General features: G+C 39.5%; 2 protein-coding genes across 8 annotated transcripts in view; both read right to left on the bottom strand.

Moving 5' to 3' along the window:
• The window catches only part of LOC128863814 (uncharacterized), a 47,399-nt gene extending 4,826 nt beyond the window's left edge, over nt 1-42,573 (bottom strand). The window contains exons 1-18 of one of the 4 annotated variants that reach the window (XM_054103177.1): nt 41,053-42,573; nt 29,548-30,711; nt 21,458-21,504; nt 21,213-21,350; nt 20,853-21,028; nt 20,499-20,771; nt 16,085-16,210; nt 15,856-15,927; nt 14,934-15,699; nt 14,751-14,872; nt 13,123-14,554; nt 12,648-13,047; nt 10,584-11,929; nt 10,322-10,520; nt 10,098-10,259; nt 9,710-9,733; nt 3,132-3,275; nt 2,594-3,006 (exon numbers count right to left, since the gene is read on the bottom strand). In XM_054103177.1, coding sequence (XP_053959152.1) covers nt 2,594-3,006; nt 3,132-3,275; nt 9,710-9,733; nt 10,098-10,259; nt 10,322-10,520; nt 10,584-11,929; nt 12,648-13,047; nt 13,123-14,554; nt 14,751-14,872; nt 14,934-15,699; nt 15,856-15,927; nt 16,085-16,210; nt 20,499-20,771; nt 20,853-21,028; nt 21,213-21,350; nt 21,458-21,504; nt 29,548-29,572 — 5,865 coding nt within the window. In that variant the 5' untranslated portion in view covers nt 29,573-30,711; nt 41,053-42,573. Of the gene's footprint in view, nt 1-2,593; nt 3,007-3,131; nt 3,276-3,326; nt 3,846-9,709; nt 9,734-10,097; nt 10,260-10,321; nt 10,521-10,583; nt 11,930-12,647; nt 13,048-13,122; nt 14,555-14,750; nt 14,873-14,933; nt 15,700-15,855; nt 15,928-16,084; nt 16,211-20,498; nt 20,772-20,852; nt 21,029-21,212; nt 21,351-21,457; nt 21,505-29,547; nt 30,712-41,052 lie in introns of those variants that run through there. The other 3 variants (XM_054103173.1, XM_054103176.1, XM_054103175.1) reach the window with 3 other exon arrangements.
• Nucleotides 42,574-73,540: 30,967 nt separating this feature from the next.
• LOC128863195 (uncharacterized) lies at nt 73,541-140,393 on the bottom strand. Of its 4 annotated transcripts, none has more exons than XM_054102214.1 (13): nt 139,911-140,393; nt 139,034-139,361; nt 84,318-86,268; nt 84,111-84,247; nt 80,756-80,897; nt 80,149-80,322; nt 79,845-80,004; nt 79,599-79,740; nt 79,376-79,534; nt 76,531-76,692; nt 76,281-76,452; nt 75,551-76,217; nt 73,541-74,693 (listed from the first exon to the last, which is right to left on the bottom strand). In XM_054102214.1, the coding sequence occupies exons 3-13, from the start codon at nt 84,928-84,930 to the stop codon at nt 74,300-74,302; spliced, it is 2,922 nt and encodes a 973-aa protein (XP_053958189.1). In that variant the 5' UTR covers nt 84,931-86,268; nt 139,034-139,361; nt 139,911-140,393; the 3' UTR covers nt 73,541-74,299. The 4 variants fall into 4 exon arrangements, with proteins under 4 accessions (XP_053958189.1, XP_053958188.1, XP_053958190.1 ...); XM_054102213.1 differs by having other exon boundaries at nt 139,946-140,393; XM_054102215.1 differs by lacking the exon at nt 139,034-139,361 and having other exon boundaries at nt 139,946-140,393.
• Nucleotides 140,394-144,179: the final 3,786 nt, after the last annotated feature.

The following is a 144,179-nucleotide window of genomic DNA, read 5'->3' as shown; positions in this document are numbered from 1 at the left end:
TCATTCGTAATTTTAAAAGAGAATTGGCAATAAATAATCTTCGAAGTTGGAAAAATGTAAAAACGATAACATATGAGAGTTATGAAATACGTATAAACTTCTAAGACTTAAACCTTCCTTCAGCAACCATCTAAAAATCTTAGGCCGGTCAAAACAGAGTGAAGTTACAAATTTTATAATCTACCAAGTACCGATAGCCCTTTTTTTTAAACATTAGATTTTCCTTAGTAATTTTCATATACAGTGTGTCAAGGAAGTGTGTTGACATCTACTAATCTAGGGAAATGCAGACATAGTGCTTAAGAAAATATGTATTTTCTCATGGTTTTCTTTAAATATAAATAATTCATAAGCCAATAGTGGCGCGGTTATTAAAAAAAAATATACTTAGTCCTGTCATAAGATCTGTTACAAGTTAAGCGCGTTATAGATATGAAATTACAATCCTTTTTTTAATGAAGTTAGTTTAAGATTCAGATTAAATAAATCATGTAAATATTATTATTTTTTTTAATTTCCATTCGAAATGGTCACCATTCAGCCATGGTCAGCAGCCTTCGAACGATTAGGCCATTCAGCACGCACGATTTCCATGGGAATTGTTGTTGCTGCTCGAACCAAAGATTGTTTGAGACTCTCCAAATTTCTCTGTGGACTTCGACAGGCTATGTACTTTAATTCTGACCACAAACTGTAGTCCAATGGATTCAGATCTGAACTTCCAGACGGCCAATCTTCTGCAGCTATGAACTCAGGAATATTGTTTTTTAGTCACTGCCAGGTGAGTTTTGCTTTATGGGCTGGAGCGAAATCTTGCTGGAAGATCCAACGCTTGAAGAGAGTACTGCTCAACTGTTTCACCACGCCTTCTAAGACATCCTCCTGGTACACTTTTGCCTCTGTCTTACCACCTTTTTTGCAGAAATGAAGATATGTAACGCCTTTACAAGACACTCCCCACCAAACCATTGCGGAAGGTGGATGGTGGCCGCGCTGAATCTTTGGAATACAAATGTTTTGCGTTTTTAGACGTATTAGCATAGATTTTGTCGTTTTCCTTATTAAAATCTTCTTCAACAGTTAAAATTTTTTCATCTGTGAAGAGAATATTTTCATGCCCGTTGACCGCATGCCAACTAAGAAGGTGCTTACATCTGTGGGGTCAAAAGATGACCAATTGAGCGACTGAAGTCTTTCATATGGAGATCATCTCTAATTGGTCTTGACATGAATCTGATCGTTATTTTCCTGGACTTGATTTTCTGCTTTCTAAGAGGATTTCTGCGAATTCTGTATCGAACGGCTTTTGTGACTGCACTGGTTCAAACCATGCGAGGACGACCACTTCTTTTTCTGTCTGTCACTTCAGACGTTTGGGAAAAACGATTGATCATGCGGCACAGAAGTATTCTCGAAGTTTTATGTTTTTTCAGCAATTCGTAAATCTCACTTGCGCTTTTACCACACTTTTGTAATGCAATCACTGCAATGCGATTTTTCTTAGCTCTCCACTCCATTATCAACAAGCGAAATTTGCCACGGAACTGAGTATAATTTCTGAGTAGACAATGCATACGAACAAAAGCGGAAATTGTGAAGCTTATTTCTGTGAATTTGTTCTCGCCGTATGCACTGTAAAATTTGTCACAGAATTTATGGCAAGACTAAGTAAGTTAATAAAATAATTTTTAAAGGTTCTCCAAATGCAAAAAGAAGCGATAGGTTGCGTTAAAGAAGTGCAAATAACGTAAATATATACTTCAATATATCAAAACATTTTCCTGACAAACGGTATATGTTTAGGCGAAAATAGGCGGTACCATGCCCATTTTCCAACATAAGTGTTTTTCGATTTTTGTTTTTAACTATATTATCTTTTTCTTCTTCATATGATCTTTCATAGAAAATTTTAAATATTTTGCTTCACTTATCACTAAAATCTCTTGTAAAATCTTGTAAAATAAAGTCGCAAAATATGCATGTAAGCTAATAACTTTGCGCAGAATGCTCCGATCTGCACAAGGTTTTTTGTATTATGAAGCTAATCTCTTCTGGAAGGTTTTTGTTTGTCATAAAATGCATGAACTTACAAAAGAGGCGCGGCTATTAGCCAAAAAGTGTAAAAAAATGATCAAATTAATTTTCTAACTGCCACAAATCAGAAACTACTCAACCGATTTGAGCTTTGGTTCATTTCTATAAAACTCTAGAGTATTTCCTATCATTCTGCATCAATAAAATTTCTGAATCATTTCCCGTTACCACTAAAATTTTGTAAAGAAAAGAGACAAATTAAAGATAGAAAATATATGTATGCCCGCTAATTTCTGAAACTGTTGTTTTGTTGTTGTGCTGCGCACTACTCTTTCATATATGTACATATATACTCCGTCTTGACAGTCAGACGGACGAGCGGACAAACATATACATATAGCTAAATCGATTCCGCTGAACATTCTGAATATTTTGTACCTGTACCTATTTTAATTTCGTAGCCAATCATTACGTGCCCATAGTTATAATATCCTACTGAAGTAATGCACTCGGCTATAAATTTGTGTTATGCATCGGAAAATCTCGCTATACCACTTACATCCTCTGTTTTGTAGTAGTAAAGGCAATTGTCTGGCCGCAGCGAGAACCAGCGTCGCACCCATTTCTTCGTATTTGGTGCGCCTTTCGCCTGACCGCTCTGCCGCCACAAATAGCCGCTAAAGATCGGTTGGCTGGGTGGCTCCTGCTGCTCGTGCATGAGTACGCCAATGGTGCGCGCCACCTCCAACTCGAGTATTTCGCAGCCATCGTGCGCAATCTTCACCACCTCGGTGTGATGTTTATCCAACACTTCGACGCCGTTCACAGAGATAATTATGTCGCCCACTTCGAGACCAGAACTTTCGGCGGGTGTTTCTGGTTCAATAGCGGCAACGACTACCGGCTTCGAGCCATGTATGCGAAAGCCGAATTCGCCGGATTCACTCTTTACCACAATAGTTTTGTCAACGCCTGCGGAATAGAGAAAATATGAATTGTTAATTTTTTTTTTCTTTTTTTTTTTGCACTGAGAGAATTATGAGATGTGTAAAAGAATGTATGTTTGTAGTGGTTTACACCCGCTCTATAGTATATACCCCTTTCGCCGGCTGTAATCTTGGAGATTACATGCGATTCGCGTGCCCAGACTAAGAGCATCAATTTCAACACATCTTCCAGCTTTCGGCGCAACGAATCTATTGCTGAATTCGAAGTGATTAGTTCTGTAAAAATAAGTAGCACTTCACGTAAGAGGCGGTAATCAAAAATTTTTAAGTCACTTTGTGGCCTACCAATCATTGTTGAGGATACACCTTTTTAATTTAATATTATTATTTTTTTTCAATATAATTATTTTTCTATATGTTTTCCAGTTGCTTCAATGCCTTTATTAAACTTCAATCACTTGTTGCACTTGATTTTTGCTATTGCGTGAAATCAAATTCATCTACTTTCAAATGCTACTTTTACTTTTGCTCGCCTTTGTCAATGAACTACTGACCGCTCGGCTGTTCAATGCGTATACGCGCTGCTCCTAGTAAACGCCTAACGCTTCTTGCTCACGCGCCAATTAATCTAATCGACTATTTTTAAAACGACCAAATTTACGCCTGAAGCCCTAAAACACAATCCCAACATTAGAAAAAAAGAAAAACAATAACATTTGTATCAACATTTGTATGCAAAAACAATCACTTCATTAGCGCAAAATACAAAAAAAACGTTTATGCACATACGAGCAACACGTTGTTGGCAAAGGCAGCTGCTGCCCGCTACTATGCACGTACATATATTTTAGTAGCCCATTCGAGTATTATTTCATTTTGGATTTCAAAATCGCCGTCACGCAATTTTTATAGCCTTTTTCGCTTTGCTGAGTTCAAATTTACTTTTGCCTGTTGTTGTTTGCTCTTGGCTGGCGCTCACGTTCGCTCAGTGTTTCGTATGAACGCGCCGTTCCAAAATTAGATATTCTATTGTTGATATGCAACATACAAAGGCACATCGTAGATAGCAACAATGTTGCCAAACATTAAAGTGTTTTACTGTTTGTGATTTCAAAATCGCCAAACAAAATAAATATTTCGATATTTATGTAATGGGTGATCAAATAGGAGGTAATTTTTTCAATAGGTTTTCTGACAGATTACGCGTGACTACTGTCAAACTAAATGCATAATTATATCATGGAAAGACCTGCGCCTCAACAACGTTTACAAATCGTAGAATTATATTATGAAAATCGATGCTATGAGAAAAGTATTCATCGCGCGCCCAGACCAACTTATGCTGTTCAGAAACCCCCGAAGTTAATCGGCGTAGAACTGACTCTTAAAGACCACGCCAAGTACCTTGGAGTAATTTTGGATAGCAAGCTATCATGGAAAAACAATACGAGGTGTGTTCAAAAAGTATCGCGAATTTTGTGTTTTTACACAAATTATTTATTTATTCATTAATGGCTATTTTGTCCCCTTCAAAGTAATCCCCACTTATGCACTTGTGCCAACGTTTTTTCCCATCTTCGAAGCACTTCACTTTTTTGACGTGATAACGTCTTATAATTCGATTTAGCCGGCTGCACGCACGAAAAAATGTGTCGTTACCTTGCTCATTTGTCGTTACCTTGCTCATTTGCCGTTACCTTGCTCATTGTCGTTACCTTGAATGAACTGTAAGCGAAAGTGCGGAACGAACGACAAAGCAAACGAACGGCAACGTTCGACATCTTGCTCTCTCCTACTTAAGTGAGCGTATATATGTATGTATATGCGCATATGTACATATATAAATTCACGTATTTGTATTTGCATATGCCTTCTTATTGATTATTATTAATTTGATTTACTTGAAGAATTTAAAATAAAACCGAGTTTGTTAATAATACCTGTTGTTTTAATGTTATTACTATTAATTTTTTTATTATATATGAAGGAAAAAATGTATGGTAATATTTACCATATACCTTAAAAGATATGTTGTATACTAATATATGTATATAAACATGCATATACATATACAATTTCGCGCAATTTTCAAAAAGAACAAATCTATATGTAAAGATGCATACAAGTCATATGGACATATCAAATATACGAATCTATTCCGTACGCAAGCAAATGGAAGCTAATGTGCTTGAACTGCAAGCGAGAGCGCGGAACGAACGACAAAGAACACAATCGGCCCCCGCGTTCGGCAACGTTCGACATCTGGCTCTGTCCTACTTGAGTGAGCATATATATGTATGTATATGTATGTATATGCGCATTTGTATATAAATTCACATACTTGTATTTGCATATGCCTTCTTCCTGTGTGCATGGTAATGAACCAATTCTCTGTTGAGAATAAACGATAATAGGAAAAATAGGAAATGAAAGGGAGTGTTTCAAGTGTAATGTGTCTTGAGAAAGTCAAATCGATGATGATGCCTCTAAGTGTTGTTGACTTATTAACGTCTGATGCACAATCGAAATTGAAGATATCTTTCATGAATTTGATAAATGTTTCGTAATTTTTCACGTTTGTGCAAATGTAACTTGACCTATTCCATTGCAATTCCATTTACCTCCTCCTCTATATCCATACAAAATATCTATCAAACAAATAAAATTAAAATTTTGTTTTGAAAATTGCAACCATTCCATCAATATTTTCTTACGACGTTGTCACGTTAAACTATCGTCAGTAAACCGACTTTACAGACAACCTCTTTTTTCTTCAGCATCGGCATCGAACCGCCTTTATCTCATCAATCGCAGCGTTCCGTCGTCCTTTCATGGGCCTCTTTAGTTGCGGGAACAAGAAAAAGTCACAGGGGGGCCAGATCTGGGGAACACAGTGGCTGTGGCATCATTAGTGTGTTGTTTTTGGCTATAAGTCGCGCACAAGCAACGGGAAAAATACCGTTCAGGCGAAGCAATGGCTTGAAAAATGTTATGAGGACTTCGCTCCGTCAGAAACAGAAAAGACACTGATAGAGACACAGAAAGACCGATGATGCACAACGCAGTGAACATCCAGATGAGGCGGTAACATAAAAAAACATAAAAAAATCAAACCAAAAAACAAGCAAAAAATCGTTTGAATTTGAAGTTGCCTGAGCCAGCGGACATCGTAAATATATCAAAAAAAGGTTTTGGCTTTATATTGCATGAACATTTGATTGTTACAAAGCTGAGTTCAAAATGGGTGCCTGAGGTTTTTCAACTGGATTTGCTCAGTGTTTTGTTTCATCAAGACAACGCACCGTTTCACATGTCAATTAAAACAATAGCAAAACTACGGGAATTGAACTTCAAATTGCTTCCACATCTACCGTATTCCCCAGATTTTACTACCAGCGACTACCGGCTGTTCGCAGACCTAAAACAAATGCTCGCCGGTAAGAAATTTTGCCTGAATGAATAGTTTATCGCTGAAACTGAGGCCTATTTTCAGGCAAATGATGAATCGTTCTACAAAAGTGGTATTGAAATGTTAGCGCGGTGCTGGAATGATTGCGTTGTTCTTGATGGAAATTACGTTGATCAATAAATCTAATTTTGAACCAAAAAAAAAACCTGTTTTCTTTGTTGGGCCCGGGACTTTTCAGTCCATGTTTTATACTTTTTTCCAAAATATTATCTAAATGGTGGTTAAATTTCAAGGACCGATGTTGAATGTGAACCACACCTAAACGTCAAGTTTTTTTCTGTATTTCATTTGACATTTTTCATTTCAGACTAACTCAATTTGAAAAGTGGAAAGATACATAATCAAGCAACGCGTTAAAGTTATTCGGGCTTATTATGAAAAGGGGCGTTAAAATCAAAATGCATATCACGCACTTCGTGATTTTTTCGGTCAATTTAGTCATCCAAATGTGCGTACAATCGGAAAAATTGTGCAAAAGTTTGAGCAAACCGGGTCTGTAAGAGATGTGAAATCACCAGTGCATGCTCGTACAGCTCGTACTGCAGAAAATATTGCTGCTGTTCGCGATAGTGTGGTTGAAGAGCCGTCCACCTCAACTAGTCGTCGTATCAAGAATTGCACCTCTCACGTTCGTCGTGGATGAACATTATGCATAAAGGCTTACATTTACACGCTTACAAGGTGCAATCGACTCGAGAACTAAATCCTCTTGATCATTTCAAGCGTCGTCAATGGTCAGAATGGTGGCAGGATATGGCAACAGTGAATGACCAATTTTCGAAGAAAATCATCTTCAGTGATGAGGCACATTTTCACCTCAGTGGCTTCGTCAATAAGCAGAATTGCCGCATTTCGGCGAATGATAATCCAAGAGTGATTGCCGAAAAACCAATGAACCCACAAAGAGTGACTCTTTGGTGCGGTTTATGGGCCGGCGGCATCATTGGGCCGTATTTTTCCCAAAATGAGGTCGGTCAGGCAGTTACTGTGAATAGTGTTCGCTATCGTGAGATGATAACGAACTTTTTATGGCCCAAATTGGAACATATGTATGTGGACGATATGTGGTTTCAACAGGACGGTGCCACTTGTCACACAGCTAACGAAACACTGGCTCTTTTGCGCGAAAAATTTGATGGCCGAATAATCTCACGTCGCGGCGATGCCAATTGGCCGCCAAGATCAAGTGATTTGACACCGTTGAACTTCTTTCTTTGGACTTATTTGAAAACAAAGGTGTACGTAAATAAGCCAGCAACAATTCAAGAGCTAAAGGATGAGATAATTCGGCACATTAACGGCATAGACCTCAATTATGCCTCAGCGTTGTCGAAAATTTGGACCATCGGATGGGGGTGTGCTGCCGAGGCCACGGCAGCCATGGCCAATATTTTGTTCTACACGTAATTGAGCCATACCAACATTATCATAATAAAGAGAAATGACAATAATTCCCTAAACAAATTGCATTTTATTCAAAATCAACACTAGCCCTTGAAACTTAACCACCCTTTAGATGATCAATAAACCAATTGGAACCAATTTTCCAAGCATTTTGGCCAGTAGCATTTTCAACGCATTTCTCATACTCGTATTGTGTGGGCAAAATCTATTTGATGCTCATACTAATGCCTAAAGATGCCTCATCGCACCGTAAGTGGCGCACTGTAAGAGATGCTTCTAAATCATTTTACGCACAGTATCGGTATTTTCTGGCACAACGATTGATTTTGGACAGCAACCTCAAGAGAGTTATTTCTGCCAGTTTTTTACGGTAATAAAGTATGGTTATAATTTTAATGCATCGATGGATTCTTGTCTTGTTAATCCACTTAAAAAATTTGAAAAAAAAGGTCCACAAAAATGTTCACGATTTAACTTCATTTTTAACCAAGATGACTTTTTAAAGCCACTGTAAACAGCACTAATAGGTCTTAATAAATAATTGGCGAGTACACTTCTGTTAGGTGTTTGGCCGAGCTCCTCCTCCTATTTGTGGTATGTGTCTTGATGTTGTTCCACAAATGGAGGGAGCTACAGTTTCAACCCGACTCCGAACGGCAGATATTTTTATGAGGAGCTTTTTCATGGCAGAAATACACTCGGAGGTTTGCCATTGCCTGCCGAGGGGCGACCGCTATTAGAAAAATATTTTTATTAATTTAGTTTCACCGAGATTCGAACCAACGACCTCTCTGTGAATTCCGAATGGTAATCACGCACCAACCCATTCGGCTATGGCGGCCGCCCTAATAGGTCTTACACATGAAAATATTCTGAGTGCGTTTAAGTTAAAATATGTCAAATCTTCGAACGGAAAGATTAGATAGCGTCTAACAACATTAGAAGTACCCAAGGCCAAAAACATTAATACCAGCCCTCATAAGGCCGAGCAGAGTTTTCTTATGAGACTCCCTATATTAAACTATATGTATATACGAGTATGACCTGGAAAACTCATTTATCGTACATCACAAATAAAGCTTTGAGAGAAATTCATATACACATGCCAAGGGCTTTACCATAAAACATTGGTTCTGCGGCTAAAGATGATGACATGGTCTTATAAGACAATAATAGTGCCAATGATCATCTACTCCTTTTTGGTATGGTGACCAAAAGTAGGCCAAATTAAGACTCAGATGGTACTTTACAAGGTATATAGAGCAGCCTGTCTGAGCGTAACGGGAGCATTGCGAACTTGCCCCACTACGGCTTTAGAAATGGTCACTGAACTCAGTCCACTCCACTTTGTAGCCAAACGGTAGGCAGCTAGTGCAGTCATAAGGCTTCCTTATCTATTTCATCTTAAAGAAGGTAATTTTACAGGGCATGTAAGAATTCTCCGTTCAATCCTGAACTCTGCGTGCCTAACGATGTGTGACAAGGTGGAAAGCAATTTAAAAGTCTCCAAGAATTTCACGCACATGTGTGCTTTACTAATAGTCCCAAAATGGAATACGACATTGCCGGGACTGGAATTGTCAGACCACACTTCAAGAAGACAATTTCAACGGGAAAAACGGCATTCTTTTTTTTCAGGCGAAGGTCCACGCCTTAGTGCTATGTACCAGGGAATATCTTCGTAAAGGTATGCATGGTGTCAATATCAACATTCTCTCTGACGATCAAGTAGCTCTAAAATCGCTAGATAGCTTCTCATTTCAATCAAGGTTGGTCTGGGAATGTTTTAAAATTCTCGAAACTCTGGCATTAAGAAACTTTGTTACTCTTATGTGGGTGCTGGGACATGAGGAACACGAAGAGAATGAAATTCCGGACACTTTAGCGAAAATGGTGCAAACACTCCCTTCATTGGTCCTGAACCTTTCAGCGTGGTAAACAACAGTTTCAAAAGTGCCTTTTTACGTAAGAAGGAACAGCGAGACTTAATCGAGTACTGAAGAGCCCAAACGGGCATGCAGCAATCAAAAAGACTCATTGATCCACAACCTATAAAGGTAGGGGCAAACATCAACAGAAAAGACATACAACTCTACGCTGAAGTACTAACAGGAGATTGTGAACACGCATGACAGGCGTACTTAGCATACTTTTCATAAGCCAAAGGTATTCAAGTAATTTCAAGTTGGTCGAATTTTGAGCGCTTTTAATTACAATCCTACCTAGAGGTACTTTCTATCCACCCCTCTTACATATCTCTTTCAACTTACGAAAACTGTTATTGCGCTGTCGATGGTACATTTCCAAAGTGCAACGACGCTGCACCAGGCGATGAAGTATGACTTGGTACTTTGAATGAAAACTGCGCTCAGACTCCGTTGATGGGCGGCGGTCACGATGACGATCTGTTGAGAGGTAACAAAGAATGCATTAAATATTCGATAAAATGTCGCAAGTATTTTTCTACCAAAACTCTGATGATTCAACTGTGTCCAGACATCTGCATCGGTGAGACGCGAATAACGCGCAGGATCGTAGTGGCCGCGATAGATGATCTGCTGACTCTGTTCAACAGCGGCATCGGGCAGAACACATGGACTGGAACCAGCTGGACGTAAGCTTTGTGGACTGCGAGTGTGTACACTTTCGCGACTACGTTCTTCGCTCTAAAAATTTTGAATTGGATTTGAAAAATACTCACATTTCCGACAACTCTTCTTTGCACCCACCTTTGCGCGTATATTCTCCTGTCGCGTTTTGTAGTGACGTCCACGCTCGCCGCCATGATAACGCTCTTCGGAACGAAAACGTTTATCCATTTTCTTGTAGAGCCGCTGTGTAGTTTTAGTAGTCACAGGTGAGTCTGCAAAGTCTGATGGAGGCTTCACAATATCCTGTTCATGCTCGTTCTCAATATATGGCAGCGATTCGACTGAGTCACCAGCCAATGCACTTATATGCGTAGTCTGGCCCTCACCACCTTTGCCGCAATGCAAGCAGTGACTATGCGGTTCTTGTGTTGGTCCATCAGCCTCACTATAGAATACCGAATCTGAGCCTGGTGAGACAGAGCGCAACGATTCTATGGATTTTGCTTTCAACTGACAAACATCCGAGGAAGTTTTGGTTTTCGTTGTTGTTTGTGGCGATGTGATGACTTTACTCGTCTTACATTCGGCAACTGGCAACTCTTCACGTTCCTCCTTCTTAAGGCTAACGCTGTAGTCTAGCAGCTTTTCGGTGCTACCCGCTGTCGGTGGTATGCCGTATAGATTGACTAGGTTCTTCTGTCTTTTCGGCGTGCTATCATCGCGCGAACTACGTCTCAGCTGCCGACGTATTTTCGGGCGGAAACGTTTAATGCGGTTCGGACTTGCTGTGTCGATTACGTGCGTTGTGCCGCTGGTGGTTTGCTTTTCGGGCAGCTTATCCTTTGCGCCGGCTATAGATGGAACCTGAGCTCCCGCTGTCGCTGCCGGTAACTTCTTAATTGGGCTGGTGAGCGCGCGCAAATTCTCCTTTTCGATGTCTAATTTCATTGTAGTTTTACGACGTTTGCGCTCCTCGTCGAGTCGATGACGACGTGACTTTATTAGATGCTCATCATCGTGTGGACTCTCGTAGTAACCAGAAGATGAGTAGCGCACTTCACTGCGTTCATCATCCGATATGGACTCGGGTTTGATGCGTGGCTTCTCGCGGCCACTTACAGGCTCGGTGGCTGCAGGCTGTATAACACTCGCTGGTAGTGCCGGTTTGGATACTGTCTTCTCAGGAATGTCTACACGCTTTTCAGCATCCTTTGCTGATGGCGATGGTGTTTTCAACCCAGCCACATTATAGCTGCTCGAGGATGTGCTACTAATCGAGTGCGAGGGTGAACGCTTAGTCATTTCGGCCGTGGATACAGGCGACTTCAGTTGCATTTCGCGCTCGATCTTATGTGACTTAGTGGGTTTTTCGTCGTGTTGCAGTATGTCTTCGGTTAGTATATCACCACGTGTTGAATAGAGCGAGGAGGCGCTCTCGAAGGATGAGCCTTGGGTGCGGTCGATTTGTGAACTTTGTGTGGAAACTGTTGGGGTAGATGGAGATTGAAATAAAAATAGTAAACCGTTTAAAACTGTGCACAGCTGCGGGTAGACTACACTCTAAGTGAGCGTTGCATTAAGTCAAGCTAAGAAGCATTACATACATTTATTTTTTACAGAAGCGTTCATCAAGCAACAACAACAAATACCATACGAAAGTCATTTAAGGCATACAAGTTATGAGCTAAGGACGGACATTGCAACACAAATAATATGACACAAACGGAAGAATGAGTGAAGAGAGGAAAGGAGAACACAGCTAAAAAGCCTAACTGCTTGCGTGTGTGCGTGACAATGTATGAGTGTCCGTGAGACAAATACTATGTGTGAGTGTATGTGGCTAAGTGCATACAAATCAGTCAGAGGATTATGTGTGGATTGGTTATTTATGTAATCTTTTGATGACGGATTGACAGCCACTGAAAGATGGATGGATAATGAATAAGTAGCTAGTTTTGCGGATGAAGGATGTTTGGTTGATTGGTTGACGACTTAGGTGGCTGAGGTGGTTGAGGTGAGTGGCTATTTTCACGATGATTGGTTGGATGCTTAGATGGTTGATTACTCTTTGTTTTTGTTTTATCTTAAGCAGCAAGGCACACTAATCTATTGATTGACTGATCTATTGACACTTGTCGCTTCTCAAACCTGGTACTTGTGTCGTTGATGATGAGCTTGTTGTTGTTGGTGGTGTCTTAATACCTGGTGTGCGCTTCGATGTGTCGGTACAAGTGGCATATTCATCCGTATTCGTGCTGCACTCGGAGACATCAGTGTGGTTATTGAACTTGTTGGCTGTGGTCGCGTCTATTGAGGCACGCGTCAGTTGCACGTCAGAGGTGCGTCGTCCATCGCATGACAATGTAGGTAACTCCTGTATGATGCGCTTGCTGGTGCCCGGCGATTTCTTAGGTGACGTTTCCTTAGCCACCGGCAGACTTGGTGTGACCGCAATAGAGGGTGGGGTGATATTCAGTGGCACGGTTAGTGTGGTCGACTTGAGTTCACGGCTTGCTTGTGGCTGCTGCGTGATGGGAGTGCCACTTTTAACTGGTTTGGACACGTTTGACAGCGGGCTCACTGCAATTCCATAAGTGGGACTCTGCAAAAGCGAAAAGTTGAGTAAAGTAAAAAAGTAATTAAAACTGATATTGAAGCACAAAAGCAACAAGCTCACCAAATCGACTTGCGTGTCCTCCAAATCTAATGCATCTGTGTCCACCGAGCTGCGTTGCTGGTGTTGTAGCAATAGATTTTTTCGCCTCGACGTTGGCGTCAATAACATATTCGAGGTATACGAGCCTTCAGAGCCCTCCTTTTGTTCGGCAGTTAGCACCGTGACCTGTGACTCATTCCAAATACCATCCGAATGATCGCGTGTCACATCGTTCGCCAACGAGTCTGATGATGGGTATGTGGATGCATTCGCAAATAGCAATTCCTCGCGGCAAGGACTGGGTGGTGCCGACACGTCAATACACTTTTCCGGTGCAACGCTTTGCTCATCTAAACTTACGGAACGTTTGCGCATGCTGGCTCGTCGCTCGGCTGCCACACGCGGCACGTTCATGGGCTTATAGACACTTGGCACATTCTCGTAGAGCGGATCATGCTGATCGCTTACCTCCAAATGTGTTTTATCTTCTTCTGTTTCGGGTTGGCGTTCCTGCTCAGCTCCATCTTCGTAATCATCTTCACTAACTGATGAGCGCGGTTCGGCTTCCTGCAGTGCACGACAGTTTTCGCATTCTTCCACTACTCTTTGCTGTGTTATTTCCTCCGTTGTCGGCGGAGGTGGCAGCGGCTTGTATAGAGGTCTGTATTGAGCTTGCGCGACTTGTGCAGCTGTTTTCAGCGAAACATGCGGCTTAAAATCTATAAATATCTCCTTCTCATCGAATACATCTCCACCAGCCACCACCGTCTTTGGTTTGGTTTTCGAGCGAAATGAAGAGCGTGGTCCAAAGCCATCAATCAATTTCTCTGTTTTCACATAGATGGGCATTGATTGACGGCGTATGTCATCGCGTCTGAAGGGTGTAGGTGTAATATCGACATCCGGTGGCGGCAGCGTGGCTACCATCGACTTGCGTCGATTCACTTCCACAACTTCGGGCACGCCGCTTGCGCCGCTCGGCTCTGCTGTGAGCGTAGACGTGGATGTCAGTGGCTCATCGGCTTCTCTACAGTATTCGCTGGGTGGTGGTAGCAGGTGAGGTTTAGAGAAATCTAGCAACCCACCACCAACACCACCATTAATGTCACCCATTAACTCCGTGCACTCGGTAATGTGCTTGCAAATCTCGTGCGCATGTTGTGGCTCACGGCGGGGCAGACTGTTCGAGCTAAAACTGCTTTCACGATGGAATGTACAAGCGCGCCGTGGCAAACTATTGCTCTCATAATCGAAGGCAATTGCGTCCTTGGGAAAGAAGGGTGTACTCTCCTCGGAGGGTAGTTGTGATGAGCGACGGCTGTAGTAGGAAATTGTGTCGAGTGGAGGTGGCGGTTCATAGTAGTTTATATTGTTCGGATCGTCGAGATCAAGTGGCGACTTCGGCGGCTCCTCTGATTGGGTGCGATACACGGCGCTATGGTCGACAAAACTTCTGAAAAGAGGAATAGAGAAATTTTAAAGATAATTGTGCAGAAGTTTAAGGGTTGCAGAAATGAAAACAAAGAGAAAAAGTTTATCAGTGCTATAGAAGCTTTTCAAAGTTCTACGAGAATGAAAAACTTGGCAAATTGTTTTATTTTTTTTTTCATTTTGTTTCGCATCAGTAAAGACTTGTTTCTTCAACCTACCTGATTTGTCCGATATCTGCGCCCGGTACAACTTTTCCGTTCGGCATTTCTGACAGACTCTTTGTGAGCTTCTTTCCATTCAGCAGACCATTCGTTTGTGCGCCTTGTGATACCACCTTAACCTGAAACAAAGGAATGGATTTAAACTCTCAAACCGCGCCCACCTCTTACCCTCTCACTTACTTTATGCATCGTTCTTGGACTTAGCGCCAAGACCTGCGTAAATCCATCTTTCCGGAGCTCCGTTTGCGTGGCCTGTGTTTTCATAGCATTGCGAAACTTCTTCTCCACAACCAGCACTTCGGGACTAGGTGGTGCAAGTACCTGCGTGGCGCATGTCAACACCCCTAAGCCAGCGGGCATGACGCCACCATGCGTCGCTCCAGCACCACCGACACCAAGTGGTATGTCATCCATGTGCGATAGTGGCCTGCCGGATAACAAAGAAATCGGTTGTTCAGTTTGCACCTGAGCTCCCAAGTCTGAGCCGGCAAAAGCTGCCGGCACAAATTGATGTATATGAATAGGCGGTCCATGATGATGTTGATGTGAATGGCCATGCCCATGCGGTGGATGGATGTGTGGCGCATGCTGATGTATGACAGCCTGTTGATGTGGATGCATGGCGATCGTGGGCGGTAAAGTCGTAATATAATTAGACGGCGGATGAGATTGCTGCTGCTGCTGCTGTTGCTGTTGTTGCATTTGCTGTTGTTGCAGTTGCTGTTGTTGCATTTGCTGTTGTGGATGCAGTGCAGTTGGTTGGCCTATACGAGTTGGCAGTTGTATAGACTCGTACAAAGAGCCAGTGGCAATGATCGGTTTCTTGCCGCCAATTAGACGCTCTTGGCTGCGTGCGGTCTTCATGCGACCAGAGGAACGTAAGCCCAAATTGACATCGTCGAAGGAGGTGAGTGTATGCGAACGGGCGAAGCTGACATGCTTTGTTCTAAAAGTGAAAGAGAGCAAAAGAGAGGGTGTACGTGCGTGGGAGGGGGAAGATAGGAGAAGAGCAAGAGAGAGAGTGAGAGGGAGTCGATAAAAGCGATGAACAGCTCATTTAGTTACAATTTAGCTGATGTTAGAAGCTTTTGCTCAAGTTTACCTCGGTGTTGTGCCGCCCATTTGTAGTTGTTGGCCGGCTGGCAGTCCGACATGGGTGGGATAGTGGTACGAACTGCAATAAAGTGGATAGCATTACACACATACGCCTACACACGCACATTTCTATGAAAGAGTTTCGACTCAATAAAGTACTATTTAACCCGTTCGGCGGTTATTTCTCATGCTGCGGTTTTATTTAAATTTCTATTTTTGTTTATTTTTCTACATACCAAACATTTTCGAGTGGTTTAGTGAAGTTTTGAAAATGATTCTGTGCGCAAAGTGCAAAACAATTCGTCATATAAATATTCCGATATTGGTAGTCAGTCGGTGTTAGCCAGCAAGTCAGGCTTGCGCTGAAGAATTTTTGCAAGTGTAATCGATATTATTATTTTTTTTGTGTGTTTGCAAAAAACGATAATAACAAATAGAGGAATAGAGACAAGTACATTTTTAGCTTTTAATTTGCTTTCAATTACTTTTAATGGTAATGGTAGAAAAGTCGAGCTTAAAGCACGAGCTTGAGCGCAAAAGTGATTGGTGATTTCTAAGTATGGGTTTGTCTGCGATATGCTGACTGTACTCTTCGGTGCGCTTGTGTCGCAACGTCAACAAAGAGTTCAATAGGAGGTGCTGAGCGCTTTGATGAGAACTTTCTGACTGACTGCTGTGGTATTCAGTGAATATTGAGAGATGCATGCGGCGTTCAAGCAGGTCGTGAATACGGGAGAATATTAGCGAGAGTAAGTAAGGATAGAGAGTAAAAAAGTGCGCGATAGTTAAAAAAAAGACTGAGGCAAATAGAGAAACTTCAAAATGCGCATTAGTATGGAAATATGATGAATTCTGTGATGCCTTATGTATGAGCTGTGTCAAGGTGTAGTTGAGGTTAAAAAAAACATAAATTTATAAGCAGTAGAAGGACAAATTTCGAAGCGTAAGATGATAGAAAATATAATTAGAGAGTTAGATGCAAAATAAAGTAAATAAAGTGAGTTAAAAAACAGAGCGCTTTATCACCTATGGTGTCCATACTGCCACCAAGTTATATATACTATTGTAGTATATATATAACTGGCGCGTACACCCTTTTTTTGGGTGTTTGGCCTAGCTCCTCCTCCTATTTGTGGTGTGCGTGTTGATGTTGTTCCACAAATGGAGGGACCTACAGTTTCAAGCCGACTCCGAACGGCAGATATTTTTTATGAGGAGCTTTTTCATGGCAGAAGTACACTCGGAGGTTTGCAATTGCCTGCCGAGGGGCAACCGCTATTAGAAAAATCTTTTTCTTAATTTTGGTGTTTCACCGAGATTCGAACCGACGTTCTCTCTGTGAATTCCGAATGATAATCACGCACCAACCCATTCGGCTACGGCGGCCACCAAGTTGGCTCATAAATATTCAATGCACAGATACCTGCCGCTTGCATGGCATTCGGGTCGCACACTGAGGTTCAGAATTGATAAAGGCATTGAGGAGTACAATGTAACAGCAGGGGTCCCCCGAGGTGCAGTTTTAGGCCCTCTACTAAAGAGCCGTATGTATAACGGTGTTCTAAGACTGGATATGCCTCCTAGAACGAAAGCCATTGGATTCGCGATGTCTATAGTTGCAAAATACATCCAAGATATTGAGAGGATCGCCAGCGAATCAGTAAGTACAATGGGATCAAGACTTGGTTAACGTACATGAACCCGGATTTAGCAGAACGCAAAATTCTTGCGGTTTTAATAAGTTGCAGGAAGTCAATCGAATTTATGAAAGTAAATGTTGGAGCTGTAACTATCACTTCCAAAACCGCTATTAAATTTGATATTCGTTTCAACTTGAAATGATCCTGGAATACACTGCGAAGAAGGTGTCGCCTATGCAGTCTTGTCTGGCACGAATAATTTAAACAATGGGGACCCTAGTCATGGCAAAAGAATCCTATACAGTAGGGTTGTCAACTCGGTTCTCTCGTACGCGGCGCCGATCTGGGCTGATGCATTGACTATAAATAGCTATGCAAAAAAAAAAAAAACGAATACCCGTCTATCGGCTAAACGCTTTGTGAAGGCTTTCGTACAATTTCGAAAGACGCATCCTTTGTCATTGCAGGACTATTCTCAATAGATATTCTGGCAAAAGAAATGAAGTCAGTATATATTAAGGATATCCGCACAAAACGGTAGAGCAAGGCGTAAAGAAATTGCAGCAGAGGAAAGGAGTTTTTCGCTCGCCCTCTGGCAAGATCGGTGGGACAGGTCACCCAAGGGTAGATGGAAGCAAGAGCTAATACCTTTACTTACGACGTGGCTAGAAAGGAACCATGGCAAACTGTCACCAAAAACTAAATACCCCCATAGATTTCCCCATGACATTTCATCAAACTGCCCAATCTGCACAGAGAAGAAGACGTTGACCACGTCTTATTCCACTGTGCACGCTATGCTCCCGAAACCTCCAAGCTAAAAAATTATTGTGCATTTGATGCTGAAATCTGCTAATAACTGGAACAGAATCTGCTTGCATGCAACACACATTCATAATGATCTAAGACGTCCGGAGTTTCGTAGGCCTCAACAATAACTTGAAGCTTTTGAGCAAACCAGCCCCGTGAGGTAATACCTTTTTGGCAGTTCCGCGAGGATAGTGGTAGATAGTGGAGGGTTCTTTAGTACGTAGGTGTAGCTGTGAGGCTACAAATCTACTCATGAGAGTTTCCTTGCCGAGTGGGTTATCTTAGAAAAAATAGGCATTTAAGAGGTCATCCATTCGAATAAACTGTCGCGATCTACTTGCAGAAAGACATATGACAATCACTGAACCCCAAGGTCAGCTGTCTGGTAAGGTCTGGACACCAAGCCTCCATATACTCACTTGCCTCCTTAAAAGCTCATCAATACCTCTTTCCCAACAGCCATGTCTACTCTTTGAGATACTCCCTTCTCTCAACTTTTTACAGGCCATAAGAAATGAGCGTGAAAAAGTTGTGCAACGGAGGCCGATTGTTAATTTGCAGATTACCATTGAATACTCTACAAACGCTTCATCATATCCCTCATGTCTTTGGAATGCAAAGGCGCCCGTTAATTGAGCAGAGGTGGAGCGGGAAAAAGATTGGAGTCTTTAGTGACAGTCAGGCTGCGCTACAAGCCCTGGAGAACGCAAAGCAAACCGCAAAGATTGTTCAGGAATGTAAGAAGAAATGTACGAAGAAGCTTAATTCTGTTGCAGAACGGAATAAGCTTCTACTTATATGAGTTGCAGGACATCGCGGTGTTCAAGGAAATGAAATTGCCGATGAATTGGCCAACTGCAGATCAGCGGTTACCTCACATGGACCAGAACCTATAAACGGAATCAGTGCTACAGGAATCAGAAATTGAATTAGTGTTTTGTAAACAATTTACATAAAGAGCGATGGCCCAATCTAGAAAGCTGCAGAACTGCAAAATGTTCTTTGACAAGGACAAACAGAAACCTGTCGAACTTTCTTCAAAAACTTGGTAGAAAAGACGTTTGGTTTATATTCGGCATTAATAGAGGATAAAGCCCATGGGGTCAGCATATGTCCACCACTGGAATCATTGAGTATCCGATTTACCTGTCTTGCTTAGAGGAGACGGTTGGCATTGAGCATTTTCTCTGTGAGTGTCCTGCCTTTGCCAGAGCAAGGCTACGAATTTTGTGTTCCGATGTCATGAGAATGATGAGTAAAATTCGTTCTCTCAAAGTGGAGAATAATTTCAGACTTACCAAAGAATCTGGAAACTCCCCACAAGACTAGTTATCTCGGACTCTATTTTATCCTAAATCTTTCTTTTTGTCACTTCTCTCTTTTCCTCCATGACTATCAATGCTTTTACTTTCCAGAACTTTGAATGCAATAGGCTTTTTAACCTGTAAATTTTAGGAGTTACCATCTCGGTGATTTTTGGCTCGCCTTTTTCGAATATCAATTCATTTCGAGCTCGCCCAAACAGTTCACCCAAAGATAGTCATAGTAGAATTCCCGACAGTCGCGTTGAGAGAATTTGATAAGCATGCCGCTCGCTTCTATTAAACTCACTACAAGCGGTCTTCATTAAACAAACTCCGTGGTATTAGCCACAAAACCGGACGCACTGGGTCAGAGTGAATGAGAAGATAATAGTCCACATTTCAATGGGACTCCATAAGTTTCTATAAGGTATCTTAATCGACTTATATTGTAGGAACGCAGAAGAGCCACAAACTGTTAGATACTCAGTATTTACTTGAGCTGAGTGTTACGTTGGACAAAGTAGACGAATTTGTTTGTGCATGGCTGCCATTGTGGGCATGGATCATTAAATGATTGACGATTCTGGTAAAATCGAGTAGCTACTCAGGTATTTGGTAGGAATGCAGACTCCTCAACCCATCGTAAGAACGTTCGAGTGTGGTAACTGGCTTCACACCGCCTGTTCGGTGGTTCTGGAGATATTTTTTTTATGTTAAGAAAATTTAAAAATAAAATTTATAAAAATGAAAACTTTAAAATAGTAGAGGCAGCAATAGAGATAAGAGGAACCAAAATTTTTGCGTAACAAATCAAAACCTATACCCAATGTTCATGACCATCCCACAATGTTTTTGGTAGCTGAGCAAATGCCTTCAACAAAGCTAATATTAGGTACCTTGGGTCGTTCGTAAAGTTGATATTCTCATTTCCAATTCCTGTTTGAACGCCCACCCAAGAGTAGCGTTGACTTGGGCCCGCCCCCATGTTGACGCCTGGTGTTACACCGACACCGACACCGACACCGACACCGACGCCACCACCACCACCACCACCAGTGTCTTGCATTTTCGCAGTGCTCAATATTGAAGCTGGTTGTCGTCTAAAATAGGAACTATCCATATCGGAGTCAGGTGATTTATCGTCGTGATTGGGAAATGGTCGTTGATAGCTGCAAAATAGATGAGATCAACAATTAATATTTTTCAAAAATAAATAAACCAAAAAAGTCAACCCATAAAATTTCACTTGCCGCGGATACTTGTAGAATGGTGCGTAAGCAGCTAAATTCTCGTCGGAGGGCACTCGACGCCCCACACAGCCACCCAGAAAGGATTGCGGCACACCGCTACGCCTCGAGAGACAGCCAAAGAAACGATCGCGACGCGGCCTCTCGATGCTATGCAGCTGACGATCAGTTAGGCAGTACTGTACTTAAGGGCAAAAAACGAAACAAAAATGACCAAATATAAGAGGCATAGCGGAAGATTGCACAGCAAAAAAGGTGCAGATGAAAATAAGCCACAAAAACGAAAACCAAAAATATAATAAAAGAACAGCAAAAAAAATAAAAATAAAAAATAAAAATTCGCTCTAGCAGCAGAGCATTCACCTGTTCGCGTATATCGCCTTTCGAATAAACGGATGGACGCGGATACAGTTCTGTGGAGGAGGTGTGTCGTAAACGGCGTCGACTCATATTCTCATCTTCGGAGTCGTAACTGCGATCGTAATGGCTAGAAGCCGCTGACTGCAATGAAGCGAAAAGTGCAATAATTAATGGGTTTCATAAGCGACTTGCAGCGGCAGCCGCAGCCATGGTTTGAGTGCAGTTCGGTGCAATTTCGTGGTGCTTACCTTAGACGCCACCTCGATGGTGCCTAGTGAAACTGCGTGATGTAAACCTGCAAAAGGAAGGAAGACAGTAGTGAGCACTTGATGAGCTAATATGCAAGTGTGTGTGTGTCTGTGTGTGGTATATAGTGCGAACTTAACTCTATGTAGACACAAATATATGTAAGTAAGTTCACATGTATGTAGTGGTAAGCGAAGACGGCAAAAATAATTAGCAACACGAAATTAGTTGCAAATAAAGAGTGGAACCATGGCTCAACAGCGGCAATGCAGCCAATGAGTGCAACGAACTTGTTGACCGGCGTGCAGAGTGCAGTGCGCAGTCGCACACCAACCGACACTGGGAAAATGAGTTAGGCGTTTAAATTTCAATTATTACTGATTAAATGGTTTTTAATGGAAATAATACTAAGACTGATTGGCGGCCAAGCCGCAGATGGGAAGTGAAGTGCACTAAGTTTTAACAGATACTTTATGGTTTCTTTTGTTGCAAACGATAAGTGGAATTGAGGAATACTATGAGTCTAAGTATATATATTTTCCCGTATATATAGCTGAAACATAGGGGCTTAATAAGCAATTTAAAATTAGATTTATTTCAAGCTAGGAACTTCACTTGCCTCCAAGAGCGGTCTGCTTGTAGCACTTTTGCTTAGCCTAGTCCGCTTCTACGTGTTTGACAGTTGCTTGATTTTTCATAGCCAAGATATTGTTGTTGCAGACAGTACTCCTACGAAGGAGCACTCATAAACGAGGCTTAAACTGACAGCACACTTTGAGATAAGACCCTCGGGGTCCCTAAGGCCCATCGTGATACCTGCATTTGATTTCCATCCCCTAACTAAGTTGCTTAAACCACTTAGATCTTTTTAAGGAGTTAACTAATCCCTTGAGTGAGACATTTTGCAGTTTGACTGATTTGATGAAAAGGTCTTCAAAGAAATAATCGCACTTTCTTCGAAGTGCAGGACATTCACAGTAGGGGTGTTGTGCCGACTCAATTTCTTCGGAGATTGGAGAGCGCCCATCTGCGGTTACAGCGACCCAAACGATTACATGCGGCGGGTGCTGCCTCCTGGTGGCCAATCGATGACTCAAATTCTCGTATGAACAGTCGGTCAAATAAACCCTATCGTTTTGGGAGCTTACGAATTGCTCAATTTGAACCATTTTCTCGTCAGGAAACACATTGTTCGGAAATTGAGCGCTTTTTGGCCAAGCGAAGGAACTCCTTCTCTCTCTCAAGGCCGGCGGGCCAATTAGATGTCCTAAATTCAGTAGTTTTCGCGAAGCGTTGTAGGATGAGAAAAAAAAAATTAGCCAAATGAAGTTTTGGGGATAGTTTAATATATATTTGAACTAAAAAAAAAAACAGGACAATCTTCAACAATATATTGTAAGCCGAGTTATCAATAGATTCCCAGAGCGCCTTGCCACTGAAGTATCCAACTTCTGTGCAAGATACAACTTGCAATTTTCATCTGAAAACAAAAAAAAAAAAAGAATTTTAATTTTGATGTAATTATCTTCGATATGAACTAAGAAAATTGGGAGAAACACGTAAAATTCGAATTTTTGGGGAAGGTAGAAAAAAAAAGTGGTTTTTCAAGGAAAAAAAACTCTTCAACTGGGTAAAAAAGTCGCTTAAAAAAAGTTTTTGGATGTTTTTTTTAGTTCGCATAGAAGAGAAAACAATACTGAAGATAACGCATTTTGAATGAAATGGATAGCTCGTTTAGTTTTTTTGCAATCGTGTACATAAATTAGGTAAAATCGTGAAAATGAAAAGCCGAGAAAACGCGCTTCAAACCACAACAGTAAGCGCACGGTTGCAAATACTTGGAATTTAACTCTGAAAATTTGTGTCTCATGTTCTTGAATATCTAAGCTATTGATTTCAGGAAGAAACAAAAAATCGATTTTTTTGACCTTTTAATTGGCCCGCCGGTCTCAAGTCTCACTTGTTGCTGCTTTGGGGATCTCACACCGCTTGCGTCTTTTGGAACTTGGAAGACTTGACTTTGAGATCATTTTTCAGTATGCGGTGGATGCTACGGTCAGATATTTTCAGTTCTTTCGCCATTTGATTGGCACTTCTTCGGGGATTTCGCTCAAGTCGCTTTTTCACTTTTTGAACCACTCCACGTGACGTTGCAATCTTTTGATCACCACCTCCATGACGTTTCGTGTTGCTACCAATACCTTTGTACTGAGTAATGGTGCGGTAAACAAAAACTTTAAGGTGCTCGAGCTCACGAACAATAGCTGGTTGTGATTTTCCAGCCAAATACAGGGCCCGCCATCTATCGTTACGGATTTGAACTAGGTATTATTTGAAGAATGGTAACACTTAGCTGTCATCTGATTTGACAGAAAATTAGTTTTATTCTTCCGCTGAACGAAAATGGTTGTGTATACGCTCAAAAAACGCGGGGAAATATTGCGACATTACTTTGAAAATCATGGTAATGTTGCAGAATGTGTACGAAAATTACGTACGGCAATGGGAAGAAGAAAAGCACCGAATGCAGCGTATGTGCGTGACTTTGCGAAAAAAGTAAGAGAAACTGGGTTGATTATTGACAAACCAACGCGTGACCGACCAAAAACCGTGCGTACACCCGAAAATATTGCTGCTGTGGCCGAGAGAGTTCGTGAATCACCAGGAACATCAGTTCACCGTCGTTCTCAACAATTGGACATTTCGGAGACCTTGGTGTGACGCCGTACAAAGCCGAGACAGTCTTGTCGAGGCCCTATGCTCCTGAGAGGAGTGAACAAAGAAGAAAAAATTCTCAAAAGTTTTCTAATAATCCTAATTAAAAAGTTGGACACCCCGATGAAAATTTGATGAATTTTTATAAATTTATTAGAAAGTTAGTAAATTTGATTCAAATGGCTTTTGTTAAAGTATGAACCAGGTTTTTTTTTGGAAATTAAATTACAAAATATTAAAATGTCAAAATTTACAATCACGCGATGCGTCATTTTTATTCGACGGGTGTATTTCACCTATAGTGATTTCGATTTCATGCTTCATCTCTTGACGATTGGCGTAACTTTTATCCTTAAAGGCAACATACAACCCTTCTTAAAGTATTGGGTTGGCAACTAAGTAATTGCGGATTTCACTCATAGATGGTTTCAGTTGAATTTTTAGGTTTGCAGGCATACTACAAATCTAACACACATGTTGTTATTTGACAGTTGGCAATTCAGCTGTCAATCAGTAAAAAAAGTTTCTGGATCGGTTGCGTAGTTTTCGTTTGGCGTTCGTTGAGAAATGGAAAATCAAAAGGAACATTTTCGTCATATTTTGCTTTTTTATTTCCGTAAAGGGAAAACCGCATCACAAGCCCATAAAAGGCTATGTGGTGTTTATGGTGACGAAGCCTCAAAAGAACGGCAGTGTCAAAATTGGTTTGCCAAATATCGTTCTGGTGATTTTTCACTCAAAGATGAAAAACACTCTGGTCGTCCAGTTGAAGTTGATGACGCCCTAATCAAAGCAATAATCGAATCGCACCGTCACAGTACAACACGTGAGATTGCAGAGAAGCTTCATGAGATTGCAGAGAAGCTTCGTGTATCTCATACACGCGTTAAAAATCACTTTAAACAACCTGGCTGTGTTGAAAAACTCGATACATGGATTCCTCACGAACTGAAAGAAACGCATTTAATGCAACGCATTAACAGCTGCGATTTGCTAAAGAAACGTTATGAAAATGATCCATTTTTAAAACGACTAATAACTGGCGATGAAAATGGGTTGTTTCCAACAATATCGAGCGGAAGAGATAGTTGAGCAGGCCAGGTGAACCAACTCAAACAACGTCAAAAGCTGATATTCACCAAAATAAGATTTTGTTATCAGTTTGGCGGGATTACAAAGGAATTGTCTACTTTGAACTCTTACCATCCAATGGGCATTACATTACAGAATAAAGTTATTTAGTTCCATGAACAAATTGTATTTTATTTTCTAAAAGAAATCCGAAATTACTTAGTTGCCAACCCTATATTTTAATTCAAATAGCAGATTCTAGGTGGTCAATTGACATCACCGTTTCGGCTGATTATTTGATATTCAATTCGAATATTTCCGGGTATGAAAATTTTTTCCTTGTTTTCCATTTCATTCATCAATTGTTCATACCAAAAATTCCTAAATATGGTCTTCGAACCATTCATGGTGCAACGAAATCGGTAGAAAACCAAAGATAACTGGGCTGAGCGGAATCCCACCACCTATCTTAACCTTTGGCCTGCAGTCCTCTGTAAAAATGAACGCAGTCCGTAAATCCAAGCCCATGAAGTACTTCCATTTGATTCGCTCTGTGATGTATGTAGACAATTTTTTGTCCTAAGGAAGTTTAACAGTCGCAAGTTTCTCGAAATGCTATCTAGAATTTCAAAGACAAACCAGTTTTCAGTTTTATTGCATGGCTGCGAGCTCAAAGTTCGCATTAGAAACCTACTGGAAGAAGTTTTATCAAAGGTTCTAAAGTATTTATAGAGGCGAAAATTCACTCTTTTCAGTGCATTACTTCCATTTCGTTCCGGGATTTGGTGCAGTTAAGTGCAGGTCATTCCCGTAGGTGGTGACACCATAGGAAATAACGGGTCGTACTATCGTTGTGTAATAGTTGCAAGCGATTGTGTCGTCCTCCTTATTGCACTATTACAAAATTGCGTATGTATATATTTTTTATGAGAACTGTGAAAGATTTTCTTAACAAAATTGTGTTTGAAGGTCTTTTAACTTGAAGTTTTACTTTTTGCCACTTGCTGTTCACCTTGCAACCTTGCAATTACGTACTTATGCACTTAAGTACATACACATGCACATAATCGCAAAAACTTAAACGAATACAATTGCTGATTTGGCAACACCTACGCGAAAAATAACTCACTCCATGCACCCACATACACACCAACGCAGCAACACTCACGTGGCGCCATTACAAACGCAAGAGCGCCCAGGTTAGTAGGTAAGTAGTAGAGGATAATGAAAGTTAAGTAAGTGAAGCACGTACAAATGTACATACCCATGCAACTATAAGTACATAAGTGTAATACATACATACATACATGCACATATGTATAAGTATGTATACATAGAACGGCTACAGAAAATCCAAGGACTCGCCATGTTTCTTGTTGTACCAAAGTATGTATTGCTGGACGGACGCAAACAGCGAAATTACATTCGCGGCAACAACAAAAATAACAGCAACTACACCAGCAAACAACCCACAGCCAAGCCACCCTACATAAAAATTTGGCCAAAATAGCATCCACAGCAAATGAGAAATTCATAAGTATTGTAAATGATGCTTTTGGCAGCCGTCAAGGAGGGTAGGGAAGAAAAGGAAGGGGATGAAGTACAAAAAAAAAAACAGCAGATTGCTTGGGAGCAAGCCATCTTTGGTGGCTACTACAAGACTTCACACGCAAAAATCACATTTACTTATTTTTTAATGTGCCCTGTAATTATCTGTTAGGGTGATCGGGCTTCTTTTTTTTCAAATCAGTATTTTCCGGAAGTTTTGTTTTGTGCTTTACAGTTTTGATTATCATTTATTCTGAGTTTTGCAATTCAGAAAGTCGCGTTATCGTTTCATTACTTGAAATTGCCATGACATGTTTTATGTTTGCCTATAAATCGCTTTACTTCTTCTTCCGCGATAACCGCTTATGCGATTTTGGCCGAGTTTAACAAAGCGCGCCAGTTGGACACACCAAGAGAAGTCAAATTCTGATCCACCTGATCTTTCCAACGTAGAGGAGACCTTCCTCTTCCTCATCGAATACTTTCAGAGTCGCTTTTCTACCTAAGTATAATTGAAGATCCGTTGTTAATATTCAGTAAACAAGTGAACAAGTACATTTGTAGGCCGAGTTGACCTAAGCTAATGTAAAACTAGTCTTCATACTACTGAATGATAACACAAGTCTTGCTTAACGGTTAAGAAGGTTTTGCTCCCAAGAGACCAAGTATTAAATTCGACTTTTACTGCCAACACCTCAGCAAATTGAATGAGGCAATCGATCAGAGGAAGCGTAACGTGGCGAATAGGAAGGGTGTTGTGTTCCATCAAGGCAACGAAATTCTACTCATATCTCTTACGAGACTCTAGAAACTCTACTCCGCGAGAGTTAGTTTTAACAAATGTTCTAAAGCGTTTATAGAGGCCGAAGTGCAGAGTTCTTTGCAATCTAACCATTTTGCTCCACGATGTGGTGCAGTTTGGCACAGGCCATTCCCGTATATAGGGACGTCTGCCAGCAAGCGATTATCGCCTTCTCAAACATTTGGTATTCTTTCTTGGTGGTGGTAGCTTCAGCGAAATTGAGCTGGTCAAAGTTGTGTTAGCAATAGAATTGGGAACTCACTCAGAGTTGATGACAGTCAAGCTGTCAGTAAATCGCCACGGTGCAATAATGTTTCCTCCAAAGCAGCAATTGAGCATAGAGCTACTCTAAATGAGCTGGCCAAGCAGAGCACCACGAATATCGTCAGGATCCGTGGACACAGAGACATTCCTGAATATTGTACAGCCGGTGAGCTGACTAGAAAGGGACTGATCCTAAATAGGTCAACTCAGTCCAGTAAGTAGCATACCTTTATTTTCTATCAAGTTCTGTATCAGATTGGTGTACATCACGCAGGGCAACAATAGATAAACCAAAGAACCCACTTTTGAGTTTCTTAGTTTAACCCATCTAACTAGACAGGTATGGCGGCAAATGGCGAGAATGAATGCAAACACAACTAGATCCCTCAGAAATTTGGATCAAGCTTCCATTAGTACAGCAGTTGGTATCATCTAATGGTAATCGTATGAGGTTTCCTTCTAATGAAGTCTATCGGAGCTGAGGGAACGAGGAACGTCACCTTATATTGGTAATCGTACGGGGTTTCCTTCTAATGAAGTCTATCGTAGCTGAGGGAACGAGGAACGTCACCTTATAATGGTAATCGTATGGGGTTTCCTTCTAATGAAGTCCGTCGTAGCTACAGGAACGAGGAACGTCACTTTTTAATGGTAATCGTATTGGGTTGCCCTGTAATGAAGTCTATCGTAGCTGAGGGAACGACGAGCATTTGGAAAGCGTTGATCACATTCTCCGTTACTGTCCCGCTCTTGCTAGTCATTGCAGTCTGAACTCCTACTTCTTTGGATGTCGGGTAGACTTCCAAATCTTTTATATTTTAGCGTTTATCAGAGAAATAACATGATTTTAAGGCAATGGAAATTAAAGATGTAACTTGAGCGCAAGCTCTTGATATCACAATGGAGCCGAAGGCCTAGGTGCGTCCCTCTACACCCTCACGGAGAGTGGCAACCATCATAAGCAAACTTAACCTAGGAACGAGAGGCACTGCAATCGCCTGAATTATGAAATGAGCAAAAATTGGTCGAACAAAACTGCTTCTATTTCATTTAAATAGGTTAATCAAAGGTACGTTAATAATAATAATAATAATATTTTAATAATTATTAATAATAAATCGCGAAACGAAACGAAAAAATGCTCAGCACTTTTTACTTCCTTTAATAAAAGATTCTAAGTTTCCTTTCTTTGGGAGCCTGCGGGAGAAATATTCTCCCGAAGATCTTTAGTTACCTCCGCTTGATGAGAAGTATCGTGTACGGTAGAACAGCGAGTTCTATGAGCTACATAGGGACATGAGCATGGTTAAGCGTATAAAAATACTGCGACTACGCTGACTTGGCCATGTAACCCGCATGAACGAAGACACTCCAGCAAGGCGAATCTACGACACGATGCCCCAAAGAGAAAGATGAGGAAGGGAAAGACCACATCGCCGTTGGAAACACCAAGTGTTGTAGGACCTGTTGGCTCTCCAGATTTCTAACTAGCAACATCGAGCGCAGCATAGAAACAGCTGACGCGCTATTTTGGATTCGGCCAAAAACCGACACATTTCTGTAGCAAAACATAATTGAGTAGGTAATTTTTAATTTAATTTCTAGGAATCTCTTCTTCAAACTAATTTTTGGTTTAAATGCTCGCTCTGTAGGAAAAAATGAAATATTCGCTCACCCTAGTATTTGACTTACCATTTGGTCGCATCGCCACAGCCATTCTTCACGACTTCTGAGCTGTCCACTGCTTTCACTAGCTGCTGCTGCGCCTTCCTTCAGCTGCTGCGCGTGTTAGTGGATAGTGAGATTGTGCCTAGATTGTGCTATAATTGCAGTTGATATTCATCCGTTGTTGTCGCGGGAGGGGGGAAGTGAGAGTGGAGAAGCGAAACTGTTCGTACGTAAGCGTGTGTGACAATTTCGCAATTTATTTAATGTTGTGCTCGCGCTGCCCCACCACCGTGGCCAATGCTGGCTGAAGTCACTCGCAAGCGAAGCACTACGGATGACGCGCCTGCTTTACTGGTCTGACCCAGTCGTCGCCTTTGGTCCTTGATGGTTATTTGTACGGCTGCTGCTGTTTATTGGTGTGTTTTTTCACTCGTTTCTGTTACGTTTTTTTTTGTTTTGTTATTTGCAGACGTTAAAAATGCGTCGCATAGTAGTTGGCAACTTTAATATTTGATGGTCATAAATCTTTTTAGCTTCTGCGTTTAGCACCCGATTTGGTTCTTTTTTTACTGTTTTGGTTACTTCCCCATCATTTTTTCACTTTTGCTTTCTTTCAATGCTTGCAAGCTGGAGTGCTCGTGCGTGATTGGGTGGTGTGCGTAGAGTCGCCATTTGGGTGCGTGTGTGGATGTGCATGGGTTATTGTTGTTGTAAGAACTACATACGAGTATGCAGCTGATTTAATCGAATTCGGTGTTGATGTTGTTGGAGTGATGTTGGGTTGCTTTGTTGTTTATTGTTGGCGATTAGCGTTCGTTGGTGTTGTTGTTGTTGTGATTTGCCTTTTTTATTATTGGTTTTGTTGTTAGGCCTTTATTAGCATTCTTCTTTTATTTTTTTATTATTTTTTTATTATTATTTTATCATTTTATTATAAATTTTATCTATTTTTTTCTTCAATTTTTAGCAGCTTTTTGTATTTGTGACAGTGTCAACGTGAGCTTTTTATGCATTTATTGTTTGATTTTGTTGTTGTCACTGCGTGCTTGTATTTGTTTGTGTTAAAAACTGCACAACACTGTTTAACAGCCTGATGAATAGACTTTTATAGTCAGCGTAAATAAATAATTTCTGCTGTTGTTGTTGTTATTCGCACACAGATTCATGTCAGCAGTGCATTTGCTGTTGCTATTTTACACATACACATGTCATATACATACACGCATAAATACACACGCATATTTACACTCTGCCTAATAGAAGCGTGACCGCCAAAACTCAGAAGTGATAATATTTTTATGCACAAAATGATTATAAAAATAGGTTTGTAGAAAGCGACATTTTTTTATTGGCAGGCTATTCATATGTAACTGAATCGAATTGGACACGTTGGCACCTGTGTCGAATCCAAATCTTCTTCAAAGCGACGTCATGTACGCAACGTCATGGCAGTTCTTGAGGAGAATGGAGTACTTCATTAATCCATAATCCACAATTTCAATGAATTTCAAGGAAGTTGGAGAATACAAGCAGAATACTCCCAATTAAAATTTCTAAAGTTTTGAAGCTCTTGAATATTTCTTTGTAAAGGAATACACCTCCATAGTTCAGAAGTTTTTAACGACAGGTTTGGAGTGGCCTATCATCTGCGAGCCCTAATAAATACTTAGCTCTTATCCTCCAGCACTTGTACACCGGTCATCTAGTTTAAGGGGTTACATACGCCCAGAATTAAAAAAAAAATCGATTTCTTTTTACAGATTATTATTCTTTATAGTTTAAGGCGTATTTCTGCGGAAGTCGATTGTTCAAATTCCCCATAGATACAAAGTTATGGCAGAAAATGTAACAACCCGACGAGAGTTTGATGCGCACAGGTAGCTGTCCTTCGTTAGAGGCAGCTGGCCGTTACTTTCGGAGCCTTTCAGCCTGCCGGTTCTTTTATTATTCTAAAGTAAGTATAGGGGCATCTATTAAACATTATGAGAGTATGTGTAGAGTCGATATGCTATGGTTTATGAAACTAAAGGTTAGTTCTTGCTTTAAATGCGCGTGACCTCGGACGAAATGCACTTGAAAGTTTAAACTCGTTTTTCTCGAAACTTCTTTTTCCGGCACGGTCTGCATGATAACTCATACAGTTTTTAATATTTTTTGATGCGGTTTTTAAAAATAATTCAAAGTCTTTTCTCTATAGCCTGTCGAGCCGAATTTTTGGAATTTTTATTAAAAATATTTATAAACATAACTAAAGTGTGAAATTTATGATGTAAAATAACAGGTGGCGCTAAAGTAATCCTCCTATCAGAAAATGCTATAAATTTTGCAATTGGCTCCTAATGTCAGTTCTGTTTTGACATTTGTGTAGTAAACACATGCGAAATACACGTTAATAAACAATGTTACGCTACACTGCTCCAGAACGCGGAATATTGCTGACTATTTATTTGACCAATAATCGGTCGGTGACTTTGGCACAATGTGAATTTCGTCGCAGATTTCCTCGGCGTCCAACGCCTACTGGTGAAACACTGCGACGTTTAGCCGCTCGCCTCGAAGAGACTGGCACAACACGAGATGCTGCCAGGCGTGGCAGACCCCGGAGTAGCCGTTCTGCAGAGAATATTGCTGCTGTAGCCGAGGATGTCATGGAAGCGCCGTCGACATCGACCAGACGACGCGCCACGCAAGTGGGTATCAGTCGACGGTCTTAACAGCGAATTTTGGTACAAGATTTGAAGATGTTTCCGTACAAAGTCCAGACGGTGCATCATCTGTTAGCTGCTGACCGCCAATCGCGTCTAACATACGCTCAAGCCATCTTTAATCACCACCAAGAGGAAGATGATTTTTCATCAAAAATAATCATGAGTAATGAGGCCCATTTCCAATTAGCGGGTACGTAAATAAGCAAAATTTACGCTTCTGGGGCACTGAAAATCCGCGTTAAACCCACGAAAAGCCATTACACCCGCTCAAAGTCACTGTATGGTGTGCTGTTTTCGCTGGAGGAGTCACCGGACCTTTTTTCTTCGAAGACCTCGTGGGCCAAACGGTTACTGTGAATGGTGAGCGCTACAGAGCAATGATCAACGAGTTCTTGTTGCCGCAACTTGATGAATAGGGATTGGAAAACATGTGGTTCCAACAGGACGGTGCAACGGCACACACTGCACGTGCCACAACCGATATGCTGAAGGATGCATTTCCCGGGCGCCTAATCTCCCGTTTTGGCGATTTGCACTGGCCATCAAGATCGCCTGATTTGACCGCTCCAGACTTCCTTTTGTGGGGCTTTTTGAAGTCGCGGGTTTATGTCAACAAGCCACAGACTCTTGCAGCTCTTAAAGACAATATTCGTCAAGAATGTGAGGACCTATCGCCGGAAGTTTTGGCCAAAGTGATGGAAAATGCCATAAAAAGGGCTCAAATGGCAATCAACTGTGGCGGCGGCCATTTACATGACATCATATTCTCGACTTGATGTGAAAAAAATTAAAAGACTAAATAAAAATAATCCACAAGAAGAATCAAAGTTTTTCTTTTTTTTTTTTAAATTACAGCCCAAAAACATCGCAAGGTTACTTTTGCACCACCTTGTACATACTTTGCTTTAAATGCCGTAAATTGCAAAGTTTTTCGAAATTCAAAAATCCCGCTCGACAGACCATAACCACAACTTTATTTTACAAGAATTTTTTTACTTTTTACAGATCCATCAACATTTCAAGGGAAAAAGATGCAGACCGTGGAGCAACTTTTTTTCATTTTACTTTGGGTCGCGAGATTTTTTATATACTAATTTTTGTACAGAAACATTAAAATAATTTTTTTTATAAAGTTTAAGTACTTATAAACAATGTATAAAAGTTTTTTATATTTATTTCTATTATTATCTTTTGTAGAAACAGTTTTTGTATGTAACCTCTTAGGGTAGAATCCAAAGAAACGCCAAACACTTTCAGGAAAAGGCTTAGATGAAATGAAATTAAAAATGAATGTTTGTTTGTATGTCCTCGATGAACTCAAAAACTACTGGACCGATAATTATAAAAATTAGTATATTTATGTATTTTTCCACGGAGAAGGTTTGTGGAATATGCCCAATGCTGTCACTCGCCACCAGGTGGCGCTGCAGAGTAGCAACCGATTTTTTCGAAATAAACAAAATCAATAAAATGGTTTAGAATGATTTGAATATTTGTGTACTGATTTTTCCTCAAAGTTATTTTTCTTAAATTTATTTGAGTTGTTGGCGTAGCAACACGCGCCGGGTACAGCTAGTATTCAATAAAATCTATAGTCACCACCATTAGCTATAATAACTTCACATGTTCGAGTCATCATCATCTTTTGACTCTACAGCTCTTTGTGGGCTTTGACCTGCTGCACGTGGGACCTCCATACGTCTTGAACGCTTGCGACTTTTTTCCAGTTCGTTATCCTAATTTTCTTGATGTCGTCCTCTAGTTCGTCGGCCTATCCTTTTCTCAGCCTTCCTCTTGCTCTAGTGTTGAACGCTCTGGCTACTACGATTTTCTTCTGCGCCCTCGTACCGTCCATTCTTGTAATGTGGCCCAGCCATCTTAACCGCTGCGCTTTGATGAAACGTATAACAGTTTCGCCCTTTATCAGTTGATCTAGCTCGTCGTTCCATTTTATCCGCCACTCGCCGTGATCTTTGATTGCTCCGAAAATTCTTCTGAGTACTTTTCGTTCGAAGGCTTGCAGTTCTGATTTACCTGCTTCAATTAGCGTCCACGATTCAGCTGCATAGCATAATACTGGTCTAATGGTGGTTTTATACAGAGTCAATTTGATTGTCTGTTTAGTAGTTTTCATTTGAAGAGTTTCGTTAACGACGCATACGATCTGTTCGCTGCTAGAAATCTCTCATCGATGTTGAGGCTCATTGAATTGTCTCTACTCAGTTTGAAGCCTAAATAGGTAAAGGATTCAACGATTTCAAAGGAAAAATCGCCAATTTTCAGTTTGCCTGATGTTGGTTTATTTTGTCTGGACATTATCATATATTTCGTCTTATTTTCGTTGATTTTAAGACGAATTTTACTTTCTTTACTTACTTTGTTCGAGTCAAAAAAAGTCAAAATCCGAGTTTATCTTGATAACTGTTTGACTGTTTTTATTACTTGTTTTCCTTTGAGCTTTTGCTTAACCATCGCCCAAACATTTCCAACAGGAGTTGGCATCGGGCCACTGTGAAAACGAATCTAAAATTTCAATCCTATTGTTCCCACTCTACACACCTTCAGCTTCGATGCTTGGGGTGGCTGACTTCTGGTAAAATCCAAGCTTGGCTAGTTCTCCAAATATGTATCTTCGAAACTGACAGTAATAATGATTTTTGGTACATTTTTTTCATTAAATCCGCATTCAAATTAGCGGTAAACACAGATAAACGGCCAAATACTTTTCCGGAGAAGCAGCTCCAAATATGAACCTTAACTGAATGCCTAAGACTTCGTTGAAGTTGTCCATTATCAGCAGTAGACCAGGACCAACGTGTGCAACTATTCGCCCGAAAGGAAGATTCAATCGTGAATATTACGGTGGCCCGATTCCGCTCTGAGTCTGCCGTAGCCCATGCAAATCTTTTTTTAATGTGCTCCTTAATTTAAAATCTTCTGCACGTAAATGTCCTCAATTCATGTCTTTGGATATGTCTGTATGCCTATATATGTCTGCAAACATGTGATTGGAAGAATATGGAGTCTTCAACATGAGTGTAGGTTGTATAAGGTGGCTATATGACTAATTTTATCATGCGGATCGATAGTTTGCTGGAGAGCTCTTGGAAGAAATAGCAACATCAAATTACTTGGCAGAATCCAAAATAGGCCTATGCAATAACGGTCGGTGCATTCAGATTTTTTCCTAGGGCGGCTCTTAATGTCCTGACACATGCTATCCATGGAAGGAAAAAACTTATGGTCATGCCAGTCTATTATTGCGACAAACTCAGTTCACCTCGGGGACGTCTAATTATATCGTAGACAATCAATAGCAATTTTGCCAATTTCATTCCATCTCAGCAGGAATGGAGTAACGGGTTATCAACAAACAACAGTCTACACGGATAGTTCAAAAATTGATTGTGGTTTTGAAGCTGTGACTAGAATTGAAAAATCTGTGCGTTTTCTTCATTCTAGCAATATCTTCCAGGAGAAAGTGTTGGCCATAGGGAAAGTTTGTAGGCTACTAATCATAGACTACTCTTTTAAGGCCAATATCGCTATTCTTTGACATAGCCAAACTGCAATCCAAGCATTGGAATCGGCTACAACCACCTCTAAACTGGGGGAAAAAAGCATAAATAACCGTACCACCTTGAGGAAAATCCATCAATCGGGTGCCGGGACATCGGAACATTGAAGGAAACGAAAAAGTGGAGGAACTGGCAAGAGGGCATCTGCCATGAATAACGTATTTGCAGAATAACCCAAACCACTGGGTGCAATTAAGAAGGTAATCTCTTCAATGAACCACAAATTGCGGTTTGTATATGGAGAGATCAGACGACATGCAAAGTTAGTAGAATGTTGTGGTCCACCTATAACCTGAAATAAACGCTAATGTTGATGTATATGAAACGAAGCATGTAGACTCACGGCACTTAAGACATTCCTTACAAAATATACTGCCACAGTTGTAATCGACCGAAGAAAAAGGACGCTATATATTCCACTTCCTCTGTGAATGCAATAATTTTTTTATGAGGAGCTTTTCTCATGGCAGAAATACACTCGGAGGTTTGACATTGCCTGCCAAGGGGCGACCGCTGTAAGAAAAAACTTTTTCTTTATTTGGTGTTTCGGTAAACCATTGCATCCATTTATTACGAACGTCTCAATTTCTTCAAATATTTTTGCGGATCCCTGTAGACGCTTTCCATTTCAATTTGTATTTTTTTGTTCGACCGAAAAAATTTTTTTTCAAGATTTTTCGGCTCAAAATCGATTTTTTTTTAAATATATAAGAAATTTTGTTTTTTAAATGCTCATAACTTAGTCAAAAATGAACCGATTTTAATAATTTTGGGTTCAAAACGATGGCCATTTCTTACACGAGCGATTTCATGTAGAAACAATTGCAAAAAAGTAGTTGAAGATTTTTTATTTTTCAAAAAACCTGTAAGATTTTTGGACAAAAAGGTTCATAGTAGCTCTGATCAAATCGTTTTTCACACGTGGCCCTTATTTTACAAAAACAACTGACGCTCTCTATTTTTCTCACAAGACTAACGAATTGCGCAGGGAGTATTGTGAAAACGAGACACAGCAGTTGCAATAGTTACAATTTTCTGTTATAACAAAATTATAAGTTTGAATTTTGCCGGTCACACTTCTATTAGACAGACTGTTAATCGTTACTAACGACACTGCTGCCATTTAGCTTCTTTTTTCTTCACTTGTTTTTGTTGCCGCAAACTAACTTGCACAGCACTGTTCTAGTTCTTACACTTTGTTTTTGTTGCTTTTTTTCGTCGTTGTTTTCATTGCGCGTCTTCCTATAGTTCTTTAGCATCCTCTGTTGTTTCCGATCGTTTCAGCAATTTATGTTACTGCCTTTGTTTTTTTTTATATTTTTTATAATTATTATTACCAATTTTTGCCCTTGAAATATTCTCCTATTGTTGTTATAAATGTTTGCCGGTTTTTATAATCTCTTGCGCCATTTATTATTCCTTTTATTGTTATTTCCAGCTACTTGGCGCCTGTTGTTCTTTTTTGTTGCTTTAGTGGTGTATTTACATTATTATTTATGTCTTTAATTATTTTGGTTTTTGATTAAGTTTTCGTAGTCAATCTATTTTACATTTTTTTTTTATTTCTGTAATTCTTTCTTTGTGCTCTTTTCTCGCGCCTTTTTTATTTATTAACTTTCGTTTTTACTATTGTATATTTTGAGTGCTTAAGATTTTTTTCAAGTCCTTCTTTTGTTGTTCTTAAATTAATGATTAGACACACAGCATTGGCCAAAACCTATGCGCCTGCTTAGTAGATTTGTAATGTTTAATTGTTTTTTTTTTTTGTAAAAATGGCAAACAAATATTTGACGAACTCAGAATTTTAAATCTTTAAATTAAATTTTTAAAGTAAGGAAACCTTCTAAAGATGAGAACTTAAGTGGAAAATAAAAAACATCTCAGATAGTTTTTCCCTGTTCTTCACTGTTTCCTTCTAATAGCGATAGCCTCTCAGCAGGCAATGGCAAGCCTCCGACTGTATTTCAGCCATAAAAAAGCTCCTCATAAAAAGCCATCTGCTGTTCGAAAGCGGCTTAAAACTGCAGGCCCCTAAATTTGTGGAATCACATCAGGAGGCACACCACAAAATATATAATATACAGGGTTTGATTGAAAAGTAATGAACATTATTTTTTTTAAGCAGTTTTATTAAACCTTTTAGCTTATACAACTAATATTCTTCAAAATAGGACCCTTGAGCGTCAATACACCGCTGGTAGCTGTCCTTCCACTGCAAGAAACATTTTTTAAACTCATCCGCCGGAATCGCGTTCAATTCGGCTGGGATTGAATTTGGGATCGCCTCGATGGAGTCGAAACGCCTCCCCTTCAGCTTTTCCGATTTCCCGCACATTGTAATAAGTTAAATTAACTCTTCACTGATCTCACGTAGACTAGCACGATGGTCAATGTTCAAAAATGCTCGAACCCGGTTCACATCTTCGTCTGTTTGCGTCGTCGAAGGCCTTCCAGATCGCTGTTCGTCTTCGACGTCCTCCGGGCCTTCCTTGAACGACTTGTGCCACCGTTTTACCTGGGCACGGGACAGAGATTGGTCCCCGTAAGCCTCCTTGGGTAGCCCAATGGTTTCTCGGTACTCGTTTTGTTTAGCTTTACGCAAAATTTGATCGAGTAACGTTGCTTCAACGATCGCTGCATTTTCGCCACTGCAAAATCCTAACACACTTTTAAAACAGCTTTCACGCGCGGAGCGATATTGACTACACCGCTGTTGCCAGCGAACTGGGACCGGTTTCTAGTGGAAGGGGAAGGTCCAACGATCATTTTCCCCCAGCAATCGATTCGGTTGATCGCTTGGCTGACGCTCCGCGCGGGAAGGCTCATTACTTTTCAATTAATCCCTGTATACATATATCTCCCTAGTTCTGCACTCTTCCCTCTTGATTTTGATGCTAACGATCTCCCGCAAGTCCACAGTAATATCACAGGGTCCGGCACTCGAAGTGTAACGAACTTCAGACCGCTCGCGCAGCTGATAACCGGCTGATGACCGACGAACGGTCGAGACGCGAATTCGAGTGATCGATTGGCCACCAGGAGGCAGCACCCGTCACAGGTAATAGTTTGGATCGCTGTAACCGCAGATGGACGCCCTGGAATCGTTTTCATTGAGCCTGGCGTCAAGGAAAATGCGAAATATTATCGGGAAAGTATTCTGGGGGCTGCTGTGAGGCCGCGGGCAGACGAACATTTCGGTGGCAGACCATGGACGTTCCAACAGGACTCGGCACCGTCTCACAAAGCTCGAGTTAACCAAGAATGGCTAAAAAACAACGTTCCGAACTTCATAACGTCCACACAATGGCTCTCGAATTCACCAGACGCGAATCCGATGCATTATCCTCTTGGGTCATTTTGGGGAGCAAGGTCCGAATTAAAAGATTCACCAGTCTCGAGGCGCTGAAAAACGCGATTGTCCGCGAGTGGGCCAAAATACCTTCAAGTCACATTCGGTCAGCTTGCGATTCGTTTCTGGACCGTCCTAAGACCAGAGATGCCCTCGATATGTGCTCGTGCATCGGGTACTGGGTTAGACAGACCGACGACAGATATACATAGACGCTTAGGCCAATCACTCGCTACAGTATCAAACAGAAGACAGGACAATAGTTTATGAGGCAAGACAATATTTCATTTTCTCCACCATCGCTTATGAGTGCAGTAGAAGGAGTGGTTACTATCCTACCCTATCTGGGCACAGGCGCCTGTTGTGTCAATAGACATAAGCACGATTCCACATTGAAGAGGTGCTAACGCGGTTCCAAAGTGGAAATCAGCCACATGCCACGGGTGTGACGCCAATTGGATAATGTTTGATCATTTTGATTGTCAAAACAAAAAACAAAAAAACAACAAAGCATCAAAAAATCAAAACGACAGACCTTTCCCACTCTAGAGGTGTGCTTTGTCCCAGGAAGAACACATTTCGACATTAAAACAAAGCAGCAGCACTCGATTTGCGCAAACCGGAGGAAGAATGCATTTCGAAACACCAAGGCTCAAGAAAATACATTGAAAAATCGCATGCTCACAATGATGGAGTTGTGTTCTTTGCTCTTTAGACCCCCATCTGTTGGAATTGTTGTGAATTTGTTGTGCACCCGCGCGATTTCGTCATTAAATGGATGGTCATGTTATCGAGCGGCTACTGTACTTGTACTTACTGAATTTTTTACTTCATTAGATTGCTTAATGTGACATGTAGGACTCAGCTTCAGTATATTTTATGTGCCTAGATCAGAAAGTACCGGGAATGTTTAATTAAAACAAAACAGCGTTAAATTTCAAGCAAATTAATTTTATCTCCTTCAAAATATGACCCGTCTGAAGCAACACTCATGTGCCAACGGTTAACCCAGTCCTCCATGCATCCCTGGTAGGCTGACGAAGGGATGGCCTTCAGCTCCTTCGTCTAATTCCCTTTGATCTCCTCTACGGTGCTTGCACGATGGTATTTACTTAGTGCTTGGTCAAATGTTCTATCACAATTTGGGATCGGTGCGATGGCGCGTTATCATCATGCAAAATCTTAGAATTGTTTGCCCACATTTTCGGCCGTTTGTAAGGTAGAGCATCTCTCAAACGCTTCAAAACGGATAAACAATATTCTTTATTGACTATCTGCCCCGATGGAAGCTACTCATAGTGCACTACGCATTGGCAATCGAAGAAAACAGTCAACATCACCTTCCCGGTACTTTTTGATCATAGGGTACTTCAGCACACAAAAAGCAAAAAATCGCGATGCACAGTTACAAATCGCTAGAGCTGCTCAGTTTAAGCTTATCAAGGTTGCATGCCGCATTTGGCGATGGGTTCTTTATGAAACACCATTAATTTTTTTATACCACATTGTTGCGCCATCGACCTTCAATTTTATAAATTTTTTTTTCTTCGTTGCTTTCTCTTATTCTTATTGGCGTTTCTTAAGAAACTACCATTATCGCGCACATATTTTTAAAGGGCTTCAAAAATTTACATTTTTATATTTAATTCCATTCCGTGAATAAAACACTGCTTTTACTGTTGTTAATTTTTTCAAAATTTGTGTTGTTGCCCTGCACAGATCCTGAAATATTTTAAAAATCTCTCCTAACGACTCTTTTAACTTTTTTTTGCTTATATTTTTTTCCACGTTCAGCTGCTTTGCTTCTTGGCTGTTTTCCAAACTTTTGTTGTTGCCTTGAAATATTTTTAAACGCCGCTTAACAATTTTTTTAAACGTTTTTTTGTTTGCTTACATTTTTTTTCAGCTTCAGTTGCTCTGCTTCTTCGCTGTTTTTCAAACGTTTATTGCTGCCCTGCACAGATCCTTGAAATATTTTTAAACGCCTCTTAACGACTTTTTTTCTACTTTTTTTCAATTATTTTTTTTTTGCTTACATTTTTTTCCAGCTTCAGCTGCTCCGCTTCTTGGCTGGTTTCAAGTTTTGTTTTGTTGGCTTGAAATATTTTTAAACGTCTCTTTAATAACTTTTGTTAAAGCCTGTTTTGCTTACATTTTTATCTAGTTGCAACTGCTCCAAGAAGCAGTTCAGTAATTTCAAGTTTTTCACGTTCATTCCAGTCTTACGTTTCCAATTTCCTTTTTACATAATTTTTCATTTTTTACTTTTTTATTTTATTAATTTTTTCATTAATTTTTTTATTAATTTTTTAATCTCTTAATTTTTTTATGTAAAGCCAGAGTTTTTCGTTCAACTTATAAACTAAATGTGTTTATTCTATTTTCCAAATTAAATTAATTTGTTTCTTTTTAATTAAATAACTCTCTACAGTTTTTTCTGCTTCCTCTGCTTCACCGTTCATTTTCCTTTCTACTCTTTCTCAATTCTTTGTGTTTCCACGCTCGTTTTCCCGTTTACATAGCCGTCATTGAGTTTGTTCCTTTTGTTGTTGTTGTTGAAGAGTTTGCTTCTTTGCAAATTTGGAATTGTTATGCTTCTTCTTCTTATTTGTATTTTTTTTGGTTTTGCACTGCTGCTGCTGCTGCGTTGTGTTGATTTGTAAATCTAAATCTGTGTGATTGCAGCGTCACGGCATTTAAATCAATTCTTATTTTTGAACACACGAACTTACTCGCGCGCACACACACACAAATACGCACAGATGGAAACGGCAAAGCAGCTATGCGCGTATGTGCGCCTGTGTATGCTCAGGCGTAAGTACATATGTATGTGTGTGTCTGTGTCCGCAAATACCCAGATACAACACTTGCTAAACTGGACTTATGCAAGGCCATCAATCGATATTCTTAGCCGAAAAATTCAAATAAATTCTCTGCAAAATATTGAGTTAACGCAACACTACCACAACAACGATGAAATCTATTGACGAAACCAAAAATGTATTGAAACCGAAAATTTTTTACATGACGGATATTTGCATTTGGATTTTTTCCACTGACGACACACTAAACACTTTGACACTATTCTGCACTTTCACCATTTACACAGCTTAACAGCAAAGAGCACCTAAAAATATGCTACATATACGTATACGTATGTGACGGCTTGAAGTTAGCTATTCGTTTGATGAGTTTTCGTTAGCGTTTTCTGCATACTTTCGATTTATATATCCTTAATACTTTATGGAATTATTTTACTTTGAATAAAATGTTTAAGTTTATATTTATGTATTTATTGTATGTGTGTGTATGCTGTGTGAAAAAATATTTTGTACAAAAGTCAATACGCCCTTATGAGGGGGCAAGGAAACGCAGGAACGCGCTTAGTTAATAGTAGTCAGAACTGCACTGGATGACGGTGATGCTGGAACTGAAAGAAAAGAAAGTTGCTTTCATTCATGGCAGAGGCGAGCTGCAAGCTTACACAATTACAAACGCACGCACAAGTGCGCACAGCGTCCTTCTGGCAGGCAGAGATCCAGCAGAAGCAAAGCAAAGCAAAAACATTTTAAACCAGACAGAGTTCATCGGCCAACGCACAAAGAGCGTGGAAGAGTTCGTGGCAAAGAATAGTTAAACAGTAGTGAAGCGGAATGAATGAATGGTGTATGTGTATGGACCATATGTATGTATGTGTGCGATGGTGTGTGCGTGTACGTTGTGTATCAGCAAAACAGCTGGCATGTAACAGCAATCAAAAATGTGTTCATCCGAAATTTGCAAGAAACTGTCAGAAAATTTAGCGCGCCATCAAAAATTCTCAGCAGCTCAGTCGCCAAACACAAACGAAAATGCTAAAACGGTTGAAACGCCTGGAAGTATGTTTCGAAAAATTTATGGAAAGTGCGTGAGCGCGCATGCTTTTCGCGAAGAGCGACGAATTCATGTTCTTTGAGAGAACTTCCATCATCAACTACATTTTCCAGGCGGCAACGAGTTGAAAGGCAACACAGTAAGGAAGAGCATAACTTTAATAAAAATAAAAATAAATATAAAAACAAAAATACGAAGGCAAGAGCACACATGCGAAAGAGCCACATTTAAGTGAAGCATACTTTACTACAATTTTTGTTATCGCACTCCGCTTCATTTGCTGGCGCTGCCTCTGCATCCTTTTACTTCGGCTTAGCTAAGTATTTGACATTTGCAGGCTCTTTTTTAACATGCAAGTGCAGGCGTGTAAAATGTTCATATGACAACTGTTTTGACACTACAGGCGAACGTGCACACGACTCGTGTATACGCAAACTAGCAAGCATGTGTACATATTTATGTATTTACGCTTGTATGTAAGATACCCAGCAAGCGTATTTTCGGTAGATTTGCATATGAGTTTGGCTGAGTGACTTCGTCCCACTTAGTACACTAAAGGAAATAGGGGACACTGAACAAATAATTTGTTCTTGTAATAAAATAGTAAGAGGTTAAATCCTTTTACCTTTCGGCATAAGGGAAGAAAACAAAAGTAAGAATAAAGCATGTTAAAGGATTTTTTCAGAATTTTGTTGTAAAAATTTAATAATTCTCAAAGGCATAAAGGGAAACAGGTATATGGGACAAAACTAATATTAGTAGTCGAAAAAGTCTTTTCGTATTTCTAATCAAACTTCAACTCATTTTTTTTATATTTATAGTATAATGAACTTTATTAAACCAAATATTATATGTACCATTTTGGTCGACCACCTTTTGCCATTTTTCTTCTAGCGACATTATTCCATCAGTGTAAAACTTTTGTGGTTTCTCGGCGAAAAACTGCAACAAGTAATTTTCACAGGCCTCTCTTGAAGCCAACTTCACTCCATTAAGGGAGTTTTGCATTGACCGAAACAAATGGTAGTCCGATGGTGCAAGGTCAGGACTATATGGTGGATGCATCAAAACTTCCCAGCCAAGCTATCCCAGTTTTTGCAGAGTCCTCAAAGATGTATGTGGCCTAGCGTTGTCCTGATGGAAGACGACGCCCTTTCTGCTGATCAGTTCTGGCCGTTTTTTTTCGATTGCTTGCTTCAATCTCATCAGTTGTTGACAGTAAAGTGTAGAATCACTCGTTCGAGCAGGCTGGAGCAGCTCATAGTGGATGATTCCTTTCCAATCCCACCAAACACACAGCAAAACCTTTCGAGGCGTCAATCCTGGCTTTGCGACCATTTATTGAGCTTCACCATCCTTGCACCATGATCTTTTTCGCACATTATTGTCGTATTTGATCCACTTTTCGTCTCCTGTTACCATTCGTTTCAGAAATGGTTCGATTTCATTTCGTTTCAGCAAAGAATAGCAGATGTTAATTAGGTCCATTAAATTTTTCACAGACAATTCATGTGGTACCCAAACATCGAGCTTCTTTTTGTAACCAGCCTTTTTTAAATGGTTTAAAACCGTTTGATGTGAATGTTTAGTGCCTTGCCGATGTCATGGCAGCTTATGTGACGGTCCTGGTCAATCTTTTCCATAATTTCATCGACTTTTTCAACGATAGGTGCATCTTTCACATCGAAATTTCCAGAACGGAAGCGAGCGAACCATTGTTGTGCTACACGAACTGGTACAGCATCGTCTCCGTAAACTTCACAAATTTCATTTTATACAAAAATTTCAAAATATAGCGAATTTCTTTATTATTTTCACTCATTTTTGAACAGCTATAACTTTTTTTCAACTTCTCCGAATTTAATTTTTTTTTGGTTAAATGAAGCTTAAAATGTCACCATAGGATATGACACAATGTGATTGGTAGCACTGGAGATAGATGACTCCAACGACATCTATTGACAAAATACGAAAAGATTTTTTTAACTACCCAATATTAAACCTAAGAAAAAAAAATAAATCTTAAGAAAATAATATAGAATAATATTTATTAAGCTCGTATGTCCTCCGTTCTTTATGGTTCATTCCTATTAAATAGATTTTTTAAGATGCATAGAGTTATCTACTACAAGATCATGCAGGCTCTGCTGCGATGAAGAGAAGTCTGTGGAACACTTAATAACCAACTGTGAGGCATTAGGCCACAGGAGACACAGAATCCTGGGCTCGTACCTACTACAGGGTGAACGATATGAAGGGTGAAACTATTCAAAACACCATAACTTTTTTGTGTGAAATTATTTTTTATTGATTTCAAAGACAAAATTGTTCAAAAATGATTACAATTTTAACATATATTCACCTTAGCTCGATATGACCACCTTTTGTCTTGACTATAGCCTTCAAACGGTCAAAAAATGAGTTGCATGCTGCACGAATGTGATCTTGAAGTATTTTGGCCCATTCTCGTATAATCGCTTTTTTCAGCACATCCATACTGGCATATTTTTTAGTCCTCACCTTGCTCTCCAAAATGCACCAGATGGAATAGTCCATCGGATTTGCGTCTGGTGAATTCGAAAGCCATTGTGTGGACGAAATGTAGTGTGGAACATGATTTTTTAACCATTCTTGGTTCACACGAACTTTATGAGACGGTGCCGAGTAATGTTGGAACGTCCATGGTGTACGACCGAAATGTTTGTGTGCCCACGGTTCTAAAGCAGCTTCTAAAACATTTTCCCGATAATAAGTCGCATTCACTTTGACACCAGGCTCGATAAAAACAATTGGAGAGCGTCCATCAGCGGTCACTGTGGCCCAAACCATTACTTGCGATGGGAAATTGCTTCGAGTGGCCATACGTAGGCTCAAATCCTCGGATGAGCGTTCGGTCAAGTAAGCACGATCGTTTTGAGTGTTTATGAACTGCTCAATTGGGAATTTTTTTTCATCAGAAAACACAATGTTAGGAAGTTCGCCACGTTCGTGCAAGCGCAACAACTCCTTTGCTCTTTCGCACCGAACTGTTTTTGCTGGGGTTAAAGATCGTGGGAGGTTGAATTAGTTTTAAAGGTGACACACAGATGGCGCTATTTATCACTTTATCGCGTTGGCAATACTGAATATATATTCATGACAAAGCCTCATCCCTAGGCTTTGTTTATCAGTATCTGTCATTTCGCTGAAGTATAAACAACGCAGTGTTTTCGTGCTCCGAGTATGTCAACTTTCGTGCCGTCGAAACGCAATTTGCGGGAAGCTTTGCTTTTCTGCTTCAATTTGAAAAAAAAATACAGCCCAAGCCCGTGAATTGCTGCAGGAGGCCTACCCAGACCATACTCCGTCGATTTCAACATGTGAGTACTGGTTTCGACGATTCAAAAGTGGTGATTTTCACACCGAAGACAAGGAGCGTCTTGGCCAGCCCAAAAAGTTCGAGGACGCGGAATTGGGGGAATTGGTAAACGAGGACTCGTGCCAAACCCAAGAAGAGCATGCTGAATCATTGGGCGTTGATAAATCAACCGTTTGCAAGCGTCTAAAAGCGATGGGAATGATCCAAAAGCAAGGACATTGGGTCCCGTACGAGTTGAAGCTGCGCGACGTCGAACGGCGACTTTTTACGTGCGAATTGCTGATCGAGCGACAAAATCGGAAGGGTTTTTTGCATCGGGTGGTGACTGGCGACGAAAAATGGATCCACTACGATAACCCAAAACGCAAAAAATCATGGGGTTTGCCGGGCAAGCAGAATATTCACGGCAAGAAAATCATGCTCTGCATTTGGTGGGATCAGGTCGGCGTCGTATATTTTGAGCTGCTCCAACCGGGTGAAACAATCACGGGGGATCGTTACCGACTGCAATTGATGCGTTTAAGCCGGGCATTGAAAGAAAAACGTCCGGAAACGGTTAAAAGGCACGACAACGTTATTTTGCAACATGACAACGCTCGGCCGCATGTTGCTCAACCTGTCAAAAAATAATATACCTTGGAACGCTTGGCTGGGAAGTGTTACCCCACCCGCCGTATAGTCCAGACATAGCTCCCTCCGATTATCATTTGTTCCGGCATATGAGTCTCGATTTGGCGGACCAGCGGTTCTCCTCGTACGAGGCTACCAAAATATGGGTTGAGTCATGGATAGCCAAGCAGCGGCCAGAATTTTGGAGAAACGGCATCCGGAAATTGCCCGAAAGATGGGCGAAAGTTGTAGCTAGCGATGGCCAATACTTCGAATAAAATATTTTGTACCGTTTTTTCACAATAAAGCCCCAAATCTTCGAAAAAAACCTTTAAAACTAATTCAACCTCCCATATGAAAAGAAAAAATTGTCTCCAAAAACTCTTAACAAAAAAAATCAAACCATTTTGAACAAATTACGTTTCCAAAAACGAAACAAAGAAAATATCTTCAAAAGTTCAAAAAAATATTTTTTTTAATTTTTTTAACAAAATATATTTTAAGTTTTTTAATAATTTTATTGTAGTATCAAAAAGAACCAAAGGTATTTCACGTTAACAATTCTATAGCATAATTTTTAGCACTGAATAAATCTCAAAATTGTTAAATTGAAAATCATTTTTATTCATTAGATCAATTCTTCATTTACAAAAACAAAAAAAATATATATTTTTTTTTTCAATGACAATAATACAAAAAATGCTTCCCCTGACGTAACACATGCCACTGGCGTAACTGATTGGGCTGCTCAGGTACGTCTGAAAAAAAACAAAAATCGGTCGATTATTCATCAGGAGATATGTAGCTGTGGTGGGTAGCAGATTTACAAAAAAAAAAAAAATTGTTCTAGATATATTATCTTTTTATTGCAAAAACAACAAAAAAATTTTCACGTTCTCGCTTTTAAAAAAATACAAAAATTTGATTATAAAATTATAATTCTGCTACCCGCGAGAGCCACAAGTCTACTTAATAATATATTAAAAATTCAAATCCATCGGTTCAGTACTATTTGAGAAATAACCAACGCCAACTCGGAAAAAATAATTTCGATAAAAACACGGTTAACGCGCTTATACTTGGGCGTCGTACTCCAAACCGGTCTCGTTTTAAAGGACTGTAATGCCTACACTACAACGAATTTCAATATAAAAATTTGCAAGTATATTTTTGAAAGTATAAACTATCGTAACACGAAAAAAAATCGATGTTTTCGAAATTCTAGACCAGAAAGGTGCCTTAAATAAATTTCTTTTTTTTTCAAAAATTAAACAAAGTTCTCTGAAAATCAAAAAAATTTTTTGTAACAAATTAAGTTTTGTCCAATAAAATAAATTAGTTAATTTTTTAATAATAAGAATGTTTTTAATTTTTTTTTGCGTTTTTTCAAAATTGTTGTTCAAAAATATATTTAAAAAAAGTTATTTAACACAGAAGCATTTTTTTTTTTTAATTTTGAACAAAAATTTTTTTAGAAATTAGACAAATTTTTTAAAAATAAAAAAAGCTTGCAAATCGTATATCTTTATTTTTTAGGAATTTTGAAAAAAATTGTTTTTTGTTAAAAATTTTTGGGGGAAAAAAGATTTTCCGACAAATTTACTTCTATGTCCAATGCACTTGGATCACTTGACATGGAATCGCTAAGCTAGAATACTCGTAATGCCCTTATTCCATACTTATTTTATTTTGTTGTTGTTTTTCTTGTTGTGCGTGCATTTATAACTAAAAATTACTCTATATTTTATTCCACACACTTTATAATATTTTGCAAGACAGGTAGGCATTGAAATCCTTAGTTGTTCCACTGGCTCTGGTTACTTAGCTTGGATATACCCATGTAAAACTGAATGAAATCATTGGTTTCTGAAATTTCTTTTATCCTCCTTTCGCTGCTACGTATAACAATATGAGACCTCTTATCTAGAGGAAGCACAAACACGCAGTAGTTTATTGGATCCAATTGCAGTTTATTTTATTTTATTTATTAAGTATTGATGATGTGTTCAGCTCTAGCTTCTCTCCAGCTTTTTGATTCTAGCAATCTTAGGATTGTCGGTAGACATAACAGCCTGATTCTAACATGGGTCCCAACTTCTTTGACCCGGAGCCCATTATGCCACTCCCTTCAGCAGCCATCAAAGCCACGGTTAGTAAATGGGTTACTACAACCCACAAGCGAGCTTGGTAGGCTGAGAGAGGCTGCAGATGGACTGAACTGATGTTAGCTGTTATGTCCGACCGACTGTCGCAAATCCTTCTGTCATTAAGCAGAAGGGACTGCAGACAGCTGGTTGGACTGATGACGGGCTACTTTCTATGGGCTAAGCACATGGAAAAGGTAGACATCTCAGACAGTGCACTCTACCCACCTTGTAAAGAGGAGGATGAGACGGTGGACCACTTCCTGTGCGTTTACCCCGCCTTCGCTCGAATCAAGCTTGAGGTCTTTGGCACTGATGTCTTAAGAAGCGACCACATCAATAGTTCCTTGGTACCACAACATCTACTCAGATTTCTTCGGACGTCGGCCAGATTTAAAGAAAATTAAAAGGGAATTCGAGTGCAGTACAATGGACTTAATTGCGTCGAGTGCTGTACATGCTATATTAGTTGTCCCGACAAAACAAAAAAACATTGTTAGGGCAGCCCTTGCAACACAGTACTTCTTTATTGTATCTAGATATTCTGAATTGCATTCAATACATTAGTGGATTTTAAGTGAAGACATTCCCTGATGCAGGCAAGTTTTTTGTTTGCTTTTTTAGCAGAGGAGTAGCTGATTATAGCCATTATAGCCATTATAGCCAGCACACCACTGCATTCACCGTGAAGCTCAGACAGCGCCTTGTTTCAGCGTCTATCGTTCCCGCCGTTGCAAATGTGTAGAGGTCTACAAATCTTCCTTAAGGGGTTAGGGATAGTCAAAAATTTTAATTTTTTTTACATTTTCTTAAAGTATAATATCTAAAAAATATTGTGTGAAAATTTGAAGTACATCCGACAAATACTTTTCGAGTTATTCAACAATTAACAAAGGGCGCTCGAGCGCTCCTCGGGCGATAGCAAAACTTGCGTTTTTCTCAAAACTAAGTTTTTTGAACTGGTGATCACTGTAACTTAAAAACCGCTTGGTAGACTTCAATAAAAGTTATACTGCTTTTGAAAACATAAAAGCCTCGCGCCTGCTCGAAGTTTTTTTCCCCAAAAATTGCGTTATTTTTAAATAATTAATTGTCGGTTTTTTTTCGAAAATCTGTAAAATATGTATTTCTGTTTTTCCCGACGCCGCCATATTGTTAGTTTTGAAAAAAAAAAGCTTCGATTATCTACTAAACTAATTTATTTTGTCCGATTGATTTTAGATGAATCTCCTAGGACTTGTGATGATCAACGCAAGGGACTTTTTTACAATTATTAATTTTTTTGTTGAAATTTTGCTGAAGTAAGTCGAAATATGATATATTAGTGCTATGTTTTTATTTTTGTAAAATAAACCAATTGACTAGCAAACAAAAATTTTTGAAAATCATCTTTTTTCGGGCCCCTGATTACCCCTAACCCCTTAATCTCTGTCTTTCTCAAGAACCTCATAATCACATGATCATCTAGGCTTCAGCGCCACACATAATAACGCTCGTGATGAGATACCTAATAAATTTACCAAATCAGTATCTGAAATAAGTTGTAAAAAACACGTGGCAATATTTCTCAACCTGACATGACGCATAAATGTTTGCTGGACTGCATTGCATATACAAATTCATGCCGTCAGCTATGCCGCCGCGAAAATAGCAGAGTCATACACATCTGCACTCACTCATTCATTCATACTAAGCCATATTTTTGCTAACAAATGCGTTCACATCCCAATACATTTACACCAGCACGTTTACGTGCAATTTTATATGCCTGAATGTAAATAAATTTATTTGGATTTGTTTGTGATTTCTTTCCGCTCTTCGGCGGCGTGTTTTCTGCGGATTAAAGGGTATTTTACATTTTTCAATGAAAATATTCACGCACATGCAGAAAATACTACTCAATCCACATAGACATATTCCCGCCATAACAACAACAAACATGTTGTTCATACATATGTTTGCAAGTATTTATCTTCTTAAGTCTTGGGGTATTTGGGCTCTTAACAAATTGCTTTGGAAAAAATTTATGTTTTCTGATTGATGGATTTGCGTAAAAAGGTATAACAGAGGATAATAAAGTATCAATTTTTCGCATATTTAAATAGTTGTGTATACATACACGTACATATGTAAACACAATTGGATTAAAAATTAACATAAGTTTTTGCAGTAATAAAAAAGCTGCAGTGGCGAATAGTTCATCGCTTATATTTCTTATTTTTCGATTAAATCGCATAGACACTTTCGCCAAGTTCATCCTATGTTGCCTCAGGAAAGTTACGGGCAAGTAAGTTAAGTTGGGGCTAAATTGGGTTAAGTTAGGGCTTATACTAATCTCCATTCTCCATTTCTCCAGCCTTGCTAATATGGATGAAGGTGCGCTTAACGCGGTTATCCTCTAGTGGGACATACTTTGGCTTTTGGCCCGTTTTGATGTCTCATAGGGAAAAAGTAGGAGCCAATATCAGCTAAAACCAATTGTTGACTGATTTCCTCCACAAAACCATTAGCAGTTCGATTTTTTCAAAACGAACAGGTTTTAATATAGAAGAAAAAAATTAACAACCGCGCTGTGAGTTCTGCCTATTCCAAAGCAAAGCGAATAGGTCTGGTAGTGAACGAGGACAAAACGCAGTACCTCCTGTCATCAAACAAACAGTCGGCGCACTCGCATATCGGCACCTACGTCACTGTTGACCGCTATGATTTCGAGGTTGTAAAAGATTTCGTATATTTAGAAACCACCGACAACAAATGTCAACCTTGAAATCCAACGTAGAATCTCTCTTGCCAACAAATGCTCTTGCCAACTTTGCTAAATAAAAAATTTTTAACTACTTTTTTGCAATTGTTTCTACATGAAGTCGTTCGTGTAAGTAATGTCGATCATTTTGAACCCAGAATTATTAAAATCGGTTCATTTTTGACTAAGTTATGGGCATTTAAAAAACAAATGTTTCTTATATAATTAAGAAAAATCGATTTTTAGCCGAAAAACAAAATTGCCGATAACTCTTGAAAAAAATGTTTTTCGGGCGAACAAAAAAAATACGTGTCTCATTATATTGACCAGAGAGCAACATATTTGAGTTGCATCGAAATCGAAGAACATGACCCGAATAGCCCAGTTGAATTGAAATCGAAAGCATCTACTTTGGAATAAGTAGGTAATTGAGTAGTAAAATCCTCTCTCGACGAACAAAACTAACACAGCGGCTTCGTTGGTTGGGTCAGAGCAGAGGAAGAGGGAGGCCTCCTCTGCGTTGGAAAGATCAGTTGGAGAAGGACTTGTCTCCACTTGGTGTGTACAATTGGCGCCGGTTAGCACGAGAAAGAAACGACTGGCGCGCTTTGTTAAACTCGGTCAAAATCGTGTAAGCGGTTATCGCGCCAATTAAAAAGAAGAAGAACGGCAGATGATTTTTTATGAAGAGCTTTTTTATGGCAGAAATACAGTCTGAGGTTTCCCCTTGCCTATCGAGGGGCGACCGCTATTACGAAAAACTTTTTCAATCATTTTGTTGTTTCATGCACGGAGATTGGAACCGGCGTACTACCAAATGGTATTTACGCACCAATCCATTCGGTTACGGCGTCTCCCCGTTAAAATTTGAATTTTAAAATTTTTTTTCTTATACCTTTTTTCTAAAATTAAATCTGAAATGATTAATAAACTCCTTGGAATCTATTAGGTGTTTCGAAAGGACTGAGGGAAAATTTACTATCTAAGATTTTCTACCCGGTTCATGAGATATGCGTGATTACGTGGAACCATTTTCTGCTTTTTTTGGGGACTTAATACTGGTAAATTGAAAAGTAAAAACTACTTATCTATTAAATGAATATCTGAATAACGGTAAATTGCAAATAAAAACTGCCTATTTATAAAAACACCTAAGCTCAATTTTAAGAGCTAGCGAGCGATTCTACATAGAATGACACCCGGTTCGCATTTTTGCTGTAAGCCAGTGTAATTATGAGTCGTAGATACATTAATAAATTACCCAATTTTTTAGCTAAAATCAGTTTTTCGACTTCAGATTGCTACGAGAAATTGAAAAATGGACAAAAAAATCTTTCAAGGGATACCCAGTATTATGAGAAATACCGCCTTTAATGGATGCATTTTGAATTTTTTCGTTTCATTGAATTCTGTTGCGAGCAGAGAGTGAAAATAATTCTCAATCAATAATATGGGGTGATCAATTTAGAGGTATCGGATTTTAAATTGAAATAATTAAAATAAAAATGAGAATTCGAATTGATTTGAATTGATTGGTTAATCTTTATTATTTTTGTGTAGAACCATTCATGACATTAATTTTTAAAGATAATCCCTTTCATTCTTTGTTGAAGTTTCATTAATTGTATGTTTGTCAAAGTGGATAGCTGATTGGCATATCCCACCCGATCCCAGTACTGGGGCTGCCAGTGAGCCGCTAGGTCGGCATCGGAAGCGGGCTTCCTTGAATACGTTTCTATAGCGGGCCGCTTGATCTAAGTGCAGACGCTCGCTGCCGGCCGCACCATCTAGGTGAATAAACGCCGGCGCTGCTGGATGGAAAAAGGATTGGGGTGGTGTTTATTTGAAGGCGGAACTCCACTCGCCTTGCCGATGCTTCTCGGCGAAATGGGCATTCGTTGACTGTCCGGGACTGCTTGTTGGTTATTCGAAGCTATCCTCCGTAACACTATTCGCAACCTGTGGCCCGTCCGGTAGCCATCCGCTCGGCCTCTTTGGAGCTCCCTTCCTGAGCTCCGCATACCGGATCGGGTACACTCTCAGAAAGGGCAGGGAAAGCATTTGCGGAACAGCATTGAAATGGAACCCACAAGGACACAGACGACCCGGTCGTCCACGAAATACTTGGAGGCGTTCTAACCTTCGTGAACTAGAAACAGTTAACCAAGCGTGGAATGTCTTTAAGGGTACAGCGGTTAACAGAATAAGATTTAAATGTTTTGTTGATGCCCTATGTCCCCAAGTGAAATAATAAACGAATAAAAAATTCCTTTCAAATGTGTGCCACAATTGTGTCGTAATTCGGCCATCCGTAAACTCAATTTTGAATGACTCGCCGGAACACTTCGATCGATAGGTCGTAAATAACTTTAGTAATGTTGGCTTCCAATGCCTCAATCGACATTTCGACTTTACATATTCGCCACTAATAAAAGTCCAAAGGTGTGCTATCACACGATCTTTCTGATCCGAAACCACGACGTAGTAAATCCATTGTTTCATGGGCTGGTAAGTAGGGCCGTCTTCCCTCATGTTGAAACCAAATGTTGTGGTGGCCACGGGCTTCAATTTCCGGAATTAAAAAGTCGGCTATCATGGCGCGACAGCGATTTCCATTCACTGTTACATTAGCGCCAGCCTCGTCTTTGAAGAAATATGGGCCGACCATTCCTCCAGCCCATAGGCCGCACCAAACAGTTGTTCTTAATGGATGTAATGGCTGTTCTTGAATGGATTTGGGTTGCTTTTCAGCCCAAATATGGTAATTTTGCTTATTGACACCCTGCACATTAGTGGGACCAGCTTGCGTTCAATTTTGCATGAAATTTTCCATTTGGCCGTCAAGAAGATTTGTTCTCCTTGGATACCGCATAATTTGACAATCACCCAAAAAAGACTCGCGTGGATTGATAAAGGAATAGAAATGTTAAAGAAATTCGGCCGTGGTGGTCAAAGCATTTCTATGACACCATGAGAGGTGATGAATTTTGGATCCATGCATTGGAGCCGCAAACAAAACAGCAATCGGCAGTATTCTTGAGTATTCCAAGATGAGCCTAATCCAACAAAAGTTGTTCGCGGAAGAAGCACCTCAAAGCAAATGGTTGCCTGCTATTTCAAAAAATATGGTCATGTCACAACTGTGCCCCTAGAGCAGCTTAAAACAGTCGATTTTGGGTTGTGCACATTAACATTTATTGGCCAGCCGTTTTTCGGAGAACTGAAGAAAATTCAACCGCCGAAGACGAATTATCCGTCCCCAAAACAATTTTAGCTACCACAAGAGACTCTTTGAGCACTCAAAACATTGAGTTAATGGGCCATCCGCCATCACAGCCCTCATTTGGCAACTAATGATGTCTTTGTGTTCACGAGCATCAAAAATGAATCGAGAGACCAACATTTTTCAACGCTTGAAGATGCCCTTTAAACAACTCGCTTGGGAGCTATCCACTTCTGAGTGGCAAAAGTGCTTTGCAAATTGGTGCAAGCGAAAGCAGAAGTATATTGATTTCCAACACAAAAATATTTTGAAAAACAATAAAGCCATTTTCCTTACCATTTTACTGTGTTTTTACTACTGGCAGCAGAATATAAAAGATAAGTATTAATCAAATTTTATACAAAAATGAGCAGAGTTCCAGAAACTTTTCGTACCACTTCTAAGATTTTTAATTAGAATTTCTAGAAGAATTATTGGTATGCTTTTTGATAGCTTATAAAATTTTAGTGTTGGTTGGTAGAGGTGCTGCCTAACTGATACATCTCCGACTCAATCAGCACAAAAGGTGCTATTTTGGTACACCACTAGTAGAACCTTTGCTGAACCATGTTATTTTGACTATAAATCTGCCTATGTCATTCAATTTCTTATGTGAAATTTCTACCAAGTTGTTCATTGCGAATCCACCCAGCATCCTATACCGCAGAGCACTCAGACTTGGGCACTCACACAGATAGTGGAAGACTGTCTTCTTAGATCTTCTTGAGTGCAGCTTCTATATCTATCGTTATGCAGCAACCCCATCATCCTGGCATGGTCTCAGTTGAGCCAAAGTTCGGTTTTGTTGACGTAATTTTGAAGATGCCTGTTCTTGGCTTTCTTAAGTGGACAGATACCTGTAAAATTTCGCAAACAAAATTTTTTTTTCATAAAATGTTAATATAATCCTTTAAGAATATGCCAAACATTTTTTGGACGTAAATTTAAGTATTTCTTATATTATGAATCGTCAACCGTGACGACTCTATTCTTTGCGTTCGAGCGCTGGGAGAGGTGTAGTTACCTTGTATTCAAACTTTAGACGCGTTTTTCTCAAAACTATATTTTTCAAATTGACGTAGACCATAACTCGGAAAGTTTTTGACCGATCTCTTTAAAATGTTGCACACATCTTTTTTATGATATTACTTTCTATGTGTTTCAAGTTTTCGTAAAGTTTTAGAAAAAATAATTTTTTCGAAGCAAAACTAGTAGGGAAATTCGCCCCAAAATTAATTTTTTTTTTTGAAGCATTTTATTCCGCGAATTTTTTTCCATTTTTGTTTAATTCATATGGAAATTATGACGTTAATAAACAAAAAATTGTTGGTTTTTTGTATTCAGGTCACTGACGCCGATGCTACAATGCCCGCCGATTGAGAAGCCCCGCTGCTACCTTCCTGGAAGAATTGAGTGTACATCCGCCATTTTAAATGATTAAAATAAAAAAAAAATTTATATTATTTTAATGTATAAATAAACTGTATGCCAATTTTGAAAAAAATGTATTGACTTCTTCATTTTAAATAATTTTAATGAAAATCAGGGAAAATATGGCCGTTTATAGGTATCTGCCCCCTTAATAGCTCATCACTTCTGGACTTGTTGCAATCTGACCACGTTTCCTTCGCTATTTTGCAGGTCTCGGTGTTGCTCCACTGCTATTGCCAGAAAATCTCCCTTTTGTAGACGCTTCGGTTGCAGCTCACTACTACCACTTCGGATAATTTAGAGAAAGCACCCTGTCTTGCCAGCTCATACCTTTCTCATTTCCTTCTATGTTCCTATGCCAGGTATCCAGATGAGGTGATGTCTGTCGTGCGTGCTAAGGCATTTATACGTCTGACGATTTTTGAATTGGTTCTTGGTGGCTTTATAGCTAAGATGGCCGCTTTACTACATATAACAGGTGGCGCTAAAGTAATCCTCCTATCAGAAAATGCTATAAAGTTTGCGATTGGCCCCTAATGTCAGTTCTGTTTTGACATTTGTGTAGTAAACACATGCGAAATACACGTTAATAAACAATGTTACGCTACATTGCTCCAGAACGCGGAATATAGCTGACTATTTATTTGACCAATAATCGGTCGGTGACTTTGGCACAACGTGAATTTCGTCGCAGATTCCCTCGCCGTTCAACGCCTACTGGTAAAACACTGCGACGTTTAGCCGCTCGCCTCGAAGAGACTGGCACAACACGAGATGCTGCCAGGCGTGGCAGACCCCGGAGTAGCCGTTCTGCAGAGAATATTGCTGCTGTAGCCGAGGATGTCATGGAAGCGCCGTCGATATCGACCAGACGACGTGCAACGCAAATGGGTATCAGTCGACTGTCTTTACAGTGAATTTTGGTACAAGATTTGAAGATGTTTCCATACAAAGTCCAGACGGTGCATCAGCTGTTACCTGCTGACCGCCAATCGCGTCTAACATACGCTCAAGCCATCCTTAATCACCACCAAGAGGAAGATGATTTTTCATCAAAAATGATCATGAGTGATGAGGCCCATTTCCATCTTAGCGGGTACGTAAATAAGCAAAATTTACGCTTCTGGGGCACTGAAAATCCGCGTGTAACCCACGAAGAGCCATTACACCCGCTCAAAGTCACTGTATGGTGTGCTGTTTTCGCTGGAGGAGTCATCGGACCTTTTTTCTTCGAAGACGTCGCGGGCCAAACGGTTACTGTGAATGGTGAGCGCTACAGAGCAATGATCAACTAGTTCTTTTTGCCGCTACCTAATGAATTGGGATTGGAAAACATGTGGTTCCAACAGGACGGTGCAACGGCACACACTGCACGTGCCACAACCGATATGCTGAAGGATGCATTTCCCGGACGCCTAATCTCCCGTTTTGGCGATTTGCACTGGCCAGCAAGATCGCCTGATTTGACCGCTCCAGACTTCTTTTTGTGGGGCTTTTTGAAGTCGCGGGTTTATGTCAACAAGCCTCAGACTCTTGCAGCTCTTAAAGACAATATCCGTCAAGAATGTGAGGACCTATAGCCGGAAGTTTTGGCCAAAGTGATGGAAAATGCCTTAAAAAGGGCTCAAATGGCAATCAACTGTGGTGGCGGCCATTTACATGAATACAATATTCTCGACTTGATGTAAAAAAAATTAAAAGACCAAATAAAAATAACAATAAATCCAGAAGAAGAATCAAAGTTTTTCATATTTTTTTTTTTATATTAATTACAGCCAAAAAACATCGCAAGGTTACTTTTGCGCCACCTTGTATATGAAAAAATACGTGCAGCTGATAATTGTTGTCGATGATTTCTGATTATCCCTTAAGCATCGCTTATCCCGAGAACCTGAAAAATACAAAAAAAATATTTGTCTAATAAAGTGCAAATTTTAAATTGCTAAGAAATCCCGGTGATTTTTTATATTTATTGTTACACAAAAAAATGTCGTACATTTATTACATAGAGACATCCATAAAAAATGCAGGACGAATTTGACCATTAAGTTATGAATTCAGCAACTAAAGCCCATCCTAGTAGAGTACAGCTGCCATTGCATATCTTTGGGCGCAAAATGCATTAAATCAGCCGCTTTAGACTTACCCTTATCGCTAATGCGATAAGCTTTTGCCCGACCTCCACTCCTTTAGCTCAATATTTTTTATAAAACATAGTTTTAAATTCTTCCCTAAACCCTTTGATATAAAACACACTGGCGATTTTACTAGATTTTTGAAAAAGATGTATTTGAATTCATTAATATTATTATTTTTATATGAACTGCATGCATTGAATATGTCAACAAAGGCTAAATTTACAAACTGGTTTTTTGTTTTGTGTTGACATTTAAAAAGTTACAAATTCGTTTAATTACTTGTACAATTTTGTAAGGGATTGTGGTGGTAGTGACAGTGGTGGTGGGGAGGTGGTGATGTGAGTGTAGCTGAGCTGTTAGTCAATTAAGTACCTAAAATGGATTTTCAATATTCACCTATGCATTTACACATTGCCTTGTATGTGCACAAACGTGTATGTGTTTGGGTAATTACAAAAGGATTCTAAATTTTTTATTAACTACTTATTTGAGAATTTCGATAGAGTTCAGTGAACTTTGTGGAGTTGCTACTATTTACAATGACAAATACAAAATACAAAATTTCGACTTGTTTGAGATGTGTTGAATGGCGAACAACTTTTAGGGCAACAGCAAGTGTGTGTGTATGTGTTGTTGTTGTGCTGTAGCAGTACTACTTAACCTCGGCAAAGTCAGTTATTCATTCAACTAACGCCAACATCGAAGTTTAATCTCTGACGGTATTAGAATAAGGAAAGCGTGGGCAGATGAGGTATTCCTGGCGGGGATGAGAGGGCATGGCGGGGTGTAGATTTACCACACAATGGATATACATTATTCGTATTTTTCTTATGTGGCTGAGCAAGCGTTTGTTGGTTTGGAGTAATAACAAAAAACTTCAGCTGTTGTTTCTTTGATTTTCGTAGTTACGCCAATTTTTCATTTCATGCCAAGTCCGCTTCAGGTCGATTTTTTCATTTTATTGCAGGAGTCCTTCATTATCTCTTCGAGTGCGCCAATGATACTCTTCTTTACATTGAAGCGTCTTTTCTCAACGAGTGGCTTGGTCTCGAGGAAATAATTACAAAATTCCACAATTTGTGAAGCCAATATTAAAAAGTGTACGGCTAGAAAAAGGAGATAGCGCCAAATATTTAGGTGTAATCTTCGACAAGAAACTAAATTTGGAACAAGGATGTAGAGGGAGAGCTTTTGTAGTCTATTTGCATGCAAAAAGGTCATAGGATGCAGGTGGGGACTTTCCCGAAGAACACTCACTCACTGTATAGGACCGTTATTAAGCCTATCCTTCTTTACGAGATTATAGTCTGCTGGACGATTTGCGACAAGACTACGATTAGAAACAGACTTCAGAAGGTTCCACGAATGACGCTTATTATTATCAGCGGCGCTCTTAGAACCACATCCTCTGATGCTCTGAAAACTCTTTTCTTCTTACCTCCGCAAGACTTGGTTGATACACCAAACGCAGGTAAGACTGCTGCTTGGCTTGCCGTAACTAACAAATGGTGTGATTTAGGTATTAGACACTCGATTGTGAGTTTTGCATATTTAAAAACTTGGGAGTGACAGAACTTTAACGGCTCCTGCACACTATTGTTTAAATGAACCATATTTTAATGAGTTATCTTTACTAATGCGTCAAAGCTTGACGATAAATTTGGCTTATTGTCTACAGTAAGAACGCAAAAGTAGGCGTTTCAGCTCGTCTTCTTAATCCTCTTCTCTTTAACCGCTAAAGCGATTTTGGCCGAGTTTAACAAGGTTCCTCGTGCTAACCGGCGCCAATTGCACACACCAAGTAAAGATTAGTACTTATCCGCCTGATCTTTCCAACGCAGAGGAGGCCTTCCTCTCCCTCTGCTACCACCAGCTAGTACCGCATCGAATACTATCAGAGCCGGAGCGTTTGTATCCATTCGGACGACATGACGCAATCAACGGAACCGCTGGATCTTTACTCGCTGCGCTATGTCTATGTTCTCGTAAAGCTCATACAACGCATTGTTCCATCGTCTACGATATTCGGCGCTGGATGCCGTGTGCTGCAGAAGGGTGAGCTATCGGAGCCATTAGAAGTGGGGAGAGGAGTTCGTCAGGGATGTATTCTCTCGCCCATGTTATTCCACTTAGTAATAGGAGACGTCCTCGAAGCAGCCTTGAGTCCTCTGGATAGCTGCGAACGATGACTAGCCCAATACAACAATCAACTATGCTGATGACATATGTAGTTATGTCTCCCGGCACATCGGCTAACCGATCCTAAGGTTATGGGTTCGGTGCTTCATAAAGATGGCATGTCTGCCGGCCTTAAAATCAATTATGATAAGACGAAGGTGATGAGTCTGACAAACAAGTTGAATGGGTGTGTGGAGATAGCAGGTAACCCTATCGAAACAGTGGAGGAATTTCCATACCTCGGCAGCAAAGTTGCCCCGAGCGGTAAGATGTAGACATACCCTTCCGAATCGAAGAAGCCGGAGACGCATTCGGGATGTTTTACTCTGTATGGCGAAACAAGAATCTGTACTCCAGTTTGAAGGTTGGGCTCTTGAAATCGAATGTGCTGTTGGTACTGCTGTACAGTAGTTCCACCTAGAATATCAAGACCGATATGACCAGTTGCTTACAAGTTTTTGTAAACCGCTGTCTAAGGATTATATTCCGAATTCTCTGGCCAAAAATAGTGCCAAACAAGGAATTGCTCGAAAAAGCAAACATGGAGCCACTAGGCATTTGGATTACAAGACAGAAATGGAAGTGGATTGGTCACACTTTACACAAAGAAGACATAGTGAAAAAGGCAATGGAATGGAATCCACTCACAGCGAGTACCTGGTAGGATATGGGAAGACTGGAAAAGAACTGTAGACCGCGAGACAACTTAACTCGGGTTAACCTGAAAACAGGTGAAGGCATTATCCAGTAATCGGACGAGGTGGCGCGTAGGTGTGTTTGGTGTTCTATGTCCCACTTGAGATTCAGGGAAACAATGATGATGGTGATGATAGTTATTTCGAATGCTGTGCATGCCTGCTCAATTTTGTTCAATATTAACTACGTTTCATCGCTCTTCTATATAAAATTATGGGCATGGTTAGAGAGTATGGTTTTGTAGGCCAAGACAGAATTCAGTTACATACCGAGTTCAAAATTGTACAAGTAATTGTTGTCAGTAGTAAAACTTCGCTTGATGCGCAGTTTTTGAGGCTTAAAGGCTGCAAAAATTAAGTTTCGACGTTTAGTTCTCGCTGCAGAAGTCCAAGCAGCTAAGGTAAAGAATTTGGTTATTCGTTTCCACGTTTTTTTTTTTTGCATGTAGATCACAACCTTCTACGAATTCGATCTTATACAGTCTGTGTCAGAAGAAAATAATCGGTTTTTTTCTTGTAACTTCAAGATATATTTCGTTCTGCTTTTTGCAACATAATAGTCCCACTCAAGGGCTACCACGCCAGTGCTAACTCAGGTTAGTGCCGTTCAAAACTTTCCCGTAAACGCAACCAAACAAAAATGAGTGAGAAGTACGCGAAGCGTTTTGAGGCGGTGTTTTCATGCACGCATCCGCAAAGGGGCGAAATTATCTTTTGCTGCGGCTGCAAAAGTGATTAAAAAATCAAAAAAGTTTGTTGTCATATTCCACATCAGCGATATAAGGTGTACAAAAATGTTGAGCTTGGCTTGATGCGAGTGACGAAAAAAAAGCAGAATAAACTGATAGTCCAACTTTCTAAGTTGGACCCTTCTTTGTGACTACACCAAGCACGATCAGCTCTTGCTAAAAAGGGAATGGATGTGAGTATCAATCAACACCATCGAACGTCGACTGAAGGAGGCGAACATATCCTACCGTCCCACATCATCAAAACCACTGCTCTCAGAAAAACACATTGAGAAATAGCAAAACAAGAAAATGGCGGCACAGTATTGGACTGGCCTTCCCAGTCCCTAGACGCCAACCCCATTGTAAATGTGTGAGGAACCATGAAAACGCATCTTGTCGGCAGGCCAGTTCATAATTTAAAGCAACTCGTGCGTCAAGTTTGCAAAATCTAGTCCTGTTTGTCGACGAGCTACGCAGAAAAGCTGGTTCAAAGCATGCCGAGAAGATGTCAGGCTATACTCGACAACGATGAAGACTACATGGCCTACTTTCATGGAAAAAAATTGTAAATATATATCTTTTATACTTCATGACTAATCGCCGGTTCCTTTGTTTTTGACACAGACTGTAGATACCAATAAAACACTCGTTTCGATACGGGCTATTGCATTTTTTTAGTCTACAGCTCTTGATTGGATGCGCAGTTCTATGGCATTGCCAGCCCGCCCCTGATTTGGATGTGTCGAATACTGCTACAACAACAACAACAACAACATGCACTCAAATTATTTACAGTCCTGCTGCTGCGGTCGATTTTCCTTTCAAACATTCTACCTTTTTAATTTATTTATTTTTTTTCAATTTCCTGGCTTTTCTTCATTTCATTATTGCCTGCTACTCGAGAATTTCTATAGTTCGCACACCACATACTTACGTATGTATGTATATGATATTACGCGTGTCTGTCATTTGATTTTTATCTTAATTTATTATTTACAATTTTTATATTTTTATTTACCTTATATTCATTTTTTATTTACCTTATATTCTATGTATGTGTGTGTGCTCGTACTTAGGTCGATTACAATGGTAATGCTTGGATATGTTTGCTCTGCTTGAACACATTTTATACAAAATGGAGTAAGTAATATGCACACACATAGACCCACAAGGAGCCCTGATTCGGCTTAAGTGCGTATTAATGTACTAACATATGTCGGTGTGTTATATGCATATGTGTTTGTGTATGGTATTTACCGACATGTCTAAAATAAGGCTCATTCCCACAACAGAATGTAGTTTAATGAATTGCATGAATTTAACTGCTAAATTGAACACTTGCACGCACACACTTAACCACATGCACATACATACAAATACTTTCAAATTTTACAAGCACAAATACATTCAAAACGCACAGGTAATCGGCACTACTGAAGTGTGTGTGGTAAGTGCATTTGTGGCGGCTTTTGCTGCTGCCGCCTTTCAACTCACACGTACGCACATGCACACACATAAATTTGTAAGTAAATGCGGTTTACCATTACATTAGACACACACACACGCACACACGAGACATTACTCAATGATCTTCAATTTGTATTCTGCTGCTATGTTCGTTACTTACTACAAATGCCTATCTATCAATACCGGCATATGTACATATGCGCTTAAGCGACCTACAGGGCGTATGCGGCACTCCGTTCCAATGCAAAGGCTACCTTGTAGGAATTGGTGAATCAAGTTTTTGGTGCCGCATTAGTAATAATTCAGCAATTGGGAACCACTTTACATTGCTCTGGCGAGTAGCGACATGAACTTAAATGCAAAAAATGTACCCCTTCATACAATACAATCGCAATTTTTTTCAAATTCAATGCAGTTAATTAGTAATAACTCGAAAATATCGCAAGTGAGGTGCTGAGCAACTAAAAATTATATTTTTTGTTAATTTTTTAAACCATTAAGCATACCTTTAATAATTTTTAGGCACTCAGCGGATGATTTCCCCCTATCAGAGGGGAGGGAGTCAGACAGCGGAACGGACAAGATAAGATACTTTAACACATTCAATTTTTAAACGATGTGAAACGAAGAAAATGTGAATTTTTTCCGAACTTTTGACTAACTTTCGTACTTGAAAGTAGTTTCATCCTAATTCAGGAGTATTTTCCCCAATATCAAGGCTATTGATGAGCTTTGAGTAGAGCCTGATCAATATAGAGCTGGGATTGACCTCGCAGGGACAAACGGGCAATGAATTATGATTCAGCAACCTTAAAACCATATGAATCTTTTTTTTTAATATTTCCGATGAATATTCTCTGTTTGACCTTGAACTGACCTTTAATTTGACTCCGCAAGTACAATCTGATAACGTATTCGGACTCAGCAACCTCAAAGACGAATATTAATTTAATTTTTCCAGTGAATATTCTATGTTTGGCCTTGAATTCACCTTCAATTTGGCCCCGCAAGGACAAACCGACAACGAATTCGGACTCAGCAACTGCAAATACTCGTACGAGTATATCAACTTTTTTTTTAATTTTTCTAGTGAATATTCTATGTTTGGCCTTGAATTCACTTTCAATTTGACCCCGCAAGGACAAACCGGCAACGAATTCGGACTCAGCAATCCAAAAAGCATAAACATTAATTTTTTTTAAATTTTTACAGTGAATATTCTTGGTTTGTCTTGATAAAAAAAATAGCTTTTAAGTTTTTAGGCAGTTAGTGGAAGATTTCACCTTTAAGGAGGGCTGGAAATTTGTGTACTTGCCGGTATGTACTACCGTTGATTAGAACTACAATAAAAAATGCTAAACCGAATATTTAATTTTAAAGTTTTTTCTGAATTTTTCATAAATACATATACCCCTACTCGAAAGTGTGTTTTGATATAATAAAAAAACTGAAATGCGGGACTAGATTAAGTAGAAATCACTAAAATCGATCATTAATTGCCTTCTCTAGGTTTTATGAACAACATTTGCCGAAAAAACCCCATTCAACAGTGTGTAGGTACGATGGTGTAAACAGAAAAGTGAAAAAGTTTTTTCTTTTAGGGGTCGTCCCTCGGCAGGCAATGACAAGCCTCCGATTGTATTTCTGCTACGAAAAAGCTCCTTAAAAAAAAACTATTTGCTGTGCGGCGTCGGCTTAAAAATGAAGGTTCTAAGGAGAAAACTCCTAGCCTCAAGGGATGCCTTCCAAAAAGCCCAAATGGCCGGTTATAAAAGCCACGAACTTCGATATACATATCTTCTCTTGAAAGGCTACAAGTTTCTTTGTATTTTTCTTATTTATCCGGACAGTCCATAAGTTCGTGCGTTTTTTAAAGGTGGTCTTAAAATTAATAAAAAAGATGTTTAAAGTATTTATTAATCAATAATATATTTTCCTTATATATATTTCCTGCTAGAAAACATTTTTTTCCTTGGAGCCAAAATACGCTTCGATATCCCTTTTTATAGCTTCTTTTGAGGAGTAGTTCTTGTTACTCATATGGGATTGAAGTCCACGGAAAAGGTGGTAATCACAAGGTGCAATATCCGGAGAGTATGGTGGATGCGGCATTAGCTCCCATCCGAGCTCGTTCAGCTTGCCTAATGTTTGCCTTGCGGTATGAGGTCTTGCGTTGTCGTGGTGAAACAAAACTTTGCGTCTATTCACTAAAGACGGTTGATTTTTTTTAAGTGCCTCATTCAGGTTTGATAGCTGATGGGAATAACAATCAGCAGTTATCGTCTGGCTTGGTTCATAATAAACAATACCGGCCATATCCCACCAAATAGAGAATCTTCTTGGGGTGAAGGCCATCTTTAGGGGTCGGTTCTGGTGTTTCATCTTTATCTAACCATTGGCGTTTGCGAACAGGATTATTGTAAAGGACCCATTTTTCATCACCAGTAACGATACGGTTCAAAAAACTTTCATTTTCAAGCCGTTGCAGCAGCCATTTTTATAAAAAAAAATACGAAATAATCCTCTTAAACGCGTTCGAAGATTCCTTTTTATTTTTTAACAACACGTGATTTTATTCGTGATTAAAATCACTTGCTGAATGCACAGTATACCAAAAAAAATAGAAATAGTTTCATTATATTCCGCGAATAATTTTTTGTATGCAAAAATCGTACAAAAGTGAAATTAAGGGTAAAATCCGCACGAACTTATGGACTGACCTGATATTTGCGGCCACAATAGCCTAACTGGTAGACATCTGTCTTGGATAATGTTATTCTTAATTATTAATTTGCTCGTGGCCATAGGTCCCAATGACTTTCCTCGGCTTTACGAATTCCCTCCATATCTTGATGCCCCGGAACCCAAATAAGGCTGACCTTAAATACGGCACAGATATCATTTAGAGCTGCCGGGCATTTCAGTGCAGCCTTTCATCTTTATATAGCCACTCATTGATTTAATGGCAGACTGGCTATGCAAGAATATATTTATAGTAGTTTTTGTTATGCGTATTTATTCTTCTTTTATAGCTAGAACTTCTGCCTGAAAGACACTGCAGTAGGCTACGTAGTCGAATGGATATTTCAAGTCCTAATTCCTTCGAAAATTCTCCATAGCCTACCTTATCGTGTCGCTTGGCACCATCTGTATAGATATTTAATTCCTCCCTTCTCTATGGCCTCTGCCATGGTGTCTACCACTCTATTCTTCACGGTATGCTCGTCTTGAAGAGTCTGTCGAAGGTGAGTCTAGAAATAGAATAGTCTATTTCTTGTTCATAGCGCATATAACTCGTGCTCTTTCCTGAGATGTTCTGGGTGCAATGCTACTTTGCTCTAAGACGTTCGAAATTTTATTAATTGTTTTGATATTGCGGAGTGGTTTGAGAAATAGCAATTTAAGATTTTTTTAATAAATAATTCTTTTTAGGCAAAGGACAGCTAATACCCGTATTTGTATTTACTGACAAAATTATCCAATAAACAAATAAGCTGTTCACTAATCCGTGTAACAACCGCCTGTTTCACTGCAATTTTAATCAGAATTAACTCCGCCGATAATCCCGATTAACACCGCCAGCTGTCTATACTAAAGGCATTTGATCTCTTCTGCTAAAACTGGTACAATTTCCAAGCTAAAGAAAAACCGACGCTGCTATTCATTGCCTCCCGCTGGCATATCGCTATGAAATATTCTTCAGCTGCTTAAATTTACATGCAAAGTTTATCGAATTTTTCATGGTTCTACAAGGTGAAATCCAAAATGTACAAGACTGAACTAAAATAGAAACGACAGGAGCTTTGTTCTAATAACTTCGAGTTTAGTTATTCAAAATAGTCCCCTATGGCCTCGATTCACTGTTTTGCGCGATCTAAAAGCTTTTCGAAAGAGTGTTTCAGGTCATTGACCAGAATGTCCTTCAGGATGTCGGTAAAAGCCATTTGGATGGCCTCTACGTACGTAAAATATTTTTCTTTCAGGACCAAATGCAATTTTCTGAATAGGTAAAAGATACAGGGCGCTATATCAGGCATCACGGTGATTGGTTGATGGTTAAAATGCGAATTCTAAGCAAAAAATTAGTCACAAGAGTGGATCAATGAGATAGTGCATTATCATGCAATAAGCACCAGCTTCCTCCTTCGTGGTATTCAGGGCGAATTCGACGAAAGCAATGGAACTAATGCTTCAAGACGCCAAGGTAGAGAATTGCATTGACGGTTTGGCCCATTTGCACGAACTACTTGTGAACAATTCCCTTGGAATCATAAAAACAAATGAGCATCGACTTGATTTTTTACTTCTCCAAATTGATTTTCGACTTCTCCAAATTCGCCCATTCGACACTTTGACACATAGTTTCAGGCTCATGTTGGAAACACTACAGGGTTTGATTGAAAAGTAATGAGCCTTCCCGCGCGGAGCTTCTGCCAAGCGATCAACCGAATCGGCTGGTGGGGGGAAATGATCGTTGGGCCTTCACCTTCCACTACAAATCGGTCCCAGTTCGCTGGCAACAGCGGTGCAGTCAACATCCGGACTTCTTCTTCTTCCCGCGCCTGAAAAAAAGCTGAAGGGGAGGCGTTTCGACTCAATCGAGGCGATCCAAAAACCTGTGACAGCCGAATTGAACGCGATTCCGGCGTATGACTTTAAAAAATGTTTCCTGCAGTGGAAGGACAGCTACCGGCGGTGTATTGACGCTCAAGGATCTTATTTTGTAGAATATTAGTTGTATAAGCCAAAAGGTTTAATAAAACTGCTTAAGAAAAAAAGCCTCATTACTTTTCAATCAAACCCTGTACATTTCATCACCAATTAAAATGTTGTAAAGGAAGTTCTCGTCTTTTCTCGTCTCCTTAAGGAGGTCTTTCGAATGTTGAATTTGCAATTCTTGGTCCTTAGTTAACTTGTGCGGAATGAAACGTGCACAGACCTTTCGTAAGCCCAAATGATCAATTAAAATGCGATAAATCGATGTTTTGGAGATATTCAACTCCGATTCCATGAATCTCAACGATGATTTCGGTTCACTTTTGATAAATTTACGAACAATTTCGATGGAGTTATCGGTGATTACTGATTTTGAGCGGCCCGTATGTTCGCAGTCATTTACGTCCTCACAACCATCTCTGCAGCATGTAAACGACTCATGAACTCTGGCACAAGATAGACAATCATCGTCATAAACTTTTTTCATCAATTCAGTTGGGTAAACGTTTTACCGATTTTAAAACAAAATTTTATGTTAGCTCTTTGTTCGAAACTCATTTTTGTATCGATGACACAAACATACTAATGCTTTAGACGCAATAACTTGGCTTCCACTGAACTGAATGTCACCAAGCTTTCACTGAAAGTCAGCTAGGGATGTAACTTCTAATGCACTAACCCATTAAAAAGATGGCGCTATCAAAAACCAGTTTTATGACGCCTCTCTTCTTCTTAATTGGCGCAATAACCGCTTACGCGATTTTAGCCGAGTTTATCAAAGCGCGCCAGTCGTTTCTTTCTCGTGCTAACCGGCGCCAATTGGACACACCAAGTGAAGCCAAGTCCTTCTCCACCTGATCTTTCCAACCCAGAGAAGGCCTTCCTCTTCTTCTGCTACCACCAGCTGGTACCGCATCGAATACTTTCAAAGCTGGAGTGTTTGTATCCATTCGGACGACATTACCCAGCCAACGTAGCCGCTGGATCTTTATTCACTGCGCTATGTCTATGTCGTCGTAAAGCTCATTCAGCTCATCATGCCATCACTTGTGATATTCGCCGTTGCCAACGTGCGAAGGTCCAAAAATCTTACGCAGAATCTTTCTCTCAAACACTCCAAGCGTCGCTTCATCCGATGTTGTCATTTTTATGACGCCATTCTTGTTTATTTTGGACTTCACCTTGTAAATGCTCCAGTTTGCTATTACGTGGTGGATTTCCCTGCAGGGTCGCTAGTTGAACACGCTCATACACATTCACATACACACACATGCAACTCTTGTATACGCCTATTTGTTTATTTATTTATAAGTAAGTTAGCTTGTGGTAATGCGGTTGTATTACCAATATCGGTGGATTGTATTAAACTATTTTTGTTTTTTGTAAATTTGGACCATTTTCTAAACCCGCTCACTACAATTTTCACAAACAATTCATTTCATTTCAGTAACAGTCTCACACACGCACACTCACTCATATTTCATTTTGCTAATTACACGAAAATTCACTAAACCTACGACTTACAAAATATTTATACCACTACATCATTAGTTTAATTATTTGTTCATGAATAATTTAGGAAATTCATTTAAATATTTCTCAAATTTAGTATCTAATTTCTACTCACTTAGTACTTTACTACGAACTACTATTTTAGATAAAGCTTTCAAACTCCTTAGGGGCATTAGGGTAGGTTCTAGTTTGGGGTAAAGTGATGTGATTGGAAGTGGTGTTGGTGGCGGTGGTGGTATTGGTGATTGTAATGATTTAAATGGTGTTGGTAAAAAATGCAAATTTGTTTTGTGAAATGTAAAAGTTTTTCCAAGTACTCCTCCTTGTAGTTGACTCTCTCAAAATGCGAACGCAACGCCAATAACTTTCGAAAATTACACTGTTCCTATATGTACGAGTAGATGCTAGTTTTTATGTAAGTAAGTACATGCACATATGTTTGCTTTTGCTTTTGTTTTTGTTTTTCTCTTCAAGTATTTAATTTCAATTATTCTCATTTATTTGCTTAGAGTTAGCGCTGAAAATTTTTTATCATAGTTTTTCTCGTATCTAAGTATATTTTTTTGTGTATAGTATAAAATTACATGGGCGACATTGGTTTTCGAAAAAGAAAATTGTAGTTTATAAGAAAGACTAGAAGTGTAAATACAATTTCTAAAGTTATTCCTCTGCTCTATCGTTTCCTTATCTGCTATTTTGCATGAGCTTTGTATGTAAATTTTCATCATGCACTCAGCGCGCATTCTCGATGCAGCTTTTGTTGTCATTATTACTTAAAATTAATTAAAATAATATTTCTAACATTTTGCCTATGCAGTCACATTCTATGCAAACTTGAAGGCTGCGGCTGCTACGTGCAATGGGCTTACAGTGGTTTTGGCAGGCAATCGAGTTATCAAATTATTAAAAGTGTAGAATATTCAATTACTTTTGGCGAAAATTTAAGGTCATTTTGAGTTCATTTGTTAAATTTGAAAACAATTTCTATAAATAATACCTTATTTTCTTCTACCGGGTGTTTCTTCAAGAGCTTGAAAGCTTAAAATGATAATACAAAACGTAAATATTGTTGGAAAGTATTTTTGTTTAGACCGCCCGAGGAGATAGCATGAATGACGGCAGGGCCGTGGAGAGAGTATTCGGGCCCCGGGGGTAACTTGAGATGCGGGCCCCTTCAAATTTTTTTTATTTATCAAAATGCGTATTATGTTATAGTGATATAACATTTAAACATTGATAAAACTCATTGATAAAATTTTTGATAGAATTAATTATGAAATATTGATTAAAATGAATTATAGAAAACTCTTCAGCAGATCTGAAATAAAAAACGCAGTTGAAAAAAGTTAAAATTTTTTATTCATTTTGTGAGCCTTACAAATATTCGAAAATGACTGTCACGATGCTTAGAATTTTGCTTTTCTTGCTTTAGCTGAGGCAAAAGCTCTTATAATATCATCGAAGTCGAGTTTCCTTGCTAACTCAGATTCCAAATACAAAGTTGCCAATCCTGTTACTCGACTCTGAGTTGAACAAGAACGATGGTAGTCTTTGATCCTTGATAAAGCGCTGAACGATCTTTCGGCGCCGGCAACCGATACTGGCAGGGTGCAGAATATTCGCAAAGCAATGCAGATGTTCGGGAACAGAGTATCCAAGTTTTTAGTTGTGATGGCATTCAATAAGTCGAACGGAGGCATACAACATTCCGAATTTCCAGTAAAATTCGCCTTGTACACACTCTTCAAGTGACACATCTCAATCGAGAATTCTTCCGACACATCAGAAGGATATTTTTTAGCAAAATTAAGAGCTGCTATCTGAAGTTCTGCTTTTTCAATTTTAGGAAATAGCCACAGGAATGAGAAAAACAGTCTGTGACGGAACTCTGGTAGAAGTATTATTAACAGGAAATTTCTTGGAATTACCCTCGAGTCCGGGCCCCTCTGAAAACTCCGGGCCGGGGGAAAAAGTACCCGATCCCCCCCCCTCAATCCACTGAACTACAGTGAAAGTTATCCAAATATATTCATGTAAACAGAAATTTGCCTAAATAAACGAAGAAGAAAAAGCATTTTTTTTTTATGCTGGTAGATAATTTGTTGGCATTTATTTTTTGAATTTGATATCCGACATATGTCCGCCGCGACTACGAATTCCCTGCTTCAATTTTTGACTACTTCTTCCAATAAATTTGGCTGTATGGCGGCAATGGTGGCTTGAATATTGCAATACTTAAATCGATTTTTAGGCAAGTTGCGCCGTCTTGTTGGGGCCAAATGGCGTCGATGTTTGCTGTGCACTCTGCGAAGTATTTTCACCTTATTGAATAGGAGAAAACGAACAAACTCATGCATAGCCCACAGGCAATATTCCTTGCGAATGTGTAAAAGCTATTGGCGCACTTAAAGCTAACAGCGAAGTCTACTCCACCTACTAGAGGATACTTGGAACTCAGAAAAAATACCCAGTGAACAGAATGAACAACATTAATGCTTCCTAAATAAGCGACCAACTGTCGATTATTCCTAAAATACGCTGATCGATGTGTGATCAACCCAGGTGCGTTAGAAAAGGGGGAAGTGGGAAGTACACTATATATATGTTATATAGTATATATATATTTTTTATAGAAATAATTTAGTGAAAGTTTATAATTAATTTGTATACTAACGGATGGAAGAAAGAATGAACAAAATCCCAGATTCACAAAGGCAAATGGTCCAGGAGGTAAAAGTGGCCTAGAATAGCATGCGAAATATTATTACAAAACAAATTAAAGATAAAAGCTTACTAGAAGAAAAGGATTCATGGCCTTACAGAGTGACATAAAACAATCCGTAAGGATAGAAGTGCTTAGATCCTTAACAGTACGCAAATCACCACATCCTATTTTCTAGTTTCTACTGCAAAAAAAGCATAACCCGCACAACAGATACAGTTTATACAACGTGTATGGCCGATATTCCAGCAGACAAGGAAACAATTAAGAGATGTCAAAAACCCACATTTGTCTTGATTTGGGGCGCCATATCCGCTAAAGCCAAGTTTCTCCTGCTTTTTATAAACGAAGGAGTTAAAATTAAGGTCCTGTATTGCTGATTTGAACAAAGTCCTTTACAACAACTTTTTGCTTGCGAAGAGACATTTCGCTTCCAACTTCGTTTACTGCTACGGCGCATTAGGCAAAAACTGTTCATAAGTAGAGCAAGCCCAATATTCCATGTTTTATTCCCGTGGATGAATGGCTTCCATCTTTTTCCGATCTTAACCCATTACAATTCTGTATATGTCGGACAAATTAGAAAATTTTAAGCACATCAAAGGGGGTCAATCTAAGCGACACATGAAGAAAATTTGAGACAAAATACCAAAACGAAATCATCCGTGTCGCTGCTCGGGGTTTCAGAAGCATTTGAAGATAGTTAAACAAAGAAAAGGGTAAGAGATTTGAACTCAATGATAAAATATTCCCTAAAGTTTTTAAATTTACTTATTTTAAAATATTAAAATTTTTTAGCGAATATTTTATCATTGAGTTCAAATCTCTCACCCTTACTATTTTTAAAATATTAAAAATTTTAGGGAATATTTTAAACAGTAAAAAAAATAAATTATCAATCTGAATTTATTTGTAGTTTTTCATCATTTTGAATAATTAAGTGCGACAATTTTAGGGCCCTCGCTGTAGATGCATTACAATCCATATAGTTTGCAAGGAGTCCTAGTTTCCGCCCAGAAGAAAAAAATATGGAAAAATGAGTATATTGAGTACAAAAAAGCCTTCTAAAACTTAACCTTAAAGAGCGAAATTCGCATAATTTTCTTAAATGACTTAAATTTTATATATTTGAAATGGCCACGCCATGTTTTTGAATAACTTTTTTACTAAATAAAAAAAAAATGATTTTGAGTGATGTTCACAAGTGTAAAATATGATAGGGTGATTAATTTTGCGCCACTTTGAACAAAGCGCGGAAAATTTTCATTTCCACCGATTATTTCTTAAATTAATTTAGAACAAATTTAAGTTGTTATGTATAGAATATCGGAAAATAGTTTAGTTTTAAATGAAAATATTTTCAATTAGTAAAGCCAATTTTGCATAAACTAAGTTCTGCGAGACCGAGTTTTCGAATACGTCAACATAAAATGGGACTATCAATAAATTAACATTCACAAATGTACACTATTTTTAACCACTGTACCCAACGCAGTAGCCTTGCTATTCTCAACATGAGTTTATGTACTACTTTTTTTGTCTAATTGTTATTAGTAGCCCATCTACACCGATGTCGTTATCTGTTCGACATATTGCAGTGGCTTGGATAGTGATTGTGAGCGGCGGTGCCGGTAACGCGGTGTTGTAGCGGCACCATGTTGTATGGCGGCGGCTGCCGCTGCTGCTGCTGTGGTTGCTGCAGCGCCTACACCTCTTTGATGATGCCGACACGCGAAGTCATAGTCGAGGTCATGGCGCGGTAAATAGATAACTTCACGCGATAGAGCGGTGGAAGAGCCCACCCCCGATGCCGCTCCCGCTGTTGTTGTCTTACACCTGCACAGCTGATTGCCGATTGTGGAGAGACCTTCAGGAACGCTGCGACTGCGTGAGTTTTGCAAATAGTTGGTGGAGCCTTGATTGCAGGTGCACAGCAAAGGTTGATGCATTTGGGATCTGTATATGGGATAGTGGGAATTCAAATGAGACAGTATAAAAATATGAAAATTTGTTATGTGTGCATATGTATGCGAGTGAAAAAAATTATACAGGAACAAAATTTAGAAAAAATTAAATTAAATAAAACAAAATTAATTAAAAAATTAATAAGCTAAAACAAAATAGCATAACAGAAAATAACATTACATAGAATAACATAGCAAAACATAACACAGCATAACAGAAAATAACATTGCATAAAATAACATAGCAAAACATAACACAGCATAACATAACAAAAAGCCACATATCATAATTTAACATAGCAAAACATAGCATAGCACAACATAAAAAAAGACGCATTGCATAATTTAACATAGCAAATCATAGCAAAGCATAACATAACAAAAAGCCACATAGCATAATTTAGAATAACAAAATATAGCACAGAATAACATATCAAAACGTCACATAGCATAATTTAACATAATATTATATAACAAAAAGTCACATAACATACTTTAACATAATGTGAGAAAAAATAAATAACATTACATAACAAGTGAAGCCATAACATAGCATAATGTAACGTTACAGCCGATGGGCCATGCTGCTCGTGCTTCTTCTTTAAATTTGTAGAACTTAATATAAGTAATAATAACTAATTATTATACAAATTAAACAATAAATAATAGATAATATAACATAGCAAAACATAACATATCAAAACATAGCATAGCATAACATAACGAAAATCATCTAGCAAATATTTGAAAATATAAAATATCGTGCATGGCATATTAAGCCATATTACGCCATAACATAGCATAAAATAACATAATAATAGATTACATTAAAATTGTTCAGCCTCTCACCTCGGCGACGTTTGTGCCCACTGATAGCTGTCATGACAATTGCAATACCATTGCCCATTGCAACAATACGGATTCTGTATGAACGACAAACTTTTCTGCAACCGCTTGCCCATACCACGCCCCATACTGGCATAGCGATGCTCCATATCATAATGTGGACTATGCGGCCGACTTATCTCGCCCATATGACCACCTCGCCCGCGCGCCGACGCCCCACCATGCACCATACAGTGTTGCAATTTATGCAAGCTTGGCATATGCCACCGATCACAGTACGCATTGTTGCGACATAGGTTCTCAAAATCCACTTGATTCAAGCTGACACAGCTGCGGCTCATGAGCAAATCGGGCGCTGGGTAATCACAGCCATTGTAAACATTAAAGTCCACCACAGGTTCATGAAAGCCATGTAGCTTGCAATATTGGGGGAAGGGACGCAGTGTGGGTATGGCACCATTACCATGCTTCTTGCTATTTACTTGGTGGCTACTGGAACTCTGCTCTACCGTTGAGTAGGTCATGAAGAATATAATAATGCCGCCAATAGCAGCAGCTGCAGAGCAGATGAAATAACCGGCACGTCCATAATGCAGTGAGTAATCGTTGAGGAAGCTGGTTAGTGGAATACTAATGAGCACCGGTATGGATTCGACGCCTTTGATAAGGCCTAGAAATAAAATTGAAGTTTGTTTAATTTTGAGGCGTCGCAATGGCGATATTCTGTACGCACCCCATGACTTTGAGAACTGCTTCACCTTAATTCGATCCAGTGCTAGCACCTTGAAGGCATAACGAAATCCACCGAAACCGATGCCATACAACCAACCGAGTATGCAGAACCAGCGGAAACTTACGACGAACGAGAGACTCAATATAGCAATTGCTATTAGTGCAATAAATACCTAGAAGAAGAAGAAGAAGAAATATGCCCATTAGTATTTTTCTATGTACGCAGTCTATTTGAAATTAGTTCGACCTACCTGAGACACAATTTGTGAGGTTATCAAAAAGCTACCTATTCTAAAAGTTTTGCGCAATATTGTACCGGCAATAAAAACGCCCATTGTGGTGGAGACACCCAAAAACGTTTGCAGCAAAACCAAGTCTTCTATATCCGGACCCTCCTTGGCGACGGTCAAAGTCTGAAATCAAAATTAAAATAAGCTTCTTGAATGTAAAGGGAAATTAAGTTAAACGACGAGTCCCGGAACTTCAATTGTACATAAACGCTAATCACTTAGCATTCAAACCAAAGAAAATCATAGCTTCAGGCGCACCCTCCCTAACTAAAGAGCGCCAGAAGAGTTGAGATAAAAGTTACTATACAACAGAAAACGGATTAACAATTCCTTGCCATTATGACGGTACAATAGAAGTGGGCCATGGTTTCGAGGTCTTCAAAGCAAACTCACTTATTCATTGCCCTATACTGTTATCCATAAGGCTTAGATCTTAAATAAATGCCAGACTGGTGTTTCTTGCATGCCGGGTTTCGACACTCTACGCAAAGTAGATGTTGTTTTGGCAACGCACCTTCTGGTGAAAGAACTCTGCTAACCCATAAGCTCGTATGCGGGATTTATATTACTTACTGCCATTCACTCCTGATCTCGAGACCTCATAAACTCCAAAGATTTCTAATTAGACATCTAAAAGGACGAGGATTCCAAAGTAGAATAAGCTTGGAATGTTTTGGATCAAACACGTGACTAAATGATCCTCTGGTCAACCCATATCCACCTTTCCTACCACACCACAAATAAACTGCAAAGTGATAAAACCGGGGGGGATTTCCATTTCTTGATTTACGAGTATTTTGCGTACCCACTCTTGCTTTTCTGTTACTAAAACTTCGTAGAAATTCTAGTCTCGCTGGAGAGATAATGAACAAGCATCCAAGTAAGGTCAAAAAGCAATAAAGATTTTTCTTTATCGTTCTCATTAGGGTTAGGATCCCTTCCTCATTTGAAGTCATCAACCTCTATTCCTACATAATCCATTATCTAATATCAAGCAACTATTCCATGCTCCAGAAATGGTGAAGCATCATCTTAAAAATGTATGTGAGTTACGAAAAGCAAACGCAGATAAGTTTTCTGCAAAACATTCACAAAGCATGCACACATCCGATGGATGGAAAGACATCCATGGGGCAACGAGGTTTTAGAACAATGCCCAATGCTTCTGTACTATATGGGAACACGCAACTAGTAACATTGTGGTAGGTTGAGGGAATGAAAGGTGTAAAGACGACGTCTGCATAGTCCAAAGATCTTTTCCAGGGTTATAATACAGAGTTGGTACGAAGATTAGAGGAATCTGGGTTTGTTGCGCATTGACGCCTCAGGCCTTCTTCTCGGAGGAGCACACACGGCTAATTAATAGAGATAATGTAACTACTTTTACTACATAGTTACCATGCCCCAGATCTAAAGACGGTGAGGCATCCTCTTAAAAACTTATGTAAGTTACTAAAAGCAAAAACTGATACTTTTTCTTTAAAGCATTCCCAAAATATTCTGTAAAACATCTACACATCCGGTGGATGGAAAGGTGTCCGCGGGACATTGAAGTTTTTGGACAATGTCCAACGCGTCTGAACTAATTGGGAACCAGTAATTAGGTAACGTTGTGACGGGTTGAGATAATAAAAGGTTTAAAGGCAAAGAAAGCTCAGAAGATCTCGAAAAACGAAGAGCCCGATGATGTTTGCATAGTCCAGAGATCCTTGTAATACAGAGCTTGTAAGAAGATAAGAGAAATCTGGGTTTGCTAACCATTGATGCGTCCGGTCTAATGTTCGGAGAGACACAGAGTTTGACGCGGAAGAGTCTAAGAACTCTTACAAACTATCTGGCAGAAAAATGGTTATGTGAACTGATTGAGGAAACGCAAACACATTTGATGCACCACAAATTAAAAGCCATAAACGCATGCATCTTGGAGAACGAGCATCGTCTCTATATAAAATTTGAAACAGATACGAAAGTGCAAATCTTTTCATCAGCCAAAGAATTTTAGAATTATCTGTTAGTTAAGAACTCAAGTGATCAAGTTAAGTTATAGCGCGATTTGTCCCGGTTCGGGTCTCGCAAGACAGCTTGAGCTCTTGATCTCAGTAAGCAGTGATTGGGCTATTCACGAGACGTGAGTTGGTGAAAATGATAACACACTCCCAAAAACGTAGTTTAAGGCATGTCGATATTCCATGGAGGCCAACGATATTCCATCGTTTTCAACATAGCTGGTAGGCTCCTCAGTTTCCAGAAAGAGACTCCGGTATAGGGATCCTACTATGTGATCCCAGCAGAAACTGCTGCCCGAACAGGGTGTTTTTGGGGCATCAGAAGACATGCTGCTGCAGTATTGAATGCGGTGTTTAGTCCCCGAAGATCAAATGGGCATGGCGTAACCTAGAAACCACTGGCCGATCGCCTCATTAGTCATCAGCAACGCTTCATTGTCGCTGTCTCTTTCTTGAGTACTACCGACTGGCGAATTGAGATCCTCTGTTGCGCTTCTGTACTCCACTCGCAATCGCGGTTGTGTCCGCGTAGGAGAAAAAACTATAGAGAGCAGTGATGTAATCAGAGAAACTCTTTCTGGTGTCGGAGAAATATCCGAAATTACACAGTGATATAGAGAGGGCACCCTAAATAAAAATTATCGCCAACCGCGCCTATAATACGCCATTAATCGATACAGTTCCAGTGAGAGAGAGAGCGAGAGAGCTGACGATATCTTCCATACGTAGTAAATGAAACCTCATCCCATCTTTTTTTCTTCCGCTGCAATCTTAAATTTTTAAAAATTTTAGAAACTTACCATTGAGATCATTGGTGTGTAAATACCCAATGCCGCTACAGCAGCTGATACGAGTAGAATTTTCACATTGGTTGACTTGAAGGGTGATATGTCGAGAAACAAATAACGGACACTTCTCTGTTCTGTCGTTACCACAGATTTCGATTTATTTTCACGCATCTGAAGCAAAGTTTTGTGAATTGTTTATGATTTCAAAATCAAATAGAACTCTTTATCTGCAAACCTTCTTCCGCTGATTTTTCAAGTGTTGAATGGCCCGCCGTTGTGGATGATATAGTGATGCGGGCCTATATAATAAACCCATAAAGAAACTAACCGCTACCAGACCAGCAACGATTTGGAGACCAACACGCCAGCCAGCGTTTCTAAGAAAAATGTTTGTTTAATTATTCTTTTGATTACTTATCGACTCGGCTTATTATTTCACTCCCCGCAAATATTTACAGGAAATAAAAGGGTACTAACTTACCCAACACCCTCCCGCAGTATCACAGAGAAAATCGATATGCCCACTCCCTCACCCGACATGGCGATCATTTCGACAAATTGTCTTCGGCGCTTAAAATAATTTCCTAACATTATTGTGGACGATTCACGAACCATTGCCACAGCAACACCAAAAACAATACCTGAAAAGTGAAATGAATCAGTTAAGAAATACTTTTCCAAACTAAATTTTTGACAAGACTGGACTATGTATATGCAGATCCAATCAAATCGGTATCAAATTCCAATTTCAAACTCGTTATGTTGTATTTTCATTTCTCACTCACCATAACTAAAAAATATTTGTCCCAACTCCGTAGCGAAGGAGGTAAATAGTACGCCTAGAGGTAACACTAGACCGCCTACCACTGCCATCAGTCGCGTCGATTTCTTTCGACAAAATGTGATCACAAATGGTGATAGTAACATAGAAATTGACCAGTTCAGAGCACCAACCCATTCTATAAGAATATAATAATAATAAAATTAAAAAAAACACATTCATTTTAATCAGATTTTTCTTAAGAGGCATACCCAATGCGAATTCATAGAAGGCGAGTTGTTGCGAGTTCGCTAGCGCAACTTACCACATATTTTGTTTTTGCAATTTGATAGTTGGATTGTCAAAACCTCAATGAAAATGTAAACAGAAAACATTGCACTGTGACATTCGAGCCAGCAAATGGGGGAAAAAAACGAGTCCATGGTGATATTATGGTGCCAAGTGATGTAGCAGCCGAAGTTCCCCTCACAATTTTCTTTTCCACCATAGTTAGAAAGCAAACCTTGTAAATCTATCATCCTTGAAATAAATCAGCTGCTACATGGAACTCACCTTAGTTGAATTCGCCTTGGATATACTTCTAAGAAATATAGGAAAAGCAAATCACTTACCAATGCCATTCGAATCTCGCAGATGTTCAATGGCATAGAAGAGTAGCAGGCCGCTTGACAATTGCAAACCTGTCGTTAATATATGAACCAAAAAGGCTATACCACAAATGATCCAACCCCAACCACCATCCGGATAAAAATACTACCAAAAGAAACAAAATATAAACAATGTTATTAAAATTTAATATTTTTGGACTTATAGAAATTTATTACAACTCGTTTTAGTGCCATTTTTTATCTAAACATTAAAGTGAACTTTAGTTAACAGCCGATAAACTATTCCTAACCTTAAAATTCACGATTTACCCTCAGTTCGAGGTGCATATAGCGCATAAATATCCATCTAACATTTTAATATATCGACTCGAAAATTTAAAAATCTTTTCGGTTGGGTTAAGGGACTTTCCCGTCCTTCGACTCACCTAGGTCAGTTAGAGGCCTCTTGTGATACCACCGGAAGTATCCTATCCTTACTCTACTTGGTTCTCTCTAAACCATTGCGTAGCCTTTAAAAAGATGACTATACTAGCTAGTTTGAGATGCATAACATCTACAACAACAATCTACTGGCATGTCTTCCTATTAGACAATACTCAGATAGGACACCTACTACGATTCTTAGATCCCTACAACTTAATTTAAGTAGACTCTTAATTCGGGCCAGGTTAATCCACTGATAGCGCAGGTGTTTTACTGTTTCCAGTTAGAATTAACAACAGTAATGGTGTGCCTGTCTATTAAAAGCTAACATGGTGCCAAGGGTTGGTCCTTGTCCTGTCAAATTTGAAGAGAGGAGCCTAATCTAACTAACTCAGCTGCCTTACAGTTACTTTTAATGTTACTATGTCCTGGCACCCAGAGTCGTTGCTGATGGTGTTCGGCCAGAATATTCTACAGATGATACGGGGGCATTTGTTGTCGAAAGATTGTAGCCTCTGTGTGATGGTGTTGGAGACCAGCCTGCAGTTGACATCTTCATCTGTTCCGCCGTCTGTTGTTATAGTGCAGCCGTGGTAGCAAAAACTTCCGACAAATTCCACCGAACAGCCGCCAACCATTATAGGTCTTGCTTCATTGTGGTTGTCTCTCATCGCCTTGGTCTTGGCAATGTTGACATCTATGGCAGTGAGTTTGTGAGAGAGGAGGCAGATGTCATCAGCGAAGTCCAGGTCCTCAAGATGCCTGGTGAACCTCCGGGGGACAACCATGCCTTACACCTGCATTGGTGGTGAATGTATCGCCGATGTTGCCGTTGCCAGTTCGCAGTTCTCGTAAAGGGCTCTGATGAGACTAGTATCTTAGTAAGAACTCCTTTTCTCTTAACGCCAGCGGTATTGAGTCTCATTTGATTGTGTCGAATGCCTTCTTGAAGCAGCATTTAAAGCGGGGAGTACCACTCAACTGGTTGTTCTACAATGATGCGAAGAGTGTTGGCTTGGTCAACACACTTTCAGAGTGGTCGAAATCCAACTTGTTCGCCCCGCGTTCTATACATACATTAGAGTCTGCCTTGTATGATCGTGGCTCGATGACATTGAGCAGGGTTATTCCTCGCCAGTTGCCGCAGTCACGCAAATCGTATTTCTGGGTTAACTTCTAAATGATGCCTTTTGGGCAGAACGGAGGCATCTTTTCATTGTCCCAGATGGCGGTGATGTGCGGATTCAGAATTTCCGCTGATCAGTAGTTCTGGCTGTATGCCATTTTCGCCCGCGGCTTTGTTAAGCTTCTTGATTACATCTTTGATCTCCGCTAATCTAGGGATGTTATTATTTTGCTGCTGGTTGTTGTGTTGGCCACGTCGAAGCTGCTAATTGCTTCAAAGTAAGGTTTAATAATTTCTAATACCCTTTTACTGTGCTAGACGAGTGCTTATATGGTAGGATCGATTTCAGAGCTGCCCGACTATCGCAGTAAATGAAGATTTCTCTAACTGTGACTTCGCTTTTATTTGGGACTAAAAGGATTTCTGATATTACCAAGATTTCGACTGCAATGAACAGGGAAGCGAAAGGATATATTGGTGCCTATAGTTTCAAAATAAACACCACCTCCTACTTGATCATTGAGTTTTGAGACATCAGTATATACTCTGACCCCGTTTATTTCACCATTTCCCCAGTCCTCTCTGGATGGAAAATTTGTTGTATAAGGCCTGTATAGGTATGCATTCACCGAGTTCCAAAAGTCGGTGATGTTAGGAATACCAGCAAATGTCCCAAGTATGTTCGAGTGTTCCTGGTTATTTGGCTTGAGCATCGATGATATCCTCAATCTTAGCGCTGCATAACGTTTAGAGCCGAAGTTGGCGTTGTATTGAGCACCCCAGTAATACAGAGGCTTGTCGCTCTTTGTATACTATCTAGTCTCTTGTTTGATGTTTTTCTATCAAGGTTGGTCCACCAGAATTGGTCTCAGAGACCTTCAAGCCGATTATCGGCATCCCCCTGACAGTTGTTAAAGGCGAATCATAACTTATTTCTTAGGAAGGCGCAGAAAAGATGGGGTTCCATTTCTTCATGTGCTATTTTCTATGCTATGAAAAACCTATGGCCAAAGTACAATAGACGGAGGACTCAGAAAGTTTTGGGAACTCTATGCCATTCAATTTCCAAACACGTGGCTGTGTTTACCGGCCATTGGGCGATCAGCAAATACGCGGTAAAGCTAGGTTTACCTTAACCTCCACTCCAGAAGCTGTGGTGATATTTTAGAGAAGAGCAGTTGAGTGTTGGGCACTTTCTCTATAAATGTTCCGGTTTGGCAGCTAGACGACTAAGGTCACTGGTGCACGTTTCTTCGATTCTCAGGTTTTTTTAGTTTCCTTGTAAACAACATTAGTTTTGTCTTGGCCGCATTCAAGCTTAAACCACGCTTTTTGGCCCAAGTATTTATGTATTTTAAGGTTCTTTGCAATAGACTACAGAGAGTGTTAGGAAACTTCCCCTTAGTGGTATAGCTACAACGTCCGCATAGGCTACAACTTGAAAGCTTTTGGGTGACCGAAATGAGTTCTTCGGCATGATAAAGGCAAGGAGTAGGTTTCTCTTAATTTATTTATAATTTTTCTTACTCTGAAACTCTTTTAAAAAGATTTGCTAAAGTCACAGTTTATGGGCATTTTTCTTAAAGTCCTCAATTCGGATTAGTTGCGGATGCTTTTTTGTTTGTTTAATTTTTTTCAAGAACATAAATTTTGAGGTTAGGGATTTTCATCAACAGTGACTACTTTTAAATAAAATAAATCTTTCAGTGCATTATAAACCAAAATACTCGTATACTCTTAAGCACCAAAGTTCACGCAGGCTATTCGTGCAATTTTGGTATTTGAAATGTTTGGAAAATATGAATTCACCTGTCTAATCCCCGCCGTATCAACGCCAGTGCGCCGCAACGCCGGTATATTCCGATGCAGCATGTGAAACTCACGGTCATGGAAGCCTGGAAACGCTGAGTCCTCCTCGTCCGTTAAATGTGTGCCATGCTCATAGCCTGCGAAAGCAAACAATAAACAAGATTTATTAACTAGAAACAACAATCCATCATCGTGCAGAAAACTCACCAAAATAACAGCCATTGGGCACCAAAGGCTTATGACTGTCATGCAACAGAGTGGCACGCGGATACTGCTGCTGCTGTTGGTGCGATTGAGGCTGTTGCTGTTGGCAAGTGTGGCCAGCACCAACGCCACCATACATGCATGTGGGTGCCGCTGCTGCAGCTGCCTGATTGGCATTGTAGAGGTGACAGCAAGGCGTAGCTGCCGCATACTGATTGGAATGCCAAGTGTGGCTGTCACTGACACCCACACCCAAACCAACACCACCACCACCCGCCCCGACTGCAGCAGCTGCGCTCACACCACTCGGCAAATGGCGTGCACAATACGAGCGCTGCGGTGTATCGAGCGGGGCAGCAGCACCGCCTGCCGTCGAGGGCAGTGTGGCATAGCTGCCATAGAGATCCATATTTTGTAGGGCCGTGATGGAACGCGAGTGCGAGAGCGCGCATGTTTGGCGCTTTAGTGTATTACCAACACCGCCGGCATGTGCCGTCTGCAGCGTGCCATGATCGAGTGGATAATGGACACTTGATTGCCGTAGGCAACGATTTGAACCATAAAGTTGCTGGCGCGTGACTGTTTTCTTTGTGATGGCAGCTGCGGCGGAGGCCATGTTGCTGCTGTTACCACTGGGCGTTGGCGAGTCCTGGCTTTGAGCGGCGCTCAGTGGTGGCAGTGGCAAAGGGCGTTGCTGTTGCTGTTGGTATTCGTAGCTGCTGGCTGCTTCGCGTAATAGTTGTGGCGCGGGCTTGCTTTGTGGCTGAAGTTGTGTTGACTGCTTGGCTTGAGTTTGGGATTCTGTTGCGGTAGCGCTTGGTTGCAAACTGACACTAGAGCCTAAATTGGAGAGACGCGGACAAGAAACCCACCAAGTGACGGGTTGATTATTGAATCTACAGCGACGACACAAGTAGCGCGATGCGGTTACAGCCGGCGTAGCCACAGACGATGGCAATTCCTGTTGCAACTGCTGAGCTCTGTAGGTTTTCGACGCAACTGCCGGTTTGAAGGATACAAACGCTAGAGAAGAGGATGTGGGCGCGGGTGCCGGTTTTACAACTGCTGTCGCTGTTGCTACCTTTGCTTCCTTTGCGGCTTTGCCCTTGGCAGTTCTCGCGGCTGTGAATGTAAGCGCGCAAGTCACTGTCGATCTATCGGGATGTGTGCAGGCTTGATTATTCCTTCGTCACACGGCACAACGCTGACAAAGCACTGGGCTACGCGACTGGCGTGGACGCACTAAACTCGAGTATTGACGTGGCTGCTGATGTATTGACTGGTAATGATGTTGCGCTTGTTGCGCCTCTTGTTCGGTTTGGTTCAAGTGTGGGCAATGTTGTTGTTGTTGTTGCGATGAATCTAAATACTGTGTTAACTGTGGACAACTACCGTAAACTGCGGACGATGAATTCGACAATCGGCGATAGCAATCGCCATTGGCCATGATATCGCTCGGACGGCGGTCGGTGATGTTGGTGCTGCACGAGGCGCGGTCGCTGCAATTGCAATCACATGAACAGTTGATTTTCATTTTACACGCGGCGCTCTAACAGCACACAAACAGCAACAAGCGTACGCACAACAAAGAAATCCACCACAACACAGCAATAGCAACAAATACAAAAATAATAACTGTGTATACGGCAGGGATTGCTATGCAGGAGCTGCTTTGCGACCACTCTTCTTTTTTATTGTTATCGTGGGAGTTGCTCGAAAACCGCACAAACAAGCGCATTCGCGCCACACGCCGTACGTCTGCCCACTTATCTCACTCACGCATACACGCTTGGGTTTGGGTGTTGTTGGCAGTGGCAGTGACAGTAGCAGCAAGCGGCGCAACGGCAGCAACAGTAGCAACGAGTAGCGCAGTGGAAGTGGCAGTGGCAATGGCACTGTTGCACATCATTCGGGAGCGTTCAACAGCATTTTTCGGCTGGCGGCAGTGATGTAGCTGAAAAAAAACGAAAGAAATGGTAAAACAAAACTGAAGCGGAAATTTCATTTAACAGTGCCATAAACAGTGCACCAAAATGTATTAAAGGACGCGATAAAAGATACATTTTCATATTTTTAGCATATGAATTCGCATAATTTTCCTATGAAAATTTTTTAACCACATTTGCATAAACATAAAAGTTAATGCTTACGCGGCGGTTGAAGTGGATTTCTGCTGTTCAAGCCGCTTGAAACTTTCCTCTAAAAATTTCACTCTTGAAATATGTGCGCTTTCTATGTACATTTGTTGTTGTTCAACTAAGGAGGGGAGTTGCGTTAGTTTAACAGAGTGGGAGAAGCCACTTCGTACGAGATTCAACGAACATGACAAAGAAAATACAAATTTTCACAGAATATTTAAACTAGTTTCGAAAGTGAAAAATGGAAAATTAAAAATGGAAAATGTAAAGGATGGTTAAATTTCAAGGGCCGATGTTGAATGTGAACTACATCTAAACGTCAACGACACCGTTGGACTTCTTTCTTTGCGGTTATTTGAAAGAAAAGGTGTGCGTTGATAAGCCAGCAACAATTCAAGAGCTAAAGAATGAGATAATTCTGCACATTAACGGCATAGAACCTCAATTATGCCCCAGCTTCATCGAAAATTTGGACCATCGGATGGAGGTGTGCGGCCGAGGACCCAACGGCCATTTGACCAATATTTTATTCCATACGTAATTGAGCCATACCAGCATTATCATAATAAAGAGAAATGACAATAATTTCCTAAACAAATTGTATTTTATTCAAAATCAACACCGGCCCTTGAAACTTAACCACCCTTTATTTTCGATGTAGGCTGTTCAGCGTTTAGTAGAACTTAAAAGTATATCACAAACCAAAACCAAAAAACAAAACATAAAAATAATTGGCGTTTAAATCTTCTTTGGGTTTTAGGCTGTAGGCTGAGCTTCTTCTGTTTGTGGTGTGTGTCTTGATGTTGTTTCACAAATGGAGTTACCTACAATTTGAAGCCGACTACGAATGACCGATACATATTTTTTATGAGGAGCTTTTTCAGGGCAGAAATATATTCGGAGGCTTGCCAATGCCTGGGGCGGCCATTATCAGAAAATCATTTTTCCAGCATTTTGGTGTTTCCTGCACGGAGATTCAAAAATACTCTAGGCTTCTAAGGAAAGAAATCAATTTGCAAATTGTAAATTCTGCCAAAATTCTTTTCGATCATGCAAATGGCGATTGAAAAATCATTTCAAATGTCACGTGGCCTAAGGTTCGACAAAAAAAATAATATTTACTTTTTATTTATATTTTACCAGAATAAGGAGTACGCCTTTGAAAAGGTTTTTGATATGCTAAATCCAAAGCCGGGATCTGGTGACTCAAATTTACTAGATATTTCAACCTGAAAATGTAAAAAACGCTATTTTTCCTACATTTAAGGTTATGAGCATTGCACTTTACTTTTTTCTTAAAACACCAGTCTGTTCTTCTTTCGCAGGCCACTGAGTTCGCTCCCATATTCTTTTCCCGCCGAAAGAGCGCATTTAAAAATGTTTCAATCTATATATATAAAAGAAAGTCATGTTAGTTACACTATTTATAACTCGAGAACGGCTGAACCGATTTGGCTGAAAAATGGTAGCTTAGAACCAGGAGACGGACATAGGAAACTTTTTATCCCATTCGAAGGCGTTTCCGTGAAGTCACTATAAAATGTGGCATTATAAAACGCATCTGATATAGAATAACAAAACGCAAATGACAGCTAAACGTAATTTTGTCTATGGTTAAGTACAAAATTTGATAATATAAATTTTGTCAGAAATATATTGTATAATCACAGTAATTTGTATTCTCTTTGAATCATCATTATCAATGCCGCGACCAAGACGATCGAATCTTTCCCGACAAAGCCGTAATGCAAGAAGGATACGAAACATTGCGAATGAATGAAACGACTGAAGAAGCACAAGGAATTGCCCGTGAAGAGCGCCGCGTAGGTATGGCTCGACTTCGTGCTTCTCAATCACAAGAGCAAAGCGAGGCAGCCCGTTAAATGGCTCGGTTGGCAATGCGAAGTCGTCGAGCGAATAACAGAGATCAACAAGTAGATCATTTTCAACGCACAAGAAGAGAATTATCAAGTGCTGATTTGAATCGAGCAGCGATTCAATATGATTCCAGCACTGATTACTGCTTGCATCCTAGCGTTTGCATTGGGCCAATGAACATTGTTTGCGAGTATTGTGGCGAAGTTGAAGTTTTCCGGAGAAACGCCTGGATTGTGTTGCCTCAGTGGAAGAGTGATATTGGTATTATTCCGCCAAACACTGCCAGTAATTCCAAGATCAACGGCTGCTGACGAAATAAACGCTTGCCTCAAATCATCAAATCTATGGCGCTATGTGAAGAAACTTCAGCTGACAACAAACATGAGAGTTGTATTACTTAATGATACATCTACTGAAGATTTCTCTGAGCAATTACTGACTATCGGTAATGGTGGAGTACCTGTCGACGAATCGAGTGGATTGATTTCATTTCCTCAGAATTTCTGTAACTTTGTCTCATCGAAAGACGAACTTATCAATAAAGTATTCCCAAACATCATTAATAACTACAAAAATAATGAATGGTTGAGTGAGTGAGCAATTTTAGCGACTAAGAATAAAGACGTAGATGACCTAAACCACATAATTCAAAATGATATCATTGGAACAATGCATTCATTCCAATCCATTGACTGTGTAACAAATGATGATGAAGCCACCAACTATCCAATTGAATTTTTAAACTCCTTGGATGTGCCTGGCTTACCGTCGCACAATTTACGTTTAAAAGTTGGCTCCGTAGTAATCATGCTTCGAAACATAAGCCCACCAAAACTTTGCAACGGTACACGTTTGGTTATAAGCAAATTGATGAACAATGTGATTTACGCGACGATACTCAAAGGAAAATTCGAAGGTGAAGAAGTTCTTATTCCGAGGATCCCGATGATCCTAACCGATCTTCCGTTTGAGTTTAAAAGACTTCAATTTCCGATCCGTCTTGCATTCGCCATGACCATTAACAAATCACAACGCCAAATCGCCGGGTCAACTAATTTACCTATAAATTTCTAAATATTCAAACATCCACTGATGACCACGCAGACATCAAACAGTCGATTTATTAGAAAAAGTGTCTGCCCTTTAATTGTGGGCAAGGCTTAATGCAATGAGAAAGAGAGTAGGCGGTCTAAGGTGGCTTCTTAAGTTTGCGGAATATATAGAGTTGATATTGGTGTATCAGCGACATATATAACTAACTCCAATTTAATTTTCTTCATTCATGCTGTAAATAAGGTTTGCTGCCTTATTCCACGTGTTGCCCACACTGCCGACAATTCCTCTAAAAATTCGTCTATTTGTAGACTCTTCGATTATTTTTACTATTTTTATAAATTTAAGATAAGATGCCCCCTTCAAATAAGCTGCAAGCGCAAAACACAAACTACGCAGCGACTGTTCCATAGTAGCGGTCTGATTTGTAGCAAGCATTTCCATCGTTTGGATTGGAAGCCTGGGCTAACAACATATCACTCTTGACAAATAAGAAAAAAAGGGAACCGATCATTGCTAATGACTTTTGGAATGAAAAATCGGCACTTTGCGCCCCATACATAATACATGTTTTAGCTTTTCTTCTTTTTTTTCTTACACCAGTTTGCAAATCGACAGAAGCGTTGTTGCGTACCTACATTAGATTTCCTTCCTTATTTTCCTTAACTTTTTTGAGTATTTTGCATTGAATATAACTCGAAAAGTTATGGACTCCCTTTGTTAAACTTACAGGGATTATTGAACTTAGACCACGGTATGAAGGAAAAAATAAGAAAAAAATCTGACGCGCGTGTTTTTCAAAAATGACAGAGAAAGGTATTTTCCTCAAAAACTGTTTAACAAAAATATAATTTTTTTCAATTTTTTTCAAAAGTTTTTTTTTTAAGTATAATTCTAAGCAAAAAAAAATACAAAAACGATGAGAAGAACAGAAAATGTTTCACTTTAAAAACTAAGCACCAAAATTCTCAAAATTGAATAAACCTGAAAATTCTTAATTTTTAATCAAAAAATTTCAGTTCGCGTCTTATTGTAATTAAGCCTACAAGTAAACAAATTAAAAAAAAAAATACGACTATGTTCAAAATATAATACTCGAATCACTTGACTTGGAATCGGCTTTTGACAATAAAGAATGTTTCCAAATGTTTTGAAAGGCATTAAGAAGTTAATTATTTTTTTAAACTCCATTAATGGAATGCAAAAATATATTTTTTGCTTCCAATTCCATTTACGACTCCTCAAAATAATTGAGAAGCTAATCGAAAAAAAATATATTCAAGAATTTTATAACTGGCGAATTGAAATCGCTTTCTTCAATGGAGTCTAAAATCAAGTTGCCATTAACTTCAGCTAAAAACCGACTCTGTCTACGACTTTGGTGATTAACAAAAATATTAGCTTTTTTAATCTGTTTCTTGTTTCAGTATATTAAATAAATAATTTATATTGTATAAATAAATATTTAAATAATATATAAAAAAATATATAAATTTCAGAGCCAGTAGTTGGCTTATTATCCTTTGAGTGATAGGTCAGTTGTACCTTGCCAATCCTTTCTTTAATATATAACTTAAAGAAGAAATCGCTACTGATAGCAAAATAATTTAGAGCGGCAAATACTATACGATATACTAACAGGTCGCTGACCTCCTCGGTCCTGATTGAGAGACTATTTACAATTTCATACATTATAAATTCCTTACTACGCCATCTTTCCCCGACAACCACTTGGAAATGCTGGCTTTAATGAAAGCCAAGGCACATTTCCTGAAGTAATACAGAAAAAAATTATTTTCCTTTTACATGAAATTTATTGTTTCTTGATAATTTCACAATTGAATATTTCCTAGCCACTATTTGTCTTTAATTTGCTTTACTAGAAAATAAGGAACTGAGAGCGAAACCATTTCGCTCTTAATCTTTAAAAGCAAGAAAAATTTCCCATTTCCCATTCGTGAATGAACTTTCAGTTTCTAAATTACTATTACAATTCCCTGAAATGAAATGAAATTGAAACAAAAAAAGATTAGATCTAAGTAATTGAAAAGTAATCTAAGTAATTGAAAAGTAATCATTTACTTTTCTGTGGATTCACGGGTTTGAATTGCGATTATAACTACTGAGGAGTGTAATTGTAATGTAATTGTATTTACCCAATTGTAATGAAATTGAAAACAAAAATTGGATCTAAGTAATTAAAAAGTAATCAATAACTTTTTCGTGAACTGAATTGAATTGATTTGCAATTATAATTACTGAGGAATGTAATTGTATTTACCCAATTACAAAATATATTTCCGTGTAATGAAATGGAAAAAAAAATGTTATCTAAGTAATTGAAAAATAATCAATTACTTGGCTGTGGACTGATGGAATTGATTAGCGATTATCATAACTTCGGAATGCATTTGTAATTGTAATGTAATTGTATTACAAAATATAATTACTTGTAATGAAATTGAAAACTAAAATTGGATCTAAGTAATTAAAAAGTAATCAATAACTTTTTCGTGGACTGAAAGGTAATTACAGAGGAATGTAATTGTATTTACCTAATTACAAAATATATTTCCGTGCAATGAAATTGAAAAAAATGTTATCTAAGTAATAAAAATATAATGAATTACTTTGTCGTGGACTGATGGAATCGATTAGCGATTATAATTACATAGGAATGCAATTTTAATTGTAATATAATTGGATATACCCAATTACAAAATATAATTCCTTGTAATGAAATTGAAAATAAGTAATCAATTACTTTGCTGTGGGCTGACGGAATTGATTACTAATTACAATTACTGAGGAATGTAATTGCAATTATAATGTAATTGCATTTACACAGCATTGCTCGTAAGAAAAATATATGTTCACCTCGGTATGTAAGGTAAGCGGTTGGGTTCCACCTCAACTAAAAGTAGCAGAGTACGTGGAACACTTTCTTACCCACATTTCCACCTGAAATACACTTATACATACATAGATATACATTCAAATACATATATCAGCCTCATCTTTTGCCCAATTGCCGTAAGTACCTTCTACTCCATTCGATTTCACCGAATTCCGTCAATCAAAATAATTCTTATCAAATTCCCTGAAATTGCTAATTCATAAATGACTTCTTAAACTCTCAAATGACCATTTCTTCGCATCAGTCACTCATTCATTCAATTATTAGTGTGCAACAGTATATATACATACATACATATAAACATTCAACAAGAAGAGTTTCGCATCCTCGGCTACTTTCAAATTGACAATCCGCGTGCGCCTCATTAGTTTTCCCAGAAGAAGTGAACGTAAATATTATTGCACGTCTATCAAAGCTAATTGCCGGCCTTCCGTTTCATAAACGGCCTGCAGCGCCACATTTCACCACTTAGCCTACCACCGCATAATTTGCTCATTAACATCAGCATTCAATCAATCTTTGTTGAATTTGTGTCAAACCAAGCAATCACACAAACGCACATGCACGCAAATCCACATATACACGCACACTCACCGTTATTTATAAGCATAAACAATATTCTAGCCACTAGCTCCCTCACTCGTTTATTTATTCGCTCAGCCAACAATCACTGCCAAATCGAGCAACTGAACTAACGTGGCCGCCGTGACTTCGTCGAAGACTTTGCCGGCCGCAATCACCCCCAATCGCCCAGCGCAAATCGCAAAATGTGATAGTGAGTGGCAGCCTAATACTCGTACACCCATACACCCACTCATTAACGCACCCATACATAAGTAGATACATATTTACTGAGCAATTTGCTTGGTCACATAAACATTCCAACTTTCAGCGTCTAGGCATCTGGTTATAATCCTTGAGCTATTTTTGGTGCTGAAATGCAATTTTGCCATCGACGGCTGCTTCGGAACGTCTCGATACAGGCGTGTAAACAATTTTGAGTGCTGATGCTGCTGCTGCTGATGCTGCTGCACTCACACACTACTCGAAAATATTATAAATATATTGAATATTACAATTGCACAGTGTTGGGACGTGCAATAGCAGCAGACGGCCACATATTGCACACATTTTTAATAGTTCGATCAGTCACGTGGAGCGCTTTTTCTGTCACCATTCAGAGCAGTTTGCGGATCGCGACTGATATTTGAGTTCTGAGATTCACTTCACTAAAATTCGCGGAACGATGTGACACGAGTAGCGCGGCCGCCGTTTGGGTTTGTGCGAGACTATCATTCGGTACGAACCGAGTTCGAAATCTGTTGTGGACCGGAAACACCAAAATTATGGAAAATGTTGGTTTTAATAGCGGTTCCCCTTCGGCCCGCAATTCCAAACCTTCGAATGCATTTCTCTTCTCAAAAAAATCGTTCTGTCATTCAGAGGCGGCATACAACTAGGTCCCTCCATAGACAGATAGATACTTTACGAGGCTTGCTTTTCGATCTCCCTCCATTTGTAAAACAATATCAAGATACACATTATGAATTGGAGAAGAAGCTCAGTTAAATATTCAATTAGAAATGTAAGAGGAGTATATTCGGAAGCCTAGTCTTTAGTTTAAATGAGGCCAATCTCCTTCCAAGAGAGGCCAAGAATCATTTGAGGGCTTAACTTGTTTACTTTTCGATTCTAGCTCCAGCAAATTGGTGAAGTCTTTTACTAAATAAAGGATTTTGAAAAGAAAATTCGCTGGGTGTGAGAAGTTGCACCTATTTTGTTCCGTTTCAGTATAGTTCCATAGACACAAACTAGGCTGGTTATCTTCTATCCTTTTTCGCTATCTTCTAATGATCAGCATGTCTCAGAAATCGTACGCCAGATAATGGAGTAGGCAGGCTCACAGGTAAACATAATTATGCGACTTGATTTTGCGGGTCTGGCCTTGTTCTTCTCAGTACAACTACTCCAGCTCTGCGCTAAAACGCAGTCAAATGAAAACTTCGCTACCATCAAATTCCATAACGTGCAAGGATGAGCAGTCGTGCCCGGACCAGTTCGATAACTATCAGAGGCTACGACGAACTGCGTCACCTAAAAACTGATCTCACCATGCTTGTCCATCCCCGCTACGATTATCGAAAGGATATAGCTTTCTTGAAACCAAGTCTGTATTGTTCTTTACTTTGGAAATATAAATCACACGAGTTCCTCGACTAACACCTATGTTTAAAGCATCATTCTCGAAGTCAGCTTTTTGAAGGTCTTAGATCAAAGGCTTTGTCGGTCTCGCTTGCCCGCTCGTGAAAGCTCCCACTAATGAATATACGTTGCAAACCCGGACACTCCTTAAGCCCTGCGAGTGGACAGATTTGCGCAGCTCGCTTTCTCACATTACTTTTCATGTTACTGCCCAGACGAAACTTGATCGATAGTGGTCGTAAGTCGTATAAAATAATCATTTCTATATACCCCCACGTACAAGTATTTGCTTCTGGGTGAATCTCTGCACAAGAAGCCCTCTCCTAACCCTAGAGTGGCAACTAGCGAAGTTTGTTTGATATCGGTCCAAGCTTACAAACGATTTTAGGGCAACGTCAATAAAATAGATAGAATACAATGGAGGCTCTTCGACCTTTAGATCTTTTGTGCTCTCCACTCATCAGAGTATCTCATCCAAACCAGGTTTCCTCCAAAAACCTTGGATGGAGTTGGGCTTGACTGAGTGTATGTGCCTTTCTTCGCTATGGCTACGCATTCGAGATGCAATAGGAGTGATAATTCTGAAGTTAGTTGTCAGAAATTTAGGGATAGTTGGATCATATCTCGAGCCTGTGTAGATGGCCGCGCAGTCTGCAGTGCCCAGTGAGAATGTCAGTGGGCGGTCTCAAATTATCTCTAGGAAGGTTTATAAGATGTTTAAATTTCTGTCGGTAATACCCTCCTAGTAACATAAATAAAAAAAAAAGAATAAGTTGCACTCTTCGGTGAATTCTAAAAGTAAGTCAAGCTTCAATCAGTTTTCGTCTTCTGCTTACTTTCTGCTTACTTCTTATATTCTTCTAAGATTAAAATTACTCTTGGCTCATATCGTAGCATATCCTCCTCCGCCATTATGCTTTGTGTTTCAGAACAATCCACAATTCTGAAGACTTATTACATACAAATTTATATCGACTTCAGTAATGTCCGCTGTTGATGATTAGACTTTATGAGCAAATGTGGATTCATCTGAGGCTTGACTCAGCTTTTTACTGAGAGAAGTTTTCACGCATATCTTTTCAATCCGAAGTGAGTTTTATTACGTTCGGCGAGCTGTTGCTAATATTAGTTCATGTGGAGGTCACAGACGCCCAGTAAAGATTTCCGCGATTTTATACCAACATATAAATATATGTATGTAAGTAAGCCATCCCGATTTTTTAGCGAATTCAATTAGCCTTTCTCTTTTGGCCAAAATGTGTCCTCAGGCGCTCAAAGGCGCTACTTAATCGGTCAAGGATAAACGTCTCTATGTTGGTCACAGGCCACCGTCATCTCGGTCGGTATGTTCAAAGATTATATGTACTTCATTTCGACTATTGCATAAGCTGCAAGAGCGAGGAGAAGGGAGTGTCTGTCAAACATCTTCTCTGTCACCGTCCTGCGTGGCATGGTGTAGGTACTTTGACTCGTCGTTCCTGAATGATACTCATGAACTTAGGGATGTCAGTCAAATCAATGGGTTTACACTTAACACAAAATGGCTTAACGGGAAGTAGCAGGTAAACGGTCTAGGTGAGTTGGTTCAGAGATCGTTTGCCACTTCTTCCTACCTACCTATTTACCGACCATGGTATGGTCTAGACAACGCTGCATTGTAATTTAACAATGTCCATACATATAAGCTCATATAATTCAACCTTTTCGAAGCCCGATGCCCACGCGGGTATTTTCCCAGATTTTGTCTCGTACAGTTGCTTCCAAAGCTGACATTGATTGCTCATCTTCGTCGATATTATCTATGTTTCTCTTTCTTCTCTCTTCTATTTATATGAAATTATAGGCATGATGAGGGAGTCTCTCGAAGTGTGGTTTTTGTTCGCCAAGTGAGATTCTGCTATTCAGTTACATGCCGAGATCACACTTGCAATAGTCAATTGCTTGGTTGTTGGCTTAAATACCGACTGCCACTTCTACAGCCTTCTGCCTACTTACCTTCTGTTGTGCTTCTGAGTGCTTAAACTACTTAGATTCTCGAATAAGTGGTTCCTTCGAAATCTGAAGCGCATTCTTTGAAGTATAGGACATTCATACAGGAACTGCTGAATGGACTCTACATTTTTCTTGTTTCCAAAGCTCCGAACTTATGCGGTGCTCCGAGCATAGCAACAATATGGCCAATGGTCCAATGACCTGAATTTGTTACTAAGCAAAGAACCATCCTTAGTTCTAAATTCGTTCAATTGGACTAAGTTCCGAAAGAATTTTTTAATTTAGATGTATAATGACAAGCCGAAAGACCCCGAATCTCTCATGATTATTGACAGTTTCACTTTCAAAGCTGTGGAGTACTTAATTTATTTTAGAACCCACATGAAACCTTAGTAAATTCAGCGCCACGTTAATTATGTCAAACAGTGTACTTTTGTGAAAGGAATGTTAAAAGTATGTAAGCACCTTGGACATTGTACTTCGATAAGTGCATCTGTATGCATATTAATGCGTATGTTACAATAAAATAAAGGTGTGTGTGGGCGTGCCTTGGTTCATGCACTGTAGGAAATGTGCACCCAGCTTGTGCCCCGAGGTGAGCGTGTGAATTCGTACATTGTGGATGAGCCGCACACGCCTGGGTGCTTCGGAAGTACATAAAGCCAAAACTAAAGCCTACGTATGAACATATGTTCATGCTCACACATATGCATGCATGTATGTGTGTGTGTCTGCGTGTGTGTAGCCACCAATTTGTTGCAGACGCACTTGGCAAGTGTTTTACCAGTTTCCGGTGAATCAGTTGTATGCAAATGTGGCAGCATTAGCAGGGATTTGATAATTGAATCAAGTGTTAGTTAGTTGGTTGTGCAGAGGTAATTGTTAAGTTTCGGAAGACAACAATGAGTGCACGAAAACCGAGTTTAGGCCAAAGTTACTTGGGGAACTTGGGGATATACTCGTATGTGGAAAATGCAATTAAGTGCTTTGAAAGGTGCGCAGTACAAAGCGAATTTATTGACACGTTTTTTTCTTTTTTCGTTTTTTTCAGGGAGACCAAATTGGATGGGTTGGTTAATGGTAGGGCGGCATGGCAGTCAATAAGTTTTGAGCACTAGCGGTTGGAATCAAACAAAAGGGTTTAATGCTTTGTGCTTTTTGAACAAATGTGGTTACAACTTTTAATTTTTATTAAATTTGCGGTATTTTATACGAACCGGTAAGCTCTGTTGAATTTCAGAGCGAACGAGGAGTCAGCACGTCAATTTGTTCAGCGCCACATGAAGAATTAGCGAAGTGATTTTTTGGTAGTTCTAGTTCGGCGCTTATAACAAAAATAATAAATATTGTGATATGGGAGTTCCTCTTATCTCACAAATGCCGAATCAGTTTTAACCTTCCAGTATGCACCCAAGACTGGCTTTTTGGATTTTAGACGCGAATTTAAGATATTTCTATTATAGCCAACGACTTGAGATTCCAGACATATTTCTAAACTTTAATTTTATTTATTCAATTAATACTCTAAAAAAATATAAATTTATAGATATAACCTTTTTCACTTTTATATTTTTAAGGAAATGATCGCAACCGTTATAAACACACTAAGATTTAAAACATTTTTCTCTCCACACGTACAGAGAACCTAGAAGTGATAGATTACCAGGTTTGCAACCAGCCATGGTGAAGAATAAAAAGAAAAATTGTGAGTACCTTGGCTGGCACGTCACATGGGACCCAGCAGCCGAATTCTGCCCGCTCATTTCACACTTACACACACACTCTTCCAATCAGTCGCTGTTCAGAGAGTGACGAAGCAGCATGAGGAGAGACTGAGTGTTTATTTTTTCGTATATCAGCCAGGTGACGTCAGCCAATCAGCTGATTCTTTCAAATTCGCTGAGAGCCAGTTAACGGTATGATCTTGGCACAACTCTAAAAATCTTGTCATCAAGCAGCAAACCAGTAAAAGATGCATTACTGAGCAACGACTCAACTATAAATGAAAAAAGTAAGAAAAGTAATATGCGGGTGGTAGTATTTTTGAAAAATGACAAAAAAATTGTCCTCAAAAATTGTTTAACCAAAAAGTAAAAATTTTTAAAAAGTAGAATTTATCCTAAAAATAAAATAAAAATAGAAAATTGTTAAAAAAAGCAGAAGATACATATTTCAGTTTAAACAACTCCATGTTAAATAATAAAATATTAAGGCACTTTTTGGATTTTTGATGTTTGGCCATTTGGCATCACAGTCCCATTTCCATTGTCTATTTTGGTTTTACTATTCATTCAAATAAATTGGAAACCGAAAATATTTTCATAAAAATTGAATTCCTCTAAGCCGTAAAAACATGTAAAAAACGGATACAAATTGATAAAATTTAAAATTTAGTCCTTCAATTTTTATTTTATAAAAATAAACGGGTGTGTATAATTGAGAGGTAATTGAGAACTGAGCACAAGCACTGGCGAATTCTCTTGCCACATTTATACTTCAAAGAATGGAGGCGCTAATGTTATTTTCGTTCTGTTTTTCTTGTTTCGTCCTATTTTAACGCGCAGTGTTAACAAAAATCTTTTTCTCTCTCTGCTTAACAAAATCCTTTTTGTCTTTCTGCTCACTTGGATTTGAAGATAAAAGTTTGAATGGATACCCGACAGATATGGCTAAAAATATTTTAAAAAAATATATAATTTTAATTTTTTTTATACCTAGCACTCATATTAGATAGGAAACTCACATGGAAACCTAGTATTGAGGAAAGAGTAAAAAAGGCCAACGTTACATTATATACTTTCAAACGAGCGGTCGGTATTAAGTGGGGGTTAACACCTCGCGTTACTCATTGGCTATATATTCTTCGGTAGTTAGGTCAATTTTAATATATCGAATACTTGTATGGTGGTCATCTGCTCTAAAGGCGAGTTACGCTAAAATCATGAGTAAGGTCCAAAGAACAGCTCTTTTATGAATCTCTGGTGCTTTAAGAACTACCCCAAATAAAGCGCTAGAAGTGCTAATCAATTTGCCTTCACTAAATCTCGTAGGGAAAAACGTTGCCGCCACCTCGGCGCTTAGATTCAAAAGTATAGCGCTACGGAAAAAACGGCGGTTTGGCCACGCCTGTGATTTGCACATTCTGAACAGTAACAAACAAGAAATACTTTATTCTATTCCTAGACTTACATTCGACAAGCTCTTCAAGACAAGTATACCGTCAAGAAGGGAGTGGCAACACTAAGGCCATGGAGAATTAGGGGGGGGAATTAAATTTTTTACAGATGGTTCCAAGGTAGACAATAAAGTTGGCTATGAAGTATTTTCGAAAGGATTAGGATGCGGCTATCCTTGCACAGGAATACCGAGCAGCCCTAAATGATATTAACGTCGTATTCAAGGGCAGCCTTATTTGGGTTCCGGGACACAGAGATATTGAGGGAAACTATAGAGCTGATGAGCTAGCCAGAAAAGGTACTGCTCTTCAACTGTTCCGCGATAAAAGTACCATTGGAATACCTTTGACCACGAGTAAATTAATAATAAAAAACAACATTACCCAAGAGGTCAATAGGTCATGGGAAGATGAAGACACATGCGTAACAGCCAGGCTACTATGGCCGCAAATAAACAAGAAAAGGACAAAGGAATTGTTTAGCCTGTCAAGAGAAGATATCTCGAAGGTCGTGGCTTGTGTCACCGGCCACTGGCTATTTGGCAGGCATTCCTTGAGACTAGGAGTATTCTCCCATGAATATTGTAGAAGTTGTAGAGATGAGGAAGAGGAAGAAACAGTAGAGCACTTCCTTTGCAATTGTCCAGCCTTAGCTACAATAAAATCAGAGCAGGTTGTCTAGGTAAACATTTTTTCAATTCTCTTACAGAACTATCTGGCGCGGGGATTAGACCAATCCTATGCTTCATAGGAGCCTCAAAATGGTTTCATGAAAATAAATAAACAAGGTACCCCTGTCGCACAGTGGTATCACAACGGACCTGTAAGGTCTAAGTGAGTTGGTCATACGCACCGACTACCACCATAACCTAACCTAACCTAAGATACATTTAAAGTTAATAATTGTGGCTTTTTTTAAGGCAAATATGCTCCGTTCCTTTAACATTTTTATACATTTTTGAAACAAAAAAAGATTTTATTTTATTGCTTAAAAATTTTAGGATAAAAATTTTATATCAATTCTTGTTTTTGCTCAAAATTTTTGTTCTTCTGTCAATTTGTGAAAAGCGTTATCAAAAGACACTGCTGAAAAAAATTTAAAATTCAAAAATTTTTTATAGTTTTGAGATCATTTCTCAAAGTTGAGAATTTTGTTTTTTCATTGTTACTTTATTGTTAAAAAATTTTTGGAAAAACATTTTTTTTTTTATTTTTTGTTTTTGATCAAAATCTTTGGAAGTTTTTTTTTTGTCATTTGTGAAAAACATCTCTTTTAAAAAGAAAGTTGAGAAAATTGGGTTTTTTTCAGTCAAATATCCTCCGTTCTTTTAACATTTTTGTAAATTTCTTTTAAAATATTTATTTTAGTGTTCAACATTGTTTTTATTTTTTTTTCTTTGCTCAAATTTTTTGGAATTTGATTTCTCTTGGCAGTTTTGAAAAACATCTCTCAAGCGATGCAGCAGAAAAAATTATATAATTTTAAGATTTATTCAAATTATATATATTTAAATTTTTTTGAAGTCAAATATCCGCGGTTCTTTTAACATTTTTATTAATTTTTGGAAAAAAATATTTTATTGTTATATTATTATTTATTATTTATTTTGTTTTTTTTTTTTGGTTTACTAACTATTTTGCGAAAGTTTTATTTTCTCGTCATTTGTAAAAAATATCTCTCAACAAAAAAAAAAAAACAAATTAAACACATTTTATAATTCTGAAATTTTTTTAGTGAAACATTCTCGGTTCTTTAATAATTTTTATAAATTTATGAAAGACAATTTTAATTTATTTTTGGGGTGACAATTTTAACTTTTTTTGTTGCTCCAAATCGTAGGGAAATTTCGTTTTGCCAATTGGGAAACAAATCTCTGAAAGTCGGCTGAAAGTTTTTTATAATTTAGAGATCTACTCAAAGTTGAAAACATTTTGAGTCTTTTAATATTTTTATAAATTTTTGGAAAAACTATTGTATAATTTTTTTGTTCAAACATTTTTTTGTTTGCTCCAGTCCTTTGGGAATTTTATTTTTTTCATCTCTCTAAAAGCACGGCTAAAAAAATTTTTGAACACAACTACATCCGTGCTCCAAGAGTTTGAAGAAATTCTACGAGTCACGAGCGCCGAACTAAAAAGAGAAATTAAAATGCTAAAAAATAAAAAAAAACCCTGGTTTCGATATAATCATTGCAGAAATACTCAAGCAGCTTCCACCTAAAATCATCCAAATTCTCACTAACATAATGAATGCATCTTTTAAGTTTCACTACGTTTCTATTCTCTGGAAAACTGCGCAGGTTATTATGCTCAAAAAACCAGGCAAACCTGGGCACGAAGTTTCATCGTATAGACCTATATCACTCCTACCAGTGACCTCAAAGCTGTTTGAAAAGCTGTTGATTAAAAGACTCAATAAAATAATAGAACGAAAAAAAATAATTCCAGCACATCAGTTTGGTGTTCGAAGTAAACATTCTACAACCGACCAGGTACACAGGATCACGCACGAAATAGAAAAAGCACTTTAAAATAAAAAAGTATGTTCTGGCGTATTCCTCGATGTGGCAAAGGCATTCGATAAAGTTTGCCACACAGATTTGCTTTTTAAACTAAAATTAATACTTCCTAAGCAATTCTACGAAATCTTGGAGTCGTACTTATCAGATCTCTATTTTCGAGTCAAGCAAGATGATGCTTATTCAAGTCTTCGACAAATAAATGCAGGAGTACCTCAAGGCAGCGTTCTTGGGCCTCTGCTGTACCTTATCTTTACACATGACCTACCGTCTGATCCTAATTACGACACAGCAACGTTTACAGATGACACCGCCTTGATTGCAGTTGGTGAAACTGAAAACGAATCGACACCCACATTATTATTATTAGAAGGCCATTACGCACTGCGACCAGAGCTGATCTATTGTGAAAGGCCTATTTTGTAACCCTAGAGTTTAACACCCACATTACAAACCGCGTTAAATAAGGTATGTCAGTGGACTAATACATGGAAAATTAAACTTAACCAAACAAAATCTGTACACGTAGTTTTCACCTGATCAACAGGTCCCATACTCAAACTTATGCGAAGTACCTAGGTATGACACTTGACTGCAAACTTCGATGGAAAGAGCATGTCAAGAAAAAGAGGCAAGAATTGGACATCAAACTCAAAAAAATGCAATGGCTCATGGGTAGCAGATCAGCTTTCACGATAGAAAACAAGCTGTTAATTTACAAGAAGATACTAAGGCCAGTATAGATTTATGGTGCGCAGCTATGGGGGTGCGCCAGTCAAAGTACGAAAAACCAAATCCAATACTTCCAAAATAAGTTCCATAGGTGCATTGTCAAAGCACCATGGTACTGCAGAAGTTCCGACATTGAGCGCGACCTTAAAATAAACTCCGTCAACACTGAAATCGCAAAGAATGCAGTTGCCCATAAAGAAAGACTAATAAACCACATCAATGAAAAAGCACTTAATTTAATTGAAGCCAACGGATTAATACGAAGGCTCAGACGCACTAAACCTAGCGATCTCATACCTCCATAGATATGCCTTATGTCATGTAGAGTGAAAATTGTGTAATGTTATCATAATTAAGTTGCTTGTTAGTCATTTGTAAATATTTATGAACTAGTTGCAATAAAAAATTAAAATTAAAAAAAACATCTTAAGTTTGAGATTTTTAATGAAATATACTATTTTATCGTTTTTACAAATTTTTGAAAAAAAAACCATGTTATTTTATTATTTTTTTTTTTGTTTTTTGCTTCTTTTTTTTTGCTCAAAATTTTAAAAATTTTGTTGTCAGTTGTGAAAAACATCTCTCAGACACACGGCTGACATTTTTTTTTAATTTTGTGATTTACTCAAAGTTGAAATTTTTTTATTCAAAAATCAGTGAAAAATATTTCTCAAAAAACACGGAGTTTCAAAATTTTTTTACTTTTGCAATTTTTTAGTCAAATTTTTAAAAATTTTTGGAAAAAGAATTTTTTTGTTTGTTCATATCTTTTGGGCGAGAAACTAAATTTTTTTGTTTTTTTGGTAAACATTTTTAGGATATTTTTTTTTGTTTTTGACATTTGTGAAGAATTTTTATAATTTTGAGATTAACTCTTTAAATTCAAAAATCCTGTGTTCTTTTAAAATTTTTATACATTTTCCAAAAAACAAAATTTTTTTTTTTTGGTCAAAATTTTTTTGTCCAATATATTTTTGTCATTTCTGCAAAACAGCTCTACTTCAGAATTTTTTCTTATTTTTTTTCATTCATATTCATAGAGAATATTCTCAGTAATCTCGGAGAGTTTCATAGTGGCATTCCATTAACTTTTCGAATCATATTCAAATACATATAACGAACCAGTGCAAAATACATGCATCTGTATGTCGACTTGCAAGCGGACGTACTCTTAATACACGAGTATGTACGCTAGCGCTTCGCCAGAGCAGTATTTTTGTCCGACTTTTCCAAATCTATAAATAAACCAATTTTCTGAAAAAAAATTAGACCATTTCCCAAATACTAGGATCACTTGAAATGGAATCGCTCAATAGATCAGTGCACTTGAAATTTGTGATTAGGGCATTTGCTACCGTCGCAAGTCCAATTATTCCTGTTACTACTTCACCAACTGGGTTCCGAGTGTTACTTAAGCAGATTGGGCATAAATAAATACATAATAAATAAAAATATAAAAAATAAAAATTAATAAATAAAAAAATATATAAAAAAGTTAAAACAAAAATAGATAAATAAAAAAAAAAAAACTAAATTAAAAAGTTAATAAAAAAATAATAAATAAAATAAAATAATAAATAAATTTGGCATCCCACCGTAGTGCATTTCTTATTTGCCGCTTTGTCGCGAACTTTACGTCAACTCTTTCCGACTGGATTTTCTATTTTATTTTTATTTTTTATTTCTTTTTGTTATAAAAGTATGCCCGCTCATCTGCATATCCATATGTTTGTTGCCAATGTTATTACTCGTCATATTGTTTGCATCTACTATTGCAACTTTTTTTGCTGATACAACGTTTTGTTGTTGTTACAGTTGTTGCGTGTTTTTAATTTTTTTCCCAAGTGCCTCAAGGATGAAATGCTCAGAGAGTTACATATTTTTTCATTTTCCACCATTTTTACACTTTTTTCGCAACAAACAATTTTTATTGTTTTTGTTTTTTTTTTGTTTTGTAATATTTTTTCGAGATTTTTTCACCGGTTTTGTTTCTCATTTCAAGCATTTTTCTTTTGTTTTAATTTCTTTTACTTGCATGTTTTGTTGTTGTTTTTTCTTAAAATTTTTTCCCCCCGTTTGTTTTATATATTTCGATGAAATGCTTTTACTCGTAGCCATGCACGACACGGCACGACATACATACACACACACACACACACACACACACACACACACACACACACACGGAGGAAGCACACAATGGCGCACACACTCAGGCAGACGTGTTTAAATGCTAAAAAAACTATTTGTTCGCAAAGAAACAAATAAATATTTGTATGGGTGTATATATGTATATATGTATATATGTGTGCGTTTGTGTGTTTGTGCCAGAATCGTCATCCTATAGACAAATGCAGAGAGATGCAACAGCCGTGTTGGTCGAGCAGAATAAATGGAAGTGCGCCTGCGATAGATGCGAGGCGTGGAGCGGGCAGAGTTTGCGGATAGCGGCGACACAATGCCCACAGATTTGTGAAATTTCATCGCCACTTTTATTTGCATTCATTCAGTTTCCGCAATTTCCTCACAATTTTCCGCTCGTGACCTCAATACAACAATGCTGGAGATAAAGATGTTTTGCGGCGGATAATAGGCGCAAGCAGCTGGTGAGGTGAGAAGAAGCGGTTGAGAGCTTATGCTATGGCTTCTAGTGGCTTGACTGTAGCTATGACGAACGGCTATGGGGCGGCGGATGATGGTTAGGGTGTGGTGTTGACTTTGTAATTGCCGTTAGTCCACATTCAGAGAGTGAAAAGAGCCATACACTGCGCCGTAGTCTTTAACGCGCGCAAGGGCTTTGATAGCCTCGAAATAAGGCAGTGAAATGCACCGATTTCACGCTATCTTACAGCTGTCACAAAATAGTTGGGCGATGGCATTTTGGCGACTCTCGTTTGGCAATTGCAATATTTTTGCCCATTTGAACGCTGCCTCCTGCCACGCCATTATACTACTCGGCCCACGTACAGTACTGCACCAGCTGCTTGGCTGCAGTGCCTGATGACACTCAACCAACCACATCATCATTGGCAGCTGCATTGTCATTTACAACAACGCAGTTGGCAACAACACATTGGCACGTTCCAAACGCCGCTCGTTCACTTATACATATCTCGTGCACTCGTCGCTTCCTCCTCCAGCTGCTTGGGCGTGCGTCATATGCTGCTACAGCTGCTGCATTTCTCAGCGCCGTCTTTGCGCGCACACATTTCACCACTCGACGCGCCTGAATGGCTCAAGAGTTTTTACAAAACTTCAATTGCAATTCCGGAACACTTTTTACCCAACAATCGTCCTTCATTCTCCGCCTCACTGCGCTGGCTTTCCCATCTGCCTGGCCATCTTTCTTGCTGCGAGGTATGCATTCTGTGGGAAAACTCATTGCTTTTCAAGTGCAACCGCAAATGCAACTATTTCCAAATGCTTCGTGGTGTGCCTCTTGGCATTCTGCTCCGCCACGCTTAACACACTTCCTATTTCTCACTTCCTTTTCGACTTTTCTTTGTATATCTGTCGATTTCATTTTTTCCCCGTTTTTCTTTTTGCCTTCCTTTGTTCGCCTTTGAAGCCATTGTCACTTTGTGGCTGATTGAGTTGACGCTCTAATAGCAAAACTACCTCTCACTCATGCATTTATAAGTATCGCATCGAAAGAAGATTTTGCTGCGCACGATGGCTTAACTTCTCACCACCCTGCCGCCCGCTATGCTGTGCACCTCCTTTTTCACGATCTTCCAAGCTTCTTCATCGGTTCTCATTTCGTTCGCTTCTAAAGTTGAAATGCCTTATGGCTAACTGTTGTTCGGTTGATTAGTTGGTTGGGGTGTTTGTTGGTTGGCTTTTGTTCGCTTCAATTGTTGTTGATAGTGGAGCCATTAGATTGGGAATTAGCCTGAATCTAAATTGTTGTTGATGTTATTGTACATGAAATGAGAAGTGCTGAACAAAAGGTGAGCCACCATCGACAGCGTCATTAACACCATTGAGAGCAAATAAAAGCAACAATAGCAATAACAAAAACAACAATTCCATGTCAACAATAACAGCAACATGATTGCCTACTGGCGATAGGAAAACCAGCGCCAGCACCACTTCCCATGAGCTCTTAATACTGCCCATCGATCCCCGCCATTGCCGTGACCCACCAGATATGCCAGTGATTTCTTGAATTTTGCTGCAGTTGCATTTGCAGCAGTTTGGTGCACTGTTCTTGTTGTTCCTCACGATAGGTTTTTGCAGCTGTCGCTGGCACTTCTGTCGTACAGCCACTTCTTCATAATCAAAACGTCCTGTTAGCAATGACTGTCTTGTGGACGATTACCATGCATAGCGCACCAACCGGCTGGCAGTTATTGCTTTTCAACGGCACAGTGATTATATTTCATTTGCCGATTAAATAAACTGCGTGTAATCAAAAACAATGGGGTAATGGCATTTTCATAGTGGCGCATGCACTTAAGCGTTGGATTGTTTTATAGTCCAGCTCAGGCCGGTGCAGGCTCTAAAACCTCTAGAAAAATATGCAAAAACTATTTCAATAGAAATCCAATTGTTGATTAAAAACCAAACAAGGGACAAGTCAGTCTATAGGCAAAGTTTCTCAAAAATTGCAATCAACAATCATAGCGCGCGGTAGGAGGCGCGAGTGAGAAAAGCAACCCTACTGTGCTGAAGGAAGACTCATTACCCTTTGATTACCCTTTACTAGATTACCCTTTGATTTTTTCGGCTTACAATGAAGTAGGTTAATTTTAAAAATTCACTTTATTTACTATTGAATTGGATAATTCAATAATTTCATAGCGTTTTTATATTTTCTTTTATTTTTCAACGATTTATTTGCTGTTTGCAAAGGTAAGGCACTCATTCTATAGAACCCTTGCTGCTCTACAAAACTATTTTAATTGTATTTTTGAGTTATTTAATTTTTTATTAGTTTTGAGGCTTAGAAATGGAATACCAGGAGGCAAAAATCAACATTTTCGACACCTGCTCTTTCTTGGCCGACACCTTTTCATCGATGTCAAAAAGCTGCCAAAGCAGCCCGGGACATTTGCGACGTGTATGGAGAAGGTGTCATAGGCGAGTCTACAGCACGGAAATGATTTGCAAAGTTCACAAATAGCGACTTAGACGTCGATGACACGTCCCGCAGCGGAATGCCTTCTGAATTCGATGAAGAACGTCTCAGATAAATTTTGAAGAAGAATGTGGTCGTCGAACCAGTCGTAAATTGGCGGAAAAAATGAACTGCGATCATAAAATGATTCTCATTTACCTTCATTCAATGGGATTTACCGAAAAATTGAGAGCCTAAGGTCCTCACGAGCTCAACGAAAAAATCAAAGAAAGTCGCCTTCAAGTTGCTTCTCAGCATCTCGCCCGCTCACGAGCAACATGCGCTCAAAAACAGCGCTTTTTGTTCCGAATCGTCACGAGAGATGCGAAATGGTACCTTTACATCAATATGAAGCAAATAAAGGAGCGGGTGGCTCCAGGAGATACCCCAAAGCCGAGAGTTAAACCGGATCTCCATTCAAAGTAGGTCATGATATTTCTGTGGTGGGAATTGGAGGGCATTGTGCGCTGGGAAATGCTCGAAAAGAACGCGACGGTCAACAAGAAGTTCTACATTGTCCAGCTCCACCGCGTGAATGAGGCTATTCGACTGAAAAGACCTGATCGACATGGTCAAACCATAGTCCTTCACGACAACGCCAGGCCTCATGTTGCACATGTCGTTAGCTCGAATGGGTGGACCTTCAGCATCCGCCGTATTTTCCGGGCCTTATTCCCATCGATTACCATCTTTTCTTCTCCCTCTCAAGCCATATAAAGGGCGTTACCTTCGATAGCAAAGAGGTCCTTAAAGGCTCAAAAACTTCTTTGACACCAGGCCAGGCAATTTTTGGCGGAACGGCTTCAACAGATTGGACGAGAGGTGGGAAGAGGTTGCAAATAGCAACGGCGAATACATAATTAATTAACTTATTGATATAATTATTGTTTTTTTGTTTAAGTAAAAGTTTTCAGTAAAAACGCTACGAGCTTATTCCTCAACCCAATATTTGCGAGGAAATACCCGGTTGTCATTAAGGTAAAGTATTGTATTTTAACGTCTTCGGACACACAATTCTTTTTTTTGATTTTTCCTATTCTGAAGAATAAAAAAATGTTGGCTTTCCACTCGCGAGCAAACGACTTACATACATATAAGTCAAGAATGATTGAAACAAGATTGCGTCCCTCAGATAGTGCGTTCCGCCACCCTAGCCTAGTTGTGCAGTGTTGACAACCCTTTGCTCATCGCAATAAATTTAGTGCTTTTCATACAGAAAAAGTGAAAGAAAATTTATATTTTTGTTTTTGCTCAAAATCTTTGGGGGTGTTTTTGTCATTTGTGAAAAATATCACTCAAGAGACACGGCGGAGACAATTTTGAACAGCATTTTATAATTCTCAGATTTTTTAGGATGTTTTTGGTCATTTGGAAAATTTTTTATAATTTTGATATTTACTCAAAGTTGAAAATTTTTTGTTTTGATATGAAAATGGTCGGTTCTTTTAATATTTTTTTAAGTTTTAAATTTTAGGAAACCAATTTTCTTTGATTGTTAAAAAATTTTGTGGAGAAAAGGTTAATTTTTTTGTTTCTTTGCTCAAAATTTATAACTTTCAGATTTTTTTAGTCACATATCCTATTTTATCATTTTTATAAATTTTTGAAAAAAAAAATGTTTTTCTTGTTTTTAGTCAAAATTTAAAATTTTTGGAAACACATTTTCTTTGATTGTTAAAAAATTTTTGGAGAAAAGGTCAATTGTTTTGTTTGTCTGCTCAAAAGTTTTTGAAATTTTTTTTCTGACAGTTATGAAAACGATCTCTACAGAACAGAGACACGAATAAAAATTTTTTTAATAATTTTGAGGTTTTTTAGTCAAACGTGCTTCATTTCCAAAAATGTTTGGCAAAAAAAATTATTTTTGTTGGGAATTTCACTTGGGAGGAAATCCAGATTTATCTTTTGGTCAAAAATTTTTTTTTTTTTTGTCATTTGTAAAGAATTTTTACAATTGTAAGATTAACTCAAATCTGAAAATTTTGGTTCATTAGTTAAAAAATCCTCGAACCTTTGCTCTTCGCACTAAATTTAGTACTTTTCTATACACAAAATGCGAACATTTTTTAGTTAGGTGCTAATTTTTTTTTAAGTAGCTTCAATCAAAATTGTAAGTTAAAAAAAAATTTGGAATTAAAATAAAAAAGGCAAAAAAACGGCCGCTCTGAGAAGATCCCAGTGCTATTGAAACTTTTTTAGTTCTTATAAAATTTAGTATTTCGAAGGTGCAAATCACATTTTTTCCCCCTTTTGAGGTTATGCAAGAATATTGGATCTACTTCTCGCAACTCTGTTTAACATTTAAAATCTGTTTATAAATTTTAAAAACCATTTAAATTTACCGAAAACGAATTAAAGCCATAGAGGTGTAATTAGAGTAAAAAAACACACAAAACATTACCAGATAATACACCTTATCTTATTACATAACTTCAAAAAAGCGAAAAAGTATTTTTCGGCTCTCAAGGGTTTAAAAGAAAATTGGGTATGAGCGGACAAATGGCAACATTAAGGGGACCCGGTGGGCTAAAAATTAAAAAAATCGATTTTTTGTTGTTTCGCTACTTCGAAAGCATAGTAACTTAAAAATATACTGTGAAATTTTCATGCGGAAATTCCCAATATTATAGCTTCTACAGCCCATTAACTAGGTAGAGAGCGGTGCGCGTGTTCCTGTACCTCAAATTTTAAGCTCATTTATCTCGAAACGACTTTTTTCGGCCTGGTGTTGTCAAACAAAAAAAAAAAGATGGTGTTCACAACATCAATGGCTATCGCCCATACCAGAATCATATTATTTCAATTAATTAGTATTTTTTGATTAAAAAACTGAAAAAAAAAAACAGTTTTTTGAGTGTCAAATATAAAACGCGCCATTTTGTCATTTTTTTCTTTGTTTTAGTAGCAGGGCATAGCTGCAGTCATACTGATTAATATTTTTTTTGGTTTTTGTGCTTCAGATAAACAGAAGAACCAAAATGGGCAACACCGTCCAGGTGCAATTTTTCGGGAGGGTCAACTTCGGCGCCATTTTTAAAACTATTTAAAATTAAAAAGAAAATTTAATTTTAATTAACTTTTAAATAAAAAAAAATTAATTTAAACAAATTTTTAAATTTTTAAATTTCAAATTAAAATTAAATTAAAATTATATATCAAAAATTAAAAATTTTAAAATAAATTTTTTTTTAATTAAAAACATTTTTTTTTAATTTTTGTATGTAAAAGAAGTTAAATAAAAAGCCTAAAAACTTTACATATCGCTTTTCATTTTTTTTTATTGCAAAAACAGTTGCTGAAAATACCCTAAATTTTCGAGCTTAAGCAAAACTTTTATTGAGGAACGTATAGATTTGTTCAAAAGTCAGCCATCATTATGGAAAAATAAGAGCGATAAGTATAAAAGAGAAATGTTAAATTAAAATCGTGGAACATTTTATTAGAAAATATAAAGAAGTAGAGAAAAACACTTATATGGAATGAGTGCATTTTGCATTGTGACTGCTAAAACAAGCAAAATCAGCGGCATTGCATCTGTGGCGGCAACAAGAGGAAGCGGGCGATTGCGGTAATGGCGCAGACACACGAAATCTAGCGAAGTCCTCAACCATCTGTGCGATCCTTCCGCTAGAAAAATGTGAAACACAGATGGCGCTTCAAGCAGTGAGAAGGCGTTGCTCCTAAGCAACGACAAGTAGACATTCCCACTACTTAGGACTGGTAGAGGTAGGATAATAACCTACGCTGTCAGAAAGCAAATAGATGAATGAAACCAACACAAGACTGAGTCTTGTCGAGGCCCTATGCTCCCGAGTGGAGTGAACAAGGAAAAAAATGTATATATGTGTATACATATATTTAACATTACATTTTAATTAGAAGAGTATAGGAAAATATCAGCAAGAAAGAACTAAAACTCCGAGGCTATGGAACAAAAAAACAAAAATGCTAAATGAAGTTACGAAAATGGTAATGTGGTGACACTGATCAGCAAAAACATTATTTTCAACGAAAAGAAAATACAGCCCAAATCACCATGGAAGAAATAAAGACATTTAGTCACATTAAAAATAAAAAAATAAAAAAAAAACCATCTCTAACTTGATTTCGACTTTTTTTTCATTCTTTCCATTATTCGAGTTTGAGTTTCTGTAGTTATAGAGATATGCTGCTCCATTCAACCGCTCTTGTGACATCGTACTTATCAAACACACCCCCTCTCACTTGACTAAGGCCAAAGTGTTTGCAGTGAGCCAAGTAGCCAAAACAAAAAATGTTAAAGCGTTTATTTGACAATTCGTTTGAATGTATTGGCTGAAAGTTTTCATCAAGTCTAGTAGAAATTTTCATTACTGTAAGCATACAACTAACACATATAAATCACTTCACATACAAGTGGTCAAATAAGCATTTTGCCAATGGCTGGCTCACTGTGTACCAAGGCGCATCCATTAAAGGTGATGGCGCTAGACCAACAACAATGTTTTGTACATTTGATTGTCACAGCAAAGTATTGGGAAAGTAGAAAACAAATAATGAATTCGCCTGGTTTCATTCTGTTCTGACAGCCACATGGACATGGCGAAAGAAAGAAAACAAATCAGCTGATTTACCGATACCACCTTTAATAAATTCGCCTTGCTGTGTACAATGTGACCAAGGCCAAATATATTTCGTTTGTTTTTGTGTCAAATTTTTTTTCAGAGTTGGCAAATAAATTTAGTTCATTCTAAGAAAAGTGATTGCTATAAATGCTTTCGCGGACAACAACGATCTAATATGCGGCAGTAAAGCAGCTTTGAAAAAGGATTTTCTACCACTTGAGAACTCAGTCAGAAGCTTGGGCCTCCGCATTAACGAATTAAAAACTAGATTTTTCTACACTGAATGGTATATAAAGGAAAGGTATAAATGAAAAAATGAAGAAAATGAGTATAAATGAAAATAAATCTGCCATATTGAAAGGCAGTTACACTTTTGAGTGGCTGGCGTCGTTTAAATCTCTTATTTTGATCTGTCATCTTTGCGGACGCAACATCCAAACAAGAAGTTAGTGCGAGGCTCCAGGCGGGGAAAGTGGTTTTCTCTTTGCTATACAAGGCTCTAGGCTCCCATTACTTTCTATGCGAAGGAAACTGAAACTCTATAAAACAATAATTAGACCTTGCGTTACTTATGGTTCTGAAACCTGGGAGATGCCTAAGGCAGATAAAGAAAAGTTTAACATATTTTAGAGAAAAATCCTGCCACAACATATCACGACGATTTCCACTCGGAAGGCCTTCAGAGGTCTGATGGATATACCTAAGCTCCGCTAACAATTAGTATTGAAATGGTTAAGCCCAAGACATCGAAAGAAGCGAAAAGCATTGTTATGGATCGATAGAGGTATCCCACTTCTCTGCTTTTCTTAAGAATCTTTTGCAAACTGACAAGGTCCAACTAACAACAGCGAAAGAAGCGAAAAGTATTATGGATTGAAGGAGGTGGTTGTTCACTTTTCTGCATTTCTGCAAAAATGGAGATTTCTTAAATCGTGTCAAGAAGAACTGATTAAAGTCCCCTTTAAATGGGGAATCAACATTAGCCATCAGCACTCTGTACCGGCACGCAACCGGAAGCCAATCAAGTGTGGCTACGTCACAATATTTCTGCTCTATGTCTGCTAAAAATCGGTCTCAGACGACTTGAAATTCAAGCCTTTGAATAACAACTTATTTTTGGAGTTGGAAAATATAACCAGCCAAGTTTGTCATCCTAATTTTGAGAGTCTATAGCTACAACTCATTGCAGCAATGCCGAGAAGCCGATTCGTTTAGAAACCTGTGTAATAGCAAAAAGCGATTATTTTTAATAAATTTTTATTTTTATTTCAGGCGGAAGTCCCGGCTATAAGAGAGGGACGTACAACGATAAAAACGATAGGATTATCCACAAATGAAAACTTCATTCACTCAGACTGTCAAGCATCTATAAAAGCGCTGGAATCCAGCACACACTCATCAAAAACAGTTTTAGAATGTTTTAAACTTCTTAGCTTCTACGATTTTTCTAGAAGCTGTCTTAACACGAAAGAGGAGGAAAAAATCAGACACCTCCTACGTGAGTGAGAAGGCTTAGCCAGAAGGCGAATTCGCACTCTTGATAGTGCATTCTTAACAGATGGAGCGGATATAGCGCATCTTAAAGTAACGAAGCTTTTCTAGTTTATAAAACGTACAGAATGGTTTAGAAATCAATCCATAGAGTACGGAAAAGTTCCAGTGGTATCACAATGATAACAGGTTTATGTGTGCCATTACGACAGCCACCCTTCCTGCCTCCCTACCTATTTTTAGGAAGGTTTATTAATCAATAAAAAAATAAAATAATAACAAACACCAAAGAGCTTTTCCTTCGATTTGTACACTAATTTTGTATTGTCGATATCTAAATGGTAAAAAAATCGATAGCGCCTCGGTGGCATGGAAATATTCTCACATTCTCAGAAAGCTATTTGCCCTCAGAGTTGGCATAAAATTGTAGGTCTCTCCATGTGTGGAACAACACCAAGGCATATACCACAAACTGGATGAAAAGCTCGGTCTAAATAAAGAGTCTTTTAAAAGTGACATAGTGAATAATTCTTAGCACTTTTTTATTGCCACCTTTGACGTTTGTCAAGTAAACAGATGTACAATTTTACACTATAGAACAACGCCTTAAAATTGTTGTAACTTACTATGAAAATAGTCGTTCTTTAAGAACAACAATTCGTGCTTTTTTTAATGGAAATAATCGCCCGAATGTGTCGTCAATACAAGGGCTGGTGAAAAAATTTCAAGAAACTGGTTCTGTGGAGGATAGAAAAATGACTGGCCAAAAGCCGGACGTTCTATTGAGAATATTGCGGCTGTAGCACAAAATCTTACTGAGCAACCTCCAACCTCGATGCCTTGACGTTTTCAACTCAACAATTGGGTATTCATGAATCGAATGCATGAATTTTTGGCGGCTTATACCTGTAGACGAGCTTTTGGTGTACATTTAAATGATGGAATTTGTCACAAATAGCTATTAAGATTCGTATTTTGACTTTTATTCAACCTGAAACCTGAAAGAATCTAAAATTTAAATATTTTACTAGGTGGTTCAATAAGTTTTGCGGTTCGATAAGAAAAGCTCAATTTTATGATTTGAAATACACTTAATTATTCAGTATAGTCTCCCTGAATATCAAGGGAGATTCCAATTTATAAATTCCATCCTTGAAATGAGAATCTGGAAGGGCTGCAAAATAAGCTTCCACAGTTGTTAGATCTCATCGTTGCTAACAGATGGAAGGCGCTAGGGCCAAATCTGGTGTATGCGGCAGATGCTTCAACATTTCGAACTTTAATCCATTGTCAAAATGTTCTAGTGGCACGGTGCATTTTCCGTGGAAAGAAATGTGTTTAAAGAAGAATTTCTGAAATTGTTTCACTGAAAAAGAATTTTTTTCTTTTGCCAACTGCGTATTTTTTCACGAATTTCATTCTTTTGCTGGTCTAAAAGTCAATTCAAAATTTATTGTTTACCAGTTTTCAAGTAATTCACAAACTATGTAAATTCCTTTCGTATCCCAAAAAACTTGATGTTAACACTTTCTTGGCCAATTTCTGGACACGAACTCTTTTGTGAGTCAAAAACCCAGGTTCACACCACTCTTTAGTCTTCTGTTTTGATTTAGGATCATTATGATAGACCCAAATCTCATCCGTAGTGATGAGTTGACGCATAAAATCAGAACATCTTGGCCGATTTCTGAACATGAACTCGTTTCGGAGTCGAAGAACCGGGGTCACACCACACTTTAACCTCCTGTTTTGATTTGGGATCACGATGATAGACCCAAATCACATCCATAGTGCAGAATCGACGCACAATATCCACTTTATCATTTCGAAAACGTGATAAATGTTGCTGAGAAAGTTGCATTCGAGTCGAGTATTTTTTTTTTTTGTGCCATTCCATTTGTGAAGGTGGCACACAGCTTTCTGAAACCCAGTACTTCAGTCAAAATATAGCTTACACTGCCCAATGAGATGGCTACGGCTTCTACTAAATTTGTTTCAATCACTCAATGATTCACCACTTCGATGTCCTGTATTTTTTCTATGATTTCTGGTGATGTGGCTGTTTTTGGACGTCCTTGAGGTGGATCGTCTTCAAGGCTTGTACGTCGACGTTTAAATTGAGCAACACATCTTTTCACTCTAGTAATTGATGGCGAAAAGTTCTTATACACTTTAAACATTCGTTAATAAATTTCCTTTGCTGTTAAAGCTTCCAAAAATAAAAATCCAATCACTGCGCGATACTTGATTTTTTCCATTGTAACATAAAAAATACTGTGACACGTCGATACGAAATGGTTTGTAAACAAAGAATGACTTGACAATTCATTGAAATGAAACTTGAAGAGTGTAACAACATAACAAAAGAAAATTTAGGGTAGTAGCAACGCCTTCTTTTATCGACCCTCAAAAACTTACAGCCTAATATTTTAAAACACCATTTAGGCGCGTCTTTTGAAAGACTCTTTATGTATCAGGGACGTATGCGCCATTCTGAATGAAAATGAATGAAATAGAAAAAGTTTCCTTAGCTCTGCCCATGTCCGCACTAGACAATTGAAATTTCACACCAGAAGAGAAAATTGAATTTTTCTATTATAGATTGAATCGAATGGCCAGTATTTTCACTAAGCGAATTTTTGGCACTAGCAGCGTGCCGCCACAAGAAAATCATTAAAATACAATGTGTTAAAAACACTTTTGTGTTTGTTGTATATATGTATGCGTATGTATGTGTGTATGTATGAGAGCTAATAGCGCGCCATATGTTCCACTTGTTAAACCAAATTAGACTTTTTCTGTGCCACAAACCATCAATTTTTCACCTATCAGAATCAGATATCAAAGATCGTTTTTTCGCCCACACACAAAGCCCACAGTCAGCGACAACAGCAGTAACAAAAACAAGCATTGCCGGCAAAAACTACCTACTACTTGCAACATATGTACATAGTAGCATCAACGAAAATGAGAAAAAACAAAAAAAAAACAAAAAAATCAAAGCATTAGCAACCAAAACTAGACGCTGTACTTGTGTATGTGTATGTGTATGAGTGTACGTATATGTGAGTGTGTGCGAATAACAACAAATGCGGCCAATGCTCTTTGGAGCACGTTTTAACTAGTAAAAAGTGGGTGGCAAAGCACAGAGCAGCGGGAAAGACGAGTGTAGACGGCAATAGTGGCAGTTGGTGGCAAGCGTGGCAAGTAGAGTAATCAGCAGTGAACCAAGCAAGCAGGCAAACTAGCGCTCCAAGAGCTAAATAGGGGACACATACACATTCGAATGGCAACGCAGTGAGTGCAACAACAACTACTTGGCTGAGTAACTAAACGAGCAGTCAACCATCCAACCAGTCAACCTGCCAACTAAGCCAGTCATCATTTTAGTGCAACGCGGACAGGAGTTACCAACTACACACACACACACACACATATACAAAAGTAAACGTGCGTGCACGCAAATTCATTCTAGCTGAAGTTTAGCATAAAGTATTGGATTTTTTTCTTCCCTCCCTCAGCACATTTTCGTTAGATTCGTCACTGTTTTTATTGCTGGTACTTTGAAGTCACAACGTCATCAGCGCAAAAACTTTTTAATATTTAATTTTAAATACTTCGTAAAATTAAATTAAATTAGAATTACGCGCGCACGCACAAGCTGGCAAGCGCGCACATACACACACGCACACCACATCCGGCTACACAAGCAAAGCTTGAAAAAGGAGGCCTGATAGGCAATGAAAAATGTGGGCTTGCACGCATACACAAACACATAAAGTGAAATTCATGAAAGAAATCACGTACACGCATACGCACAAACACCCACTCCCTCACTCACTCGCTCATTCATTTACTCATTCATTGATATAACTGACTAATGCAGCACATTTGCCCAGCGCCACTTTACTTAGGCGCGTAAGTGGCGTGAATGAATGTTGCCAATGGTTGGGTGACGACTGGTCCGTAGCCTAGCAGCAGCAGCTGGATGGCTGGCTGGCGGGTTGGTTGGCTCGTTGTTTGGCACCAGGCGTTTGCGGGCGCATGAAGGTAGGTGCGTATAGCCCCCGGGCTGATGTCAGCACATGATGCGGGTGCCTATTGGGGTTAGGGATGTGTGAGGAGGAAGGTACGAAGCAAACGCACACATATAGCACACAGCTGCACTTAGAAGAGCAGTCAGCGAGGCAGAATGAAAAATTCGCCAACTGGGGATCGAGGAAAATGAGCCTTAAACAAAAGTGGTTAGACAAGCAAGTAAAGAAAATGCAGATTAGTGGGGGTGAAGGCGGCAGGATGAATACAATAGGTGTGGCAGGGTGACCTTTGGGCAGAATATTTGTATGGCTGACTAAAATGGAGGTAGCGCGTTATTGCTTTTTGTTTGGCGCATATTGAAGCGTAAGCACTTGGCCCTTATAAATATTATGCTCATTTTTATTGAAGCTACTATTTGTTGATTTAGGTAAAATGTAAGTGCATTAGAGGGGATCTGTAGAAATTGCAAAACAAAAAAAACTAAACTCAGGAGTAAGGCAACAATACCCCTAAATGGAAGCACGCGATTGGCAAAATATAGGACCTCTCGTCTAGAGTTGTATTTTGTTATATGCAGTCATTGTCTGGTGGAATTCACTGGTGAGGATGACATCGGTAAAGGAACTGGAGAGAGTTCTAAGGTCGGCACTCATTGGGGCGATTCGAACCACTACTACTCTAGCGCTTAATGTAATGTTAAATGTGGTACGTCTAGGCATCACGGGCAAAACTGCAGCTGCACGTACCGCAATAGAGAGGCTAAGAGGTTCGAGCTTCAGGCACGATCTCACTTACGAACACTCCAGTATCCTTAGAAACTTTGGGTTCATCCCCCTGAGAATGGATCAGTGTATACCCTTGCTTAGTCTCCACCCATATTCCATCAAGGCAGAAGCGGACTGGGTGCAACACTCGGGGGCAGGGTTTGGTGAACCTGTACATGGATGGCTCGAAATTGGGCGGAATGGTTGGAGGAGGAGCATTCTGCGAAGAGCTCCACATCAGACTCAAATTCAGGTTACCGGATCACTGCAGTGTGTTTCAAGCAGAGGTGGCCGCAATCAAAGAAGCAGAGTCACTTGCATAATAGCTGCTAAGAAAGTAAATATTTACTCCGATAGCCAAGCGGCAATTAGGGCAGTGGGCTCAATTATGGTGCATTCGAAACTGATGAGGGAATGTCAAATTTCACTTTTGATTGCATCCGAATTCTTTGATAAAAGCCTAATCTACGTATCTGGCCAAAGCGACTTTGCGGGAAACTGCGAAGCGGACGAGCTGGCCAAATAAGGGACCTGTGAGATAGTTTCCCTGCAAAAAGGGAGAAAGAAAGGATCGGAATTCCCTTGACAACCTGCGCTCTACTCCTGGAATGATGGGCTTCGCGTCAACTCAGCGAGTGCTGGGCAAGTACACAAACTTGTAAGGTCGCGAAATCCATCTGGCCAGGATAGGATATTCTGAGGATGACAAAACCTCAGCTCTCAAACTTCGTGGGCGTCCTCACGTGGCACTATCCGCGAGGTGTAAATGCCGTGAGATTTGAAATTACTTCGAATCCTTTTTGCGTCAGCTGAATGGCGGATGAGGTGGAACCATTGCAGCACCTTCTCTTTAGCTGCCCCGCTCTCGAAGGACTAAGATTTAAATTTCTTAGTTCTCACTTTTTTCCTACGCCTACGCCTTGTAATTAAAACCCTGATGAGCTTCATAACCGCATATTAGTCACCGTGCGTCTTAATGAAACTGAATACCGACTGTGACTCGAGTTGCAGATCCACTTCGTGGATAATTTTTTCATTCAACATTTGAAAACTTTGCTTATTTAAGTCAAAATGAGTCTCGTCAAAAAAAAATCGAAGCGGATCGACAGGTCTACGAAATTGCTGGTAATGTGAGCTTTATGGTAGAAGATTTATGGTGAGGTAGGTAGGTTAGAAGGCAATAGTACCACTGGTATACTCCAATTCACTGGAATGACGTTTTAACACAAAAATATAGACCACTAGCTGCGAAATATTACAAAAATTAAAGTAAGAATACCCATCTACAGCCATCCAGTACTGTTGATGTAGGGGAGGAGTGAAAAGGAATCTAGGCTGGAGAACTGCCTCAGGATATCCCCAAAAGGCACACCAAGGAACCTCATGCGCCAATCCGCCAGACACGGACCTTTTGTATAGAAAGTGTTCAACAGTCTCTTTCTCTGTCGCATTCCCACAGCTTCTGCAATGGGAGTTGTACGAAAGTCCAAGCTACTCCGCATGAAGCCGGTGACCACCGCTATGAGCCAGGAAATTGAATGCCGAGAGATCGACAGCACCTTAAGCGTCCTGCTTCTGTCGTACTGAAGCCAAAGTATGTTTGCGATAAAAAATAGAACTCCATCTCGCTTTAACAGCGGTCAAGGGAGCACCGATGTCTGAGATGCGGACAACAGAGACCAGTTCTGTCAATCCCTTCCTGTCAAGCTCATCGGCTATTTCATTTCCCTCTATGTTCCTATGCCCGGCAACCCAGATAAGTGAAATGTTTCCTGCACGTTCGAGGCGTTTGATCTCCTCCTTACAGGAGTTGAGCTGAAGAAAGCTGCAACATGGCGACGACAGGACTTTGATCGCAGCTTCACTATAGAGTGAAGAGACCGATGTGGGCCTTATACAACAAATAACTTTAAAAAAATCAAATATTTGAGCAGTACCGCCTGCCTGAGCTCATCAACGTTGTTTGTGCCGCATGTCAGACACTGCGTAGAATATTTTCGCTTAATATCTGACTTTGGTCTGCCAAGGACTAAAGCTCATTAGGTCTTACAAAAATCGACTGCCTAATAATCTGATTTTCGCGTACATAAAACCTTCTAATCTTCAATATAGAAACTGATGATAAATTTATTAATGAAGGTTTTCTTCATGGAACGCAAATGACTCCTTTAACTCACAACCTCCCTAGATTTTGCTGTAATTTTAATATTTATCTATGTGTATAAAATTTATTTAGCAAAATCTAGGACTAAGAATAAATTGGTGTGTGAATGATACGTAACTCGCATGGCTCTGCTGGGCAGTACAAGAGGGGGAAGGCAAAAACAATTACTCTTTTTTTCATTAAGATCTGATAGGAATTTTATCTGTCTGGGACATTAATTTATTTATATAGACGGCTTCAAGATGGTGTTGAGAGTTGAAAGAAGGAGTTCAGCTTCGTTGGTAGTTAAAAAGCCCTTTCAACTATTAACCTAATTTCGAAAGTCTGTTGATCATAACATCATGAAATGTACAACCCACATTGAAGGCTTTTAGAATACTTACATAATCATATGAGCCCCTAGATACCAAATGCAACATCTTTGCTACTATTGCGTTGAAACTTTTCTACTTGATTTCTTTTAGTTTTTTGTGGAAACCGACCCTGCCTAATATTTGGTAGCAAACGAAAACACAAAAGTTTTCTTTTTCCATTTCTAATTTATTTACTTCTATCAAAAGACCAAATAATAATAAGCACCACGGATCCTTATTAAAATATTTACAAAAGTCAATAAATCAATAAAGCGTAGCACAAAAGTCTCAAGGTCAGCACATCAAGTGGCCCTTGAACCGCTCATTGCGGCAACATCATAAGCATTCGATTTTGAACTATGTTATGAATGATTATTTGAAAGCAGATATAGCAGAATCATTGTAGATAAAAGCATTATATGGAAAAGAGAGCAGCACTGAGCGAAATGCAATAAATGTAGACTTCGTTACACTCTACATCTGGCATCTAAAGTTGTTTTTCGTAGTAGTTTCTTGTATACTCTTAGTTACAAATTTGACTGCCAATGGAGTTGGTAACTGCTTTATGTCACTTTCGGAAGGCAGATGGTTTTTATGAGAAACTTTGTCATGGCAGAAATACGAGGGCGATTCAATAAGTACCCGGGTTTGATGACAGAGGGCGTTCCTGAGGGAAGTTGGTGTCAGCATCGTGTGCTGTCATCTTTCAAACGACGGCAAAACAAATTGCAGACTAATTGACAGGTTAGTTTGGACAGCTGCCGAATTCGAGTAAGACGTGTTTCACGATTTTCGCTCAGCTGAAAACAGAGCAGTATCGTGATTCGCTTTTTGTTTTTGGATGGCAAAAAAAGCGAGGAGATAAAATCATAGTTGGATGCTGTCTAAAAATACGCTGCGCCATCAATGACCACAGTTAGATATTGGTTCAACGAATTTAAACGTGACGTGGTTACCGAGGAAATCATTCAAAAAGTCCACGACATGATTCTCGCTGATCGAGGAACGAAAGTGCGCGAAATAACAGAGGCCGCCATAGGATGTCGACCGGAACGGCTATTAATATCATATTTTACTTGATAAATTGGTGATGGAAAAATTTTCGGTTCGATGGGTGCCGCGATTGCTCACAAGCAACAACAAGTTGTTGCAGCCGTTAACTTCAAAGCAGTGTTTGGAGCGAGATCGGAAGGAATTTTTGCGTCAAGTTCTCACCGTTGATGAAACCTGGATTCAACATTATACACCAGAAAACTAAGCAACAACCAGCGCAATGGATTTCTCCCGGTGAATCTGCTCCAAAGAAGGCGAAGACAGTCCCATCGGTCGGAAAGGTCATGGCGACGATTGTTTGGGATGCGAACGGCGTCATCCTAATGGATTTTTTAGAAAAAGAAATAACGATCACTGAACAATACTACAGAGTACCGACAATAAGGACCGCTTTCACAAAAAATTTAAGGAGACACCACCGGATTTGGCGAAAAAGAAGATGATGATGTTTCACAGCGATAACACACCAGCGCTTTATCCGGAGTTGTCGCCGCCAAACTGCAAGAATTGCGGTATGAATTGCTGCCGCACCCCCCGAGTTCACCCGCCCGGCTCTCTACAACTTATCCTTGTTCCCTAACATGAAGAAATGGCTCGCGGGAAAAAATGTAGTTCAAACGAGGAAGTCATTGCCGAGACAGAGGCGTATTTTGGAGAGCTTAATAAATCCTATTTTTTGGAGTTGTTAAAAAAGGCCGGAGCGTTGGGAGAAGTGTATTTTTGTAACAGGGAACTATGTTGGAAAATAAAAAAAATTGGTTTGAAAAAATGGTGTCTTCATTTTTAACACGGCTCCTTATTGAACCCCCCTCGTACACTCAGAAATACAAACAGAGTCGCTTTACCTAGAAATCGATCAGATGCGTTAACTCATACCGTCATACCGCAAATGGTATTTGTTGATATACAAGGTGGCGCGAAATTAATCACACTACCGGAAGATATATAATTTTAGCAAATGGCGCCGTACGTCCATCATATTTACCACTTGTGAAGTGGACAGCTGCGGTACACGAGGGTCGCTGACAAGTCGGTGAAAAGTCACAGAAATGGCACTACTGGCGAACGTCGAGGCTACCTTTAGTTAGTAGTATCTCTGGGAAGAACACACATCAAGTTGCAGCCAGATCGGTGTATTTCTTCATGTTTGGCTTTCGTTCAAATCGAGGAATTCGGGTGATTTAAAAAAAAAAATTTGTTCATCACGATAACGCATCACCTTACGCCTCAACAGTTTCGGTCGCAGAATTAATGGAAATGGGGTTCCAGCTCGCTTCACATCCTCCTGTTCTCCAGACTTGGCTTCCTCGCATCCCTCGGGCTACTATTTGTTCCCCAATTTCAGGAAATGATTTGGGGGAAAAGGATTATTTTCCTTTTTATTCAAACGAGGAGATGAGTGCTGAAACCAAGGGCTATTTTTCAGGCTTGCACTCGGAAGGGATCAACGAACTAGAACAGCTTTGGACGAAGTGTTCAAGTCTAAAAGCAGACAACACCCAGCTCAGCTATGGACGCAAAATTAATGGAAATTCCTGTAGGGCTCCAGCTCGTTTCACATCCCACCTATTCTCCAGACTTGGCTTCCTCGCATCCCTCGGTCTACTATTTGTTTCCCAATTTGAAGAAATGGCTAGCAGAAAAAGGATAATTTTCTTTTTATTCAAACGAGGAGGTGATTGCAGAAACGAATGGCTATTTTCCAGACTTCGACAAATCCTATCAGTCAGAAGGGATCAACAAATGACCCTTGTACAAACAGAGAAGTAACAGACTTCCATATTATTCTGCTTCAGTCCTTCTCCATCTGATCTTTCCAACGCAGAGGACGCCTTCCTCTTCCTCTGCTACCACCAGCTGGTACCGCGTCGAGTACTTTCAGAGCCGGAGTGTTTGTATCTATCCGGACGACAAGGCTCAGCCAACGAATCCGCTGGATATTTATTCGCTGCGCTATGTCTATGTCGCCGGCAAGCTCAGTCCAAAAGGGCACCTGTTGGCAAGAGAGATTCCATATTGTAAGCGGTTTTAATTCTGGTTCCTAGATAAATGATGTTGTTGGTTCCATCACTCAAAATATTTTTTTTTATTTAGTATTTATTTAGTAAACAATTTATTCAAATACAAAACTGTTGGTTAATTTTGCGCCACCTTGTAAAGGGTTTTCCGATAACAGGTAATATATTGAACAGCCCGCTATTTTCGTAGATGTCACTTTTGCAGCTGTAACTTTTTGATATTTGATACTATGGTGAAAATTTGGCAGAGACGGTTCGTAAAACTCGAAAACTCGAACATTTTTGAGTCATCGGACCGCAGTACTGACATTGGTGAAAAAACTCGAGCTGTTGGGTCAAGTGAGAGATGTGAAAAATAAAACCCGTGCACGTCGCTCAAGAACAGCTGAAAATATTACTGTTGTAGCCGAAAGTGTTGAAGAAAACCCAGGTTTATCCATTCCTCGTCGTTCTTTGGAAGTAGGCATTCCACAAACGTCATTACACCGTATTTTGCTTAAAGATTTGGGTCTTAAGGCTTAGCACAAGAACTCAAGCCGGCCGATCATCATCAAAGTCGTGTCTTTGCTGATTGGGTCGTGGAATGCATTAAAATTATCCGGACTTCCATCTAAAGATTATCTTGAGTGATGAGGACCATTTCCACCTCGGTGGCTTCGTCAACAAGCAAAATTGTCAGATCTGGGGCTCAGAAAATCCAAGAGTTATTGTTGAAAAGCCTCTCTATCCTCAACGTGTGACTGTTTGGTGCGGTTTATGGTCCGGCGGAGTCATTGGCCTTACTTTTTCGAAAATGAAGCTGTAGCAACAGTTACGGTGAATGGATTGCGCTATCGAGCAATGAGTAACGATTTTTTATGGCCGGAATTGGATGGTATCGATCTGGGCAACGTTTATTTTCAACAAGACGGCGCTACGTGCCACACAAGCAACGAAACCATTGATGTTTTACGGGAATAACACCTCTTATTGGAAAACCCTTTATGTATCTCTAAAAATCATTTAGCAGTCATTTTGGTCTCCGTTTCATTTTATTAATAAATTTTGTCCTTAAAACTTCCCAGCAAATTTTGGCATAGAAAAATAATAATTGGCGCTATGAAGACTCAAGGAGGCTCTTGATGCCATATGGCAACAAAACAGCAAAAGGGTTAATTACCGCTTGGCGCTGAATTTCATTGAATTCACTGAGGTCATTAAGGTCACAAACCTCAATTTATTCTGATAGCATTTTTTTTTAATAAATTCAGAATTTTTGCCGTATTTTCCAATTAAAATAAACCCTCTGAGCAAATACATTCGATATGATCTACTTGAAGTTTTGCATGCGGTCATGCCATATGTATGTAAATTCAGTTAAACATTGCGGATTTATTTCTTATGTAAATTCTGTAAATTTACATAGCGCACACACAAATGAAGCCAGCCCATTAGTTTTATATGTATTGATTAAGTAAACATTTCAACGCTTATGTGCATATATTTTAAGATATTTTTGTGTTTTTGCAGGAGTTTCCCGCACTGCTGACCGTGTCTGTATCGGCTTATCGACGCTGTCATAAACGAAGAGCGGTAGTTGTTAACGCATTAAATGCGAAACACACCCGCACACGCATACACGCGCGCCGCCAGCACACATATGCTGAAAAATAAAACAAAAAGTACGCACAAGCATACTTTTGTGGCACTTTTACTGACTTTTACTGCTGCTCTTAAACTCAGCCGAGGGGCTTTACATATTTAACTAACCAACATAGCAACCGAGCAGACAGACACTCTCATTCATTCAGCACCTCGTAAAATAGCCTTAAGCGTTGGTGAAGGGTGGGCCAAGAAAATAGCTAGGCAACATAAGATATTATTGAGCTCAATGATAAACTAGAGAGTGAAGGGGAAGGTAGAGACCAAACAAGCATACAGCCACTCAGACAGCCAGTCAGTTACGCAGTCGGGCAGTCGGGCAGTCAGTTAGTCAGGCAGACAGTTACACAGTGAGCGGAGCTTGCACGCCAACTAAGTGGTCCATGCCAGCCCCTCGAGCATATCTAATTTGTGGTCGATGCGAGCTTGTACTTTGGTTTTTGCCTAAAATAACCTAAAAATAAGATAAAAGCCATCACAATGATGAGGCATAAAGATATCCCGAAAAGACAAAGCGAGCAAATCGGCAACGAGCTGCTACGTTGCTTTGCGATTCTGCTGCTGAAACTGGCAGAAACATAGACAAAAACAAACAAAGTGTTGGCTGAGGGTTTTATAGATTTATAGATTGAGTGCGCCGGTTGTGGGAGAGGTGTAACTAATGCGAGTAAGAGTAGGAAGCAATGGCATTTTTTTGCGTTATTGGCAGCGCGCATATTTAATTGAATCAACGCCGCGTACCCACAACGACATAAGTTGGTACACTGCTTTGACTTTCACTGGGTGAGCGCGCGTGCGAAGCATCAACACAGAACAACACCCAACTGTAAAAAAAGCATACACACACACACACACACACAAATACCAATACCAATACGAGATAACCATAGCTAACTATGTTCGAAGAAATCTCAATGATAGCAGGTCGGCCACAGTCACCACAGCTGCTTACTGGAGCTTATCTCAGCCGCTAAAACTGTCGCTACCACAGCTGGTCCTTATAAAGTGCCACATGCAGCAATTGAAAGTAATAAAGCCAAATAAATAAATGCCCGCATATATTCAGACACACACACACCTACATTTATCTTAAATGCTTGGCGTTTGGCGGAAAGGCAGCTGTTAGCTGTTAGCTGCAGGCTGTCGACTGTCGCTTGAGTTGCGTGCTGCAGGGCGCTACTGTAGTGCGCTGGACCACAGTGCCGAGTGTAAGAATTTATGCACTATATGTAGCTTTATGTGTAGCCAAAGTGACAGTGTGGAAAGTGTGTTGCCACAAAGTGAGTGCTTTCAAGTATACGCCATAGTGACCGCACGACCGAGTGACCGAGCGACACGGATGTGACGATGGCAATCAATTTGAATGCACCAAATTATTGAGAAAGTATCGCCCCAATTGATTAACTTCCACCACCACGCACACACATACAAACACACACACAAACACACACACACACACATACACACAAGTACGTACCACCAGTCACAGCAGTAATTCCATCAGCAGCAGCTGGAGTCGTTAACGGTCAGCTAAGGCGCATAAACGAGTACACACAAAAGCAATTGTATAAACAAATAAATAAAGTTCAAACGCACACTGGCATAATAAATAAAGTACGGGCATACATACAGTGGCGGAAGAACTAATAGAGACAAGCAAAATGTAAGTTAGGTTAGGTTTCGATGATTGCGAGTCTCCATGAGGAGGAAGAGGCGGGCACTACAAGCAAACTGTAGGTGAACTTAACATTTTTCGTTAAAAGTCTTTAATGAGCTTTGACTCGCGATGTATAGGTATATTGCATGGTGTCATAATGTATGGGGATTTGAAAACGATATTACGCTTCAATCGAAGTTCTTTAAGAGTTTTGTGTTTGGTGAATCCAGTTGTGCGTTACTGCTCTCCAAAATGGAGGTGAAAAGGGAAAATTCAATAGATTCTTCAATACCTCTACGACTCAGGTGCAAAGAGGCAGCAGACAATCATATACGTATTTGCTGCTCATGAACCCAAAAAGTAAATTGTAATACTATCATAAAGCCAATTATCTTGTAATGGAGTCCTTGCCTGGTGGAACTCACTGAATCTGTGCAGCGCTTTGAACCACTTCAACTCCAGCTCTCAACGCAATGCTAAATATGGTACCTGCCGGACTGAGAGGCTTAATCTCAACTGTGGGCATTCAAGTATCCTCAGAAAGTTTGAACTCATCTACCTGGTGACTGATCAATGTACACCGTCGCTCGGTATAAGAGAGACATTCTCCATTCAGACTCGATCAAGGAAAGAGTGGTTGGAGAGCAGCATTCAGACACAGGGCTTCGAAAACACACTGAACTCGAAAAAGAAAGGAGAACCAGTAAAAAAGTTTGTAGCAAGGATAGTAATAAAACTCCGAGACTTAGAACTGGAGCGCAAAGCGAATGTGACCGATATAGAATACGCAACAAATGCGTTGGCCAAAGAGGGAATTTGGAAACGAATCTGCTTTGGGGGTGACTGCATTCACGAACAAACGACAAGCACGAACGCGTAAGGTAAAGCCTCAATACGAACGCAAACTGTCGTCTAATATCGAGCCGATATTGCAACTTTCCGTTGCCCCATTGGTCGCTAAACAATGGAAGCTATCGATAGCCTATAACGTCAATACGCAATTAGGAGGGGAACCTGGACGTAGGTACCTGGTGTGTCTAAAAGACATAAACCCGGTTTCACCTTGATGAAATGCTTTTAACAATAGCAGGGTGGTATCAGCCGTGAGGGCAGGAATGTTATAGGGTTAGTGGAAACATGCCCCACATACCACTGGTGTGAGGGCTCCCTTGATGATGTTTCTCAAACTTTCGATTTTAACCTCCTCTGAACAAAAAACAAAAACAAAAATATTCTGGGCCTGGTAAATATATTCACGGATGGCTTAATGCTTGGTGGAACGTTTATTGGAGAAGTATTCTGCGAAGAGCTCACCATTAAACCCAAGTTCAGGCTATCGAGCCATTGCAGTGTATTCCAAGCGGAGTTAGCTGCAATTAAGGAAGCAGTTGATTGGTTGCTTATTTGTATGACAACAAGCAGGGAAGTAAACATCCACTGCGACAGCCAAGCGGCAAGGGCACGATGAACAGAAATTACTCGAAACAAGTCGAGGACTGCTTTGCTTTCCTTTCCACTGCATAGGAATTCTTTGGAATTAGCTTCATTTGCCTAGCTGGTGACAAAACCATTGCGGAAAACCGCCACACGGATGAGGTAGCTGGACAGATGATCCCTGAGGTGGTTTCCTTGTGAAATGAGAGAATCGGGGTCTCCTTGACTACTTCTAGGAAGACTTCACGTCAACTCAGCGAGCGCTGGGCAAGTAGACAAGCTTCTAAGGTCGCGAGACCCTTCTAGCCATTGATAGATCGCGCAATCGGAAACAGCCTCAGCTGTCGCATTTTATGGTTGCTCTTACTGGATAGAAATAAAAATGTTAACTACTCTCTTCACAAGACATTGACCTACTCACGCCATCAGACTAGAACTGGGGCACAACGTTTCGCGTTGTGGCTGTAACTCTCCAAGGGCGGCTGTACGGGCCTTCCCTTGCGTAGAGCTAGAAAAACGTTCGCGGTAAACCTCAGTTCAATAGATCAAGTTTAGTTAGCTCTTAGGATTGTCTTAAGGATAAAGCGAGTGAAAATGATTGAAATTAAAATGCGCACCATTCTCAATCAGGCAAGGCGAAGCTATCTTATAGCCATAAGTAATCGAGAGCGCAGTGAGAGAAGGCTATTCGGAGTTTGAAGGACTACGTAAAGAAGCACTTGACTTCACTTGAAGGTTTCTAATTCACGTCGAAGCTTGATGGATTCAGCCGCAAGAGCTTAGGCGCTTACTAGTTATATTGTCACATTCTTCTTCTTCTTGATTGGCGCTATAATCGTTCACGCGATTCTGCCCAAGTTAAGCAAAGTGCAGTAAATGAAACCAAGACTTTCTCCACCTTCCTCTTCCTCTGCTACTATCAGTTGGTACCGCTTCGAATACTTTCAGAGCCAGAGTGTTTTCCTCCATTCCGACAAAATGACTCGGCGAACGAAGCCGCTGGATCATTATTCGCTGCGCTATGTCTATGTCGTCGTAAAACTCATACAGCTCATTGCTCCATCGCCTACGATACTCGCCGTCGCCAAAGTGCCAAGGTCAAAAAATCTTCCAAAAATATTGTCACATTGTGCGCGACTTACTGGCAATAGTTCTGAGTGAAATTTTCACTGTGTGCGTAAATTATCAAACATTTTTTTGCTATAGTATTCGCCTCTCGGCGAAAATCGCATAGAGCTTTACTGTCTTAAAAAAGTTTCTCATAATATTATCATCTTGACACGAAAAACATCATTCCAAATCATCAATTCGGTTTTCGAAAAAAACACTCAACTATCCAACAAATACATCGAGTTACACAAAAAATAATTTCAGACATGGAAAATAAACGATATTGCGTTGCTGTATTTTTGAACGTCGCAAAAGCTTTTGACAAAGTTTGGCACAAAAGCCTCTTGCATAAAATTAGGACAATATTACCACTGGACTATTATTTAATTATCAAGAGCTACCTTACTGACTGATGCTTCTACATTAAATACAATGACAAATACTCACATATACATCCAATAACAGCAGGAGTTCCTCAAGGCAGCGTTCTAGGACCACTGCTATATGTCTTATTTACCTCTGATATACCACTCCCAGACGACACTAATTCCACTACAGCAACATTCGCAGACGACACAATTTTATTGTCATCTGACAAAAACCTCTCAACCGCAACAACAAAATTACAGATGTACACCAACAATGTAAAGAAGTGGTTTGACAAATGGAGTTTAAAAGTAAACGAGGACAAATCTGTACAAGTAATAAATAAAATGTTTTGAATAAAACACAAACGGTTTGACTTTTTTAACTAATTTTTTTTTTATTATCGAGTTTGAACATATACATTTAAGTATGAAATTCGATTTCTTTTGCATGACCACCGCGTGTACGTTTTACGAAGTCCAATCGTTGAACCCAATTTTCGACCACTCTTTTGCATAAATCGGCCGAAATTTCAGCAATTTCGCGTTCAATATTGGCTCTGAGCTCACAAATCGTCGCCGGCTTGTTACTGTAGACCAATGACTTCACATAACCCCAAAGAAAATAGTCTAGAGGCGTCAAATCACAAGAGCGCGGCGGCCATTCGACCGGTCCATTTCTGGAAATAATGCGCTCATCGAACTTGCTCTTCAACAAATCAATTGTAGCGTGTGCTGTGTGGCTTGTGGCCACGTCCTGTTGAAACCACATGTCGTCTAAGTCCATACCATTCAATTGCGGCCAAAAATAATCGTTTATCATGTCGCGGTATCGATTTCCATTCACAGTAACGTGGCGATCGTTCTCGTCAACGAAAAAATATGGGCCAATTACGCCGCCGGCATGTAAACCGCACCAAACAGTGATTTTTTCGGGATGCAACGGTGCCTTATGAATCACATGTGGATTGCTTTCTGCCCAGTAACGCATATTTTGCTTGTTGACAAAGCCAATGAGCCAAAAGTGAGCTTCATCACTGAAGATGATTTTTTGGCCGTAATGCTCTTAAAGTAGCAGCAACAGAACGATTATTTTCATAAAAAATTTGCACGATTTGCAATCGTTGCTCAAGTGTGTAGCGTTCCATGATGAAATGTATACTAATGAAGTTTACAAATGACAAGCGAAAAAAAAAAATATTGCGTCGTTCGCCCTCCCTATCGGAAAAAAGTTGAAGCGCACTTATTGAAAAACGCTATATTTACGACAAGAACAGAGATTGCTGCTAGCCCGATTAAGCTCATCAATAAAAATATACAAATTGAAACATCTGCAAAATATCTTGGAATCCATCTGGATTCAAAATTAACTTGGAAGTATCATATCAAAAAGAAAATAAAACAAATTAAGGAAAAATTTCGACAATTGCATTGGCTAATAGGCAGAAATTCTAAGCTCAATATTTCCAACAAACTTTTAGTATACAAGGGGGTCATTAAACCAATCTGGACCTACGGACTTCAAATGTGGGGAACAGCAAAAAGAACTCACATAAACAAAGTACAGCGACAACAATCAAAAATCTTACGTATAATAACAATGTCCGACAGGTACTCAAAAAATGATGACATCCATACTACGTTCAATATACCATTAATCGACGAAGAAATAAAAGCGATATCAACAAGGTATTTTAACGAAATAAACCAGCACAAAAATAGAGAAGTCAATACACTCTCACAACTTGAAAGAAGAACTTTACGACGCCTGAAGAGAAACCGGCCAATTGACCTATTAAATTAAATATTAATTCTCGTATGCTAAAATAACTGTTCTATATAAAATGTAATTGTTTTCCTAAAATGTAATCGCTCTATTCGTCTTGGCACTGGCCATGATGAAATATATAATATATATAATGAAATATATTATATTTAATAATTTTCGTAACTAATTGTTAAAAAATGTACTAAATGTCAGTAAGACAGATGTATGATTAATGTAGGAAAAACAAAATAAATAAAAAATAATAGTATTATCTACCATACAAATCTGGCATAAAACTTGACCCAATCAAAGCTCGACGAACACACCTTCCAAAGATGTGTACGCCAATCTTATTATCATCAAATGTGATCAGTTTTTCCCAAATTCAATTAAACTTAATTGTGCAAATTTAGTTACTAAAAACTAGTTCGTATAACAAAATAGCAATCATCCCACTCGCTCAGGTTTTATCTCTATGAAAGGGCTTCTCTAGCAAGAATATGTATAGTATGTATGTATGTGTATGTACATCCAGCTTGTACTTTAGCAATTCATTCATTGCGTACGCAGAAATATTTCAACATCTCACTTAGTCCTGGAGGAAGTAAGTAAACTCGCTTGTGTAAACTCCTCCGTATGTGGTTATGTATGTATGTATATATGTGTATGAGTGTGTATGTGTGTGAATACTTCGTTACATGCGCTCGTACGTGCTTGCTAACAACTACACCACATATGTAACCAGGCGTGTGTGAGTGTTCATACAGGAAAGGCGGAAGGAAACCCAACCGGCAGACAGCAATGAAGAAATAACGAACAGGATAGCCGTAAAAGAGAGGAAAAATCGCACACAAATGGCGAACGGAAAGCTGCGGCACAATCAGCATTACACTATCCTATTCTATGCACTGCTACTATTTACGCTGTCCACGCTGGTTCCTTTTTTTGTTGTGTTTTCGTTGGTATCGCCACCGTTCGTGCAAGTCCAACTCCTTCTACTCCCGTTGATCCTGTAAGTGATGCTGATCCCAACTGTAATATAATTCTATATTAGTTATGCGGATGTGTTGCTACAGTGTTCAGTATGGGCTCAGAAGTTGTGGCACACAGCGTCAGAGTTTTCTAATAAAAGCAGAATTGGAAGCAAAATGAATGCTCACTCCTTGTTCTGTGTGCATCCCGTTAACTTTAATAAAGTTTGTTGATATTTTTTGTTTGTCCCAAAACTTCATCTCGATGTTGTAAACTATTCGACAAATTGCTTTAGGGTTTTCTATATATGAAAAACGTACCTTAAAAATATCACGACACCAATAAGTTTGCGTTTTGAGTCTGGTAATGGCAACTACTTTAAATGAAATAAACAAATTTGGGTTACAAACGAAAAAAAATGTTTGTTGAAAATTGGTGATTCATGCCCGAAGGTTCCGAATGCCCGGGAATACCGAATAGTAGTTACGCACCAACCCTTTCGGCTACGGCGGCCGCCAACATGAAGTTATAGTTAAAATAAGAAAATAGATATTTTTTGATTTCCTTTGGTCTTAAAAACTGCATCTAGAAGCCACGCAATTTCATTGCGATATATTTGAGACCAGCGACCTCGTGGAAGTTTCAAGCGTGTTTCAATTACAGTTTTTCTTTACTTACAATCTTATTATTTATAGTGCTATCAATAAACAATAATTTTTCAAGTACGCTTACCGCCAATGTCGAGCCCCCACTGGGCTTAACTATAGATACTTTGTTTTTATCCTCTAACTACTTAGTGAGCTGGGTTTTCTTGTCAAATATTCAAATCTGTTACCGTTGCTCAACATGACATTTTTGCGGAAGGCACTACCATGAGTTAATACTTTTTTGTAAAATCATGCCATGAATTTTGGATAATTTTTAACAATAATAACTTCTTCATCAAAACATTCCAAGGAAACCATCACCATACCCTTTAGCACTTCTGTGATGCCCTGCTGGAAGATTGATTCTTTCTAACGACTAATTTGTACCTTAGCGATTTACTAATTACGTATTTGAACAAATTGTAAAGACACTTCCTTTCACACTTTGACTAGCCTAAATCGTTCCTGTTCGTGTATAAAAATAACGTCATGCCACTTTTCGGCATGGACATTCATCCAGTAATGTTACAATCCCACACCTTCAAAGTTTTTCATCCGTCCGAGATGCTATGTGAACTCGTTCCATGCCAGGCCGCGCGATTTCATTTTTGCATTTTAAGAGCATCGCCAGGTGATACGCGGTCTGCCAATTCCTCGCCCAGATTGCTGAAAAGGATTCCAACTCTGGACCTGTTTAGCAACGTTATCGCCGCTCTTTCTTAGCGTGGGGTCGATCTACTACCATTCCCTTTGTCGTATTTCCATTGATTCGTTCACCTGTAAGGTTTTCTCAACAAATCGGCATTGGTTATTGTTCGCGGCCAAAAGATTCTCAGTCTACAGAGTAGATAAATTGAAATACCTCTTCATATAAAACCATTTCCCGTTCGGAGTCTGCTTAGGGGCCATGAGAACTATCCAAAATCAGAGGAAGCTACTATGCAAGCACTCTCTTTCCATATGAAAGAAAAACTTAAACCAGGAGATTTTACAGGACACCTGAACAGGGTTCAACATGCAGTATGCATAACCCAAGCGAATGACCACACAGAACCCGTACTCAATATAAAGAGATAAAAGGTTAACTTCCCGTACAGGAAGAAGTGGAACACTAACCCAACATGGCTAAATGATGACTCACAAAAATGGTACACAGATAGTTCCAAAACGCTCCAAGGAGTAGGAGCAGTATAGTGGGGCCTAGAACATGCAAATCCCTAACAATAAGTACAGATTCCACGATTTTCCATGCGGAGCTCTTCGCTATAATGGAAACAGTAGAAATCATATCCAAAAGAATGTTTGAGAACGTAAAAATTAAAATAATTTCGGACAGCCAATCGGTTCTCAAACCTTTGCATAGCTTCACATTCAAGTCTAAAGTCCTAATAGAGTGTAACAATGCACTCAACAAACTGGCCACTCATAATCAGGTCTCACTGATTTGGGTACCAGATCATGAGGAGCACGAAGGAAACGAGAAGGCAGACTTTTATGCCAAAAAAATGAGCAGAAGGGTTATTTATTAGACCAACCCCATTTTTCGGCTTTAACAAAAATAATATAAAACAGGAAACCACAAAATGGATCCAAACTAAAATTAGAGAACACTGGAATAGCACAAGCGGCCTTAATCACTCCAAAAAGTTTTTAAACTTCAATGCCAACAGAGCAATATCTGCTCTAACCCTAGATTAAAAGGGCCTCAGACTACTCTGTGGAGCACTTACAGGTCACTTTGCTTGTAATAAACACTTTAACACAATAGGGTTATCTAGTACAAGATCATGCAGGTTCTGTTGTGATGAAGGGGAGTCTGTGGAACACTTAATAACCAACTGTGAGGCATTAGGCCGTAGGAGACACAGAATTCTGGGCTCGTATCTACTAGAGGAGGAAGACCTACAATTGCTCCCTCCTAAGGAGCTGGTCCGATTCCTCGGTATACTAAATAGTTATAATTAAGAAATTGGGGGCACACTATAGATCATTCTGGTCGCAATGCATAAAGGCCTTAGCCTAACCCGTACAACCATTACCATATTATTACATCAACTTTTGGCATGAGTAGCATCGGTAGCATCGTTGGCATCATTCTCAGTTTCTCTCGGTTGTTGTTTTGAGAGCCTTTCTAAGAAGTTTGCTTCCTCACCCCAAGGCAACTGAAGCTTCTTATTACATCAGAGAAAGGAGTGATAAACACGTACAGGGATGAGAAACAAAGTATTCTAAAAACATAATATAAGCAAGAAATAAAACTTCCGCATTTTCTGTGACTCTCCCACTCTTTCTCAATACATCTAAGCCATCACACCTAATTCTAGTGCACCCAAAGTTACATAATTATTGTAAAATTCTGTAGGTAAACAAATGCCTTTTCGTCAAGTGATTGCCTTCTAGTAGATATATCCTGTTTAAAGAGTTTTCCGCTCACCTCAGAAGCTCCTTCTACCAACACAGAACGAAGTGCGAATAATGCGCGCCTTACTTCCGTCCAGCAGTTATTTGGTGATTATCTATCACAAACTTGAACTGATTTACGAAAGTTTCAAATAATACTTACAAATATATACATACTTACATACATATGGACATATGTATAAGCAAACACTATTTCTTGTGCACCCTCATCACACTGTGCACACACAAGAAATATGAACACCAAATCGTGGGTGTACGAGTATAAGAAATTGCAATGAAGCGCCAAATACCAAAAAGACTTCGTCGAAAAGACGCTTATCTTAAATAGCCATACATTCGTGCGGATATTTCAATAAATGGTAGCTACTGTTGCGCCAATGATTGCTTCAATAGCTGTTGTTGTTGCTACAAGTATTTCTATTGCTTTTGCCCCCATCGCTGTCTAAGCAAAGCCATTTTCTCCTATTGGAAGCCCACTTTTGACCATTTTCACTATGCAAATTATCTATCTGTGTATCCATAAGATTAATAATACACCACGACTTTACTTTATAACGGCAACTGGCCGCTCAAGCATACGAACGGCTGACTGGTTTTGCCATCCCTAAACGTCGTCGTTGTTGCCGCTGCTGCTGCTGCTGCCGCTGTGGGAGTTCATTGGGGGCTTCGACAGTATTTTTGTGTCACTTGCCGAATTTTCTTGATATTTTCCTCACGTTTCTTAGACACTTTTTAGTGATTTTTCAAGACTTTCATTTGCATTTAAACGTTTTTGTATGCCTCATGTAGTCATTCCGTTTTCACTGATTTGCGTTTAACTGTTACAAAGTTGGGTATTTACGATGTCGAGTTTTTTATGGTTTTTATTTTTCTGTTTTTGTCACTCCCTCTACAGCAGCAGTTTTCCGTACACTTTCTTCCCCACCGACACCCCAATAAGCACTAAAGCTTACGTTGCGTTACATTTCCAAAAAAACCTACAATAAATCCTGTCGACCCGGCGTCGCAATGCTATGAGGTAGTATAGTTGAAGCGAAGCAGCCGGGGGTGACGGTGACTGTGGAAAAGTATGTACAAAGTTGTGTGACGATAGAGTGTGTATCTGCTCCGCGGCACGAGTCGGTGGCAGTAGCGGTGACTTGTATGAGTATCTACGCAACAATGCGCTACGAAGAGGCGGCGAGTTACAAGCGGCTCCACTCGGCTCGGCACGACGCACGTCAGAGTGGCGGTGGCAGCATTGCGTTACACTACGTAGGCTATGGAGTAGCTGCTGACTGCTGTGTGGAGCTATGCCGTTGCACAAACGTGAATATAATGATGGTATGATTTTGCAGTGACTGAGCTGACGACGACAAAGCGACATACACATTAGCACTTAAATTCCGATACATTTTTGTGAAGCTGCGGCTGTGGCTGCTGGTTGCTGGTTGCTGGCTGCTGGCTGCTGACTTTGCTGTGGCACAAACTTTTTGTGTTGCATGCTCGGAATATGTGGCAAAAATGTTTTCATTATTAAACAACAAATATACCTACACTTACATACATATGCTATTGCTGCTGCTAATTTTTTCTTTTTATTTCGTTTTTTCTTTTTATTTCGTTTTTTCTTTTTTATTTCATTTTTTCTGTTCACTTATTTGATTTAATATTGTCCCCACTCCTCATCTACAACATATGCTACTCCAACGACGTTGAGTAGGATGCTTCGCATCCGCTTCTAGTTTTGCTGCCGCTTCCAATATTACTCGTAAATCACTTTTTATGCTGATTAGTTCGGGAAATAGGCAACAGCTTGGCGTTCGAACATTTTGCCTAGACCAACGATTAAATGCTTGGTTTGCGCTGTCTATGCCGACAGGGAACAGAAATTAAATGCGGTTGGCTGGCTATGCACGAGCGCTGCGCGGAAGGACCGCATAGCTGGCGACTCACTGCTAGTGCGCTGCTTCAACGCATCCGCAAAATGCCAAATTACCGAAATGCCAGCAAATTCATTCATCCTGACATAAACAGTCAGGGCAAGCATGCATTTAAACATATGATGGTGTTTGTGCGTCACACACAAGCTCGAGACACTCTACATACCAGCGTAAAGCACGTAACGCGCTCTCAACAACATCGAGCATACACATGCTCTCGTACTATGCGCCTTCCATACGTGATGATTACATGTAATTAATTTACTGCGGCATCAGCGTAATTGAAATTATAATTACAGACTCACACAGACTGTCACACATACATACATATTTGTGGTGCGTATGTATTTCTAATATTATAGAAGAGACAGAGATGCACCTAACGTAGTTAGATAGCGTTGGAAGCGACAGTGGAGCAAGGTTCATTGAAAGTGACTGTGTAACATGTAAATTTAGGAAGCGTGCTATGAGAACATCTACCAAGCAGAACAGGTGTATTAAATTACGTAGCTAGTTAGGCATCCACCCGCGTGAGGTATGGGGGTGAGAAGGTCAGCTAAATTGATACTCACCACATTGCGGCATATTCAATCACAGCTAACAGGCAGTCCAAGAGGATGGCGGCGAGGCGAACAGCTTGCCGCACGCAGCCAACAGAGGCACGAAAACGTACCGCGAGCGCGCGCAGAGACACACGCACACACAAACCCGCTACCGAGCCACCCGTGCGTTAACGTGCAAAGTATGATATTTATGCGTTTGCCCAGAAGTGCATAAAGTTCCGACTTGATTCTAGTTCACTTGTTTTTTGTTTGAATTGTTTATTGTCAAAAATAGCACTCGCAGTGCGCTTTAGTGGCATAAAGGATGCGCCGCGTGTGCACTATGCCGCTATGAACACTGAAAATGAATTTAGTCTTCAAAAAGGCAACAGGAGCTGGTGCACCAACACTAACACACCACAAGCAATCACTTAAGCAAGTTAGACACTTTTTTCGTGAGTGCGAGTGCAAATGGCACTTAAATTGATACAATTCTGCAGCGGTCATTGGAGCACTGAGGACTGAGCACTATGTCAACCGAGCGCGAATGCAATAAGCTCACGTGCACACACACACACACATACATTCATATGCATGTACAAACGTGCACTGAGTGTATGTCCGAATGTGCATATGTATGCATATAACTGAGTAAAGTAAATCGGTCGCCGTTGTTTAGTCGGTCAGCGTACGCAAGGGACACATACATACGAATATGTGGGCATACCAAAAAAATGTGCATACGTATGTATGTATGTGTCAACGAGGATGGACACACGTTGGTGACGTTGCTAATAGCCGGGTCGCTGACTTGTATTCATTAGGCTGGCGACAAAGTTGCTGTGTACTGCAGTTGGACAAAAAATATTCTACGGTGACATAGAATACGCGCGCACAGGGAACTCACTTGATTCTGGCTTTGATTACTTTATTTATACCTACATTTTTTTATGTCACCGGGTAACACAATAATGCACTGCAGCTTAAAAGCTTGCGAATACAAAAGACCACTTGTAATGCGGTAAACGGTTACAGCGCCAGGCGAGTAGCTACCTAGCTGTGGTTCAGCACTACAAACTGGGTACCTGTTTTTATTTCATTTTAGTTATTTTTTTTATTTTATTTCATTTTGTTTGGTTTTCTTGTTACAAAATAGTTGTAAGATTACAATGGAGATGTTGCACGGCTTTTAAGTTGGTCCGTACACACTCGCACACATGAGTACGCACATTTACCGCACCAAAAAATAAAAAAAAAATTCAATCTAAAACACTCCAACACTGAACACAGTTTTTATCAAAAAACCGACCGACGGTAATGTGTGCGCGACACAAACCCACCAACGTAACAGGAAGCACATATGTAAAGTGCAAAGTCGCGAGCAAACTGATTTTCCAATTTTACATTGCATTGCGATAGACACACAGATGGTGGCAGCAGCCTGGTGAACTAGCAGCAGCAGCAGTAGCAGCAGAGCAGCATCGGCAGAACCGGCGGCGAATCTTAGCTATTCGGCCGCGTTCGTAGCACCGGCAGCAGTAAGTCACAGAGCCCCACTACACAGCATCCAGTGAGCGTAATACAACACACACACGCACACGCACTATCAACCTGAGGAATACTGAAAGCACGAAAGTCGCGCGTAGATAGACGCGCTTCTAATAAAACTTTGGCATCGGCGACGAGTGAAAGGCATGGCAAAGTGTACGCGCTGCTGCTTAGGCGCTCATTGGAATTTCACATTCCATATTCATTTCGCAGCAGCAATGAGTGCAGAGAGTGAGAGAGCGAGCGAGAGAGTTTGCAAAAAAGAGGTGGTGGGCGAACGGGCGCAAACGCACAAAATGGCTCACAATTTTTGCACAACAAATCTTTCCAGGCAAGTAGCCAGCGCACTCGGCAAGAGCTAGACAAGAAAGCAACAATTAGCAGCAGACGCGACGCTGTGTAAGTGTTCAGACGCGCGCACACAATTACAACAGAGATGTACGTCATCTTGTTCTTACTTTCGCGTGCAATTCCCAATGCGCACTGAGCAATGAAAGTACTGGCGCTGGCGTTCTCACGAGCTAGCAGCCTAGATAAACTGGAAATTTTTGAGCAATCGAAAAGTGAGCACACACATATCAGCGCCGTAGAAGTAAGAGAGAAAGAGCGCGCGCATTTCAAATTTTAAATAGCGAAAGCAGGCCTACTGCCCGAATAGTTACATTAAATATTTTGCTCCTTTGGAAGAAAAGTGTTGACGTTTAGCATTCATTTGTTTGCTCGTTTGTTGACTGTGGCTATGGCTGCATGTTGTTGACGCGTCTGTAAGTGGGCCACTTTTTTTGCGGCGCTAGCAAAAGCCACAGGCAGCTCATACCTATCTCTATCAGTCTCTATACAAACTGCTGCTACAGCTGCTGGTTCTTCTGCTTTACCTGCTGCTGCCGCTATTGCTGGTGCTGCCTGCTGCTGCTTCTAAAACGTTGTTCTTATTTTTACACCTACATAAATATTTCTTTTTCCTTCTTTATTTATTGCAATAACAAAAAATGTTACATTCCCCATCGATGCTGTGCACTACAACGAAAGGTGATTAACCCTTGTTTGCCTGCTGTGAAAAATGATGGCTGAATAAACCGGAAATTCCGGTCACCGGGTAGTTGATGATAACGGTAACAAAACATCTGTATAATTACGCTTGGTCAAGTTGTGTCATAAGTGAAAAAAGTGAATTCAAAAGAATAGAAGCCCAGCAGACTGATTGTCTCCTGTGGGAGTCTGAGCAAAACTGGACACTATTGTTGTGTTTTATTTAATGCTTGGTTAATTGTGCGATGTTTGTACAAGAAAAGGAGTACAACTACACTGTAGAAAATTTATGAGCTCATTACAATTTTGATAAGCAAGTAATTACGGTTTTCGCAAATATTTATATACTGGCAAATTAAATGGAAGGTAAAGGCGGTCGTCGTGTGTGACTACCATTCAGAAGTGCGTAGGTTCGAATTTCCGATCATGAAACACCAAATGATATATTAGAAAAGTGTTGTTGTAATAGTGGTCGCCCCTTAGCAGACTATGGTATTTCTACCATGAAAAAGTTCCTCATAAAAAAATATCTGGCTTTCAGGGTCGGCATAAAACTCAAAAGCGGAATAAAGAAGGCAATTCGGCGGTATTCGGATCACGGCGCACAAAACTTGGAATATTTAATTCTAATGTAAAGACGTCTTCACTTTACTGGTGCGAAAAGTGGAATGCAACTATAGCCGACAAAAGTTTACTACAAGTCTTTGTAAAGAGATGCCTACGAAAATTTCTTAAAATCATCACTGTCGCCAAATATCATCCCCATTGGGGCCATTAAGGGCCAGAGAGCCAGAAGCCAGTGTAACTAGAAGTCCGAAAGAAAAAATTCGGCTGGATCGGCCATGTACTGCGGAGAGAAGGAGGCGACCGATTGGAACACCGAAGAAAGCAGCAGGCGAGGAAGACCAGCAAACTCCTGGAGACGACTGCTGTAGTCAGAAACCCGTGCCATACGCTTTAGCTGGAATGAAGTTAAAGGATTGGCGTAAAACGTGCACGGATGGAAGGAAGTCGTTAGAGCTCTAGAAATTGATGATTGTGGACCACAGCTCCTAGGTAGGTGAAATGGCTTAACTAACACGCTAGCACTCCCCAAGTAGCACTAAAGCGCCGTTTTGATACTATTCTGATACCTCCAAGAGGCAGATATCTTCAGCTAGCCAGAGTTGTTGATGTAATGGAGAAGATTGATGGAATTGTACGCACTCCCCCAGGCTGTTGAGGAAAAGCGCACACAGTGATCTTAATCGCCTAGGTGCCAGCCTCGGACATTTGCAGGAAAAGTGCTCAACAGTTTCCTTCACTGAAAGGGGCCCACAGCTTCTGGAATGGGGCTAAATGGTAAACCTGGCTTTTTTGCGTGTGAGCCGATCGTCCAAAGACCGGTTGACACAGCTACGAGTTTGGAAATTTAGTGGCATGGAGTCCCCGGCACTTTCTAAGTCCTACACCTGGGTCGAAAGAGTACACGAAGAAATGGAGTTCCATCTCTTCTGAGCTTTCCTGAGATATAAGTTAAGCAATTCTCCTTTAACAACAGTCAAAGTGATGCCGATGGCCGGGTAGGAGGTCTCTGAGACCACTTGAGTCGACCCCTTCTGATCAAACTTACCAGCAATTTCATTCCCTCCCTTACAGGAGTTCACTAATTTGGATCTGCACCGTGGCGTCGTCAGAGCCTTGATCGCAGCTTAGCTATCGGGGAAAATATTCATACCTCCCTGGCTCCCACGCATTTCCCTAAGCATTTTGCATGCCTGCTTGTTCTGAAAGAGTTCTGTCTGATAGACACTAGCAGTATTCGGCAGTTTTAAGAAACTAGATAAATTGCCCGGTTTAGAGAAACCCCCTAATCCGACTCCCAATTCCATCTTGCAGCCATGGGTGGAGACAGAGGTGCCAGCTTCGGTAGAAATTTTCCTCTCGTTTCAATCCTGCCTACTTGGAAAGATTGGAATGACACTAACCTAAAATTCCAGTTTGCGGATAGAGAGATCTGTCCGAAGTTCAGAGAAATGCGGTGTTAATTGCCCAAAATACTACCCAGAGACCAATCTCGTTTAACTTGATGGCACTTTGAGCAGCGATGGAAATAACGTAAAACTCGATGGGAAATAAGTGTAAAACGACATTCAGGGCGAAGAACTTCTTTACTTTTTGATCCATCTGCTGTACAAAACTCTTTGAAGCCTTTCAAAGCTAAGGCACTTCAAAAACCTTTCAAGCTTAACGAGATGGATTCGCATTAGATCAAGGTGACCTATCTTTGGTCAGATATGATGAGAAAAGCAACATCGTAATTGAGCTCACTTCAATCAATTGATGAAGAGTTAAAAAAGTGACTTCATATTTCCCTGCCTATGCCTATTATACGATATTAATACCACGGGCCTCGACAACTGTTCCGCCACTTCTGCCTATCCTTAGCTTGAGATGAACGAGTCTAAGACAAAATATGTTCGGCGATCTTGTTTGATCAGTCTGCTCGCGTCTCAGCATGCACGTCACTATTGACAGTGAAAATTTTGAAATAGTTAAGGACTTAGTCTCTCTTGCCAACAAGTGCTACTTTGGACTAAGTAGGCAACTGAGCAGTAAA

Source organism: Anastrepha ludens, chromosome 5 (genome assembly GCF_028408465.1).
Source record: "Anastrepha ludens isolate Willacy chromosome 5, idAnaLude1.1, whole genome shotgun sequence".
Classification (NCBI taxonomy): Eukaryota; Metazoa; Arthropoda; class Insecta; order Diptera; family Tephritidae; genus Anastrepha; species Anastrepha ludens.
The sequence above is the reverse complement of the archived record's forward strand: the minus strand, read 5'-3'. Positions and strand labels throughout refer to the sequence as shown.

Excerpts from the sequence above, each read along its gene's own strand:
- LOC128863195 (XM_054102214.1), bottom strand. The coding sequence starts at position 84,930 with ATGGCCTCCGCCGCAGCTGCCATCACAAAGAAAACAGTCACGCGCCAG. Across the intron at positions 80,323-80,755 it reads GCGAGATTCGAATGGCATTG|AATGGGTTGGTGCTCTGAAC; the intron begins GTAAGTGATTTG and ends ATATTCTTATAG. Across the intron at positions 79,535-79,598 it reads TGAAAAATCAGCGGAAGAAG|ATGCGTGAAAATAAATCGAA; the intron begins GTTTGCAGATAA and ends ACTTTGCTTCAG.